General features: G+C 43.2%; 5 protein-coding genes across 22 annotated transcripts in view; 3 read left to right on the forward strand and 2 right to left on the reverse strand.

The window, feature by feature from the left end:
* The window catches only part of samd11 (sterile alpha motif domain containing 11), an 89961-nt gene extending 89628 nt beyond the window's left edge, over nt 1-333 (forward strand). For all 5 annotated transcript variants that reach the window (XM_014146020.2, XM_014146019.2, XM_014146018.2 and 2 more), the window contains one exon: nt 1-333. This exon is cut by the window's left edge and continues 4170 nt beyond it. The gene's annotated coding sequence lies outside the window, so the exon portion shown is untranslated.
* Nucleotides 334-6153: 5820 nt separating this feature from the next.
* On the reverse strand, nt 6154-36303 carry noc2l (NOC2-like nucleolar associated transcriptional repressor). Of its 3 annotated transcripts, none has more exon segments than NM_001173616.1 (20): nt 6154-6554; nt 7253-7356; nt 7358-7364; nt 12171-12303; nt 12745-12858; nt 16079-16222; nt 16991-17092; nt 21691-21804; nt 28040-28151; nt 28676-28815; nt 30972-31160; nt 31498-31611; nt 32095-32205; nt 32444-32522; nt 34119-34209; nt 34318-34432; nt 34813-34929; nt 35219-35405; nt 35530-35670; nt 36169-36197. In NM_001173616.1, coding segments are annotated over 20 exon segments (2301 nt in total). In that variant the 5' UTR covers nt 36195-36197; the 3' UTR covers nt 6154-6393.
* On the forward strand, nt 36293-72660 carry LOC106572137 (kelch-like protein 17). Of its 10 annotated transcripts, none has more exons than XM_014146010.2 (14): nt 36311-36570; nt 47817-47895; nt 48537-48801; nt 49243-49311; nt 49849-49970; nt 53220-53441; nt 58550-58666; nt 58837-59080; nt 61494-61638; nt 64356-64523; nt 64673-64761; nt 68190-68263; nt 68606-68787; nt 69656-72660. In XM_014146010.2, the coding sequence occupies exons 3-14, from the start codon at nt 48588-48590 to the stop codon at nt 69882-69884; spliced, it is 1875 nt and encodes a 624-aa protein (XP_014001485.1). In that variant the 5' UTR covers nt 36311-36570; nt 47817-47895; nt 48537-48587; the 3' UTR covers nt 69885-72660. The 10 variants fall into 10 exon arrangements, with proteins under 10 accessions (XP_014001481.1, XP_014001482.1, XP_014001490.1 ...); XM_014146009.2 differs by lacking the exon at nt 36311-36570 and adding an exon at nt 40011-40647; XM_014146006.2 differs by lacking the exon at nt 47817-47895 and having other exon boundaries at nt 36293-36570.
* Nucleotides 72661-83650: 10990 nt separating this feature from the next.
* Nucleotides 83651-109363, forward strand: LOC106572136 (pleckstrin homology domain-containing family N member 1). 3 transcript variants are annotated; one of them, XM_014146003.2, is made up of 17 exons: nt 83651-83919; nt 89400-89490; nt 89994-90155; nt 91604-91684; nt 92541-92631; nt 96673-96809; nt 97543-97689; nt 100618-100698; nt 101310-101385; nt 102172-102317; nt 102419-102579; nt 102613-102724; nt 104943-105179; nt 105879-106052; nt 106559-106786; nt 107386-107446; nt 108356-109363. In XM_014146003.2, exons 1-17 carry the CDS (start codon nt 83846-83848, stop codon nt 108541-108543), a joined length of 2247 nt encoding a protein of 748 aa, XP_014001478.1. In that variant the 5' UTR covers nt 83651-83845; the 3' UTR covers nt 108544-109363. The 3 variants fall into 3 exon arrangements, with proteins under 3 accessions (XP_014001478.1, XP_014001479.1, XP_014001477.1); XM_014146004.2 differs by having other exon boundaries at nt 102419-102480; nt 102514-102724; XM_014146002.2 differs by having other exon boundaries at nt 102419-102724.
* Nucleotides 109364-110295: 932 nt separating this feature from the next.
* perm1a (PPARGC1 and ESRR induced regulator, muscle 1a) lies at nt 110296-120953 on the reverse strand. The gene is made up of 4 exons (XM_014146001.2): nt 120393-120953; nt 115793-119857; nt 114283-114399; nt 110296-111405 (listed from the first exon to the last, which is right to left on the reverse strand). Exons 2-4 carry the CDS (start codon nt 119820-119822, stop codon nt 111299-111301), a joined length of 4254 nt encoding a protein of 1417 aa, XP_014001476.1. The 5' UTR covers nt 119823-119857; nt 120393-120953; the 3' UTR covers nt 110296-111298.
* Between the last annotated feature and the right edge of the window lie 23226 nt (nt 120954-144179).

Raw genomic sequence — 144179 nt, forward strand, 5'->3', positions numbered from 1 at the left:
AAAGAAAACAGTTTCCACTGAAGCTGTCAAACTGACATGTATTGGTCACTGCTGGGATTTCTGCTGGGATTTCATTGGCTTGGTCTTCAGCTCTACTCAATTGGTTGCTATTGTGTGCAGGTACTGTATGCAACAGGGTTTCCATTAGCCGGTAGGCCTAATAGCCGCTTTTGGACGATAATTTATAGTGCTGAGTGACTTGTGCTTTTTGAAGTTGGTTCGGTTTCATTTAGATTATTGAAAAATAATCACGGTTTTATATTTCGGTTTTAATTATTTGGGTTGAATGCTGTATCACAGAATAAAATAATTAATAAAAGTCTCATGATAGTAGTAACTGCCCATTACTGCTTATTCCTTATTAACCATCATTTATTCACATTACTTTAATAAAATATTTCAGTTGCTGTGTATATTACATTTGTTTTATTTGATATCTTTATTTTTTCATTCCAAGTCATCAACTCATCTCTATAGAGCTACGACATATGCGGCCTGACAAAAATAACTATTTTGTAGTTCTTCAAAGTAAATAAGGCATACTTGCATGACTGCTGAATACCAACAATGAATCACTTAGATCACGTATTTTCAGGAAGCGATAACTCGCGAAGCAACAGCTGCTCTCTATAACCCCTCAATATCAGCCCTTCTTCGGTCTGTTCCGTAGAAGGCGTAAAAAAAAAAACAGACCAGACAAGTAGATGTGCAGTGGATTATGGTCACAAACTAGGTTTCCATCCAATTGGCAACAGATTTTCATGTGAATATGCTTAAATAACCATAAAAGCCATTTGCACATTTTTCCATCAGAGATGTGTTTCCATCAAATTGACTTGTTGAGGATAAAAAGCTGTGTGTGATGACATAACGCACATAAAAATACCTTTTCTGGTTAAATTCCCAAGTACTGAATAAAAGTTAAATGTGTTTCCAATGCATTTTCAACTCGACTGCGGGTTTTCTCTCCCCCCCCCAAAATTGCATTATATAGCGAGTGTGCCCTCTCTGGTAGTTGCATGTGTGCTCTAGCCAACAGCTTGAAGATACAGATTACATCAGGGATGGGCAACTGGTGGCCCGCAGGTCGCCCCCATTTTAGAGACCAATTTCCAAAGACAAAGAAATGATATATATATATATACAGTACCAGTCAAAAGTTTGGACACACCTACTCATTCAAGGGTTTTTCTTTCTTTATTTTTACTATTTTCTACATTGTAGAATAATAGGGAAGACATTAAAACTATGAAATAACACATATGGAATCATGTAGTAACCAAAAAAGTGTTAAACAAATCAAAATATATTTTATATTTGAGATTCTTCAAAGTAGCCACCCTTGGCCTTGATGACAGCTTTGCATGCTCTTGGCATTTTCTCAACCAGCTTCATGATGTAGTCACCTGGAATGCATTTCAATTAACAGGTGTACCTTGTTAAAGTTAATTTGTGCAATTTCTTTCCTTCTTAATGCGTTTGAGCCAATCAGTTGTGTTGTGACAAGGTAGGGGTGGTATGCAGAAGATAGCCCTATTTGGTAAAAGACCAAGTCCATATTATGGCAAGAACAGCTCAAATAAGCAAAGAGAAACGACAGTCCATCATTACCTTAACACATGAAGGTCAGTCATTGCGGAAAATGTCAAAAACTTTGTGCAGTTGCAAAAACCATCAAGTGCTATGTAACTGGCTCTCATGAGGACCGCCACAGGAATGGAAGACCCAGAGTTCCCTCTGCTGCAGAGGACAAGTGCATTAGAGTTACCAGCCTCAGAAATCGCCAAATAACTGCACCTCAGATTGCAGCCCAAATAAATGCTTCACGGAGTTCAAGTAACAGACACACCTCAACATCAACTGTTCAGAGAAGACAGCGTGAATTAGGCCTTCATGATCGAATTGCTGCAAAGAAACTACTACTAAAGGACACCAACAAGAAGAAGACTTGCTTGGGCAAAGAAACACGAGCAATTGACATTAGACCGGTGGAAATCTGTCCTTTTGTCTGATGAGTCCAAACTTGAGATTTTTGGTTCCAACCTCCATGTCTTTGTGAGAGAGTAGGTGAACGGATGATCTCCGCATGTGTGGTTCCCATCGTGAAGCTTGGAGGAGGAGGTGGGATGGTGTGTGGGTGCTTTGCTGGTGACACTGTTAGTGATTTATTTAGAATTTAAGGCACACTTAACCAGCATGGCTACCACAGCATTCTGCAGGGATACGCCATTCCATCTGGTTTGCACTTTGTTTTTTAACAGGACAATGATCCAACACACCTCCAGGCTGTGCAAGGGGTAATTGACCAAGGAGAGTGATGGAGTGCTGCATCAGATGACCTGGCCTCCACAGTCACCCGACCTCAAACCAATTGAGATGGTTTGGGATGAGTTGGACCGCAGAGTGAAGTAAAAGCAGCCAAAAGCGCTCAGCATATGTGGGAACTCCTTCAAGACTTTTGGAAAAGCATTCCAGATGAAGCATCATAACTTACTTAATCTGTAGCCTGCAATGACCACGTCATTGCGTGACTCCAAGTTTTCCACCTACATTTCTCGCATAATTAATTTAACAGACACAAAAATATCCCACCTTATAGCATTTTTTGTTGTTGTCGACATTTGGAAAGTTGACCAACAAATCTTCTGTTTCTATTAGGCCTGTCGTTACATGTTTTTATCTGACATGTTCTTTACTCGCATAAAAAGGTTGTATGGAAACCCGGTTACTGTGGTTAATTGCCACATGTAGGATATTGGCCTGTTGGAAATTACAACACCCTACTACATCGCACAGTTCAGCTGGATCTGATTTATCTCTAGAGAAACTGTGCAGTGTGTGCATTGAGCTCCCAGTAAAAAACAAACGAACTGGTCAATTCGTTAAAAAAATATAAAAAAATAAAAAAATATTTCGGTTAATCACTCAGAAGTCTGAAAAGCTGATTTCACTGACCAATTGTCCCGGAGAAGGAGAAAAAAAATCTATTGCGAAATAATGCTTTTTAGCCTATTCTTTGATGGAAATGCCAGTCGATGTAAATACATTTGACTTGTCATGCTATTTGGTCTACAGGTTAATTTGAATAATTTTGTGGAATTAAATTGGCACATGTATAGTAGTCTAGATTCGTTATGCATCTTATCACACGTATACAGCACACAGATACAGAGCCTTTGAGCGGAAAATCTGTCAGACAGTATCAGACCTGCTGCTACAGCATATCAAACAGCAAATGCATAGGCAACGAATGGCAGGCTTAATCAGCGTGTCACACAACACTTTGCAATGAGCTGTAGGCAGTTTGCATTTTGAAAACATATACTTAATTGTTTGAAACTGGAAAGTTTTACTACATATTGAGGTAAAACCTTGCTTCAAAATAGCCTAGCCAAAATCAGACCATATCCGTGGAGGCAATTATTTTATACTGAACAAAAATATAATTTCAAAAAGATTTTACTGAGTTAGAGTTCATATAAGGAAATCAGCCAATTGAAATAAATCCATTAGGCCCTATTGTATGGATTTCATATGATTGGGAATACAGATATACATCTGTTGGTCACAGATACCTTAAAAATAGTAGGGGCTAGGATCAGAAAACCAGTCAGTATCTGGTGTGACCACCATTCGCCTCATGAAGCGCAACACATCTCATTCGATTTGAGTTGATCAGGCAGTTGGTTCTGGCCTGTGGAATGTTGTCCCACTTCTCTGAATGGCTGTGTTTGAAGTTACTGGATATTGGCAGGAACTGGAACACGCTGTCGCACAAGTCAATCCAGAGCATCCCAAACATGCTCAATGGGTGATATGTTTGATGAGTATGCAGGTCATGGAAGAACTGGGACATTTTTAGCTTCCAGGAATTATGTACAGATCCTTGCGACATGAGGCTGTGCATTATCATGCTGAAACATGAGGTGATGGCGGCGGATGAAAGGCACGTCAATGGTACTTAGGACCTCGTCATGGTATCTCTGTGCATTCCAAGTGTCATCGATAAAATGCAATTGCATTCGTTGTCCGTAGCTTATGCCTGCCAATACCATAATTACACTGCCACCATGGGGCACTCGGTTCACAATGTTGACAACCGCAAATCGCTCGGCCACACAACGCAATACACGTGGTCTGTGGTTGTGAGACCACAGTCAGCATGCCAATTGCACTCTCCCTCAAAACTTGAAACATCTGTGACATTGTGTGACAAAACTGCAGATTTTAGAGTGGCCTTTTATTGTCCCCAGCACAAGGTGCACCTGTGTAATGGTCATGCTGTTTAATCAGCTTCTTGACATGCCACACCTGTCAGGTGTATGGATTATCTTGGCAAAGGGCAAATGCTCACTAACACGGATATAAACACATTTGTGCACAACATTTGAGAGAAATAAGCTTTTTTTGCTTATGGAGAATTGGGACCTTTTATTTCAGCTCATGAAACATGGGACCAACACTTTGCATGTTGCATTTATATTTTTGTTCAGTAAATATAAACTTTCTTTCATTGTCCAGTAGGCCTAACCAAAGGAACAATCGTCATAATATTAGCAACCCATGCTAGTTGTTGTTAGATCTCCCATCTTGCTAAATTTCTAACAAATATTTTATTCTCTATCACATGAAACTGCTAGCATGTGCGGTGCGCTGTGATAGGCTAATGTTGTTTTCCCATTAATTGCATTACGGAATTTACATTGGCGCGTATCCTACGGTCTTGTGCACATTGCTGCGCTTAGGTGAATAAATAGTTTATCAACATTTTAAGCTAAACATTCTGATCTGTTTGGAATAGGCTATTTCTTTCACGACAAGCTGACTAATAGAATATATCAAATTTTCTACTATGGGGGATAGTAACGTTAGATTGTAATAGGCTATTGATTTTGCTGTTCGTTACTCATCTAGTTGGCTGAGGAAAAGTAAAATGTCGACAATTCTAACATCTTCAAAGTGCTCATGATAATTTGCTAAGGACCGTTTAAATTAAGGTTAAATGAAATAAAAAAATGAAATCGTTCCATCCTCCACTTGCATGTTCGGTTAATATGAATTACCATAATCTAAATGTGATTTGTCATTCTGAGCACCGTGGGTGGACGCCCTAATCAGGTTATGCATCCAATGCACATGGGTCCGGTAAATGTTTCAAAATGTCCAGTAAATTAAAACGCTGATCAAATCTCGGGGGCCACATTTTCCTAATGGAAACCCTGGTTATGCACACACCCTTTAAAAAGGTCTTATAGATACACTGCAAAAAAATACGAGCTACTTATCAAGGAACGGTCTCTTTTGTCTGGTTAAAAAAAAAAGAGAAACCACGAGTAGAAAACCACGAGACAAATGTCTTGCTGCTAAGCTTTAGGTGGAATTTTAGCCATATTGCTCATACCTATCCAGTCCTTTCAGATCTACACAAGTGCCTAGGGGTTGTTAATGAATGTTCCAATGTTACCTTGATACACTCACTACCAGAAGGAAGGAGAGTGGAAAGAGGGAATGAGTGGCAGGGGAGAGCAGAGGAAGGAGAGGAGTAATGATAGAGGCAGTCTGAAGGAGCAGAGGAGTAATGATATAGAGGCAGTCTGAAGGAGCAGAGGAGTAATGATATAGAGGCAGTCTGAAGGAGCAGAGGAGTAATGATAGAGGCAGTCTGAAGGAGCAGAGGAGTAATGATAGAGGCAGTCTGAAGAAGCAGAGGAAGGACGAGGGAAGGAAATGTAGTGATGGTGCAAAAAAAGAGGATTAAGAGTGTGTGTGTTAGTTGGCAAGGAAACAGACAGTCTGTGTTCCTGCTTCACCACCTGTGCAGAGATGACTGGCAAGACATCAGACATGGCCGTGCCTGCCTGGCACACTGCTGCCCTGGGGCTGGAACCCCTCCCCCCATACCCAGCCTGGTACAGCCCACCATAGGATAGCACAGCACAGCTACAGTATAGTCAAGCCCTTTCTTCTAACAAATTACCTTTACTAAAGGCAACCCTAGTAAATGCAAGTGCTCATGTACTTGCACAAGCACACACTTATTGGCTACAACCCACCACACTTGTTCATTCACAATCCTGTACACTGAAATGAACAATGCATACATACATACATACATACATACGTAGGGTATCTCACTAAGAAACAAACAAATAGGTCTAGGAATTCTTTTTTATTTTGTACAATTGCATGGTCAGTTTGTAATGTGCAATTGTATTAAAAACATGTTTGTACTGTACACATTGATGGAGCAAACTGAAACAAATTATAGTAGAAAGGAGTCCACAGGGAAAGCAGTAATGATTGAATGTACGGAAAGATGAGCTCCAAGCCAACACTCTTTTCTCTCCACCCCCAATCGTTGTGTGTGTGTGTGTGTGCGCGCGTCACTGTGTGTCAGTCCTGGTCGGAGAGCTCCAGGTCTTCCACCAAGTCCTCGTCTCCCTCTGCCAACTCTTTCAGAGCCACGCTAGACAGCTGTTTGGGCGCCTTCGAGGCTTTAGCCCCCTCTTCTTCTTCTTCATCATCATCATCATCATCACCACCACCATCATCATCTATAGAGACAGGAGAAAGAAGAACATGAAAGAGGGATTCATTTAAAGGGGCAATCTGGGATTCAAACAACAATGCCAAAGTCTGGGCCTATGTACCAATCCCTGATTGCCCCTTAAGTAGGAGTGATCACTGTCTGGAACACCAAGTTAGAATTATTTTTGTTTTTTATACTGATGTTATACGATAATTTTAAACATGTAGAAAACAAAATCACACCACAAGACAATATCAGGTAGCAATGTATGTAAATCGCTTGGTCTGGAATGTGATTGGGATTAGTTCTGCCCAAAATGAGGTTGAGTGGAGAATATGGCAGGTTCCCTTTAGATGGAGTGAACAATATGTTGGAAGCTCCCCTCAGTTCAATTGGAAGGCTAGGTGGAGCCATCACCATTTTAATTACACCCCATCAAATTCCTTACAGATCTGTCAACTCAAAAGTGGTAGGAGGCTGGAGATCAATTCTGGACCAGGCCTGTATGTGTCCTCTAATACTCACACTAGTGTGCAGACCCGAACCAAACCGTACTCCGCTGACTTGCATGTTCCATTTTCGCATTAGCCTTTCCATCACAGTTCCAGAAACTACAGTGGATGCGTAACCAGGCCAGTCCAGTACAGCTTGGCTTGGTTCAGCTCACTAGCGTGAAAAGCACATATTTGTCCTGCTCTGTGAGAGAGAAGCCAGTCCACAAACCTGAAGCGCCATCACGGTCTTCCCCCACCCCCTCATCGTCGCTCAGGTCAGACAGCTCTTGAAGAAGATCAGCATCATCGTCATCATCCTCGTCAGAGCCTCCCTTTTTTGTCTGGCAAGAAGAGAGAGAAATTGAATATACTCCTCATTAGCTTTGACTTGGTTTTATTCAGATCAAGGTTTCCGTAAGGAAAATGTGCTGCCGGATATTTGACCGACAACATTTCATTTACCGGACCAATATGCACTGGGTGCATAACCTGATTAGGGGTTCCACCCACGGTAATCAGAATGACAGAAATCACATTAAGATTATGGTTACTCATTAACAGAACATGCAAGTTGAGGATTCAATGATGTGCGGTCCTTCTTAGCGAATTCGGATGTGCACTTTGAACATGTTAGAATAACTGTCCACATTTACTTAGCCTCAGCCAACAAGACAAGTAACAAACAGTAAAATCACTAGTCTTTGTCAATCTACTAGAAAAGTTTAGGCTACCTATTCTATTGGTCAGTTAGTCGAGAAATAAATAGCCTATTCCAAACCGACCCTGGGACAGTTGTGGGACGATCCATCCAAAATTCATACAACCAGTACATGTCAAATAAAAACAAAAAAAAATGCAATGAATCTGATGCAACAGATCAGAACGTTTAGCAATTCTTTTTTCCATAAACTATTATTTATTCACATTCTAAGCGCAGAAATGTGCATAAGGTAGTAGACTACACACAAATGTTTGTTCCATAATGCAATTAGCGGGAAAACACCATTGTCAAAAAGGGCATAGCACAAGCGAGCAGCTACATGCGACAGATGAAAATATCAGTTTAGAAAGACAGAAGATCTAATAGGCTATTTTGAAGCAAGGTAAGACATGCCTCGTAATATGTATTAAAACGTTCAGGTTTCAAACAATTAATGCATACTGCCTCCAGCTCATTGCAATGTGGTGTGACGCGCTGATGAAGCCTGCCTTCCCTTGCCATTTGATGCCGCGTTCAAAACTACTGGGAACTCGAGGGCCTTCCGGGTGACGCAGCTGATCCAGGTTCGATCCCAGGCTGTGTCGCAGCCGGCCGTGACCGGGAGACCCATGAGGCGGCGTCTGGGTGAGGGGAGGGTTTGGCCGGTCGGGATGTCCTTGACACAGTCGCCAGTTGGACGGTGTTTCCTCTGACACATTGGTGCGGCTGGCTTCCAGGTTAAGCGATAGGTGCGGCTTGGCAGGGTCGTGTTTCGGAGGACGTATGGCTCTCGACCTTAGCCTTTCCAGAGTCCCTATCTTACACGCAGCGATGGGACAAGACTAACTACAAATTGGATATCAAGAAATGGGGGAGAAAAAGGGGCACTTACGACTTCAGTGCATTCAACAGGAAAATAAAAATAGCTCCGACTGGGGGAAAAAAAATAGTTTTGAACGGTCATCCAACTCGGTCTTCTTTCCCAGTTGTCTTGAAAGCACCGCAAGATGCTGCAGCAGCTCTTGTGCTGTCTGACACATTTTCTACTCAAAGGCTCAATATCTGTATGCTGTACGCCAGGGATCATCAACTAGATTCAGCCGCGGGCCAATTTTTTCTTGAGCAGATGGTTTGGGGGCCAGAACATAATTACAAATCATTTGTAGATAGAAAATTGACCTCAAGAAGCCCAAAGAGATACAGTATAATGTTTGACTAAAACAATCATTTCAAACGTTGCTTACATTTGTATACGATCTTGTTTCTCTCTATTATGTGTGGGAATACTTGGGAACAGATTTCTTAAAATCACTTTGAGCTGACTTCCTGGTGTTCTAAGTCTATTATGTCAAACAAAAATTAAATAAAAAATGTGCCCCTTGGCAAAGGGAGGTAGTTTCACGAGCCAATGTTAACTAGTGTTAACACAATGACTGGAAGTTAATCGTATCTACTGGCATGCTAGCAGTTACCATAGACTTCCAGTCAATGTGCTTACGCCAGTTAGAAGTTGCGCTAACACTAGTTAGCAACTTCCTTCAAACTGCATGAAAAAAAAAATGGTATCCACGAGTTCAACTTAGTCTGCGGAAGTAGCTAAAGGGCTTCACTGCCAAAATCAGGAAGTATCCTTTTAATTAAGCATCTCAGAGTATGAGTTGTGATATATGATCAGTTTTCATTTTGGCTCATAATTAATACATTTACATGAACAGAGGAGACCTGATCCTAGATCAGGCTCGCTTACTCTGAGATGCTTTATGAATATGGGCCCAGAAGTGTACACATGCAGGCAGTTAGGTAGCATCTAACCACCTTGGAATTGCCTATTACCTGCATGGTGATGGAGCTGAGAATACATTACTCATGAGTTTACCACAGCCAATTTCACACATCTTACACTCAGTTGCTGCCTAAATATATAAAATGGAGATAGCAGGCAGGCTTCACTTCAGACAGCTACAAATTCCTTCTGTAAAATGGGCGAGTCTGTCTTGTGTGTAGCAGAGGCCACTGCAGAGTGGTCCCTGAGCTTTAAAGTAGGGTTTGATAAGATGCTGGTAGCCAAGAGGAGAGAGGCAGACACTTCAATTGCCACACTCCCAACACTTACTACTAAGAGCATATTGACCACACACACTGAGCTACCTAGAATGACCAGTCAAAATGTATTTATTGGCATTTCCATCAATGAAGAGGCAAAAAAAAAATAATAATAGACATTATTTCGCAATGAATTTTCTTTCTTCTCCTGGACAATTGGTCGGCGGAAATAGTATATTGACTTTTCTGTTTATTTTTTTTTTTCCGTCCAAAAGCCAGCCAGCCAGCCGACCCACCCACCCACTCCCTGACTGGGGTTGAGGTCAAACATATACAGGTTAGGAAAAAGTCATAATTCCACGCGGAGGCATTTGAAAATAAACAAAAACAAAATTCATGGGACCTGCGCTGTTGCTACAGGATAAGGGTTGAAAATGTGACCAGCAGTTGGGAAATCAAGAAATAAAGCAGATGTAGATCATTTGAAATTTTTTTAAATGAATAGAATGACAGGAAAATAGTTACGCTATGTGTTTGTTGAGTAGTTAGCTGAACTTCACTACGATTGCATTTATTTTTCCACTTTGATGGCAAACATTCCGTACTGCTAACATTCACTTCCAGTCATTTTCGCTCACATTGCTAGTACAATGGTTTAGAATTCTTGGGATATTAGAATCCTCGTCTTAACCTGTATATTTTCGACCTAGACTGGGGTTGTAAGGGACAGCAGGATCTACATGCCCGTCTGCCCCCAAACAACCTGAAGGACTTGACACCCACAATAAGAACTAGACACATTCATATTAACCAGTCTTCTCCTCCCCTCAAACGTTCCTCCTCTCCATCTCCACCACTGGGGCATCTCAGATGACCCCATCCAACCAGTTTGGTAAGCTGCCCAGGGATGGAGGGTGGGTTGGTTGGTGTGTGCGGAGGACATGCGGGGGCAGCCAGTTAAGCCCTGGGAGCTGGAGGGAAGCGGAGGGGGGAGTAGGGGAAGTACTGGGGAGCGGCCACCTCTGGCTGTTCCGGTGGGCTGGTTTGAATTAGGAACCCCCACCGGGATCCAAGCCTGTGCTTCCTGAGAGCGAGAGCAAGGGGACGGGCCGCCGGGGCGAGGCGGGCCTGCGGCTCGCCGGCAGCTGCCCGCCCATTTGCGGAGACTCTCCCTACAATGAGGACCAGATGAAAAGAAAACCCCCCTACCACCCCCTCACTCTCTCCTACCGACCTCTAAGGTCCCCCCCCCCCTCCCTTGAGCGTGTCCAACTGTAAAGCTGCAAAAGAGGACTCCTGCCCGTGTCCTGTGGATGACCCAGAGCAGAGGGCCAGACACACAGGGCTCAAAGGAAGATAGGAGTGACAGCCGCACTCAGCTGAGAGCGAGAAAGGGAGAGAGAAATATAGAAGGATATAAGAGAAAGAAAGAAATATAGGAGAGAGAAAGAAATATAGGAGAGAGAGAGAGATAAGTAGACTCCAACTAATTGGATAGAGCATGTCTTGCTGGGAGGGCAGCATGGCTACACTGAGGTCAGTTGTACATTACCTCAGAATGAGCCATTGATGGGATCAGGATTCACGAACATCGACGTCAATACAGCTTACACTCAGATTAGAGAAGTAACGTACTGTCTCAAGAAGAGCGAGGCCAAAAATTAATCCCGGAAAGGGATGAGGAGCCGTTTCCTTGCCATATAGGCACTTAATTGTGTACTACAGTGTGTGAGTGTGTGTTAGAGTGTGCTTCTGTGCTGTTGGCCAACAGTCTGTAGATCAGGGTTCCCTAACTGGTGGTTTTATGTGGCACCCAAATTCTGAGTGATCAAAAAAATGTAAACTTTTTTTATTTTGTATTATTTATTGTTGGACATAAGCCTGTAAAAACACCAGGAAATCAGCTCCAAGATACTTGAATTAAAAAAATATGTTCCTAAGTATTCCCACGCATGATTTTATACAAATATAAGGTTTGAAATGATTTGGTTTTAAGTCAAAAATTATATCGGTTTGGGCTTATTGCGGTTAATTTACAGTATAAACATTATTTGTAATTATGTTCCTGCACATGGACCATCCGCCCAATAAAAATAAAAATCCCATGGCTGAATCTAGTTGACGATGCATGCTGTAGATGGACTCTGTGCAACTCACTGCAGCCTCCTAATGGCCAAGACATGCATAGGACCCTCAAGCATGCGCATCATCAGGTGAGGGACACTACTGGGAGTTTTTACTGGCCAACTCTAACAGGAAATGTAGTGAGACAATTTGGCAACAGGATACCAAAATGAGTGTTTCTTACTGGACAGGGCCAAGTCATCCCTCTCGGTTTTGAAATGTTATCCTTCCAATTGGTGTGTAATGAATAGGACCCAGCTGTGTATGTAAATGGGGTTACCTTTGACTTTGAGTCCTCCGTCGTCATCGGAGTCGCTGTCGGACTCAAAGAGATCCTTGAACTCCTTCTTGTCCACAGCCTTCTTCTCCTGAATTTTCCTGCGTTTGATCTCAGGGAGGTCCAAGTCTTCCATCTTAAATGAGAGAGGAAATGTCAATATGCAGCTCCACTTCAAAATGTAGTGTTATGGAAAACTTGTTGTCAAAACAGGTGATTTGGGACCACATGAGAATGAGACCATTGATCCAGAAGATGCAGCAAAGTCACTTACAAAACACTTTACAAACATTTAGGCCATATTTATTTCCTAAAAACCACTGGAAACTGGGAACAGCCCCATTGAAAAATAACAAACGAATAACGAGGTCAAATTCTTCCAAATTGTTTGCGTGCAACCTTCAACAATTCCGCCAATTTCCCACTGACATCAATGCATTATCTCACTCAAACCTGCAAGTTACATGTATCGTTTGTAAAATAGGATGGGGACGTTTGTTGAATTTGGATGAATGCCCTGAAAACCCTTTTATCTTAAAACAGTTGGTATGTAGGTGTGTGTGTGTGTGATAGTTACCCTCTCCTTCCCAGAGATCTCCAGCTGGATCTCCTTCTCCCTTAGCTTCTTCCACTGGCTGTAATACCTGGTGAGGGGAGTCCCCTCCTCCGCAGTCTGCTTCTCCCACTTCGCCTGCACACACAACCATGAAACACACTTGTTACATAGCCACTCTGTATTTGTGTGTGTGTGTGTGTGTGTGTGTGTGTGTGTGTGTGTGTGTGTGTGTGTGTGTGTGTTTGTGTGTTAGGGCTGGGAATTGCCAGGGACCTCACGATACTTAAGATGCCGATATGATGTATTGTGATTCTCACAGTTCTATATGTACTGCGATTTGATACTGCGATTTTATTGCAATTTGATGTTCCAGACATATTGATCACTATATGTCTGCATGAGAAAACACATTTTGATCAGTCAGGGACATAAGTGCTTAAAACATGACTCACTATTTAAAAAGATGGCGAAAAAGCGTTAGGATGAAAAATACAGGCTTTTTGGTGCAGGTTCAGCCGACTAGCGCTAGCTAACACTACCTAGAAGAAACCCCACTCCCCACCCTTTTTTAAAATCAATACTTGGAGTTCAAGTATTAATATAATAAAGGAAGACGGGTTTTGAGCCATTACTGACGAGACGGATCTCAGTTTATTCCTTTCCGAGGCGTATTGACATCTGATTTCATCTAAATGTCTGGGTATTGTTGTGTACTTTCACTTCAATTTATACCGAACAAAAATATAAAATGCAACATGCAAAGTGTTGGTCCCATGTTTCATGAGCTGAAATAAAAGATCATAGAAATGTTCCATATGCACAGAAAGCTTATATCTCAAAATGTTGTCCACAAATTTGTTTACTTCCCTGTTAGTGAGCATTTCTCCTTTGCCATGATAATCCATCCACCTGACAGGTGTGGCTTATCAAGAAGCTGATTAAACAGCATGATCATTACACAGGTGCACCTTGTGCTGGCGACAATAAAAGGCCACTAAAACGCGCAGTTGTGTCACAACACAATGCCACAGATGTCTCAAGATTTGAAGGATTGTGCAATTGGCAAGCTGACTACAGGAATGTCCACCAGAACTGATTCCAGAGAATTTAATGTTCATTTCCCATAAGCCGCCTCCAATGTCTTTTTAGAGAATTGGACAGTACGTTCAACCGGCCTCACAACCACGCCAGCCCAGGACCTCCACATCCGGCTTCTACACCTGCGAGATCGTCTGAGACCAGCCACCCAGACTGATGACACTGTGGGTTTGCACAATCAAAGAATTTCCGCACAAACTGTCAGAAATTGCCTCAGGGAAGCTCGCCTGCGTGCTAGTCATCCTCACCAGGGTCTTGACCTAATTGCAGTTCGGCAATTGCTCATCTTCGATGGCCACTGGAGAAGTGTGCGCTTCACGGATTAATCCCGGTTTTAACTGTACCGGGCAGATGTCAGACAGCGTATATGGCATCGTGTGGGCGAGCGGTTTGCTGATGTCAACATTGGGAACAGAGTGCCCCATGGTGGCGGTAGGGTTATGGTATGGGCAACGAACACAATTGGATTTTATGTATGGAAATATGAATGCATAGAGATACCGGGACGAGATCATGAGGCCCATAGTCATGCCATTCATCTGCCGCCATAACCTCATGTTTCAGCATGATAATGTACGGCCCAACAGCCTGATCAACTCTATGCGAAGGATGTGTCGTGCTGCATGAGGCAAATGGTGGTCAGAGCGACAGAGCAAGAGAGAGAGCGAGAAGAGAAGCTGAAAGAGGAGACTGGAGAATCTACGCCAGCCCTTCCCCTAAAGGTCTTTGCGGATGGTATTGATCAGGCCCAATAGGATTATCTGACCTCCAAATCCAATAGAGCGTATAGACCGCAGCTTCCTTCGTCGGTTAGCTAAACCTATTTACGACAATTTGCAGTGGCGGTTATTAGGCTGGGCCCCAGCACAAAGAGGACAGAACGTGAGCAGAAAGACCCAGTGCTTTTGTGAACACTTCAAACCCAGACAAAACAATGCTATCGGATTCGGGTTGAGTATTTAGCACAGCTGTTCCCTCACACCTAGCCTACCTACTCTAGAAGACGGCAAAAACCTTTCGTTCAAAACTGGAAAAAATTAAAAAAAGCATAGGCCTACCAAGAAAAATAGATCTTTATGCTTCAGTTGAGGCCCATTGAAATGTGATCTGTGTTTGGGAGTCTGGGGCCCGCTGCAGCTGGAACGGGGGCTGGCCTCTACCCCGGCCGTGCAGCATGGGGACAGATGCCATGGCGAAAGGCTCCTTCTGGGCTGGGAGCCGTGGCGACAGGCGCTGCCTCCGGTGCCACGCTGTCCGTCTCTGGCAGCGTGCGCACACAAACACACACTTCTCCCAGGCTAAATTACACACAGCAACATCCCCTCTCATTTCACTCTTAAATCTTTAGCACGGGTGCGAGGTACTCAGCCAGGATCGGAGGCGCAATGCAGCCTGGGAAGGGTGTGTGCTTGGTGGGGCAGGTGGAGTGCATACGGTGAGAGGAAAACACACACAGGAAAGGGCATTTCCGCCACACACACACACACACACACACACACACACACACACACACACACACACACACACACAATAATGTCCCCTCATTAAGGCGGTGAGGCTGGTTCAAACCTATAAAGGAAGGTCTAATGACCACAGCGCTGTCCTTTAACTAGCGCCACAGTGTTCACCTAGGGATATCTCCTCCCGCATCCCTCCCTCTACTCAGGGTTCACTGCAGCAGCCACTAAGTGTGTGTAGCCTAGGCTCTTATCTCCCCACTGTCTGTGTGGGTAAAAGACACAGCCAGAGGAGAGGTCAGGGGGTTAAGGGTCAGGGGGCACATGATGGTTAAACGCTCTAGGCTGGTGGAGACCTTCCCAGACACTTCCTACAGGAGCTCGCCCAGGATGGCGGGTGCATGCGTTTTGGGAAGGGGGTGTACAGGGGGTTAAGAGGAGGTGGGACTGCTCCAGGCAGCTCCCCGGCAGACACCGGTGTGTGTGTGTGTGTGTGTGTGTGTGTGTGTAAAAAAAACCAAGTTGGAATCTAACAACCAACTGCTGATGATCCATCACATAGTTGAATTTCAGCTTGCTGGCTGCTGAAAATCTCAATTTAATCATGAAATCTTATGTACGTACTGGGTACATGTCTATATATTTGGGGAAGCAGAGGCACTGATGGGAAAGAGGTGTATGTGTGTGCGCGCCTGCGAGCGTGTGCACATTGAGGTAAAATGAGGGCTCTGGAACAGCAGCCCAGAAGACAGGCTCAGTTGCTCACGGGCGGGCGGGCACCAACACACAGCCAAACTCACCACGGCGGACGCGTCGGCCACTCCAAAGGCGGCCCTCTGTCTCCGGGCTGTGATGTGGCCGCTGTTCTCCTGTACCTTCTCCAGCAGCTGGCGGATCTGCTTGCAGTAATTGGCCACTTTGCATTCCTTCAGGAACGCTTTCAGCTGTGGAGCAGCAGAGGAGGTAGAAAGGGGGGGGGGGGGGAAACGAGGGAGGAAGAGTGAAAAACGGTATATAATCACCTAGTCTGGTGCTTGTCTTTCCCCTCTGGACCGTCACTACTTTATGCCCAGCGCGTGTGTGTGTGTGTGTGGGGCAACAGTAAAAACTGGAGTAGAAGAGGAAAAGTCATGCGTTGTTTGCTTTGTTGAGGGGAGATTATTGCTTCATTGGTCCTTCGGCATAGTTTGTAGAGGAGCTCGCCTCCCACCCACCCACCCACCCACCGCTGGCTGTCTCTGACAGGAAGTGGGCTCAGTGGTTGGTCACAGGGCCGTAAAAACAACAGCAAGCCGGTGGAACCATTAAAGGTCAGCACAGACACACTTTACTCTTCATCCTCCTCTCTCTCGCCCTCTTTTTCCATCTGGCCTACTCACTATAAGACCAAGTCAAGTTTCTTGCCGCTTGCGTTTCCAGTAGAGAAAGGCTAGCAGCTAAGATTTCATTTTTTTACTTGATAGTCAACACCTCAAGATGTTTTAGTTAGTATGTTGAATAGCTGACCATTTACCAAATGTGTAGAATAAAATGTCTGAAAATCTGAAATCAGTCGCTGATCAGGAGAAGAGAATCAAAACTTGTTTTTGCCTTCCAGGGCCAGTAGCCTATCCCTGGCTTAGGGTATGGACACTGTGCCATTGCATCAATTGGTGAAGTGGTTCTATTAGCTGACTAGGGGTGGAGAGAAGAGGAGAAGGAGCTGGTATTACCTGGATGATGGTGGGCAGGGCCAGCTCTGGGAAGCCAATGGAGCAGGCCTGAGAGTGGAAGTACTCCAGGATCAGGTCATACACCTGCTCTATCAGCCCATCCTGAAACAACACAAAAGTATACAAATCAGAAAATAAAAACTGAAGGGACCACACACACACCAATGTGATATTCACATTAACATTCAAGAGGCTTGTTGGGAGAAAGGGGGGAGTTGATCTGTGAGAAGACACGTGCAAACATCGAGCTAGATTACAGGGAGACACCTCAGCGCACTAACGCCACACCTCAGGTTAAGTCTCAAACACACACTTTACAGATCGCAGCTATTTATGCGAGTACAGCCGTCAGTACAGACTGGATTTACCTGACGTATCCGATTATCGCTAAGCGGTCACCTGCTGTCTGCCACCTGGTGCTGCCAACGTGTGGCACCCCCCATGGCTCTGTACTAACCCCAGTGGATACTGGACTGGCCACACACCCACACTTAACCCCTGACCCCCAGTTAAGACATCACCACCAGCTCATCCAAAGACACGGTCCTCGATTCTAAACGATTTGGCATGGGTCCGCCAACACGGCAGAAATAACATGGAATGCTACAGAAGCAAAGCAAAAAATGATGAGAGAATGTTCTATCCATTTCAGTTACATTATAGTAATAACGCTAATTTCTGTACTGCAGGTCACATACAGCCTACTGTAGTCAGACACTCTACTTGGTCTAATGGTCAGACAGGTGTTAATTTAGCCATGTCTGGCAGTAGCAAGGGTGGGTCACCAGGCACCGACTGCACGGTAGAAGCAATTGGTGGAGCCGGTGGCGTTGGTTGCCCCTGGCAACAGCACCGAAAGCCAGTCCTGACCAGCGGAGCGCAAGGGATAATCCCAGAGGGCCGTGTGGCAATCCTCTTGGTTTGGTCAGAGCCCCTTACGTCGGCTTTTGCCCGCTGCCCTCAATCCCCTTATGCACACACGGTGGGTAACACCGTGTGTTAGGGAGGAGTGTGAAAATACACATTAACTAGTAGGGCCTAGACATGGAGTTGATCAGCTGCTCGTTTCCACGCGTTAGAATGCCATCGTTATTCTATTACAGTGACACAGACAACAGGTCGAGTAGTGCGCCGTAATCTAATCTGGTATGATTTCCAATATATTTGTTTTATTTGAGGGCGGGTGGAATTAAAGGGAATTGCATATTAGCCGTAATACTAAATCAATTCTTACTGATTAGGCAAGGTAGCCGTCTAGGACTTACAACCAAGACAGCAAAGATGTGAAACTAATGTGCTGATGCAGGACAACAAGACACACTTTCACAGTTCTCCTGCAGATTGATCTTTGAAGGACATGCTACTTTCAACCTGTAGACTTTGGCCACTCATACAATAGACATCCTAAGCTAGTCACACATGTTCTCTAAAACACCCTAAAATAGCTAGGGCTAAGAGATATTCATGACCTCTGACCTCCAGCCATCCTTGTACTAAAGGGGCCAAGCCACACCATTGTAGATGCTTCCACAATCTCGGCAACCATTGGAAAACAGGTGCATCACCATTAAGCTTTCCAAAACAAGTCACAGAAATAACCCAGTTAAAGGAGAGGTGCACAGACAATATGCATGCCTAATTAGTGGTAGCCTAATTGAAGTCTTCATTGAGATGATTAAAGTATCAAGACGTAAAGTGGCATGAGAAGATACTATATTGACCACTAGGTGCTTGAGGACAGAACTAGAACTACCCGTTAAACTAACAATATCATATGAATCTCATAATAGAATTCAAAAGGTATTGACCCTAAAACTTTGACTTTCCATACATGTTTGCCCATGGAAGAAGTGGTCAGAAAGTTACTTATTGGACCTGAATGCCAAAACATTCAGTAGATAAAGGTGCTAAAAGGGGACCCATTTTGCATACCCCACCATACCATGAGACATCCATGTCTTCATCATTGGAAAAGATCAAAAGTTGAGTTTGACATAATTTAAAAGCTTACAAACAGTTGTCAAAGTATTTTATTATCAAAATGTCATTTTAAACCTTTAATGTCAATTACCTAAAAATGCTCTTACAAACAGGGTGGGTGTAATTTCAATCACAGAAATAAAATTAATAGAAGTGACCCATCCCTTCAGACCAGTAACATTTTGATGGTACACCATTTCAATTTAAGTTCAATTAAAATGTTTACTTCTAATTACTACCACAAAGGGTCCACCCACCATTGAATGTCAACCTAAAATGGTCATGTCTGTTCTATTATCTATATTTCTATGATTTCAAAAGGTTTCCTATGGAGGCTTGACAGTATAATTTAAAACAGATATTCCCATTCAAGCCAACATTCTCTGATGTGTGGACCTTCAACCAACTTTGTGGTACCACTTGAAAGTTGAATTAGAAGATATATTATTCACATTTTAGTACATTTATCAGCAAAAACATGACACCCACCCTGTATTCAAGAGCACCGATGGCAGGCACAACACAAAACCTTAGATGATGTAAAATAGGGTCTAAGCTACAACATACAGTGCACTCGGAAAGTATTCAGACCCCTTTGCTTTTTCCACATTTTAATAACTTACAGCCTTATTCTAAAATGTATTAAATAGTATTTCCCCCCCCTCAATCCACCCCAAAATGAAAAAGGAAAAAACAATTCTTGTACATTTTTGCTTTTATAAAAAACAGAAATCTCACATTTAACTAAGTATTCAGCCCCTTTACTCAGTACTTTGTTGAAGCACCTTTGGCAGCGATTACAGCCTCAAGTCTTCTTGGGTATGACGCTACAAAGCTTGGCACACCTGTATTTCGGGAGTTTCTCCTATTCTTCTCTGCAGATCCTCTCAAGCTCTGTCAGGTTGGATTGGGAGCGTCGCTGCACAGCTGCTTTCTGGTCTCCGGTGCAGGTTTTCATCAAGGATCCCTCTGTACTTTGCTCTGTTCATATTTCCCTCGATCGTGACTAGTCTCCCAGGCCCTGCCTCTGAAAAACATTCCCACAGCAGGACGCTGCCACCACCATGCTTCTCCAAACATGACGCTTGGCATTCAGGCCAAAGAGTTCAATCTTGGTTTGATCAGACCAGAGAACCTTGCTTCTCATGGTCAGAGTCCTTTAGGTGACTTTTGGCAAACTCCAAGAGGGCTGTCATGTGCCTTTTACTGAAGAGCGGCTTCCGTCTGGCCACTCTACCATAAAGGCCTGATTGGTGACGTGCTGCAGAGATGGTTGTCCTTCTGAAAGGTTCTCCCATCTCCATCTCTTTCAGAGTGACCATCGGGTTCTTGGCCCTTCTCCCCGATTGCTCTGTTTGGCCAGGTGGCCAGCTCTAGGAAGAGTCTTGATGGTTCCAAATTCTTCCATTTAAGAAAGATGAAGGCCACTGTTCTTGGGGACCTTCAATGCTGCAGAAAAATGTTGGTACCCTTCCCCAGATCTGTGCCTCAACACAATCCTGTCTCGGAGCTCTACGGACAATTCCTTTAACCTCATGGCTTGGTTTTTGCTCTGACATGCACTATCAACTGTGGGACCTTATATAGACAGGTGTGTGCCTTTCCAAATCATATCCAGTCAATTGAATTTACCAATCAAGTAGTAAAAAACATCAAGGATGATCATTGGAAACAGGATGCACCTGAGCTCAATTTCAAGTCTTATAGCAAAGGGTCTGAATACTTATTAAAATAAAGAAACAGAAATACCTTATTTACATAAATGTGAAACAAATTTCTAAAAACCTGTTATTCGATTTGTCATTATGGAGTACATTATGGAGTACATTTGAGGAAGAGAAATGTAATCCATTTCAGAATAATGCTGTAACGTAACAAAATGTGGAAGTCAAGGGGTCTGAATACTTTCCGAATGCACTGTATTTGAAATTAAGATTTCCATTTACACGTTTTTAGATAATTGACGTTCAAGGTTAAAAAAATTGTTTTAAAATAAATTTTCCAGAAATGATCAAATAGTTTGACAACGCTGTTAATAAGCTTTTAAAATAATATCAACCACACCCGATTATCTTTTCAGTGATAAAGACCATGCATGTCTCATGGTGGGGTATGTAAAACGGATAAACTTTTAGCACCTTAATCTCATGAATGTTTGGGCATTCAGGTCCAAAAAGTCACTTTGAGTACTTGTACAAATGGGTAAATATGTAAGGTTTTGTTCAAATCAAAAGAGGTGCTGTCAAAAAGTGATTGAATTCAAATGGATTTACCCAGTTCTAAGGCTACTCCTGACACAAATAATACATGCTAACTAAGCTAGTCTTCTCCTGTGGCAGACAAGCCTAGTTAGTTGGCATGCTAAGCTAGCAGTACTCCCCCCAGTCTAAGTCTTCTCCTGTGGCAGACAAGCCTAGTTAGTTGGCATGCTAAGCTAGCAGTACTCCCCCCAGTCTAAGTCTTCTCCTGCGGCAGACAAGCCTAGTTAGTTGGCATGCTAAGCTAGCAGTACTCCCCCCAGTCTAAGTCTTCTCCTGTGGCAGACAAGCCTAGTTAGTTGGCATGCTAAGCTAGCAGTACTCCCCCCAGTCTAAGTCTTCTCCTGCGGCAGACAAGCCTAGTTAGTTGGCATGCTAAGCTAGCAGTACTCCCCCCAGTCTAAGTCTTCTCCTGTGGCAGACAAGCCTAGTTAGTTGGCATGCTAAGCTAGCAGTACTCACCCGGTAGGCCTTCTCCTGCATGTTGGTGTTGCTGAGCTTCAGGATAACATCAAATTTGATGGGCTTCACACTCATCCGGCCAGGCTTCTTGTTGAAGTCCACCTGATGGATGATCTAAACAACAAGCAATGAACACAAAATTAGTACGTTCAGAAATCATGCAACATTTGCAAAGTCATGACACAGCTTACACAACAGCGACAGTGCCCTCAAACACACAAGCCAGACCTCAGCATCATTTGGTTATCATTCCATGGCTTGTCTCATGGAAAATCATTCAGACTCCTGACAATAGACACTAGTAAAATGTTCAATGGAAAGATATAGCCAAAGTAAAGCTTGAAAAAAAGCATAGTATGTAAGTGTATATTTGTGTTTTTACCTATATTTTGTACATCTCAGTGTGCGTGTTTAGGTGCGATAGATAGGCCTAGCTCTGTATATTATCTTGTGTTTTTACGTATCGCTGTGTGTGTGTGAGGTCGTTGGTACCAGGTGAGTGGAGCGCTCTTGGCCCAGTCTGTCTGTACAAACATCGGATGTGGTGGCAGTCTGCGGGGGAGCCAGGGGGGAAGTGGGAAGGCATGGGTCAGCCCTGATACAGAGGGAGCCACTGGAGCAGGAAGCACCAAATCATATACCACCCGAACCCCTTGGAGCAGCGCACACACACACACACACACACACACACACACACACACACACACACACACACACACACACACACACACACACACACACACACACACACACACACACACACACACACACACACACACACACACACACACACACACACACACACACACACACACACACGTGTGGTGTGCATGGATGTGTGTGTGGTCTGTGTTATTGTATATGGTGTGTGCGCGTGTCTTAGTGAGTGTTGACCTCCTGTAGTAAGCTAGCATGAAAATGGCAGTAGGGAGGCAACAGCTTGTCCTTGTTGGGGGTATCACCGTGATGGTCTGGAGTGCGTGCATGTGTGTAGTCTGACCAGCGATGTGGTTACGCTTTGCTCCTAACGTGCTCTGCAGATCACATCCTCTCTGCCTATGGCGCAGCCTTCCGCCCACAGCAGACAAACACGGAGGAGCATATCGTGGTTGGTTCTGCTGCTCCAATTAAAACAGTAGCAGCGAGCACCTCAGCCTCGCTTTTCTCTTTAACGAGGGGAACAGTAAAAAAGAAGACAGGAAATGGAGTGTGTCACAAATAAACACTGTGCGCTGCTAGGGGGTCTTGGAGTGTGTGTGTGTGCTGGGGTGGGGGGGTGGACGGCTGCGCCATAGGCAGAAAGGATGTGGTCTGCAGAGAGCTTTAGGAGCAGAGCGTAAACCACAGCCTTGTCTTCATCGCTCTGGTCAAACCGTCCACACAACACGGTGACCACTCCCACAAGGCCAAGCGGTCGCTTCCATACTGCCGATCTCACGCTAGCTTACCACTAGTGGTGCACGAGTCCAGGATATTTTGACTCTTGCTCGACTCCCAAAACAAGCTGAAATGGATGTGCGCACACACAAACACACCACCTCATTATAAAAAGACTACATTTGCGTTCTAGAGGATTGACAGGAGCTTGACGCTGCCCATTTGCCTAGAAAAAGCCTACTTTGTTTGAATGTAGAAGGTGATGTGTAGGAACTAGAATATTTCTGCTGCGTGCAGCCTTGACGGATCCCACGGGATGATGCGGCTCACTCCAGGCTGATAAGCCTATTCTTTCCCGTGTTATAGCCCTATTCGGACGGGTATTACTAGAGACGTTGGTTGTGACATGATCTAAGCACGTGCGTTATTCCAGAGGACGATTCACATAGGATTCGTTTTTCTAAAACTGCATCCTGTAATTCCACATTTTTTCAAGTTGAATCGCCTCTTATGTAGGCGTGAAGATATTTCAACATCATGTCTAGACGATAATAGGCCACACACACTGATAACACGTGCTTGCCTGCCAAATGTATTGGGCTCCCCATAATATTTAAATTGATGAAGTGCGATCACAATCATTATTTTAGCGATCCATCCATGGTAGACGTCCCTCCTAATAACAATGCCCCACATCCTGCTGATTTGAGCTGCTGAACCGTACTTGCACTTGACTATTTATGGATGAGAAAGTAAACGTGCCATTTTTCTAAAAGTTTAGTGGGGATGCTGCTTTGCGATCTATTGCCTAGCACAGGGCTCTCCAACCCTGTTCGTGGAGAGGTACCAGTCTGTATTTTTTATTAAATACTTTTTATTGCACATTTAGGCCTAATTAAACTGATGCATTTGGCGATGTTCAACTTCAATTCACTGGCACTATGAAGAATAGCTTAGCCACTCAGTGATGGCTTAATATATATGTTAGGTGAATTTACGAGGCATTGCTAAATACAGATTACCAAGATATAACCTATGCGCACTGTTTTGACCGTCTCTTTGCCTCCCCCGATCCTCTCTCTCGCTCTCTCTTTCTCTCGCCTGCTGCTCTTTCTCTTCTCTATAAAAACACTAGTGTGCGTTTGGTCTTCGGTCTGTTGCTTGTAGAATAGCTCAGCCTACTCATTGATTACCCCTGCTTTAGTGAATCTGCGCGAGACATTGCGAAATACAGCACTGCGATAGCCTAGGTCTTTCAATTACCGATGCGTGGTTCTGGCAGGCTGCCTGATGGCCGACATGCCTTCCTGTGCCCCTCCATCTCTCGCTCTCCCTCGCTAGCGGGCTCTTTCTTTGCTGAGAAAGATGCAAGAGTTTGTGTTCTCGAAGTAGACTACGGAAATCAGTTTACTCCGTTGCAAAAATACTGTATCTTAGGAGTCGATTCCTAGCGGGATCGAAGCTTGACACAGAAATGGGAGTCGACGGGAAAGGCACCTATTATTTTGGAGTCGACTCCCCAACACAGGCTAACACCCACTGACTGACAGAAAGACTAGAGCCAACCGATAGCGGATTTTTGGTTTCGATTCTAGAGATCAGCTAGTTAGGAATACTATAGTTACCACATTTCACATTGGATTTATTAACTACAAAAAAAGATAAGACGTGTAGTAAACGCATGTAAACAGCTCACTGAGCTATAGCTTGCCTACTATATCTGCACTGCATGATGGGTGAAGTGATTTAATGAAGAATTAAAAAAGTAAAAAATAAGAGTCTGGGGTTTAAAAAGGAACAGACAAGAACAAAACCAGTACCTTTTTTGGGTTTGAACCAGTTCCAAACTTTATTTAGCTGGTCAGATCAGTGGAACGGAACGAAAAAAAGAGAAAAGAATCCAAGTTCCAACCCCTGGTGAAAATATTCACTAATAACCGATACATCTACCAATATTTTTTTATTATAGCTGGAATTAAAACATTCGTACTTTTTCTTTCTGGATTGTGCTAAAAAAAAAATTTTTTTTAAAAGCCCTACAAAAGATACTCAGAAAGCTGATTTCTTAAATTTGAGAAAATAACATTAATATAAGGGCCAGATAAAAAATGTAGAAGCACTGATTCTGATTCCAGAAAGAAACGTGCCTAGGCTCTGAACTGAGCTGGCTGGAAAACAACGACGTAGGACACAATTTAAAAGTTTTCAATGATTGTAGGGCTGTAGCCACTGAATTCTGGTAGTTGTCACTTGAAAGAAAAACCCATCAATCACAAAATCCGCCGCTGGCACAGTGCTGCCTCTCGCCCCAAGTGAACGGTCATTGCTATCCGGAACCCTCCCTACCCCATTGAAGTTAAGGTTCGGGTTATGGTTAGGAGTTAAGGTTTAGCGTAGGGTCATCCCAAGGATCCCACTAACCCTCAGTGAACGGCATCAAGTACTCTCACACAGCTACTTAGCTGGCTAAATGGGGGTGGCGCAAAGGGAATTTGGCCCAGTCCCTGATAACCCGTACATCACACAGCGTAGCACTGCTTTGTAACCGGCTATGTGTTTTCTGCCCCAGAGTTTGAGGAACACCCTTTGCAAAGATGAACTATAACGCACCAGATTTCACAGGCTTCGCTAAAGGGCAGTAACGTTACCAGAGTTGAACCTTCGTAGCACGGCACTTGCTTTACATTTGGCCGTAGCATCTAATGATGGGGGGAAAAAATAACATGTTTTATCGATAGTTACATATCGGGATATTATTTTTGACGAGGTATCATTGAGATATCACATTATTTTGCACTAGTTGGCTGTACCTGCAACAAAACGGCAGTATTTTTCCATTATAGCTTGTTCTCCTACTTGTTTTTAAATAGGGAGCCAATTTGTTTTCAGAACCTTTATTTCCATGACTGATGAAAGCTTGTTTTCTCATGCTCTCCCTTGTCCCTCTGCAGCAGACATCTTGTGAGCGATATGTTTTGAACGTCGAATCGCAATAAAATCAGTATCGAATCGCAATACATATCGTATCGGCACCTAAGTACAGTGTTAATGTATCGCGAGGTCCCAGGCAATTCCCACCCTAATAACATCCATTGTTTGTCACAACACCGAACTACGACACTTCACTTAACAGTACACTCAGTGGCCAGTTAATTAGGTGCACCACCCCGTTCACAGAAATGGTTCACTCACAGAGACAGTGAGTCAAGTGGCCGTGGCTTGCCATATAAAAGTCAGGCAGAGGCATTCAGTTAGTTTGATTGAACGTTAAAAATGAGCGTGGTATGATCGTCAGCGCCAGGTGCACCGGTTCCAGCATCTTAAACAGACGGTGTCCAGAAACGACAGTGTCCAGGGTTTACCGAGAAGGTTGCGACAAACAACAAAATACACCCAGTCAGTGGCAGTCCTGTGGGTGAAAACAGCTTGTTGAGGAGAGGTCAAAGGAGAACGGCAAGAATCGCGCAAGCTAACAGGCGGGCCCACAAACAGGCAAATTAGAGCCCAGTACACGGCGATCTCTGAACGTCGATCCTTGTCACGTATGGACTATTGCAGCAGACGACCAAACCGGGTTCCACTCCTATCAGCTAAAAACAAGAGGAAACGGCTCCAGTGGGCACGCCATCACCAACACTGGACAATTGAGGAGTGGAAAAACATTGCCTGGAACATGACAGTGAGTTCAGTTTACTTGAGTGGCCTGCTCAGTCCCCAGACCTCAACCCAATAGAGAATCTTTGGGATGAGATGGAATGGGCTGTTCGCAGTGCGAACACACGCATGCACACGCAGTCAAACCAACACACGCATGCACACCAACACACGCAGTCAAACTGAAAACGTTGACAGTTTGGGACCTGCACTAATAACAAAGGTGTCTAACATTTGACATTTTAGTCATTTAGCAGACGCTCTTATCCAGAGCGAGTTAGAGTTAGTACATTCATCTAAAGATAGCTAGGTGAGACAACCACGTATCACATAGTAAGTCCACTTTACCTCAATAAAGAAGCTATCAGCAAAGTCTGCTAGTAGGAAGAGACTAGTGCAGGGGTTAAGGTTGATGTCACAAACCACTCAGATTTACTTCCTCCCCCTCATCTTTCAGAACCTACACCGTGTTTAGCTGTTGAGACCTACAGACTGCTTTCCACTGACACCTTACAAAATGTTACAACACTCCCACATTGTGTTTCCATTGGGTCTGTCGCCCAATGCTGTCCTCTCGCCATATTGCTCACATCTATTCAACCTTTTCTGATCTAGGCCACACAAGTGCTTACGGCAGGGGTGGCCAACCCTCGTCCTAGTGAGCTACTGAGAATGCGTGCAGAGTTTTGAGCCAACCCTGTTGTAAGTTAACATACCAGACTCAGCTGATCAAGGTCCTGGTTAGCGATGAACTAGTTCTCCCCAACCTTGTTCCTGCAGAGCTACCCTCATGTAGGTTTTCACTCCCACCCCAGGTGTAACTAACCCTGTTCAGCTTATCAACCAGCTGCTTATTAGAATCAGGTGTGCTAGATTAGGGTTGGAGTGAAAACCTACAGGACTGCAGCTCTCCAGGAATAGGGTTGGAGTGAAAACCTACAGGACTGCAGCTCTCCAGGAATAGGGTTGGAGTGAAAACCTACAGGACTGCAGCTCTCCAGGAATAGGGTTGGAGTGAAAACCTACAGGACTGCAGCTCTCCAGGAATAGGGTTGGAGAGCCCTGAACTAGTTGAGCTACAGTAGGGTGGGGAGCCAAAGCCAGCAGGATCCCTATTCACAAAGAGTCAAATAGCAGGAGTGCTGATCTATGATCAGGTCCTGCTGTCAATGTACTCTTATTCATTATCAAGTAAAGAAAAAGGCCCAACTGATCCTAGATCAGAGCACTTACTCTGAGATGCTTGGTAAATATAAGCCCACGAGAGTATTGCTCTGGGAGGAGATGAGCACCTCTGGCAGGGGGTAAGGGGTCTTACCTCCAGTAGGAAGGGCAGAACGGGCACAAAGGTGTGGGTGCTGCCAGAGAGGAGGGTGAGGGCTCGCACACAGTGGATCCTCAAAGGGTAGTAGCGTGAAGTGGGTACCAGCCTGCACAGTAAGACAGATAGATTCACAACAGCGGTCAACACTACCACCTGCTGGTGAAAGCACGAAGTTAAACTTTTTGGTGCAGTTTCACAGACAGATTAAGCCTAGTCGTGGACCAAATTCTCCCCCCCCCCTATTGAGCATGCTTTTTAGTCTAGGCTTAGTCTGTAAACGTTTTTATGTTATGTGATTGTATTTCAAGTCAAAGACGGATAACCAATAGAAAATCTGCAGAGACCATAGGCTGGTCGTATCATGCTAACTAGACATCCTACCCTAACATAGGGTATACATACTAAAGCACGTGTTATTGTTGATCTATACAACAACTAGGTGAAAAACAGATGGTTTAGCTTTATATTCATGTTACACTTTCAGAAAAGCGATGCAGTATTCTCCTTCCCCATAGATCTCTGTGTGACATCCTGGTAGTGTGTTCGACAGTAGCAGAGCCCATGAAACAGTATGATCCCAAGTTAAGCCCATAGGTCTGTGTGTGTGTGTGTGTGTGTGTGTGTACCCACTTGATGGTGCCCACTATGACCTGGCACAGTGGGTAGATGAGGGGCTGCAGGACGTCGCTGGGGTGCAGGGTGCTGAGCACACGACACCACAGGTACAGGCAGTGGACAAACTGCCAGTTATACACCGACTGGTATGTCTCCTGCAGGGATCAAAAACACACACACCTTAAAGTACATCACATTTAACATCAGCACCGATGTACATGCAATTGCTGGTGGTTACAGTTAGACGAGCAATGGTCTAGACCAGGTATTCCCAAACTGGGGTTCCCCAGGGCTACATAGCTGTCGGGGGTACGCCAAATAAAAAAGTGATTGAAATTATTTTTAAATACATTAACCGTTAAGCTCTCGCGGGAAACCTTCACTCTTGCGCAGACATTTAGAAACATGACAATTTGAATTATAAGCCATAGGAGTCAAAAAAAATAAAAATATACAGACAATGCCTTCTTCAAACAACACCGTTTCACGATGGATCACTGACATGGCAGGAGATGTTTTGAAACAATTACTGCTTTGCATACAAGCCAGTGAATTCTATGTGTTACAGCAGGATGAGTCAACAGACGTGGTGGGCCTGGCACAGCTCCTGGTATATGTCCATTACGTTTATGGGGGGTCAATTAAGGAAGAAATCCTCTGCAAACCACTGGAAACCAGGAGAGGATATTTTTAAAGTACTGGATAGCTTTATGACATCAAATGGACTTTGGTGGTCAAGATGTGTTGGTATCTGTACTGATGGCGCAAAAGCCATGACAGGAAGACATAGTGGAGTGGTAATGCGCGTGCAAGCAGTTGCTCCCAATACACTGCAACATCCACCAAGAGGCTCTTGCTGCAAAGGGAATGCACGACAGCTTGAAAGACGTTTTGGACACTACAGCGAAAATGGTTAACTTTGTTAAAGCAAGGCCCCTGAACTCTCGCGTATTTTCTGCACTATGCAATAATATGGGCAGCAACCATGTAACGCTTTTACAACATACAGAAGTGTGCTGGTTATCAAGGGGCAAAGTACAGACACGTTTTTTTGGAATTGAGAGACGAGCTTAAAGTTCATTAATTTTCACTTGTCTGACTGCTTGCATGATGACGAGTTTCTCACACAACTGGCCTATCTGGGTGATGTTTTTTCCTCGCCTGAATGATCTGGTTCTAGGATTACAGGGACTCTCCGCAACTATATTCAACGTGTGGGGTGGGACACATTTGAGGCTATGATTAAGAAGTTGAAGCTCTTTTATGTCTACATTAACAAGGACAACACACAGGTCTACCAATCACTGTATGATTTTTTTGTGTGCAAATGAACAAGCTTACAGACAATGTCAAATGTGATATAGCGAAGCACCTGAGTGAGTTGGGTGCGCATTATGCAGGTACTTTCCCAAAACGGACGACACAAACAACTGGATTCATTATCCCTTTCATGCCCTGCCTCCAGTCCACTTACCGATATCTGAACTAGAGAGCCTCATCGAAATTGCAACAAGCGGTTCTGTGAAAATTGAATTTAACCAGAAGCCACTGCTAGATTTCTGGATAGGGCTGCGCTCAGAGTTTCTTGCCTTGGCAAATCACGCTGTTAAGACACTGATGCCCTTTGCAACCACGTACCTATGTGAGAGTGGATTCTCGGCCCTCACTAGCATGAAAACTAAATACAGGCACAGACTGTGTGTGGAAAATGATTTAAGACAGACTCTCTCCAATACAACTCAACATTGCAGAGGTATGCGCATCCTGTCAAGCACACCCTTCTCATTAACCAGTGGTGAGTTATTCACAATTATTGATGAACAAATAAGGTTTTATATGTAAGATGGTTAAATAAAGAGCAAAATGATTATTATTATTAGTGCCCTGGTCCTATAAGAGCACTTTGTCACTTCTCACAAGCCGGGTTGTGACAAAAACTCACCCTCATTCTATTGTTTAATAAAAATATCCAAGTTTGGGAACCACTGAGAGACCAATAATGGAACGCTTAGCTCCGATGTTAGAATATCACAGACCAGTATAAAAACCTTTATAGTTAACATTATTCCTTCTATTATCGTCATCAGCTGTACTTCCTGGTATCCTACAACATCATTTCCTTATCCTTATTTCCTACATCCAGGGCCCGAAATTCACCAGGCATCTCAGAGTAGGAGTGCTGACCTAGGATCAGTTTCGCCTTTTAAAACATTATAAAAGGGGCACGTGATGCTAGAGCAGCCCTTCTACTTGGAGACACTTTGTGAATTCAGGCCCTAGTGTATGAATGGATGTGCGACTAACTGCTAACCTTCTTCTTCATGGTCATGGCGTTCCTCAGGTGGATGGCCAGCTGGCGGATGTAGATGAAGCCGTGCTGGTAGGAGGCCTGTGTGTCCAGCGAGTACATCTCTGTCAGCGTCCGCTGCATGAAGTTGATCATAGGCAGAACGGTGGGCGACGTGAACTTGCAGTTCTGCACGTACGAGATGTACATTTGCTGAGGAAAAAAAAACGAGGTTAAAGGGTGTCCGAGTTCAGTTTAAAATAATACAAATGTTCATTTTGGGGAGTTCCAACAGTTGTGCAGGCAACGTTACGCCTTCCACTTTGTACTGCTATGTGCCACCTTCCAGGAATTTTTATGTGCAGACATTTGCCACTAACTGGGAAGCGATATTTGCTTAGCACTTTTAATGCAGATGTGGAGACATGCACCTTACTTACTCACCCCTGAAGGGTATTAACTACGGTGGGCCAAATGAATGAAGCATTTTTCACCCATGATGGTCTCACCTCCCCAGAGGATGGAACAGAGAGAGACGTAGAGGACATACCTTGAGGATGGGGTTGAGGAAGGTGTCTTGCTTGTGTCGGCAGATCTTGTTGAGGGCCAGGAAAGCCAGCACGCGGCTCGTCTCCTCCCCGGTGCTCCACTGCTTGATCAGTTGCTAGAAAGAAAAAGGTGAGAGAGGTGGACAGAGCTAGCGTCGGGAATGGAGGACCCAGGTCCCAATAGCAAGGCTACCAGTCCAGGGCATAGAGTCGCTGTCTGAAATCTTGCATCGTTAAAAGCTTTTCAGGAAATGACAAAAACAGCCATATTTGACCATTTATGAAAATACAATTATGAAATGTCAGCGCTACTACTTTCAATGAATGTAATAAAATAAACTATACGGGGACAAAATGGAGTTACACGGTTCTGGCAGCGGTAACAGGCCATTTCTTAGGAAGGGATCCTCCAGTGCTGCACAACACCGTTTATACACTCAACCGATATTAATGTGGTTTATCTCTGCAGGGTTATCATCCTTTGAACTAAATCATAACGGCTTTACATTACAGAAACATTATTTGCCTAATTCCCCCGATGATCATCATGCAGTTTGGTCAGTCTACATATAGGTGTTGCTGTGGTAACCGGAAGTCACCTTGAGCAGGTGGCGACACTGTTTGGGGTTACACAGGTAGTAGGGAACCAGCTGGTTGGCGTGCCTCAGAACTGCACTGATGACGGTGGCCTCTGTGAGACAGGACAAGAGCTGGGAACGAAGGAGGAGAGTTAAAGTTCCATTTATTTTCTGTTGTAAGTAGAGGTACATCAATTGAAACGCATCTTTGATAAGAGTAAAAATGGTAGAAACATTAAAAAAAACACTAGGGTCATCCAACACAAATACCGTATGCAAGAAAAGGGAAAGGTATCAGTGACAATTCAGACAAGAGGGGGGAAAAAGAAGGGAAAATAGGAGGGAGGATGAAATAAATAGCGGGACAAACCTGAACGATTCCACTGAGATACATCCTGATGTCCACCTGGTTCTTCTGCCACTTAGGACTGGAAGATGGAAGCACTGGCCTGAAGATAAGAAAATGAGAGGGGAAAGGCCGAAATGGATACACCTAAAAAAAAATGTAAATCACCTTGACACAGATAATAAAATACATTGGCTCGTTGGTTAACCTCTCTAGGGTAGGGGGCAGTATTTTCACATCCGGATAAAAAAACGTACCCGTTTTAATCTGGTTATTACTCCTGCCCAGAAACTAGAATATGCATATAATTGTTTCATTTGGATATAAAACACCGTAAAGTTTAAAACTGTTTGAATGGTGTCTGTGAGTATAACATAACTCATATGGCAGGCCAAAACCTGAGAAGATTCCATACAGGAAGTGCCCTCTCTGACCATTTCTTGGCCTTCTATAGCCTCTTTATGGAAAATAGAGGATCTCTGCTGTAACGTGACATTTTCTAAGGCTCCCATAGGCTCTCACAAGGCGCCAGAACGGGGAATGATGACTCTGCAGTCCCTGGCTGAAAAACAGTAGCGCATTTGGAAAGTGGTCGATCTGAGAACAATGAAACGGGGGTGCGCGTGAAGAGTCCATTTTCTTCTTTGAGTCTTTGAACGAAAACGACGTCTCCCGGTCGGAATATTATCGCTATTTTACGAGAAAAAACGCATAAAAATTGATTTTAAACAGCGTTTGACATGCTTCGAAGTACGGTAATGGAATATTTAGAATTTTTGTCACGACATGCGTCCGCGCGTCACCGTTCGGATAGGGACCTGAACGCACGGACAAAACAGAGGATATTTGAACATAACTATGGATTATTTTGAACCAAAACAACATTTGTGGTTGAAGTAGAAGTCCTGGGAGTGCATTCTGACGAAGAACAGCAAAGGTAATCCAATTTTTCTTATAGTAATTCTGAGTTTAGTGGACGCCAAACTTGGTGGGTGTCAAATTAGCTAGCCCGCTATCTACTCAGAATATTGCAAAATGTGCTTTTGCCGAAAAGCTATTTTAAAATCTGACACCGCGATTGCATAAAGGAGTTCTGTATCTATAATTCTTAAAATAATGATGTTTTTTGTGAACGTTTATCGTGAGTAATTTAGTAAATTCACCGGAAGTTTTCGGTATGTTTGCTAGTTCTGAAAGTCACATGCTAATGTAAAAAGCTGTTTTTTGATATAAATATGATCTTGATTGAACAAAACATGCATGTATTGTATAACATAATGTCCTAGAAGTGTCATCTGATGAAGATCATCAAAGGTTAGTGCTGCATTTAGCTGTGGTTTTGGTTTTTGTGACATATGCTAGCTTGAAAAATGGGTGTGATTATTTCTGGCTGGGTACTCTCCTGACATAATCTAATGTTTTGCTTTCGTTGTAAAGCCTTTTTGAAATCGGACAATGTGGTTAGATTAACGAGAGTCTTGTCTTTAAAATGGTGTAAAATAGTAATATGTTTGAGAAATTGAAGTTATAGCATTTTTACGTTTTTTGAATATCGCGCCACTCGATTCCACTGGCTGTTGACTAGGTGGGACGATATACCCGAGAGAGGTTAATCGGTTTAGCAATTTTTCTACTCAAAACTAAAGTATCAGGGAAATGGTTAAAGCTTATGTAAAGAAGAAAGGTCTCCATTTATTACTTCTTCTGGTCTTTATCTGGCTTTAGGTTGAGCATCCTCTGCAGAGCCACGTACACGTCTCGGATACAGAACAGGACCAAGGCGTTGAACACTATTGGAAAACACACACCACAAATTACATCATCGTCCTTGGGGCTAAAGTATGTTGACACTACTAAAGAGGGGATCATACACACTTAATGGGGGGTATGAGCCCTACCTGAACTGTCGGCCACTTTGTATCGACACGGATCTCCCCCTTCTCCTTTGGTGGTCGCCACGGCAGCCTTGAAGGCCTGTGTGATCTCTCTGAAGAGGCGAGGTGTAGGCTCATCCTGAAGACAAAGGGATGGAGGCAAGAAAAGACACATGAATGAAGGGCAAAACCACTGGTATTGTGGTACAGTAGAAACAAAAGCCTCTTGACTTCATATAATATGTTTTTCCTTCCTAATTAATGCTGCCTGGTAGGCATTGTTTTTTAATCACGACACTCATGGGACAGTAGTTAACCCAGAGGTTTGAGAGGTGGAAGATGGGACAAAGCTCTATTCTATTTGCAGAGAGAAAATATGCGTCAAACGTTGGTTATTGAAAAGGACCATTATGCATCCTGCATCCTGGTGTCGTCTGTTTACAATGACTACACCTCAAGTCTGGTAGAGGAAAAAGGTTGAGGTCTATGCTAGGTGGATAGCCTGTAGGTAAGTGTTACCTTGATTGCGGCTTGCCACTCGTCAACCATTTTCTCTGTGACTTTGATAACATCCGCTGTCTTCTTGGATTTCTTGGTGGACTCTCCTTGTTCCTCATCATCATCAGAACTGGCCTCCTACAGTCACACATTACATTTTTCAGAATGTTAATTTTAAGGTTAAGGGCATTATAGAGACAAAGAAAACACGCTAAGGAATATAAATCATGATAATGAACGAACACATGTTGAGTGTAAAATCTGCATCCCTTCAAATTTGACATTTACAAGTGTAAAATGAGATGTTCCTCTCCAATGCTGCAGGTTTAAGTCAAGCATAGGCTACCATTTTAGATCAGAAAAATCACTCTATACATCATTTGAATTACATTTTCAGATCATGAAACATTTGTCAAAGTCCTGGTACCTCCAATTGTTTGGGCAGCGTGTGGTACTTCCTCTCTTCCTCATCCTCGGAGCTGTCGGTGTCGTCAAAGTTGAGAAGGGTCTGGTCGTTCTTCTGCAAGAACTTATAGAACTCTGGATCTTTACTTTTTAGCCTTGACAGTGAGTCTTTGTGCTGAGATGCCTTGCCTTTCTTTTTGTCATCACCCCTGCAGGACAGGAAATACTAATGTATTAGATAACAATCGACCAGGTGACCTGGGAGGACATTTGTATTTTTAGGGTATACTAAAGTATCTGGGGCAGACATTGACTGAAGTGAGAAACACTTACTTGTCTTGAGCTGCAGATTGCCCTGCTTTCTTCTTCGATTTCTGTCCATTCCGTGTAGGAGTGTCATCCTCAGAATCAGCCTCACCTGCCGAGTCAAAGCCAGATAGCAGGAACTCGTCCACACTGAGGTCCTCCAACTTCCTGCAACATAGAAACAATAAACAGCCAATTTAGCAAACATTAAGATATTTAATTACAAAGTCAAAGATTAGTTACTTAGCTATATTTAAACAAGCTAGCGAGTTTTATCAGATACGTTACAATAGTCTCTCTGCAGTGACTATGATGGCGAGTAAAGTTAGTTGGCTAAATTAGCTAACTAGTTTAATCCGTTTAGCATTACATTTCAATAAGCCATGCCAAAACAAACTTGAAAACTTAACGGGGGAGTAACATGATGATCACTCAACTAACTTGGTTAGCGAGCATGCCAACCATTTCTAACCAAGCAAACTAGCTAACTATTAGCTAAGGCTAACGATCATTTCAAGTGCGCTATCAACTCCACTTTTAACATTCCAAGGCAAATAAAGAACGACACAAAACACTTGACATGTACAATACACAGAGAAACAAGCTACGTTGTTATTTCATAAAACAAATGTGTTCAGTACCCATATTTCACTGTGAGCAACTTACCTTTTGCTTTTCTGTTTTCCTGCCATGCTGGATCAAAAACGTGACTACCAATTCGGTTCCCACAATGCAATGGTGTTAGTCTGTAGGGGCGTTCCAGCTCGTTTTTTTATGTCGCGCTGCACACCAGTGTCAAAATTGCTGTAGACAGATGGTTTGATGACCATGCTCGCATGAGTAATTTACCAGAAGAGTTTGTGAAAAGAAAGACCGTTCTGGTGGGCAGGAGACGCTGGTGCAAACACTGATCGTCACAGCGGAGCTGTGTGTGTGACTCAGATGAGTCTCTCGCACACAAGTACAGGTGGCAAGGTGGACACGCTCCTGTTGAAAGGACAATGGCGCGATATGTCATTTTGGGATACAACATATCTGTGTGGTCTACCCTGAGGACAAGATCAAATGGTAACAGAGGTGGTTTGGTGACCACACTCGGGTTATTATTATGCCTTGCATCAGTTGCCTGCTGGGACCTAGAGAGTTGTGTTGACTGCTCCCCTAGTCGATACATTTAGATTTCTTCAAAGTGGGCCGATTTAAGTACTGTCCCTTGTATGTGAGTTTGGAGCCCCGTAGGTGAAATCTGGGCATGCCACGGTGACTATTAATTGGACCGATTGAAATTGTTAGTCGTCCTGGGTGGGGAAACTGTCGTTGTGTCAGGAGGCTCGGATGTATTAATATTCAGCAATGGTTTAGCAGGTTTATGCGCTCCTCTGGCATGACATCCGGGTTTGCAACCCACATGTTCGTTCACATTGATTGTATCGTATGAATGTGGTTCTTGAGGCATTACATTATTTCCCCAGTCATTGTGAGACTGATAATCTGCGCAGCGTGACAACAAAACAATACGACCTCGAACGCCACCAATCTGACGCATGTTATGTGACGTTACATTAAATTATTTTAGCAAATCCTGTAGATTTTGCAGAGGTTGTTAATCTAAATAGATTTTGTATTCAGTTTCTCAATCGTTATCATGAGCAATAGCACAACATCTATCAGTTCACTTTGTGTTTTTTGCACGATATAAAAACGGTTTTAAAATGCATATATCTAACGTTAGCTAGTTTCCCCTTTCAGGCTAAGTAACGTTACTTATCGGTGTCAATTGTGTGTGCAGCGATATACTGTAGCCTTATAGATAAAACGCATTGCTTTGATGCGACATGGGATGTTGAAGTGATGATTAACAATCCAAGACTGATAAATTGAATCTCTTGCATGCTGCACTTTTTGGACTACACCATATTGTTGTGTTAGCGAGCAACTGGAAAATGTTACAAATAGAAATACATTTGTGCTGTCCTTGAGACACAGACGGCAGCTGGTGAGTCTTGATTGCAAGCTAACTAGCTGAATCCCATGTCATTTGTCAAGGCGGCCGGTGTCTCGCCAGTTAGGTAAGAAGATAGCTATTGCAGCAATATCAATGTTAGTTATGCTTTAGCCACAGATGAAAGGAGAAACCTTTAGCTAGCCATCTGGAAGACTCGTCTAGTTTCTTTAATGTTAATCTCGTGGGAAACCAGACTGGTTTCTGTTGGAACGTGATCTTGACAAATCGGCTATATAGGATCGGACGTCCTGATTGCGTCACTGGTCTATCGAAGTTTTTGTCTGTCTAGACCAGTGGTATTCAAAGTTGGGGTCGCGTCGCGGGGGAAGTGCAGTGGGGTCAGCAAAACCAAAAAAAAGTACAGCTTATTTTATGGGACAATATACAAACGTTTTTAAGAAAGATGAATTCGAAAAATACATTTTTATTGAGTAATTTGTTTTCTTTTAATTTTGATAAGAGATAAGTGTAATGAATTGAATCAAGTCAAATCAAATTGTATTTGTCACGTGTGCCTTATAGTGAAATGCTTAGTTACAGGCTCTAACCAATAGTGCAAAAAAGGTATAAGGTGAACAATGGGTAAGTAAAGAAATAAAACAACAGTAAAATGACAGTGGAAAATAACATTAGCGAGGCTATATACAGACACCGGTTAGTCAGGCTGATTGAGGTAGTATGTACATGTGGGTATGGTTAAAGTGACTTCATATATGATGAACAGAGAGTAGCAGTAGCGTAAAAGAGGGGTTGGTGGGTGACGGGACACAATGCAGATAGCCCGGTTAGCCAGGCCAATTGAGGTAGTATGTACATGAATGTATAGTTAAAGTGACTATGCATATATGATAAACAAAGTAGCAGCAATGTAAAAGAGGGGTTGGGGGGGCACACAATGCAAATAGTCCAGGTAGCCATTTGATTACCTGTTCAGGAGTCTTATGGTTTGGGGGTAAAAACTGTTGAGAAGCCTTTTTGTCCTAGACTTGGCACTCTGGTACCGCTTGCCATGCGGTAGTAGAGAGAACAGTCTGACTGGGGTGGCTGGGATCTTTGACAATTTTTAGGGCCTTCCTCTGACACCGCCTGGTGTAGAGGTCCTGGATGGCAGGCAGCTTAGCCCCAATGATGTACTGGGCCGTACGCACTACCCTCTGAAGTGCCTTGCGGTCGGAGGCCGAGCAATTGCCGTACCAGGCAGTGATGCAACCGGTCAGGATGCTCTCGATGTTGCAGCTGTAGAACCTTTTGAGGATCTCAGGACCCATGCCAAATATTTTTTGTTTCCTGAGGGGGAATAGGCTTTGTTGTGCCCTCTTCACAACTGTCTTGGTGTGTTTGGACCATTCTAGTTTGTTGTTGATGTGGACACCAAGGAACTTGAAGCTCTCAACCTGCTCCACTACAGCCCCGTCGATGAGAATGGGGACGTGCTCGGTACTCCTTTTCCTGTAGTCCACAATCATCTCCTTAGTCTTGGTTACGTTGAGGGATAGGTTGATATTCTGGCACCACCCGGCCAGGTCTTTGACCTCCTCCCTATAGGCGGTCTCGTCGTTGTCGGTGATCAGGCCTACCACTGTTGTGTCGTCTGCAAACTTAATGATGGTGTTGCAGTCGTGCCTGGCCATGCAGTTGTGGGTGAACAGGGAGTACAGGAGGGGACTGAGCACGCAGGTAAAATATATGTTTATGTACCAATTTTATGGTTATTAGATTTGGGGTAGGGTTTGGTGTATACAGAAATTCTTCCGGAAAAGACTGGGTCCCCACTGAAAACTTTCAATACCACTGGACTTGATAGAGGATGATCATTTGCTGGAGGTTATGTTTTGTGCCTTGTTGAGTGGCCAGAAGGTCCAGAGTAGCCTCCCAGTGAGCAAAATTATATTAAAAAGTCGTCTTTTATTGACGTTTCAAGTTATTAGTCATATGTACAGTATATACCAACCAACGAATTGCTTACTTGCAGGTTCCTTCAACAATTATAAATAATAAAATATAAGAATACGGACATAAAATGGCTCAGTAGAATAAAATAAACATGGATAAGAGCATCTGCCGTAAATGTAAATTAACTCTTGCAAAGCATGCTGGATATTATTCTAATGAGCCCCATCCCCCAAAAAGACCACATTTGGTTGGACCAGACCAAATCTGAACCAATCATAGAAGTCTATTTCACAAATTTGAACTGCACAGTAGAGTTTAGTTCACTACAGAACAGTTTAGTTCGGTAGAGTACAGAACAGTAGGGTAAAGTACAATATAGTATATTATACTGTACTTTACTCATACTGTATTCATCTATTGTACTGAACTATACTGTACTCTTCTGTATTGAACTATACTTTGCTCTACTGTACTGTACTCTGCTGTGCTCTACTGCAGGGTTTCCTAAACTTGGTCCTGGGGCCCACTCCGGGTGCACATTTTTTTTTTGCCCTAGCACTACACAGCTGATTCAATTAACCAACTCATCATCAAGCTTTTATTTGAATAAGCTGTGTAGTGCTAGGGCAAAAAAAACCCTGCTCCACTGTACTGTGTTGTCCAAACTTCCAAAACATAGACGTTTATGTTTGGGCCAGATCCGAGTTCAGACCGGACCAAATCTGAACCAATCATAGACGTCCATGTTTGGGCCAACTCGAGGCCGGAAAAAAAACGACGTCTGTAGACGTTGAAATCAAGGCAACGGTGGACGGACCAAATCGCAAGGTCTATGGACGTTAGCGTCGGACGGTGCTCACTGGGCTGCAGCAGCACTGTCGATTTAAGGTGGTCTAGATAGCATCTTAGACATACCGGTAGTTATAATTTATGAACGTCACAAACGCGTTTTACAATTACACAGCCAACAAACATTTCCTGCCTAGGTTTCGTTTTATCTACGCGACAAGGCATCTAAGCATCACTTCTTCAGGTCCACCTTAACATTTGATGTCACTCATTGCTCATGCAGTTTGCATTTACGTACGTCAACAACATGATTGAATAGAGTCTTTCTTTATGTCGTATGCTTTTCTCATATGGACCGAGACAGGCAGTAGAGTTGATCAATTTGGATGCATCTCGTGTTTTCACGTTCCCCATCATTTCAGTGAAGAGGGGCGACGAAACTGCAACGTTTATCACCGGTAATTGGATTTTTTTTTTGCATTTTCTTGCTGATGACACTGCTATTCGAAGTAGATGGTGTGGGAGTTGGGGTGCAGTACCACATCTTTAGGAATATAAATGAATAGAAACAAGCTCAAGTGGGAAGGCGTGATGACAGCATGCATGTTGTTAAACGAACAAAGATGGTGACGGTCACAACGGGGAAATGGCCTGCATAAATTGAAGCCGTATGTCTAGCAGCCATCCAGAATGCTGAATGAGTCAAAAAGGAAATGTGTATGTGGAATAGCTTTGTGTTGCATGGCCGCGGATAATGCAGTCGGTGTGTCTTTACTGCAGTGACTAAATGCATTCTCATAGGTGGTGGCAAACTTGTATGCGTTAAAAATACAATGGTCTTGAATGCAGTGGCGGACGAGTTGATTTAAAAAATAAAATGGCCTTATTTATATTACACCATATTCACCCAGCTCAATGAAACAGATGGGCATAGGGAAAATCCACCTAAACCTATCATGAAGTTGCTACAACCTAGCCTATGAATGAAAGTTTGCAACGTACGCACTGTTCATAGGTCGAGAGAAATGTGAGTAATCAAGGTGGCAAACATTGACACAGATAACGACTTGCACACTATTGACTGCATCTAACTGATATAGGGTGTAATCATTAGTCCAACAGTCAGGTATATTCAGCCCGTTTCGTTCCGTTTTAACAAACGGTTTTTCAACAGAATCGGCGGAATGAATACATCCCTAATCACACGCAAACAGTTCACTTCATAGCGGCCACAAACGGTGCTTTCGGAAAGTATTCAGACCCCCTTGACTTTACGTTACAGCCTTATTCTAAAATTGATTGAATTGTTTGTTTTTTTACTCAATCTACACACAATACCCCAAAATGACAAAGCAAAAACAGGTTTTTAGAATTTTAAAAATGTATTTTAAAAAACGGAAATTTTACATAAGTATTCAGACCCTTTACTCAGTACTTTGTTGAAGCACTTTTGGCAACAATTACAGCCTCGTGAAAGATTGGGTGCTACACCTGTATTTGGGGAGTTTCTCCCATTCTTCTCTGCAGATCCTCAAGCGCTGTCAGGTTGGATGGGGAGCTTCGCTGCACAGCTATATTCAGGTCTCTCCAGAGATGTTCGATCGGGTTCAAGTCCAGGCTCTGGCTGGGCCACTCAAGGACATTGACTTGTCCCTGAAGCCACTCCTAAGTTGTCTTGGCTGTGTGTTTAGGATCATTGTCCTGTTGGAAGGTGAACCTTCGCCCCAGACTGAGGTCCTGAGCATTCTGCAGCAGGATTTCATCAATGATCTCTCCGTACTTTGCTCCTTTCATCTTTCCCTCGATCCTGACTTGTCTCCCAGTCTCTGCAGCTGAAAAACATCCCCACCGCATGATGCTACCACCACCATGCTTCACCATAGGGATGGTGCCAGGTTTCCTCCCTACGTGACGCTTGGCATTCAGGCCAAAGACGTCAATCTTGGTTTGATCAGACCAGAGGTGCCTTCTGTCATGTGCCTTTTACTGAGTAGTGGCTTCCCACTAGCCGCTCTACCATAAAGGCCTGATTGGTGGAGTGCTGCAGAGATGGTTGTCCTTCTGGAAGTTTCCACAGAGGAGCTATGTCAGAGTGACCATCAGGTTCTTGGTCACCTCCCTGACCGAGGCCCTTTTTCCCCCGGTTGCTCAGTTTGGCTGTGCGGCCAGCTCTAGGAAGAGTCTTGGCGGTTTCAAACTAATTCCATTTAAGTATGATGGAGGCCACTGTGTTCCTGGACCTTCAGTGCTGCAGAAATATTTTGGTACACTTCCCCAGACCTGTGTCAAGACGAGCCTGTCTCTGAGCTCTACGGACAATTTCTTTGACTTCATGGCCTGGTTTTTGTTCTGACATGCACTATCAACTGTGAGACCTTATATAGACAGGTGTGCCTTTCCAAATGATGTCCAATCAATTGAATTTACCACAGGTGGACTCCAATCAATTTGTAGAAACATCGAGGATCAATGGAAACAGGATGCACTGAGCTCAATTTCGAGTCTCATAGCAAAGGGTCTGAATACTTATGTAAATAAGGTATCATTATTTGATATACATTAGCAATAATCTCTGAACCTGTTTTCACGTTGTCATTATAGGGTATTGTGTGTAGATTGTGGACATTTTTATCTAATACATTTTAGAATAAGGCTGTAACGTAACAAAATGTGTAAATTGGGAAGGGGTCTGAATACTGTGGCGGTTTTGGCGCCATGATCTTGGCAAGGCAGGATTTACACGTACAAACACATACCACCAGTCCACGTAAATGGTTGACACGGTTTATTTTTTATCAGGTACCGTCAGAGTTTGTGATATACAAAACTCAAACAAGCAAAGTAAATACATCGTTACCAGTGGAAGGTCCTCCAATCTTGGTCTTTGGGGGTTCACTCCGTGTTGAAATCATCAGTTCCTTTATTCCGGTAAACCTCCTTCTCCACCTTATGCTCAGTCTCTCCAATAGCCTCCTGTTCCTTCACCCGCTGGGGTCAACAAAAAAAACCAGGGCGTGTTTAAGTAGAGGCCCTGATTAGTTTCACCTGTCTGCAGTTTAGTCGCTAAATACAACTGGAGACAGGTGTGGCTGTTCTGCTGCAGTCTGGAAGTTTCCTCTGAGCTGACCATGGTCCTGCCTCTGGGGAATACTTCCCATTGCTTCCCACTGTCTATGGTCCTGGCAGCCAGAAAATGCAGAAACCTCGCAGGCACATACCGTCCATCCACAACACAACCCCTGAAACCACTACAATAGTCGCCGAATGCGCTACAGGATGATCTCTTTGATTGTTGTATAATTTCTTCTCGCGTCTACGCTCTCTTCTCCCTCACCTTTTCCCTTCGCTTGTGGACTTCAGTGCACAACACATCAGCAGTTTGTGACCATGCGAAAAAACCCTTCCAAGCCAAACCTTCATATCGTAACTGCTAACCGCTACACACAGCCTACATCGTTGTCACCATATTATAACGCCATAGTAAACATAGCTACTAGATCTAACGTGTTAGTAAACCCACTACAATCATGCAGTACAGTGTACAGTCAGCAAATAGTTTAGCAGTTGCACTGGCATGCTCCAGTGGCGATAAATTAATAAAACCAAAATCTTACCTTGACTTGGAAGACTTCAAGTGTTGGATAGCTATAGGCAGCTAGCTAACATTGCATCCCTCTCTGTTTGAGCCAGGTGTTTGAGTAGGCTAAACTAGCTAGCTGCATTCACTAGCTAAGTAAGTGAAAAAAATATTAAATATAACTAGTTCTCTCTCTCTTGCTACCACATTTTATGCACTGCAGTGCTAGCTAGCTGTAGCTTATGCTTTCAGTACTAGATTCATTTTAGAATCCTTTGATTGGGTGGACATGTCAGTTCATGCTGCAAGAGCTCAAGATGGGTTGGAGGACGTTGTCATAATTACTGTGTAAGTCTATGGAAGGGGGTGAGAACTACAAGCCTTCTAGGTTTTGTACTGAAGTCAATGCACCCAGAGGAGGATGGAAACTAGCTGTCCTTCGGCTACAACATGGTGCTACCCTGCAGAGTGATGTTGGGGCTACTGTAGACCTTCATTGCAAAACAATGTGTTTTAATCAATTATTTTGTGACATGAATATATTTAGTATAGTGTTGTCTAAAAAGGAACTTAAAAAAAACTGAAATTCTTCAGAGGAGCCTCTGCTGCTTAAATGTCATTTTAACGTTTGCAAAGTATCAATGTGCAAAATAGCCTGATGCCAGCCATTTGCCCTGGGCATTAGAACATGATGTCTGTATTAGTGTGTCTCTCTCTCTGTCTCTCTCTCTCTCTGTGTGTGTGTGACACAAGCCCTATGCAGCAGTGGTGACATTTGACACGCTTCTCCGTCTATGGTTAAACAATGAATTTGTTAAAGGATATTTTTGTGCACTGTACAGTTAAAACTAATGCATCCTACACTGATATATTTAGTACAAAGTCTCCATAGAGTCTATGGAATCTATAGCACACATAGATAGTGGATTCTTAAAGTGTAGGCCCTAGGTTCAGGCATGAAGATCCAAAGCAAGATCGTGTTACTGTTATCTAGTTGGTTTTTAAATCAATCCCCGATTGTGCACCCCAATACATATCAGACATGCTGTTGAGTTGTGTACCCAGTAAGTCCCTCAGGTTCTCTGGCACTGGCCTTTTAACTTTCCCAAAGCCTAGGACCAAGAGGCATGGAGAGTGAGCCTTTAGTTACTATGCCCCCTGCATCTGGAATAACCTGCTAGAGAACCTGAGGGGGGCCGAAACTGTGGACATATTTCAAAGAGATCTTAAAACACACCTTTTTAGCTTTGCTTTTCATTAGGGTGCTTTTTTTGAGTCTTTCATTTTTTATTGTTATTCTTTTGTTTTTATCCTCTTATGTTTGTTCTGTAGTAAATGCACTACTTGGTCAAACACGTATGTGGACCCCCCCTTCAAATGAGTGGATTCTGCTATTTCAGTCACACCAGTTGTTGACGGGTGTATAAAATGGAGCACACAACCATGCAATCTTCATAGACATACACTACCGTTCAAAAGTTTGGGGTCACTTAGAAATGTCCTTGTTTTTTAAAGAAAAGCACATTTTATGTCCATTTAAAATAACATAAAATTGATCAGAGGTACAGTGTAGACATTGTTAATGTTGTAAAGGACTATTGTAGATGGAAACGGCAGATTTTTTTGTATTGAATATCTACATAGGCGTACAGAGGCCCATTATCAGCAACTATCACTCCTGTGTTCCAATGGAATGTTGTGTTAGCTAATCCAAGTTTATAATTTTATAAGGCTAATTGATCATTAGAAACCCCTTTTGCAATTATGTTAGCACAGCTGAAAACTTGCCTTCTTTAGACTAGTTGAGTATCTGGAGCATCAGCATTTGTGGGTTCGATTACAGGCTCAAAATGGCCAGAAACAAATAACTTTCTTCTGAAACTCATCAGTCTATTCTTGTTCTGAGAGATGAAGGCTATTCCATGCGAGATGTTGCCAAGAAACTGAAGATCTCGTACAACGCTGTGTACTACTCCATTCACAGAACAGTGCAAACTAGCTCTAACCAGAATATAAAGAGGAGTGGGAGGCCCCGGTGCACAACTGAGCAAGAGGACAAGTACATTAGTGTCTAGTTTGAGAAACAGACGCCTCACAAGTCCTCAACTGGCATCATCATTAAATAGTACCCGAAAAACATCAGTCTCAACATCAACAGTGAAGAGGCGACTCCGGGAGGCTGGACTTCTAGGCAGAGTTGCAAAGAAAAAGCCATATCTCAGACTGGCCAATGAAAAGATTAAGATGTGCAAAATAACACAGACACTGGACAGAGGAACATTGGAAAAAAGTGTTATGGACAGATGAATTTTGAGTGGTTCGGATCACAAAGAAGAACATTTGTGAGATGCAGAAAAATTAAAAGATGCTGGAGGAGTGCTTGACACCATCTGTCAAGCGTGGTGGAGGCAATGTGATGGTCTGGGGGTGCTTTGGTGGAGGTAAAGTGGAAGATTTGTACAGGATAAAAGGGATCTTGAAGAAGGAAGGCTATCACTCCATTTTTTTTAACGCCATGTCGTACCCTGTGGACGATGCTTAATTGGAGCCAATTTCCTCCTACAACAGGACAATGACCCAAAGCAGAGCTCCAAACTATGCCATAACTATTTAGGGAAGAAGCAGTCAGCTGGTATTCTGTCTATAATGGAGTGGCCAGCACAGTCACTGGATCTCAACCCTATTGAGCTGTTGTGGGAGCAGCTTGACCGTATGGTACATAAGAAGTGCCCATCAAGCCAATCCAACTTGTGGGAGGTGCTTCAGGAAGCATGGGGTGAAATCTCTTCAGATTATCTCAACAAATTGACAACTAGAATGCCAAAGGTCTGCAAGGCTGTAATTTCTGCAAATGGAAGATTCTTTGACGAAAGCAAAGTTTGAAGGACACAATTATTATTTGGACACAATTATTTAAATTAAAAATCATTATTTATAAACTTGTCAACGTCTTGACTATATTTCCTATTAATTTTGCAACTCATTTCATGTATGTTTTCATGGAAAACAAGGACATTTTCTAAATGACCCCACACTTTTGAACGGTAGTGTACATTGGCAGTAGAATGGCCTGTACTGAAGAGCTCAGTGACTTTCAATGTGCCACCGTCATAGGATGCCACCTTTCCAACCAGTCAGTTCATCAAATTCCTGCCCTCCGAGAGCTGCCCCGGTCAACTGTAAGTGCTGTTATTTTGAAGTGAAAACATTTAGGAGCAACAATGGCTCGGCCCTGAAGTGGTAGGCCACACGAGCTCACAGAACGGGACCGCCCTGCGCTGAAGCGTGTAGCACGTAGAAATCGTTGGTTGCAACACTCATTACCGAGTTCCAAACTGCCTCTGGAAGCAACAGCCAATAACTGTTAATCGGGAGCTTCATGAAATGGGTTTCCATACTACAGACCCTGGTTCGATTCCAGGCTGTATTACAACCGGCCGTGATTGGGGAGTCTCATAGGGCTCTGGATGAGCATTTTATTGTTTGCCTATGGCCCTATACAGCTCGTTGAGTGCGGTCTTTGTGCCAGCATCGGTTTGTGGTGGTAAATGGACAGCTACGAATAATATAGATGAAACCTCTCTTGGTAAATAGTATGGTCTACAGCAGGGTTTTCAGTCTACAAATGATTTGTAATTATGTTCCAGCCCCCCGACCATCCACTCAATAAAAACATCTTAGTCTAGTTGATGATCCCTGGTCTACGGCTTATCATGAGGTATTCTAACTTGGGTGAGCAGTACCTCGAGACTTACTTAATATTAGAGATTGCGCACCAGCTGTTAACAAAGAGACACACCTCCCCCTTGAGTTTATCCCAGGCAGCCATTCTGTCCTGCTGATGCATAGAAAACCAACTAGATGTATATTATCCATGTCTTTGTTCAGCCACGACTCCAAGAAACATAGGATAATACAGTTCTCCAGTGATTAGTTTTTTTGCCAATAGAATGGAGGGAAAAGGCGGTTTATTTACTCGCCAACGTAGTTTTGTCAGGTTGCCTGCAAGTCGGCCTCTCTAACACAGTATCTTCCTTTTCCGAGTCTCAGGGATTAGGGCCTTGTCTGAGGTGAGCAGTTTATCCTGCACTGCCGACTTGTTGAAGTAGAAATCTTCATCCAAATCGAGGTTAGTGATCACTGTTCTGATGTCCAGAAGCTCTTTTCAGTCAGAAGAAAAGATGGCGGAAACATCATGTACAAAAAAAGTTAAGATCAGCGCAAAAATACTCACAAAATAGCAGAATTGATCAGGAGCCTGTAAAACGGCAGCTGTCCATTGCAGCGCCATTCTCATCTATAGAGATTTACCATACAAATAAATGATTACCATTATGTTGTTATATTGGTAAAAACAAAGTCAAATTGATTCATTAATGCATACATGGCTGTCTCTGAAGAATTTTGACTTGAAGAAAATGTAATATAATGATACTGAAGATGCCAAACAATTGAACATAGCAGTAGCTGAGTTTCTGTCTGCATCAAGTGACATTCTGTGACTGTGGCTAATATGGCTTTTTTGTTTATGCCGCCGTGGTATCGTTTTGGTATAGAGTATTGTGATACTAAACCTGGTACCGGTATCGAAGACAAAATTCTGGTATCGTGATAACATTTACACAATCTGCTGATCTATGACACAATCAGTAGCCTATTAGATAAAAAAAAAAAAATTCAGCCAGGGGGTAATTGTATCAAATTGGGGTCAATTGAATTGCGTTGTATTTGTATGGAATAAACCAAAATGGCTCTTCTTGTGTGTTGCAGTCGCCCAGAGTGAGGCCCAGGCAGGAGCCGGCTGCTGCTGACCACGGCACCATGATGGAGGGAGGCATGCAGCTGCTGAACCGTGACGGCCACAGCATCTCGCACAACTCCAAGCGCCACTACCACGACTCGTTCGTGTCCATGAACAGGATGCGCCAGCGTGGCCTGCTCTGCGACATCGTGCTGCACGTCTCCAACAAGGAGATCAAGGCGCACAAGGTGGTGCTGGCCTCCTGCAGTCCCTACTTCCATGCCATGTTTACAAGTAAGTATCCCTCCGCGGAGTTCGCTCTCCCTGCTACTGAAACTGCTCTTCCGTTCCTCCACGCCTTCACAAGTGTTCACCACTTATGTTAGTCACCCCCTTTTAGCCACCGTCTTACTCTTTACCCTACCTGTCTCTCTTCCACGCCTCATTACACTATTGAAGCTTGTACGATTCTCCATTGCTACGGAATATAAAGAAATTGGATGTGTTTAAATTATTAGAACCATGAACAAAGTGGAGTGTGACATGTTTTTGGCGATTCTTGGTTGATGCTTAAATGAATTGTGCTTTGAACTGTGCTACATTTCGCTCAATGTGTGAGTGGCATCTCACCTTGTGAGCAACACCTCATTTGTTTGCTCTTACTTCCTCACCATTGACCACTTCCTTCCTCCTCCCTGTTGTCTGTGTGCGTTCTCTTTCCTGTTGGGGTCATAGGTCACCAGGTGAGGTGTGTGTCCCAGTTTTCCTCCTCCATCCTGCAGCTCAGACTAGAGCTTTGTGAGGGTATGTCCCTGGAGAGAGAGGCGATAAGACTTCCCACTAGGCTTCTTTTCAACTGACCATGCTTTAAACCTAGGCCTATGCAAATCTTCTGATATAGCCGACAAATCTAATCAATATAACCAAAACGCTGGTGTGCCTGTGCGTGTGTGATGGCTCTTTTGATCTGTTGGCACAATTGAACTCCCTTCCATGCTGCTGTAATCATGCTTCTTCACCAGCGTTTGGCTTTAGTGCAAGCGCTGCATAGATCCAGGGATCAGAATTACACAAATATTGTCTGACAGTCAAAACAATTGATCAGACTGCTACAAATGAGTGCTATGCAGTGACTGCCCTATAAGAATGTGTGTCTCGGGAGATATACTGTATGTGACAATTAGAGTATACCATGTTAAACACACACACACACACTCACTCTTTTCTTTTCAGTTAAATGTACGTAGAGATGAGTGTTGTATTGGATTGTCCGCACAGACACAGGCACATGTATTGCAGACTTTATTAAGTGGAAAACTCTGTCTGCCTCTGGTCACGCAGATGAGATGTCGGAGAGTCGTCAGACCCACGTGACCCTGCATGACATTGACCCCCAGGCGCTGGAACAGCTGGTTCAGTATGCCTACACGGCAGAAATCGTGGTGGGGGAGGGCAACGTGCAGGTAGGGAGAAAAGTATAAAAAATAACACCCTATTCCCTATAGAGTGCACTACTTATGTGCATTGCATAGTACTCTGGTGAAAAGTAGTATGTCGGGAAGACCGCCATTTGTGATGCAGCCCTAATGTACCATCATTATTCTAAATGGTAGTCTTGAACACTTTCTTGAAGCGTATCTTTTTCTCTGACCACTGGTACCTAGCGAAGGGTTAGCGTCAGAGTTACTCAGAAGTTTGTGGAAGGCACAAAATCTGTCAGGGTTTAAGATATATTTGACTCTTGTTGTAATATCTTTGTCTTCTTAGCTCTGAAGTCATTTGGAGCTAAATACTTGCCCATCAAAACATTTAAAGTATTCCACAATAAGATACTGATACTTACAGTGCATTCGGATTCATACCCCTTGATTTTTTTCCATATTTTGTTACAGCATTATTCTAAAATTGATTAAATCGTTTTTTCCCCCCTCATTAATCTACACACAATAAATGGCAAATCAAATACAGGGTTTTAGAAATGTTTGCTAATTTATTAAAAATAAAAAACTGATATCACATTTATATAAGTATTCAGACCCTTTGCTCAGTACTTCATTGAAGCACCTTTGGCAGCGATTGCAGCTTCGAGTCTTCTTGGGTATGATGCTACAAGCTTGGAACACCTGTATTTGGGGAGGTTCTCCCATTCTTATCTGCAGATCCTCTCAAGCTCTGTCAGGTTGGATGGGGAGCTTCGCTGCACAGGTCTCTCCAGAGATGTTCGATTAGGTTCAAGTCTGGGCTCTGGCTGGGCCACTCAAGGACATTTTAGACTTGTCCCGAAGCCACTCATGCATTGTCTTGGCTGTGTGTTTAGGGGTGTTGTCCTGTTGGAAGATGAACCTTCACCCCAGTCTGAGGTCCTGAGCGCTCTCGAGCAGGTTTTCATCAAGGATCTCTTTGTACTTTGCTCCGTTCATCTTTCCCTCGATCCTGACTAGTCTCCCAGTCCCTGCCGGCGAAAAACATCCAAAACAATGATGCGGCCACCACCATGCTTCACTATAGGGATGCTGCCTGGTTTCCTCCAGACCTGACGCTTGGCATTTAGGCCAAAGTGTTTAATCTTGGTTTCATCAGACCAGAGAATCTTGTTTCTCATGGTCAGAGTCCTTTAGGTGCCTTTTGGCGAACTCCAAGCTGGCTGTCATGTGCCTTTTACTGAGGAGCGGCTTCCGTCTGGACACTCTACCATAAAGGCCTCATTGGTGGAGTGCTGCAGAGATGGTTGTCCTTCTGGAATGTTCTCCCATCTCCACAGAAGAACTCTGGAGCCCTTCTCCCCTGATTGCTCCATTCGGCTGGGCGGCCAGCTCTAGGAAAAGTCTTGGTGGTTCCAAACTTCTTCCATGGAGGCTACTGTGTTCTTGGGGACCTTCAATGCTGCAGAAATATTTGTGTACCATTCCCTAGATCTATGCGTCAACACAATCCTGTCTCGGAGCTTTATGGACAATTCCTCCGACCTTGTGGCTTGGTTTTTGCTCTGACATGCACTTTCAACTGTGGGACCTTATATAGATAGGTGTGTGCCTTTCCAAATCATGTCCAATCAATTGAATTTACCACAGGTGGACTCCAATGACGTTGTAGAAACATCTCAAGGATGATCAATGAAAACAGGATGCACAGGAGCTCAATTTCAAGTCTCATAGCAAAGGGTCTGAGGTTTTTGTTTTCTAATTTTAATACATTTGGAAACATTTCTAAAAACTTGTTTTCGCTTTGGCATTATGGGGTATTGTGTTTACATTGAAGATTTTTTTTATTCAATCCATTTTAGAATAAGACTAACGTAACAAAATGTGGAAAAGATCAAAGTGTCTGAATACTTTCTGAATGCACTGAACATGACTTCGTAAAAGTATTTATGTTCCTAACCCTTTTATATATATACAGTTGAAGTTAGAAGTTTACATACACTTAGGTTGGAGTCATTAAAACTCGTTTTTCAACCACTCCACAAATTTCTTGTTAACAAACTATAGTTTTGGCAAGTTGGTTTCGGACATTTACCTGGTGCATGACACAAGTCATTTTTCCAACAATTGTTTACAGACAGATTATTTCACTTATAATTCACTGTATCACAATTCCAGTGGGTCAGAAGTTTACATACACTAAGTTGACTGTGCCTTCAAACAGCTTGGAAAATTTCAGAAAATGATGTCATGGCTTTAGAAGCTTCTGATAGGCTAACTGACATAATTTGAGTCAATTGGAGGTGTACCTGTGGATGTATTTCAAGGCCTACCTTCAAACTCAGTGCTTCTTTGCTTGACATCATGGGAAAACTAAAAGGAAGCGGCCAAGACCTCAACAAAAAAAATAATTGTAGACCTCCACAAGTCTGATTCATACTTGGGAGCAATTTCCAAACATGTGAAGGTACCACGTTCATCTGTACAAACAATAGTACGCAAGTATAAACACCATGGGACCACGCAGCAAAGTAGATGGCATCATGAGGATGGAAAATTATGTGGATATATTGAAGCAACATTTCAAGACATCAGTCAGGAAGTTAAAGCTTGGTCACAAATGGGTCTTTCAAATGGACAATGACCCCAAGTATACTTCCAAAGTTGTGGCAAAATGGCTTAAGGACAACAAAGTCAAGGTATTGGAGTGGCCATCACAAAGCCCTGACCTCAATCCTATAGAAAATTTGTGGGCAGAACTGAAAAAGCGTGTGCGAGCAAGGAGGCCTGCAAACCTGAATCAGTTACACCAGCTCTGTCAGGAGGAATGGGCTAAAATTCAGTCAACTTATTGTGGGAAGCTTGTGGAAGGCTACCTGAAATGTTTGACCCAAGTTAAACAATTTAAAGGCAATGCTTCCAAATACTAATTGAGTGTATGTAAACTTCTGACCCACTGGGAATGTGATGAAAGAAATAAAAGCTGAATTAAATAATTCTCTCTACTATTATTCACATTCTTAAAATGAAGTGGTGATCCTAAATGACCTAAGCTGGGGAATTTTTCCCTGGATTTAATGTCAAGAATTGTGAAAAACTGAGTTTAAATTTATTTGGCTAAGGTGTATGTAAACTTCCGACTTCAACTGTAGTACCGTCACATCCTTTCCCATCACACCATAAACCTACCCTGTACTGTACAATCCTATACTCTTCCTCACATCCCATCCCATATAATTCTGCCACATTCTACATAATGTTTTATATCACTCCATCCTCTTCTGCTTCCAGACATTGCTTCCAGCAGCCAGCCTGCTGCAGCTCAACGGGGTGAGGGATGCCTGCTGCAAGTTCCTCCTCAGCCAGCTGGACCCTTCCAACTGCCTGGGCATCCGCAGCTTTGCCGACACGCACTCCTGCAGCGACCTGCTCAAGTCTGCCCACAAGTACGTCCTGCAGCACTTTGTGGAGGTGTCCAAGACTGAGGAGTTCATGCTGCTGCCGCTAAAGCAGGTAGGGGCCAGAAAGAGTCCTGAAATAGCATGTTATAAGATTTTCCTCACAGAACGACTTGATGTGGCAGCGTTGGGATCTCCTTTAGCTAATGAGTTGCATTGGAATTGCACTTTTGGTGCACTTTGACTTGCGCACTGATGTTGGGAGTCTGTAAGCTGTAGACACACTAGGTATATAGCTCTGGTGAGTGCTGTCCACTTCTCTGGTAGTTAGTATTTCAAATGGTAAATTGAAATACACACTGAGATAGGTTAGCTTAGCATTAGTCTCCTCCCTCTCCGACTCTCCTTTTCTGACACTCTCACCCCTTTTCCGGCAAAAAGAGGACGACATCTGGTCGTGTTCTAACCTTTCCTCAACCCCCTCAAGGGCCTTCAAAGAGCAAGCAGCACAGACAAGTGCGTAGTGCCCTTTCAACACTCACTAGACAGAAATCCTCAGCTCCTTGTCAATCAATGTCTCTTGTCATTTAACTCGTCGTGATCTCTGCCTCCCTGACCCGTACTAGTTTTATGTCACGTCAACTCAGCGTCTGGACTTGTCCAATGACAGCCTTGTTGAGGGTCATACCCTTGAAATGGTAATCAGGGAGAGAACTTCCAAAGATGGGCCCGTTCCAGGCCGACTACATTGCAGACGTTGCTCGCTACCCATGGTTGCTTGTCATGTCATCGACTGCGCAGTCGGGCATCTCATTGCTATATCATGCGATGTGGTTAGCTAGTTAGGCAATGTAGTCAGCCTGGAACACAGCCATGGTGTATGTGTTGTTACAAGATGCCAGGAGACCATTAGAAGTGAATGGGACAGTTAGCAACCTAGCATCATGTGGAAAGAAAAGAACGCTCCATGGATTCTTTGGGAAGATTTGAGGTGTTGAAGTCAATAGTCTGTTAGGGTCTGAGTTGGTCTTAGAGTCATACCTAGGTGTGTTTATTAGTGAAAAGAAGTTTAGAGAGATGGTGTCAGACATGACAGGTTAGGCCAGGGATCGTCAACAAAGATTCAGCCGTGGGCCGTTTAAAAAAAAATTAAAAAAAATATTGAGTGGATGATCAGAGGGCTGGAAGATAATTACAAATAATATGTAGACTGCACGTTGATTGCAAGAAGCCCACATACTGTATGACATTTTACTAAAATGTTACTAAAATGTTATCTTTTCAAACCTTGTTTACATTTGTATACGATCAAATACAGTGAGCTCCTGAAGTATTGGGGCAGTGACACATGTTTTGGCTCTGTACTCCAGCACTTGTGGATTTTAAATGATGCAATGACTATGAGGTTAAAGTGCAGACTGTCAGCTTTAATTTGAGGGCATTTTCATCCATTTTCATCCCACAAATGCTAACCTCCCCTGTTATTGTAATAGTGAGAGGTTAGCATGTCTTGGGGTTATGATATTTGTGCGTCTAACTTTCTCACTCATATTTATTCACGATTCAGGACTATCCGTAATCATTGTAGCATACACATTAGTAGAAGTGTTTAGAATCATATTATGTTCTTGTTTTAAGTGACTCCAAAATTACATTGTTATTTACCATTCATTTCTATAAGGCACAAAATAATCTGAAACGCAACAAAAAGGAACAGCAAATGCAGCCAACACGTTTTTAGAGTCACAAGCTCGATGTAATCATTGTGTGCTAGGAATATGGGACCAAATACTAAACTTTTGACTACTTAGATACACATAAATGAATTTGTCCCAGTACTTTTGGTCCCTTAAAACCTGTTGGGGCTAGGGGCAGTATTTGCACGGCCGGATAAAAAATGTACCCGATTTAATCTGGTTATTACTACTGCCCAGAAACTAGAATATGCATATAATTAGTCGATTTGGATAGAAAACACTCTCAAGTTTCTAAAACTGTTTGAATGCTGTCTGTGAGTATAACAGAACTCATATGGCAGGCCAAAACCTGAGAAGATTCCATGCAGGAAGTGGAAATCTGATTTGTGGAATCACCTTCAACACTTGAGTTAGGATTCATTTAGCACTTCCTAAGGCTTCCACTAGATGTCAACAGTCATTACAAAGTGGTTTGAGTCTTCTCTGGTAAAAACTGACCGAACGAGAGGCCTGGAAAGTTGGTCATAGTGGGAGGGCCATTACTACTATGACGCGGGCGCCCGTGGGTACCCGCTCGTTTCCGAAACGTTTAGTAAGACAATGCAATCGTCCGCCTTGAATATTATTGAAGCTCTGATTGAAAAAGGCCCTAAAGATTTATGTTATACAACGTTTAACATGTTTGAACGAACGTAAATATATATTTTTTGCACATTCGTGACGACAAGTCCCGCGCGCCTCGTACATTATGAGTAGCCTTCGGAACGCGCTAACAAGAAGGAGCTATTGGGACATAAATTATTAACTTTTTCGAATAAAACTACATTTTGTTGTGGACCTGGGATTCCTGGAAGTGCCTTCTGATGAAGATAATCAAAGGTAAGGGAATATTTCCAATAGTATATTTGATTTTAGATGGTTCCAAGATGGCGCTAACCTGTATCGCCTAGCCTATTATCTGAGCATAGCACCTCGTTTATTGCAAAGTGTGATTTCCCAGTAAAGTTATTTTTAAATCTGGCAATGCGGTTGCATTCACGAGATGTTAATCTATAATTCTTTGAATGACAATATTACATTTTAACAATGTTTTCGAATAGTAATTTTGTAAATTGTAGCGCTGATTCACCGGAAGCATTTGAGGGAAAATATTTTCTGAACGTCACGCGCCGATGTAAAATGCTGTTTTTATATATAAATATGAACTTTATCGAACAAAAAATGCATGTATTGTGTAACATGATGTCCTAGGAGTGTCATCTGATGAAGATTGTCAAAGGTTAGTGCTGCATTTAGCTGTGTTTTGGGTATTTGTGATGCATGCTAGTTGCTTTGAAAATGGCAGTGTGATTATTTTTGGCAGGGTACTCCTAACATAATCTAATGTTTTGCTTTTGCTGTAAAGCCTTTTTGAAATCGGACAACGTGGTTCGATTCAGGAGAGGTGTATCTATAAAATGGTGTAAAATAGTCATATGTTTGAGAAATTGAAGTTATAGCATTTATGAGGTATTTGTATTTCGCGCGACGCGATTCCACTGGCTGTTGATTAGGGTGGGACGCAAACGTCCCAGGTTCCCAGACAGGTTAAAATGGGGGGGGGGACTATTTACAAAAAGTGCTATCATTTCTAAACGGTTCACCTGATTTGGATGAAAGTCATTGTACCCTTTCAAGTCCTGGAGTACAGAGCCAAAACGACAACAACCTTTCACTGTCACAATACATCTGGAGCTCACTGTATCTCTCTCTATTAAACGTGACTATACTTTGGATCAGATTCCCAAAATTAAAATCACTTGGAGTTGATTTTCTGGTGTTTTTAGAGTATTTTATGTCCAATGTTTTTTCTTTTTAATTATTATTATGTTTTTTTTTGCTCAGAAAACTTGGGGGGACAAATAAAGTCACCTGGGCCACCAGTTGGGGAACTCAAGGTTAGGATATGTGACAGCTCAGCTGTTAGGCAGGGGCTATAAAAGGTTTTTCTCCCTGACCAGAACACTACACTACCCTCTTTCATTCACTTGTCTTGAGTGAGCTGATCAGAACTCTACACTATACTATACTCTTTCATTCCCTACCATCTTAATGTTACTCGCCTGTCTCTCTTGAGAGTGCACCAAGATACGACAACCCCTCACAGCTTATGCTTGGGAAATGAATGATGACCTGAACTTAATAAAATCAAACCGTTTTGATAGGGTAGCTACTAACTACGAGAGCGATGACATCAGTTTTACGTCCTCACCTCAAACAAACCAATCCCTATATGAATAGGGTGGATCCCCTCCATGAGTGTAAACACAGCATGTCTCTCCCAGATTGTCAAGTCTCAGAACCGCGCCATTATGACATTGTATTGGGCACAGGACCATTAGCCAAGAGTAAAATGGCTAGGTGACGTCTGAAACAGAGCTGCAGGGTAGCCAGCTGTGGCGCTTCTCTCTCGTTCCCCTCTCTCTCACGCTCTCCATCTCTTTAGTTTCATTGCCTTTATCTCTTTTATTCCTCTCTCTGCAGCTGTTATGTGCCCGTCACAGCTCTGCAGCAGGGTAGGATTTATTAACCAACTGCTCTGAGCATCTTTGAGCTCACAGAGCTGTGAAACTCGTGATTTCCTCCTTTTAGACGAGGGGACTGGCAACTGTTCTGCCTGGACCTCCTGGTCATATTCTACTACACATTGTCGTCATGACTGATGTACGCAGACATTTGTTGTGTATCTACTGTCTTTTGCTATTTCTCTCACACACTTTTGACAGGTACACTTTACATGTCAGACAGACACGCATGCGCGCACACACACACACACACACACACACATTGTGTCTGTATATGCTACAGTCGCCTATGTGTTATGTTGAAGGGGATACAGGGCAATACTACTACTAGAGGAACGAACGGAGGCTGTTCATTTTGTGCTATGCTGTACTGTGCTTGACTGGACTGCGCTGTGTTGTGCTGTGTGGATTGTAGTTCCTGTGGATTAGCTGATGCTCTTCCTCTGAGGCTGCTGCTATTCGACTGATCTCAGCAGCAGCTGGCCACTACGGCCCAGCCCCAGTCTGGGAACAGTGCTAGCCTCTCTGCAATACACACACACACACACACACACACACACACACACACACACACACACACACACACACAAACACTGAAGCGTACACCCGCTCACTTGATAGTCACGATCTGATATAGCAGGACACACCCTTACCCATAGCTACAGTTATATGGGTACAGAGACGTTATGAACTCCTGCACTAGGCTAGATACACCACCACATTGTCTCTCGCTGTGGTGCTGGGAATATGATTCATAGCTATTTTCACCATGACAATTGCTTTCATGCACATATTTACCTCGGCTCATTCTAAAAATAGTTGGGAGTGACATTGACCTTTTGTTCAAGTATTTTCAAAATGAACATGCGAAGGTACATGTGAATGAATGTTTTATTTTTGTGTGATGCCAACTGTGGTGGCCCACGTGATGAGTCTCGTTCTCTCGTTCTCTTTCTGTTAAGGTATTGGACCTGATCTCCAGTGACAACCTGAACGTACCGTCAGAAGAGGAGGTATACCGGGCCGTGCTGAGCTGGGTCAAACACGACATAGATGGGCGCAGGCAGCACGTTCCCTGGGTAAGATTTAGAGGTGCAGCTGTGTGGTTAAGTTGGTGAATCCTGGCGCTTACAACGTCAGGATTGTTTGTGTCCATTCCTGCTGAGGCCACCGTACCAAGGTGTATACGCGCACTACTACAAGTCGCTTTGGATGAAAGCGTCTGCTCCCCTTCCCCTCCCCACTCTAGCTGATGAAGTGCGTGCGTCTGCCCCTGCTGCGGAGGGATTTCCTCATGAGCAACGTGGACACGGAGCTGCTGGTGCGCCACCACTCTGAGTGCAAGGACCTGCTCATCGAGGCCCTCAAGTACCATCTTATGCCTGAGCAGAGGGGTGTGCTGAGTAACAGCCGCACCCGGCCGCGCCGCTGCGAGGGCGCCAGCCCCGTGCTCTTCGCCGTTGGTCAGTGTGCCCCCGAGGTTACCCACCAGGGTACATACACTCACTCACACTCACACACTCACACACACAGACACACACATACATAGAGTGCCTTCAGAAAGTATTCATACCCGTTGATGTATTCGACATTTTCTGTTGCAGCCAGAATTCAAAATGGATAAAATATTTTTTTTCTCACAAATTGAAAACATGTTTTTAGAGATTTTAGCAAATGTATTGAAAATGAATTACAGAAATGTCTAATTTACATAAGTATTCACACCCCTGAGTCAATACATGTTAGAATCACTTTTGGCAGCAATTACAGCTGTGAGTCTTTCTGGGTAAGTCTCTAAGAGCTTTGGACACCTGGATTGTACAATATTTGCCCATTATTCTTTTTTAATTCTTCAAGGTCTGTCAAGTTGGTTGTTGATCATTGCTAGGCAGCCATTTAAGTCAAAACTAACTAGGCCACTCAGGAGCATTCAATGTCATCTTGGTAAGCAACTCCAGTGTATATTTATGTGTTTTAGGTTATTGTCCTGCTAGAAGGTGAATTAATCTCCCAGTGTCTGGTGAAAAGCAGATTGAACCAGTCTTTCCTCAAGGACTTTGCCTTTGCTTAGCTTTATTATTTTTATTTTTATCCCAAAAATCTCAGTACTGATGATAAGCATTCCCATAACATGTTGTAGCCACCATCATGCTTTAAAATATAAATAGTGGTACTCAGTGATGTGTTGTGTTGGATTTGCCCCAAACATAACGTTTTCTATTCAGAACATAACGTTTATTTCTTTGCCACATTTTTTGCAGTTCTACTTTAGTGCCTTATTGCAAACAGGATGCATGTTTTGGAATATTTGTATTCTGTGCAGGCTTCCTTTTCTCTCTGTAATGTATTGTGGAGTAACTACAATGTTTTCCTATCACAGCCATTAAACTGTAACTGTTCTAAAGTCATAATTTGCCTCATGGTGAAATCCCTGAGCAGTTTCCTTCCTCTCCGGCAACTGAGTTAGGAAGGGCGCCTGTATCTTTGTAGTGACTGGGTCTATTGATACACCATCCAAAGTGTAATTAATAACTGCACCATGCTCAAAGGGATATTCAATGTCTGCTTTTTTTAAAATCTACCAATACGTGCCCTTCTTTGTGAACTATTGGAAAACCTCCCTGGTCTTTGTGGTTGAATCTGTTTGAAATTCACTGCTCGACTGAGGGACCATACAGATAATTGTATGTGTTGGGTACAGATATGAGGTAGTCTTTTCCAAATTCATGTCAAACACTATTATTGCACACTGATTGAGTCCAAGCAACTCATTATGTGACTTTTAAGCAAATTTTTACTCCTGAACTTATTTAGGCTTGCCATTACAAAGGGGTTGAATATTTATTGACTCAAGACATTTAAGCTTTTCATTTTTTATTAACATCATTCCACTTTGACATTCTGAGGTATTGTGTGTAGGCAAGTGACACAAAATCTCAATGTAATACATTCTGGCTGTAACACAACAAATTGTAGAAAAAGTCCAGGGGTGTGAATACCTTCTGAAGGCACTATACATACATACATACATACATACATACATACATACATACATACATACATACATACATACATACATACATACATACATACATACATATATTGTATATTGGGGTCATAGGCAAACCCAACAAATACACATTCTTTAATTTCTGAATCTGTAGACGCCATTAGGAAACAGGGATCCTGAATTTGGCCCTTTAGTTAAAATCTAACTTGTTCACAGATACATAAAACATAACCTTTTCAAAAATTACATTTGAAATAGATTGGATACAGCAATTATTCGAAAGAAGTTTGGCACTTACCATGTCTAGAAATATTTGTGTCTTTTTTTTTTTTAGGGCATTGCACCTGTAAAAAGTGAAATGTTGGCCACTGTGTTTTAATACCCATATATCTATAGATACACTACATGACCAAAAGTATGTGGACACCTGCTTGTCAAACATCTCGTGCAACAGAGGACAGACTATATTTGCGCGCTACGCGCTTCAGCACTCGGCAGGCCCATTCTGTGAGCTTGTGTGGCCTACCACTTCCTGGCTGAGCCGTTGTTGTTTCTAGACGTTTCCAATTCACCATAACAGCAATTACAGTTTACCGGGGCAGCTCTGGCACGGCAGAAAGTTGACAAACTGACTTGCTGGAAAGGTGGCATCCTATGACGGTGCCACGTTAAAAGTCACTGAGCTCTTCAGTAAGGCCATTCTACTGTCAATGTTTGTCTATGGAGATTGCATGGCGGTTTGCTCGATTTTATACACCTGTCCGCAACGGGTGTGGCTGAAATACCCGAATCCATTCATTTGAAGGGGTGTCCACATACTTTTTTATATATAGTGTATTTAAATGACTGCTTCAGATATTTAGATGACTTTGTTTTTGTCTGTGTGTTTTGCCCAGGTGGCGGCAGTCTGTTTGCTATCCACGGTGACTGCGAGGCCTACGACACGCGGACTGACCGCTGGCACATGGTGGCATCCATGTCCACTCGGCGGGCACGGGTGGGCGTGGCAGCCATTGGCAACAAGCTGTACGCGGTGGGAGGGTAATAACTGACCTCATCAGACCATCCTTTTACCTCTAGATGGTCTGGATTCGGGTATTCTCGAAGCCATCACTAATGCCGTGCTTGCTAGCTAGCTAACTGAAATGGAACCATCCTCAACACTGGAAGATTACACTAATGTTAATTATGTGAGATAGCTCGGTTAAGTTTACGTTAACACTTTACATGACACCCACTGTCATAACACGTTATGCCACGGTCATAACCATGTCATATGTCATAACAGCTGACATAACTTGTCATATGGTCATAACACTGTCATGACCCATGTATTTCCACCTGTTGTGACATATATTGTGTTATTTTATGGCTGATTATGACACCTACCCACATTTTTTTTTCAAATTTGTTTTTTCCTGCCAGGAAGTTTGTTTTCGTTTGAAAGTTTCTCTTAAATCCTTTGTTTTTGTTGTATTGAATATTTTACAGTCATGTTTTTTTCATCATATTTTAAATAACTTGTAGAAAATACACTTTTTGACACTGTCAAGAAGCATTATGACCATCATAATCAAAAAACCAGATAGGCCTATCACGTGCATGCCCTTATGTCAGTCATCAGTCAAAAAGAAGGTGTCTTGTCCTTCTGAAATCTGCTCGTGCATTCATCCCAGTTATCAGCACCAGAGCATTGGGGTAGGTGATTGTCTGACATCAATGTGTGTGCAATCACAATGATAATTTAACATGGTCAATTTACTTTTTTATATAACATACAGTAGCCTATGTGTCAAAAGTATGTTTATGGTCTAATGGAATGTTTTGCCTTGTGTGTTAGGTTTTGTGGGCTTTGACACATCTGTAGGTGTCATAACCAGCCATAAAATAATGCAATATATGTCACAACAGGTCTACATATGTGTCATGACAGTGTTATGACCATATTATAACAGGTCAAGTTGGTTGTTGAACATTGCTTGGCAGCCATTTAAGTCAAAACTGTAACTAGGCCACTCCAGAGCATTCAATGTCATCTTGGTAAGCAACTCCAGTGTATATTTGGCCTTGTGTTTTAGGTTATTGTCCTGCTGGAAGGTGAATTAATCTCCCAGTGTCTGGTGGAAAGCAGATTGAACCAGGATTTCCTCAAGGATTTTGCCTTGAGCTGTATTCTTATCCCAAAAATCTCAGTACTGATGATAAGCATTCCCATAACATGATGCAGTCACCACTATGCCTTAAAGTATAGATAGTGGTACTCAGTGATGTGTTGTTAGATTTTCCCCAAATATAACATAACGCTTTGTATTCAGGACATAAAGTTAATTTCTTTGCCTAATTTTTTGCAGTTTTACTTTAGTGCGTAATTGCAAATAGGATGCATGTTTTGGAGTATATGTATGTCAGCTGTTATTACATGGTTATGACCGTCTCGTAACATTTTATGACGCTGGGTGTCAAGTAAAGTGTTATCAAGTTTACAATCTGTCTGAAAGAGAAACTAGAATTAGGGGAGATACAGTATCTTGTAATCCAATTTCTCATTCAAGCAAACACGTTGAGTTATTGGCATTGGGTATAATAAGATAAACAGTTAACTGTGGTAGGAGGAAACTGTTGGAAGACTAATATTAGCGGTCCCCTCAAGTGTAATTATGCAAATTCCGACTTTTGAAGCCAAGGCACGTCTTCTCTACCCGAGAGGGAAACAAAACAGATGCCTTTGTAAATCAAGAGAAAGATGGAACAAAATAGTATCTGATGCACTACTCTCATTGTCTGCAATGTCAACGTTTTATCCAGGTGCTACTGATGGAAATTAGCTAGATGACAAACTCCTGCACATCTACCCTATCGAATAGATAAACAGATAATAAATGAATTCAAATGTATTTTATTTAAAGAAAGTTTCTTGAATTTAACTGTTAACACAGTACAGTTGTGAAGACTTGCTTAACAAAGAAAGCCTCCTTTTGAGATGAGATTAAAGGAAGAAACCTGAAGCGGAACTAGGTCCCCTATTCACAAAGGGTCTCAGACTAGGATTGCTGATCTAGGATCGCCCCCCCCTTATTCTATATGATGAAAAAGTAAAACTGATCCTTGATCAGCACTTCTATTCTGATACCCTTTGTGAATATGTGCCCAGACCCTAGCGACAGAGCCCATCTTCTTATGGTTAGGCCAATCATAAGAGGATGGGCAACTTTGATGGGGGTGGGGCCACCAAAAAACAGAACTCATCATGAGGGGCCACAGTGGCTCGTGGGTCTGCGTACCACGTCCATATACCCTCCCTCCACCTTGCAAGCAAAACATTTTAGTGGTCCCCCTCGTGACAGTGAAGAGAAAGCTATTTAGCAATTTTATAACAAATTTCATGCAATTCTACTCAATTTGCCAGGGGGGCGGAGAGAAAAATGTGCAGTTTTACAGCTAATTTCCTGCAATTCTACACATTTTGCCATAGGGTGGAGCAAATTTTAGCAGTTTTTAATCTGATGATCAATGGGCCCCACCCTGATCGGTTATTCGACCATGCTTACTAGAAGTTTAGATAGCTAGACTAACTCAAAAAATAAAAAAAACTTTTTGCTGACATGGGCTAATTGAGTCACTGCTGATGCACAGCCAATTTTCAAAAGGGCACCTTGAGTATTCTATTATTCTAAGAGTCTGACTGATCCGCGGGCCGCCAGTGGCCCAACCCTGGCCTCGATACACTTCTCTTTCTGATATACTCTGGTCTCCCTCAGGTATGATGGCACCTCAGATTTGGCCACCGTGGAGTCCTACGACCCTATCACCAACTCCTGGCAGCCTGAGGTTTCAATGGGGACGCGGCGGAGCTGTTTGGGCGTGGCAGTGTTGCACGGCCTTCTGTACGCCGCCGGTGGTTACGACGGAGCTTCCTGTCTCAACAGGTACAAAAAAAATATATATAGATAATTATAAGCGTGTGTTCAAAATGCTGGACTTCTTTTGAGCTTTGTCACAACACATTTTGACTGTCACGGATGCAAATACTGAGATGACATTTGTATATCATGAATGCCCCCCTCCACCCCAACAGTGCAGAGCGGTACGACCCTCTCACCAGTACCTGGACCTCCATCGCTGCCATGAGCACCCGAAGGAGATACGTCCGTGTGGCCACTCTAGGTGAGCAAGTGTTGTCCACCTCTTGTGTGATTATGTAATCTATTGAGAAAGGATATACTTATGTATGTTAACCTGGAGCAGGGATGGGCAACTGGTGTGCTGCCCCCTTTTTGTAGGGCCGCTGATAATTTTTTGGGGAAAACTCATTCGGCGTCTCAATTTACTGTTGTGAGTTAGAATAATCAAATCCAAATCAAACTTTATTTACCACATGCGCCGAATACAACAAGTGTAGACTTTACCGTGAAATGCTTACTTGCAAGCACTTAACCAACAGTGCAGTTCAAGAAGAAGAAAATATTTATCAAGTAGGCTAAAATAAGTGTGCAGGGCTACAGGCTAGTTGAGGTAATCTGTACATGTAGATGTGGGCGAAGTGACTATGCATACGTAACAAACAAACAGCGAGTAGCAGCAGTGTACAAGAGGGGGGGTCAATGTAAATTGTCCGGTGGAGATTTTTGTGAATTGTTCAGCAGTCTAATGGCTTGGGGGTAGAAGCTGTTGAGGAGCCTTTTGGTCCTAGACTTGGCGCTCCGGTATTGCATGGCGTGCGGTAGCGGAGAAAACAGTCTATAACTTGGGTGACTGGAGTCTCTGACAATTTTATGGGCTTTCCTCTGACACCGCCTATTATATAGGTCCTGGATGGCAGAAAGCTTGGCCCCAGTGATGTATTGGGGCGTTCGCACTACCCTCTGTAGCGCCTTACAGTAAGATGCCGAGCAGTTGCCATACCAGGCGGTGATGCAACCAGTCAGGATGCTCTCGTTGGTGCAGCTGTAGAACCTTTTGAGGATCTGGGGGCCCATGCCAAATCTTTTCAGTCTCCTGAGGGGGAAAAGATTTTGTCGTGCCCTCTTCACAACTGTCTTGGTATGTTTGGACCATGATAGTTTGTTGGTTATGTGGACACCAAGGAACTTGAACCTCTCGACCCGCTCCACTACAGCCCCGTCGATGTTAATGAGGGCCTGTTCGTCGCACCTTTTCCTGTCGTCCACGATCAGCTCCTTTGTCTTGCTCACATTGAGGGAGAGGTTGTTGTCCTGGCATCACACTGCCAGTTCTCTGACCTCCTCCCTATAGGCCGTCTCATCGTTGTCGGTGATCAGGCCTACCGCTGTTGTGTCGTCAGCAAATTTAATAATGGTGTTGGAGTCGTGTTTGGCCACGCAGTTGTGGGTGAACAGGGAATACAGGAGGGGACTAAGTACACACCCCTGAGGGGCCCCAGTGTTAAGGATCAGCGTGGCAGACGTATTGTTGCCTACTTTTACCACCTGGGGCTGCCCGTCAGGAAATCCAGTTGCAGAGGGAGGTGTTTAGTCCCAGGATCCTTAGCTTAGTGATGAGCTTTGTGGGCACTATGGTGTTGAACGCTGAACTGTAGTCGATGAACAGCATTCTCACATAGGTGTTCCATTTGTCCAGGTGGGAAACGGCGGTGTGGAGTGCGATTGAGATTGCGTCATCTGTGGATCTTTTGGGGTGGTATGCGAATTGGGAGTGGGTCTAGGGTGTCTGGGAGGATGCTGTTGATGTGAGCCATGACCAACCTTTCAAAGCACTTCATGGCTACCGAAGTGAGTGCCACGGGGCGGTAATCATTTAGGCAGGTTACCTTCGCTTCCTTGGCACAGGGACTATGGTGGTCTGCTTGAAACATAGGTATTACAGACTCGGTCAGAGAGAGGTTGAAAATGTCAGTGAAGACACTTGACAGTTGGTCCGCGCATGCTTTGAGTACACGTCCTGGTAATCTGTCTGGCCCAGCGGCTTTGTGAATGTTGACCTAATTAAAGGTTTTGTTCACATCGGCTACCGAGAGCGTTGTCACACAGTCATCCAGAACAGCTGGTGCTCTTGTGCATGCTTCGGTGTTGCTTGCCTCGAAGCGAGCATAAAAGGCATTTAGCTCGTCTGGTAGGCTCCGTCACTGGGCATCTCGCGTCTGGGTTTCCCTTTTGTAGTCCGTAATAGTTTTCAAGCCCTGCCACCTCCGACGAACGTCAGAGCCGGTGTAATAGGATTCAATCTTAATCCTGTATTGACGCTTTGCTTGTTTGATGGTTTGTCTGAGGGCATAGCGGGATTTCTTGTAAGCGTCCGGATTAGTCTCCCGCTCCTTGAAAGCGGCAGCTCTAGCCTTTAGCTCGATGCGGATGTTGCCTGTAATCCATGGCTTCTGGTTGGGATATGTGCGTACAGTCACTGTGGTGACGACGTCATCGATGCACTTATTGATGAAGCCAATGACTGAGTTGGTGTTTTCCTCAATGCCATTGGCTGAATCCCGGAACATATTCCAGTCTGTGCTAGCAAAACTGTCTTGTAGTGTAGCATCCGCGTCATCTGACCACTTCCGGATTGAGCGAGTCATTGGTATTTCCTGCTTTAGTTTTTGCTTGTAAGCAGGAATCAGGAGGATAGAATTGTGGTCAGATTTGCCAAATGGAGGGCGGGGGAGAGCTTTGTATGCATCTCTGTGTGTAGAGTAAAGGTGGTCTAGGATTTTTTTCCCCTTGTTGCACATGTGACATGCAGGTAAAAATTTGGTAAAACTGATTTAAGTTTGCCTGCATTAAAGTCCCCGGCCACTAGGAGCGCCGCTTCTGGGTGAGCATTTTCTTCTTTGCTTATAGCCTTATAGAGTTGTTTGAGAGCGGTCTTAGTGCCAGCTTCGCTTTGTGGTGGTAAATAGACGGCTACGAATAATACAGATGAGAACTCTCTTTGTAGATGGTGTGGTCGACAACTTATCATAAGGTTCTCTATCTCAGGTGAGCAATACCTCAAGACCTCTTTAATATTAGACATCAGTGCAATATACATGGTGCAATTTTAAAATTTGCTTGCGCATCAGCAGTTCTTGTGTTATGTCAATAACTGACAGTCATTTAATTAGCCCATTTCGGCTAACATTTTTAGCTAGCTATCTAAACTTTCTGCTAAACTTGTAGTAATCATGGTCAAATTACTGACCGGGGGCCCCCCATTGATCAAAAGATGTCATGTTAAAAACTGCAAACATTTGTCTCCGCCCCATGGCAAAATGAGTAGAATTGCAGGAAATTATCTCTTAAACTTCTCTTTGCTGTCTAGAGGGGACCGCTAAAATGTTTTGCTCACGAGGTGGGGAGGGCCCCCCAACTAAATTTCGCTTAGGGTCCCCAAAAGGCTAGGGCCGGGTCTGACTGCATGTGTGGGTATGGATGTGGGAACACAGACCCACGAGCCACTGCGGCCCCTCATGATGAGTTCCAATTTTTTGTTGCCCCTACCCCCATCAAATATGCCGGTCCCTGGCCTACCACTCGCTTCCTAGTAAATATGGGCCACATCCAACATATTTTATTTTTGCAAGCTGATATGTAGAGTTTTGAGCTTATTGTCACAGCACTCGCTCTCTCGCTCTCTCTCTATAGATGGCAGTCTGTATGCAGTAGGAGGATATGACAGCTCCTCACACCTAGCAACAGTGGAAAAATATGAACCACAGGTAATAAACAAACAGACAGATCTCTGTCAATATGCACATTAAGACATGGGGCCAGTTTCCTGGACCCAGATTAAGCCTATAGAAGAATCTCAACTAGGCATGATTTTCAGTAGCCTGGTGGAACAAATTTGATCACTGCGTTCACCATTCTGTTAAATAGAATGGTGAACATAGTGATCAGGCTTGTCCCACCAGGCTATATTTTAAGTCCATGACTAGGCTTAATCTGGTTAAAACCGGACCATGAAGGTGAACTTTTGCCCAGATCAAAAAGGAGAAGCTAAGTTTTGAGTTCAACCTCAGCTCAAAACTGACCAACAACCCTTTGATTGGTCGGAACAGAGTAACGCGTGGACGGCCATCGCCAACATGCTGAGTCGGCGCAGCAGTGCTGGGGTGGCCGTGCTGGAGGGCATGCTCTATGTCGCCGGGGGCAACGACGGCACCAGCTGCCTAAACTCGGTGGAGCGATTCAATCCCAAGACCAACGCCTGGGAGGGGGTGGCGCCCATGAACATCCGCAGGTGGGCACCGCCAGCCGCGTCACAATTACTACCAACCACCTGTAGCTATAACTGCATAGTCAATGCATGCATAGAGCCTTCTCGCTTCTCATAAATGACTGGTTTCAGGTTTTCATTCCTTAATTCCAGCCCTTTCTCAGAAAATTATCTGAGTTTCTGAAGGAACCGGCATACACAGTGGGCCTCAGAGACCAGGATTTGAAGATTCAAATGAAATTAGTTTCTCACTCACACACAAACATACACACACGCACACAATGGGAGATTTGAGTAAGGAACCTGATAACAGTGGATGCTCCCGGCCCTATAAATAAACCATTGCTGTAATCAGTAGTATGGCTCATATTCATCTAGAGCCTGCTCTAGTCTCAGCAGAGTCATATTGAATAGGAAGAAAAGGAGGGACCTACCTTAGTTTGTATAGAAGAAACACCTTTTTTAGCTTTCCGTGGCAAAACATTTTGTTGCGTTGTGCACTAATGAATACGCCCCAGGCCTCCATTTACACTGCATTGAGCTCAGTCTTTAGCAACAGGCTAGTCAGGGAAGTCATTCTGGTTTTCTTTTCTGCCTAATAGCTAATTGATCAGTTAATGTTAATGAATGGCCAGCAGAACTGGGTTAAAATACTATTTGAGTTAATTTGAAACACTGCTTGATTGAGCTTGCCTGTTGCAATGGAACCAATAGGAAGAATGTGGGTGGACATCCTGTCACCTCTGACCACAGAACAATTCTACATGTTGAATCACCACTGTTTGTCGACACCCAGCAGGTGATCGCTAACACACCCGCTGCTTTTAGCTGTTAGTCTTTGTGGTGTGCCTGAGCTATTACTGAGTCTGCACGTTGTCATGTCCTCCCACAGGAGTACCCACGACCTGGTGGCTATGGACGGCTGGCTGTACGCGGTGGGCGGCAATGACGGTAGCTCCAGCCTCAACTCTATTGAGAAGTACAACCCACGCAGCAACAAGTGGGTGGCGGCCTCCTGCATGTTCACGCGGCGCAGCAGTGTGGGGGTGGCCGTCCTAGAGCTGCTCAACTTCCCGCCGCCCTCGTCGCCCACGCTCTCTGTGTCCTCCACCAGCCTTTGACACGGGGCTAAGCTCTGGCTGACCTCAGCCTCGGCCTCGGTTGCCACCGCCCAGCCAGGCCCCAGCAAGAGACGCAACTGCTCTGTGTGAAGAGGGAGTGAGAGGATGCATGTACTTTAATCAGGTAGCGAGAGGGAGAGTGGAGAAAATGGCTTGAGAGAGAGTGGGAGGGGTACAGTTAGAGGGAGAAGAGGTGATGGGAAGAGCGAGTGAGAGGAAGAGTGAAAGATGGAGAGAGAGAAATGCACAGAGGGTGCTGCTGGATCTGGTCTCTTTCCCTGAAGTCTCACTGTATTACCGCAAAGATACCAGCTTCTAGTCTATTGAAGAACACAGGAGAGTTTTCCTCAGATAAAGAGGTTGGAAAATACCACCATTTGCAATCCAGTGCGTATAATTTTAATTTAGGAATGTAGCTATCGACTGGTTCTGCCATGCATGTTTACTGACATTGTGTCCTGGCAGGCAGGAATTAAAATGAGTAGTGCAGCTGTATGTGTCACACTAGGTGGCATTAACGGGCAATGTTGTTTACCATCTTACCCTACGGACGAGCCTTGTGTAATAGGGTGATGTTGCCCCTAAACATTTTCCAGCATTTCCCCCTTAAATGGTTAAGGTTAGTATTGGGGAGGGGAAGCTGATCCTAGATCTGTACCTAAGGAAAACGTCAACCAACCAGCTGGAGAAGAAGGAGAAAAAAAAGAATGTAGCTATTGATTCGAGATCTATCGTTACTCGAAACTGTAAATTAGTTTTAATTCCTTTAAAAATATATATAAGAACAGATAATGATGTTGAATTATTTATTAAATGTAAAAATATATAGCTAATATATTCCGACAATTTCAAAGATGCTTTGTGAAAAGCAAATGGACCATTGCTATGACTCGAGTGCCGTATTATTTTTCTTTTGTTGTGTTAACGTCGTGCATATCATTGATGGAAGTGTGTCAGAGAGGATGTCAAAAGTGGGAAGTTGTTCAGTTTGAGCGTTGACTATATCAGAGTGAAGGATTGATAAGTATTTCTTAAACTGATGAAGATATCAGGGCCCGTATTTCATAAAGTGTCTCAGGGTAGGAATGCTGATCTAGGTTCCCCCTTATTCATAATGATTTAAAAGGCAAAAGTGATCCTAGATCAGCATTCCTACTCTGAGACACATTTTGAAGACGGGCAGAGGTCAACTGAAATATCTTTATTATTTGTAAAGGACAACAGTTAAAAGAAAGAGGTTTATTTTGTTCATGACGTGTTTATTCTTTTGTTGGTCGGTACCTTGACTGAAAATGTTAAATATTTTTCAAAAGTAGCCTTGTCACTGCCACATGTATGACACAACCGATGTCATTAGTAGTTATGGCAAATGATGTCCAATACTGTTGTATGGAAGGCTATGGTATGCAAGCTTGCTTGTCCGCTAGCTAATTAGAAGACCCCAATCCATTGTATAGATCATTATCATTCATAAACACATAGTGGTATCACGATTATGACAGCTTTGAAATGGCTAAAGAGCAGAAGGTTCAAGTAATGTGTAGGCAAATTAACACAACACCAATCTTAATACTTGACACTAGCTGCGGTAATGTCAATGTGGAAACACTTATGGTGCTGTCATTTTATGTTACTTACTCATAATACCTCTTCCTGTATTGTTGAAAAGGATCCAAACTTACCACACCGATGTTTACGTAGTAAACGTGTGACAACATGTAGTATAACTCTAAGCTCTAACGATACTCTGGAACACGTCTATCAGATAATACCATTCTTTGGAAGTTCCACAAAATGGCACACATCAAAGCAAAGGCTGATTGGTTAAGGAAATGAAGCTGTTCCTACGTACTCAATGCTGATACTTTACATGAGGTTAAAGAGCTGTATCAGCCAAAGGTACAATAGACCACAACAGGTCCTAAATTTAGTTTTTGACTCGTCACGGTTAACTAGGTTCAATAAATAGGCTATGTAGCGCAGTGTGATAAAATGTAAAACTTCTGAGAAGTTATTTATTTTCCTTTTTTCAAAGGATTTTGTTGATCTGGTTTTGTTTTTACTGAAAAATCCCCCAGTAATGGTTAGTTCTTACAGATTATTATCTCCAGTAATGGTTAGTTCTTGCAGATTATTATCTCCAGTAATGGTTAGTTCTTGCAGATTATTATCTCCAGTAATGGTTAGTTCTTGCAGATTATTATCTCCAGCAATGGTTAGTTCTTGCAGATTATTATCTCCAGTAATGGTGAAGTGTCTTGTCCCCAAATCGCAAAAGTGGTTGCAATGACGTCTTCTGTGACGTCATGGTTAGGTTGTATACAGATTGTTTTAAGAGGTCTTTTTAGCGACCAGAAAAATACTTATTTAGCTGGTTGTAATCTGGTATCTTACCAGGCGTCTCTACAACCAGAAAACCTATTTACAACCAGAAAATGACGTCATTATAACGTTCCATGCCAAATTTTACACGGTGGGTTCGTCTGAGCTCATAATGTACCATGAGTGAAATCTACACACAACCACACAAGAACTTGGCCTCCATTTCGTTGAATCAAATGTAAATAAGGAATTACCCAAATTCTCGGATTTAATGCATTGTCAATGTGACTGTAGCTTTTTTAGTTAACACATTATTGTTCGATGTGACATGCATAGTTTATTTATAATATGTTGTTATATCTATCGAGAAAATGTATGGAGAAATGTTGCACTATTGTGAAATGGAGCAATACACTGTATAGAAAATAAATAAAGATGCTTTCAGGTGTGAGGACCCAGGTTGTTTATGGAGTGTATTTTCAACATAGCATCTTGTGAGAAATTGTTTGAAATATGTATTTTCAACGTCTTTCCCCCAGAAAATACTACTTTTCAATGTATTTTCAACATTTTGTGTTCATAGGGTAAGTTCAGTTGAAGGTTGCATTGCTAACAGTGTGTGTGTTTGTGTGTGTTGCTATGCCCACTACGGTATCGTTAAGTATCGTCCCAGCATGCTCTCCTTTCACAGTGATCTGAGTGGACAGCTGAGCACTCTCACTTTACCCCTCATGACCTCAGTCACATAGTATGCACACCTGTGGCTGCTTTTGCTTGTGCACACAGAGTACACTCACACAAACCTCTACACACACACACACACACACACACACACTCTCAACATCTACTCAATACACTAACAGACAGTGCAGTGAATATTAATGATAAAGCTTACTGTTAGCCATTAGAAAGAACTGGTACACTGCAACGTGTCAGAATTCTGTTAATGAGGTTTCTGCTGTAAAATGGAAGCCTATTCATGTCTCTTGGGGGCATATAAAGTGGACAGTTTTAAAGGGTGGGTTAAATGATGTGTCTGCAGTCTGCACAAGTCAATTGCCCTGTAGCCCTCTGTCCCCTGTGGTCCTGTGGGTGTTAATGAGTTTACAGCCTGGCGCACACTCGCAGGCACCGCTATGTAGCCAGTCATGCAGTGGAGCAGAGACAGAGACCGTCCCCTACCCACCTTTTTTCTCCAACAGGTCAGTACCTCAGGAGTAAATGTCAGTTGGCATTTCATTGACGAGCATTTAGGGGTCGAGACTCGAAAACCGCAGGTCCGGGACAAGGTAGCACGTTCAGTGAACAGGTCAGGTTTCCCGAGCCACAGGCAGAACAGTTGAAACTAGAGCAGCAGCACAACCGGCACATAGACTATTGCAGCATTGAGACTGGTGGGTCAGGGGACACTGTGGCCCCGTCCGACAATACCCCAGGACAGGGCCAAGCAGGCAAGATATAACCCCACCCACTTTGCCAAAGCACAGCCCCCACACCACTAGAGGGATATCAACAGACCACCAACTTACTACCCTGAGACAAGGCTAAGTATAGCCCATGAAGATCTCCTCCACAGAAACAAGCCTGAGGGGGCGCAAAACCGGACAGGAAGATCACGTCTGTGACTCAACCCACTCAAGTGACGCACCCCTCCTAAGGACGGCATGGAAGAGCACTAGTAAGCCAGTGACTCAGCCCCCGTAATAGGGTCAGAGGCAGAGAATCCCAGTGGAGAGAGGGGAACCGGCCAGGCAGAGACAGCAAGGGTGGTTCGTCGCTCCAGTGCCTTGCCGTTCACCTTCGAACTCCTGGGCCAACCTACACTCAATCATAGGACCTACTGAAGAGATGAGTCTTCAGTAATGACTTAAAGGGTGAGACCGAGTCTGCGTCTCTCACATGGATAGGCAGACCATTCCATAAAAATTGAGCTCTATGGGAGAAAGCCCTGCCTCCAGTTGTTTGCTTAGAAATTATAGGGACAGTAAGGAGGCCTGCATCTTGTGACCATAGCATACGTGTAGGTATGTACGGCAGAACCAAATCGGAGAGATCGGTAGGAGAAAGCCCATATAATTCTTTGTAGGTTAGCAGTAAAACCTTGAAATCAGCCCTAGCCTTAATATGAAGCCAATGTAGAGATTGGAGTAATATGATAAAATGTTGGGATTCTAGTCTGGATTCTAGCAGCTGTGTTTAGCACAAACTGAAGTTTATTTAGTACTTTATCCGGATAGCCGGAGAGTAGAGCATGACAGTAGACTAATCTAGAAGTGACAAAAGCATGGATTAGTTTTTCTGCATCATTTTTGGATAAAAAGTTTACGTTTTTTGCAATGTTATGAAGATGGAAAAAAGCTGTCCTTGAAATATTCTTGTTCGTCAAAAGAGATCAGGGTCCAGAGTAACGCCGAGGTCCTTCACAGTTTTATTTGAGACGACTGTACAACCATCAAGATTGTCAGATCCAACAGCAGATCTATTTGTTTCTTGGGACCTAGAACTAGCATCTCTGTTTTGGCCAACTTTAAAAGTAAAACATTTGCCGTCATCCACTTCCTTATGTCTGAAACACAGGCTTCCAGGGTAGCCAATTTTGGGGTTTCATCGAAATGTACAGCTGTGTGTCGTCCGCTTCGCAGTGAAAGTTGACATTGTGTTTCCAAATGACATCGCCAAGAGGTAGAATGTATAGTGAAAACAAAAGTGGTCCTAAAACAACCTTGAGGAACACCGAAAAGTACAATTGATTTAGAGGACAAACCATCCACAGAGACTAAATTATATCTTTCTAACAGATCTAAACCAGGCAAGAACTTGTCTGTGTAGACCAATTAGTTTCTAATCTCTCCAAAAGAATGTGGTGATTGCTTTGGGTCAAAAGCAGCACTAAGGTTTAGGAGCACGAGCACAGATGCAGTGCCTTGGTCTGACGCCATTAAAACAACATTTACCACCTTCATGAGTGCAGTCTCAGTGATATGATGGGGTCTAAAACCAGACAGAAGTAAATATTGGTTATTTGATCTCTGAAAAAGATGTGGCAGCCTGACTAGGTTTAGGAGGATTAAACCGCTTGAAACAAAATAATGTAAAGTCGTTGTGAAATTGGTTGTTGGTTATTTGATACACTACATGATACACTACACTACATAACCAAAAGTATGTGCTCGACAAACATCTCAATCCAAAATCATGGGCATTCATATGGAGTTGGTCCCTCCTTTGCTGCAGGATTTCAGGATTTCCAGTAGATGTTGGAACATTGCTGTGGGGACTTGCTTCCAGTCAGCCACGAGCATTAGTGAGGCTGGGCACTGATTCTGGGAGATAAGGCCTGGCTCGCAGTCGGCGTTCCAATGCATCCCAAAGGTGTTCGATGGGGTTGAGGTCAGGGCTCTGTGCAGGTCAGTCAAGTTCTTCCACACTGATCGACAAACCATTTCTGTATGGACCTCGCTTTGTGCATGGGGGCATTGTCATGCTGAAACCGGAAAGGGCCTTCCCAAACTGTTTCCACAAAGTCGGAAGCACAGAATCATCTAGAATGTCATTGTATGCAGAAGCGTTAAGATTTCCCTTCCCTGGAACTAAGGGGCCAAGCCCGTTCCATGTAAAATAGTGCCAAACCCAGACTCGTCCGTCGGATGCCGGATGTTGTGATTCATCACAAGCTTTATACCACTCCAGCTGAAGCTTGGCATTGTGCATGGTGATCTTAGGCTTGTGTGCGGCTCTTTGGCCATGGAAACCCATTTCATGAAGCTCCCGACGAACAGTTCTTGTGCTGACGTTGCTTCCAGAGGCTGTTTGGAACTCGGTAGTGACTGTTGCAACCGAGGACAGACGATTTTTACACGCTACGCACTTCAGCACTCAGCGGTCCAATTTTGTGAGCTTGTGTGGCCTACCACTTCGTGGTGTTGCTCTTAGACATTTTCACTTCACACTAACAGCAGTTACAGTTGACCGGTGCAGCTATAGCAGGACAGAAATTTGATGAACTGACCTTTTGGAAAGGTGGCATTCTATGACAGTGCCACGTTGAAAGTCACTGAGCTCTTCAGTAAGGCCATTCTACTGCCAATGTTTGTCTATGGAGATGGCTGTGTACTCAATTTTATACACCTGTCAGCAACGTGTGGCTGAAATAGCCGAATCCACTCATTTGAAGGGGTGTCCACATACTTTTGTATGTTGAATAAGTAAAGAGTCAGCAATCTCTGAAAACCGATGTGGGAACATGACTGTGTGATCTCTCTATCCGTAGCCGATGTAAGACCTTTAAACAGGTTAACATTCACAAGGCCGCGGGGCCAGACAGATTACCAGGACGCATACTCGGAGCATGCGCTGACCAGCTGGCAATTGTCTTCACTGACATTGTTTTGGCTTTAACCTCTCCCTGACCCAGGTTGTAATACATACATACATGATTCAAGCAGACCACCATAGTTCCTGTGCCCAAAAGGTAATCTGTCTAAATTAATATTGCCTTCTAGCACTCACGTCTGTAGCCATGAAATACTTTGAAAGGCTGGTCATGGCTCACATAAACACAATCGTCCCAGACACCCTGGACCCTCTCCAATTTGCATACCGCCCCGACAGATCCACAGATGACACAATCTCTATTGCACTGCCCTCTCCCACCTGGACAAGAGGAACACCTACATGAGAATGCTGTTCATTGACTATAGCTCAGCGTTCAACCCAAAAGTGCCCTCAAAGTTCATCACTAAGCTAAGGACCCTGGGACTTAACACCTCCCTCTACAACTGGATCCTGGACTTCCTGATGGACCGCCCCTGTTCACTTATGACTGGACGACAAGGCACGAGTACAAAATCTAGTCCGGTTGCGGCCAGAACTAGACCACGTTTGAAATGTATTAAGAAATAATTGTATTTCTATGCCTAGCAATGAACAAATGTACATTGTTTAAAGCAAACATGTCTCAATCACAAATGACAGCTCCAATAAGACCCCTATTGTGAATGAGATGTGAACGAGATGTGAACAAGAGATTTGTAGAATCATGACTCTTTCTAGTTTAAGTTAATCATTCGCCGGTGTAGGGTCCTGCATACTCTGGGCATTGCTGACTCAAATGAACAAAATTAGTCGAATGATTCTTTCTTTTGACAGAACGAGCCGAAATGATCTGTGTCAGTAAAAAGAGTCAGTAAAACTTCCCATTCATTACTACAAACTGTTTATTTTCACAAGTAGCCGCTTGCGCTACTTCCTTCCAGGATAGGCATGTGTGACTGGAGCCTTGAGTGTAGGTAAGTCACCATTTTGTGTGCAGTTGCAGACAAGCACGCAAATACATTGTTTCATGACACAATATGATAGACTCATCTTTCACACATACACACTGCACAGTCAAGACATCACTTCTGATTATGCTATATACCCGCCAGGTTGGTGGCATCTTAATTGGGGAGGAAAGGGGAAAAGGGAATACCTAGTCAGTTGTCCAACAATGTATTCAAACTGCGTTTAACCCAACCCCTCTGAATCAGAGAGGTGCGTGGGGCTGCCTTAATCAACATCCGCGTCTTTGGCGCCAGGGGAACAGTGGGTTAACTGCCTTGCTCGGGCAGAACGACAGATTTTTACCTTGTCAGCCCGGGGATTCAAACCAGCAACCTTGCGGTTAATGGCCAACGCTCTAACCACTAGGTGGGCCCATGGTAATGGCTGGAGCGGAATTAGTAGAATAGTGTCAAATACATCAAACACATGGTTTCCATATGTTTGATGCCATTCCGTTTGCTCTGTTCCAGCATTATTATGAGCCGACCTCCCCTGTGACGCCAACTCCCCTTTCGCTTGTCTGCTCCAGAGGTTGTAATGTCTGGCAGCACTTTTACAACCCACACTCTGTCAGTGTTACAACTTCTCTGTGACATACACTATATATACAAAAGTATGTGGACACCCCTTCAATTTAGTGGATTCGGCTATTTCAGCCACACCCGTTGCTGGCAGGTGTATAAAATTGAGCACACAGCCATGTTATCTCGATAGACAAAGATTGGCAGTAGAATGGCCTTACTGATGAGGTCAGTGACTTTCAAAATGGCACCGTCATAGGATGCCACCTTTCAAACAAGTCAGTTCCCTAAATTTCGACCCTGCTAGAGCTGCCTCAGTCAAGTACTGTTATTGTGAAGTGGAAATGTCTAGGAGCAACAAGGGCGAGCCACGAAGTGGTAGGCCACACAAGCTCACAGAACGGGAGCGCTGAAGTGCATTGCAACACTCACTACCGAGTTCCAAACTGCCTCTGGAAGCAACGTCAGCACAATAACTGTTCGTTGGGCGCTTCATGAAATGCGTTTCCATGGCCAAACAGCCACAAGCCTAAGATCACCATGTGCAATACCAAGCGTTGGCTGGAGTGGTGTAAAGCTTACCGCCATTGGACTCTGGAGCAGTGGAAACGCGTTCTCTGGAGTAAAGAATCATGCTTCACCATCTGGCAGTCCGACGGATGAATCTGGGTTTGGTGGATGACAGAAGAACTCTTCCTGCCCCAATGCATAGTGCCAACTGTAAAGTTTGGTGGAGGAGAAATAATGGTCTGGGTCTGTTTTCATGGTTCAGATTAGGTCCCTTAGTTCCAGTGAAAGGAAATCTTAATGCTACAGCATACAATTACATTCTAGACATTTCTGTGCTTCTGACTTTGTGGCAATAGTTTGGGGAAGGCCCTTTCCTATTTCAGCATGACAATGCCCCCGTGCACAAAGCAAGGTCTATACAAAAATGGTTTTAATTCGTCACTTATGACAAATACAATTTGATTTGATGTAGTGTACCATGGCTGCTTGTCTATCAAATAACAGCTATACACTCCACCTTCCCTCTTGATTAAATTACTCCGCTTGAGCAACACACAACTTTGTTATGGTAAATGCGGCGTTTCATACAGGCTTTAGATTGCTCTCTTAAAGACTGGAGCTTCTCCCATTGAGTATAACTAGTATGATGACTGTTTATTGCCTTGGGTGGATTGGTTTGCACATTATGGTTCAGCAGCTTGGGATGAACTGTCATTCTTTGATCAGAAACGAGCGCCGTCTATTAAGACAAATCTCAGTTTTGGTTTCATTTTGAATGGACATTTTAGTTTTTTAGGTGTGCCCTTTTAGTTTTTTAGGTGTGCCCTCTCTCTACTCATAATAACCTGTAATGATGATTTTAAGAAATTGTGAAAGCACTTGCAGTGCTCCTAGTCCTAAAGTAACTAGGTCTAGGTCATAATTAATCAATAAGGCAAGAGGAGGTGTGGTATATGGCCAATATACCACGGCTAAGGGCTGTCGTTATGTACGACGCAACGCCGAGTGCCTTATTGCTATTATAAACTGGTTACCAACGTAATTGGATCAGTAAAAATAAATGTTTTGTCATACCCATGGTATACGGTTTGATAAACCACGGCTTTCAGTCAATCAGCATTCAGGGCTCGAACGACCCAGTTTATAATAAGTCTTAAAATATGACATATTGGCCTATCCGCATGGTGTATTGATTTTGTTAAATGTTTCCTCTGTTGCTCCCGATGACAATGAAACACCAAGAGAGGAATTCATCTGACTGTTTTTTTAAAAATAAAATATTAGCAGTGTTACTATAACACAAAATCAAATCAAATGTACACTGCTCAAAAAAATAAAGGCAACACTTAAACAACACAATGTAACTCCAAGTCAATCACACTTCTGTGAAATCAAACTGTCCACTTAGGAAGCAACACTGATTGACAATAAATTTCACATGCTGTTGTGCAAATGGAATAGACAACAGGTGGAAATTATAGGCAATTAGCAAGACACCCCCAATAAAGGAGTGGTTCGGCAGGTGGTGACCACAGACCACTTCTCAGTTCTTATGCTTCCTGGCTGATGTTTTGGTCACTTTTGAATGCTGGCGGTGCTTTCACTCTAGTGGTAGCATGAGACGGAGTCTACAACCCACACAAGTGGCTCAGGTAGTGCAGCTCATCCAGGATGGCACATCAATGCGAGCTGTGGCAAGAAGGTTTGCTGTGTCTGTCAGCGTAGTGTCCAGAGCATGGAGGCGCTACCAGGAGACAGGCCAGTACATCAGGAGACATGGAGGAGGCCGTAGGAGGGCAACAACCCAGCAGCAGGACCACTACCTCCGCCTTTGTGCAAGGAGGAGCAGGAGGAGCACTGCCAGAGCCCTGCAAAATGACCTCCAGCAGGCCACAAATGTGCATGTGTCTGCTCAAACGGTCAGAAGCAGACTCCATGAGGGTGGTATGAGGGCCCGACGTCCACAGGTGGGGGTTGTGCTTACAGCCCAACACCGTGCAGGACGTTTGGCATTTGCCAGAGAACACCAAGATTGGCAAATTCGCCACTGGCGCCCTGTGCTCTTCACAGATGAAAGCAGGTTCACACTGAGCACGTGACAGACGTGACAGAGTCTGGAGATGCCGTGGAGAACGTTCTGCTGCCTGCAACATCCTCCAGCATGACCGGTTTGGCGGTGGGTCAGTCATGGTGTGGGGTGGCATTTCTTTGGGGGACCGCACAGCCCTCCATGTGCTCGCCAGAGGTAGCCTGACTGCCATTAGGTACCGAGATGAGATCCTCAGACCCCTTGTGAGACCATATGCTGGTGCGGTTGGCCCTGGGTTCCTCCTAATGCAAGACAATGCTAGACCTCATGTGGCTGGAGTGGTATTGATGCTATGGACTGGCCCGCCCGTTCCCCAGACCTGAATCCAATTGAGCACATCTGGGACATCATGTCTCGCTCCATCCACCAACGCCACGTTGCACCACACACTGTCCAGGAGTTGGCGGATGCTTTAGTCCAGGTCTGGGAGGAGATCCCTCAGGAGACCATCCGCCACCTCATCAGGAGCATGCCCAGGCGCTGTAGGGAGTTCATACAGGCACGTGGAGGCCACACACACTACTGAGCCCCATTTTGACTTGTTTTAAGGACATTACATCAAAGTTGGATCAGCCTGTAGTGTGGTTTTCCACTTTAATTTTGAGTGTGACTCCAAATCCAGACCTCCATGGGTTGATAAATTGGATTTCCATTGATTCTTTTTGTGTGATTTTGTTGTCAGCACATTCAACTATGTAAAGAAAAAAGTATTTAATAAGATTATTTCATTCATTCAGATCTAGGATGTGTTATCTTAGTGTTCCCTTAGTTTTTTTGAGCAGTATATTTATATAGCCCTTCTTACATCAGCTGATATCTCAAAGTGCTGTACAGAAACCCAGCCTAAAACCCCAAACAGCAAGCAATGGAGGTGTAGAAGCACGGTGGCTAGGAAAAACTCCCTAGAAAGGCCAAAACCTAGGAAGAAACCTACAGAGGAACCAGGCTATGAGGGGTGGCCAGTCCTCTTCTGGCTGTGCCGGGTGGAGATTATAACAGAACATGGCCAAGATGTTCAAATGTTCATAAATGACCAGCATGGTCAAATAACAATAATCACAGTAGTTGTCGAGGGTGCAACAAGTCAGCACCTCAAGAGTAAATGTCAGTTGGCTTTTCATAGCCGATCATTGAGAATATCTCTACCGCTCCTGCTGTCTCTAGAGAGTTGAAAACAGCAGGTCTGGGACTGGTAGCACGTCCGGTGAACAGGTAGCACGTCCGGTGAACAGGTCAGGGTTCCATAGCCGCAGGCAGAACAGTTGAAACTGGAGCAGCAGCTATACTATATAATCCTTGGTTATAACACTTAATATCCGTCATCAAACAGGAGCTTGTGTATATCGACTGCCCTCCTGCTGAAACTAGATTTAATTTAAACATGGGACTCTTTCATATGCAAACAAGTATCAATCGATGATTAACACTACAAGCACTGAAGTAGTCATTTTCACTGCGTATTAATTTAACATTGAAATAGGCCTATCTCTGCCATTGTTAAAGTTATGCCCCACCTCCGTCCTTGACCTTTCCTAAATAAGTATATTTAACACACTAATGTTGTTAGAATTTTAATATCACAAAATTCCTGCCCCTCATTCACCGCCAGTCATTCACCACCAGAATGTGCAGCTGATGATGGCCCAACTACACCTAAACTCTATCAAAACTAATTTCACACATATAATAATAGAGTTAGCCTAAAGACAAGATTAAATTGACAATAGTCTGATGGGTGACAATATTATCAATTGTCAAATTGTAGCCTAAAAGAAGAAATGCTTGGGAAGCTTGGAATTGACACGAAGGCAAGGAACTGGAGCGCCAAAAAGTGACTTTTTCAAATCCTCCGACGTTGTCTATATAGTATGAAAAAAAGCTAATTCTGAGGTTTCCAAAACACTTACCGTTGCCAAATAACTTTAGCCTTTTAAGAGATTAGCTCTATTTCCAAATATGACTTCTTACCAGAATAGCAGCTGTACCATGCCACATGGGTAACATATAGCCCAGGTTACTAAGCAAAGACTAGTAATATAATATAACCAAAAATAGTCTATTTTGTTATTTTGAATACATGTTCTTAGTTCTATAATGTTTCTTAAAACCTGCCATAACGAAAAAGAATTTCTTTGTGATGGATTTAACACTTGAATTGTGGTGTTTTTTTTGTTTTTTTTAGAGAGAGCCTACAGTAACATAAATGAATATACTATTGTGTTCTTAATCGTTCTTATTTGTATTCTAATGTTTCGCAAGACCTTCATAAACACAACTAAATGATTAGTTTTGCGACGGCATATATGAAATGTACTTATTAGACAGTTAGAATGTTGAAGTCAAAAGGATGGATGACTGAAAACGGGATAGCTCAAGGCCGGACTTTTCTAGTGTTAAACAGAGTACACAGGTAGAATACAGCAATGACATAACATTCTGGTCTGCTATACATGGACGATATCTTCTTTTCCATAAAATGTAATGTAATATACACATTTCAGTTCATTTTGGGTTTAAAGTGATGTTCTCATATGTTTTTATACACAATGTGGGAAAAAATGTTTATTTCCTTTTTTTGTAAGCTGTTGATTTATATAGAACAACCACAAGAGACTGACCTCTGTTTTAATATCACATCCTTTATCATTACTTATGTTTCAGAGTGACAACGTTGTGCTCAATGTATATGGGGCAATAATAAATACTTCTTTGGGCAACAGGCTAAGACATGTCCCAGTCTGGAAGGTCACTCCTCTCCCCTCTGATTGACACCACCGTCAACCACCATCAATTCAGAGTGACCTGTCTTTTCATGATAGTATTTAAACATTGAAATGAGGCCCATTTGGCTGGTGGAAGTAGAGAAATGACACACTTCGCTCTGCCAGCATATCTTTGTTGTGGAATGGCTTTAACAGAGGGATCCCACGCAGGGTGTGAAATACACGCACACGCACACACACGCCCTGACACAACTCAAAGCCCCGCCCCCTGCGCGCACACACTCACTGACACATACCCACACTGGTCTGCCTATACAACCCTCGCCCTGCCCTCTTCTCCCTCAGTATCTGCCTGACTTCAGTAAGCACACTGCCTCCACACCGTCTGCTTTGGGTTACACGGTCACCAACACAGAGGAACATAATACAGGACATCTATAGAGGAGCGGACAGCCCCGACAACAGTAGAGCAGCATGGGGAGCAGCATGTCATGTGTTCCCCAACACAACTTCAGGTTCTCCAGCAAGAGTTTCATACGCAGGAACAGGTAAGGAAGGGCAATCCCTCACAACACAGGCAGAGTCTTAATGTCATACATGTCTGGCTCGTCTGTTGTGGTGTGGTATCGGAGATGGAGGGAATTCCTGGTATTTTTCACAGTGTTTGAGCTGTACGGTTTAAATGGAGGTTGGGAGGTTTATGGGATCAGAGACAGGATCACATAGGGGGTACATGAGAGCACATGAGCAGTGGTATATTTCCAACTGTGCGATACAGTTACTGTTTTCCTCTTATTTGCATCTGTTAAACTGTAGTTTTGTTTCTTGTCAGATAATCTGGTTCCCTTATCAGTATCTGACCCAAATTAGAATTGAATATAATACAATGGTTAGGATAGAATATAATATAATGGTTAGAATAGAATAGAATGGTTAGGATAGAATATAATAGAATGGTTAGGATATAAGATAATGGTTAGGATATAAGATAATGGTTAGGATATAATGTAATGGTTAGGATAGAATAGAATGGTTAGGATAGAATATAATGGTAGGATATAATAGAATGGTTAGGATACAAAAGAAAGGTTAGGATATAATATAATGGTTCGGATAGAATAGAAAATAATGGTTAGCATAGAATGGTTAGGAGAAAATAGATTGGTTAGGATATAATAGAATGGTTAGAATATAATGGTTAGGATAGAATATAATCACTGCCGGGACATAAACTGACAATGTCCTAGTCCTGAAATAATTATTTTGGATTGTTCGAAGTTGATTACTATTGCTGTAAGCTTATGCTACTTTAATGTACTATCAGAGTCATAAAATGAATCAACTTTATGACCCTCAGTGAAATGCTTTTACTTATAGCCACTTAGCAAAGCAAGGGCCATGATGGTACAACTGTTATGAATTGCTACTTTACCACATGGTTTACCATTCTGGGGGCAGCCTCTCTCTGTGGTATCCTTAGGGTTCTGCCAAGTAAATTTATGTTCAAATAAAAACAGAAGTTTAGTGTTGTCCAAAGTGCACCTAACCGTTGCCTCTTTAAAAGCATGCACACACTTGAAAGCGCACACTCACACACACACAAACACAGGTGAATTGATTGTTCACTTGGAAAAATAAATGCTGTGTTCTCACATACTCTGTGTCCTGCTCTCTCTCTCAATTCAGTTCAATTCAAGGGGCTTTATTGGCATGGGAAACATACAGTCGAAGTCGGAAGTTTACATAGACTTAGGTTGGAGTCATTAAAACTTGTTTTTCAATCACTCCACAAATTTCTTGTTAACAAACTATAATTTTGGCAAGTCGGTTAGGACATCTATTTTGTGCATGAAACAAGTAATTTTTCCAACAATTGTTTAAAGAAAGATTATTTCACTAATAACTCACTGTATCACAATTCCAGTGGGTCAGAAGTTTACATACACTAAGTTGACTGTGCCTTTAAACAGCTTGGAAAATTCCAGAACATGATATCATGGCTTTAGAAGCTTCTGATAGGCTAATTGGCATCATTTGAGTCAATTGGAGGTGTACCTGTGGATGTATTTCAAGGTCTACCTTCAATCTCAGTGCCTCTTTGCTTGACATCATGGGAAAATCAAAAGAAATCAGCCAAGACCTCAGAAAATAAAATTATAGACCTCCACAAGACTGGTTCATCCTTGGGAGCAATTTCCAAACGTCTGAAGGTACCATGTTTATCTGTACAAACAATAGTACGCAAGTATAAACACCATGGGACCACGCAGCCGTCATACCGCTCAGAAAGGAGATGCATTCTGTCTCCTAGAGATGAACGTACTTTGGTGCGAAAAGTGCAAATCAATCCCAGAACAACAGCAAAGGACCTTGTGAAGATGCTGGAGGAAACGGGTACAAAAATATCTATATCCACATTAAAACTAGTCCTATATCAACATAACCTGAAAGGCCACTCAGCAAGGAAGAAGCCACTGCTCCAAAACCGCCATAAAAAAGCCAGACTACGGTTTGCAACTGCACATGGGGACAAAGATCGTACTTTTTGGAGAAATTTCCTCTGGTCTGATGAAACAGAAATGGAAGTGTTTGGCCATAATGACCATCGTTATGTTTGGAGGAAAAAGGGGGAGGCTTGCAAGCCGAAGAACACCATCCCAACCGTGAAGCACGGGGGTGGCAGCATCATGTTGTGGGGGTGCTTTGCTGCAGGAGGGACTGGTGCACTTCACAAAATAGATGGCTTCATGAGGAAGGAAAATTATGTGGATATATTGAAAACATCTCAAGCCATCAGTCAGGAAGTTAAAGCTTGGTTGCAAATGGGTCTTCCAAATGGACAATGACCCCAAGCATACTTCCAAAGTTATGGCAAAATGGCTTAAGGGCAACAAAGTCAAGGTATTGGAGTGGCCATCACAAAGCCCTGACCTCAATCCTATAGACAATTTGTGGGCAGAACTGAAAAAGCGTGTGCGAGCAAGGAGGCCTGCAAACCTGACTCAGTTACACCAGCTGTGTCTGGAGGAATGGGCCAACATTCACCAACTTATTGTGGGAAGCTTGTGGAAGTCTACCCGAAACATTTGACCGAAGTTAAACAATTTAAAGGCAATGCTACCAAATACTAATTGAGTGTATGTAAACTTCTGACACACTGGGAATGTGATGAAAGAAATAAAAGCTGAAATAAATCATTCTCTCTACTATTATTCTGACATTTAACATTCTTAAAATGAAGTGGTGATCCTAACTGACTTAAGACAGGGCATTTTTACTAGGATTAAATGTCAGGAATTGTGAAAAACTGAGTTTAAATGTATTTGGCTAAGGTGTATGTAAACTTCAGACTTCAACTGTATATGTAAGCGAGTGGGGCTTAAGCTGCATCCCTGTCTCACCCCACGGCCCTCTGGGAAGAAATGTGTGTATTTTTTGCCTATTTTAACCACACAGTGGTTGTTTGTGTACATGGATTTTATGCCAAATTGAGTCTAATTTTTTTTTTAAATAAACAAAGCATGAGAAGACTTTGCCTTTGTTTTGGTTTGTCTGTTTGTCAATTAGGGTGTGCAGGGTGAATACGTGGTCTGTCGTACGATAATTTGGTAAAAAGCCAGTTTGACATTTGCTCAGTACATTGTTTTCATTGAGGATATGTATAAGTCTGCTGTTAATAATAATGCAGAGGATTTTCCCAAGGTTGCTGTTGACGCATATCCCACTGTAGTTATTGGGGTTGAATTGTGAATTGGGGTGATCAGTCCTTAGTTCCAAATATTGGGGAAGATGCCAGAGCTAAGGATGATGTTAAAGAGTTTTAGTATAGCCGATTGGAATTTGTTGTCTGTATATTTGATCATTTCATTGAGGATACTATCAACACCACAGGCCTTTTTGGGTTGGAAGGTTTTTATTTTGTCCTGTAGTTCATTCAAGGTAATTGGAGAATCTAGTGGGTTTTGGTAGTCTTTAATAGTTGATTCTAAGATTTGTATTTGATCGTGTATATGTTTTGCTGTTTGTTCTTTGTTAAAGAGCCTAAAAGATTGGATAAGTGGTTTACCCATACATCTCCATTTTGGATAGATAATTCTTCGTATTTTTGTTTGTTTAGTGTTTTCCAATTTTCCCAGAAGTGGTTAGAGTCTATGGATTCCTCAATTACATTGAGATGATTTCTGACGTGCTGTTCCTTCTTTTAATGTAGTGTATTTCTGTATTGTTTTAGTGATTCACCATAGTGAAGGTGTAGACTCAGGTTTTCTGGGTCTCTATATTTTTGGTTGGACAGGTTTCTCAATTTCTTTCTTTGATTTTTGCATTCTTCATCAAACCATTTGTCATTGTTGTTAATTTTCTTCGGTTTTCTATTTGAGATTTTTAGATTTGATAGGGAAGCTGAGAGGTCAAATATACTGTTAATATTTTCTACTGCCAAGTTTACACCTTCACTATTACAGTGGAACATTTTGTACAGGAAGTTGTCTAAAAGGGATTGAATTTGTTGTTGTTTTTTGGTAGGTTTCCAAACTGCATTCCTTCCATCTATAGCATTTCTTAATATTACTCGGTCTGATAGGGGTGTCAGTGGGCTGACTGTGAACGCTCTGAGAGACTCTGGGTTGAGGTCAGTGATAAAGTAGTCTACAGTACTACTGCCAAGAGATGAGCTATAGGTGTACCTACCATAGGAGTCCCCTTGAAGCCTACCATTGACTATGTACATACCCAGCTTACGACAGAGCTGCAGGAGTTTTTGTTGGTTATGTTGTCATAGATGTGCCTAGGGGGCATATGGGAGTGGGAATGCTGCCACCTCCAGGCAGGTGTTTGTCCCCCTGTGTGCTGAGGGTGTCAGGTTCTTGTCCGGTTCTGGCATTTAGGTCACCACAGACTAGTACATGTCATTAAAGTATGGGGATTCTAGTGGGGGGACATAGGTAGCACACAGGAGGACATTTTTCTCTGTTGATCATTTCCTTTTGAATTTCTAGCCAAATGTATAATGTTCCTGTTTTGATTAATTTAATGGAGTGAGTTTGGTCTGCTCTATACCAAATTAGCATACCCCCTGAGTCCCTTCCCTGTTTCACACCTGGTAGTTTGGTGGATGGGACTACCAGCTCTCTGTAACCTAGAGGGCAACTAGTGGGTCCAACTCCTCTATACCAGGTTTCTTGTAGGATGACAATGTCTCACATGCTCTCTCTGTGTAGTGAAAGGGCCAGGTTCAGCTCAGTTATTCCCTGTAGAGCGAGATAATGTGAATGCCAATCTAGTGACACAGAAAATACTAGGTTCGCAGATACCAGTCTTAGTCAATAAGTTTACAGAGTTGACATTTCTGGATTGCGTTAGACAGTCAGTGTTCACATTATATTGTTCTGCTCAGAACCTGGAATATAGTGATCACTTTATTGATGATTGATTGATGCTTGTCAGTCTTATTTGTCAGTCATCACATTCTGATCCGAACTTGATTGCCACCAGCTCAGATGAAGTCTTTGTTTTATGCTAATGTAATTTAGATGGGCCACAGGGAGATAGAGAGAGAAACTCGAGGGAGATTGTAAAAGTTGACTCACTCTGTTATCAATGCACCGGAAATGTTTCTTTATGAAGCTGTGACACTAAAGATAACAGATGGGGTTCAGGCTTGACAAAGGAGGAGATTGAAGCCTTTATTTCTTTATTCATGCACTGCCTATCTGAGACATAAGCACTGAATGTTTTGCTAATTTAAATAGGTGATATTGAAGGGAACTGACAAAGGGGTTTCCTGGTCAAATGTGTCTAGATTTACAATGCGAAATCAGGCACTCACTTTACACTCCACACCCTTTCAAACTGAAAAGGGAACTCCTCAGAAAGGAACACATTCATCTTGAACTCATTGTTTTCATCCGCCATTGTGAAGCCAGCTGGTAGCACAGCAAACGGACAGGCTAGCTAGGCTACCTGCGTGGTAAACATGTGAGAGTGAGTTGTAACACAAGTTTCTTTTCCCCCTTCCCTCCCGGAGCAGCAGCCGCTTGTTCCGTAAGAAGTATCCCCAGGAAGGACAGGAGAAGTCCAACAGCATCATCAATATTCTCTGCACTGTCACTCCGAGGAAGGTATGGAACGCTGGAAAACTCTCTCCCTCCCTCTTCCCCCCGTTCTCCCTCCATCTCTCTCACTCTCCCTCTTCCATTCTCTCTCTAAACCATGATAAACAACATAAAATATTTGTGTGTGTTCATGAAATATGTCTATGACAAATTCTCTCATCTCAACCATGTCAGACAGACACACTTACTATGTTGATACATGTATGTATAATCTTGGAAGCAAAAAAATTGTTATCTTACAGGGACAACTGAATAATCTTTCTTTTCTTTAGCCCCAATTTAAGTTCGTTTTTTTACCTAGGCAAGTCAGTTAAGAACAAATTCTTATTTTCAATGACGGCCTAGGAACACTGGGTTAACTGCCTTGTTCAGGGGCAGAACGACAGATTTTTACCTCGTCAGCTCGGGGATTCGATCTAGTCCAAAGCTCTAACCATTATGCTACCTGCCGCCCTGGGTTTGTTGTGCACAATGGACTAATATTCACTAATGTGATTGGTTGCTTGCAGGAGATGACCCATAAGGATCTGGAGAAGATCGAGAACACTAAGTGGGAACTTCCGTTCCCTTATGACCCAGCCAATGGCTGGAAGAAAAGCAGCATCAATGTCAAGAACTATGGCAGGATGGTCCACAGCTCTAAAGTCCGCTTCCGCTTTCTCCACTGCCAGGTGAGAAACAACTACACACACACACACACACACACACACACACACACACACACACACACACACACACACACACACACACACACACACACACACACACACACACACACACACACACACACACACACACAGAGATGCGAGCACACTCACACACACAGAGGCGAGCACACGAGGCGAGCACACACACACACACAGAGAGAGGCGAGCACACACACACATCCTCTGATGGAACTGTAACACCTCAAGTCACTTCAGATAACTGACTAACTAAATGATGAAACAACAATATAGCACAATAAACATATACCTCCACACAGTCATTTTGGTTAATGAGGTCTTTAAACAAGCCTCAACCCCACAGTGAAACAGTGTGTTAGTCACCCCCGATGGGAGGCAAACCAAATAAACAGGTGGAGGGGACAGGATGTAGTCCTAGCTCTGCGGGTTTGTGAAACGGTTAGCTAGTGCTTAGCTAACGTTGACGTGGTGACCGAGGGGGATGAATAAAACGAGGGTTCAGCATAGGGGACCGCAGGCTGCGTTTCAACACGCTGGGCACTGAAGGAATTGGGAAACAACTCTGAGACAACCTCAGGGCTGATCTAAGAACAGGTATACAGGAAAATACCGGCGCCCAACCGTGGGAATCGCTATCTGTCACAGATGAAATCATGCTGTCAAAGAGAGTGAGAGAGAGAGAGACAAAAAAAGGAGTGAAAGAATCGAGTGTTGGAATGGAGTGTCATAGGGGAAAGAACACATTGTTTGGTAACTCAATACATCACAGAGAGTAAATCGAGGAGGAAGTATTGCTTCACTATTTTTTTACCTGAAAAAAGTACAGGGCTAGTCTTGTCAAATGGCAGGAAGTGATTGTAAATCACAAGTGACTCTTTGAGAAATCCCATAAATCCTCAGAATACCACACATCCTCCTAATACAACAAGTCCTTATGATCAAAATCCAGCACAACACTTCCTACAGATGTAGAATTACTCACAGTCAGCAAAATTTGTGCACTTTATAGGAAATCGGGTGCTATTTGGGACGTTCATAATGTCATGATGAATCAATCTCCAAATCATTATTTGGTAACACTGCATCACAAAGCCAATCCTTTAGAATATCAGAGAAAGACTGTTTCCCCTAATGACAACCATAATAGACAGATAAAGACATATCACTTCCTCGCACACTGACTGACTGACTGACTGACTGACTGACTGACTGACTGACTGACTGACTGACTGACTGACTCACTCACTCACTCACTCACTCACTCACTCACTCACTCACTCACTCACTCACTCACTCACTCACTCACTCACTCACTCACTCACTCACTCACTCACTCACTCACTCACTCACTCACTCACTCACTCACTCACTCACTCACTCACTCACTCACTCTGTCTCTGTCTCTGTCTCTATCTCTTGCACTCTCTCCTCAGGATGTGCATGACTGCTACCTGGACCTCTTCCAGACACACCTTCATTTTGTCTCCAACAACACCACTGGACTCACCTACCAGGTGAGGCTTTCCAACTTTCCAACATAAATGTTATTTATGGAGATAGATTGTACTCAGAATGTTGTAAATTAATGAGTAATGATTCACAAATTGATCATTAATGACAAATGGAGAGGAAATGTTTACTATGACACAGTAGTCTCAGTGCACTGATTGTAAAATAGCTCTGTATTATAAGAGCATCTGCTAAATGACTCAAATGTAATGTCGTTTTCAATCTCGTGTCCCTGTCTAAGTGAATATAACCGATACACCGATTACGTGTCCCTTGCGAACGTTTTTTGTATTGGTAAACATGGTGTGTATGATTGTTCATACTTTACTAGACAGGTTAAGGAGACAGTCATCAAGCAGTGTCTATATCGTGTTTGTCTATATCGTGTTTGTACTAGACTCAGTCACAGGGTGGAGGGCTGCTGGAGCATTACTGGATATTAGACATTATGACGACAAATGTAAGGCCTCAGACAATCATACATGCAACCTGGCCGGCCTTAGTTTTACACCAATTAATAATGATATTTGCCTACGTAGAAATTCCAAAACTGAAACTGAAAAACAAGCACATTTGACCATTGATGGTCATAAGATCAAAAAAATTCAGCTATTTTGAATACGTTTTCTTGGTCGTAGAGTCATGAAATGTTCAGAGTCCATAAAGGGGAGTGACTGCTTTCAATGAATGTGAAACTATAACATTTGTCAACAATTTAGTTATGAGGTATTATCCATGCTTGAAAAACAGTGAAACCCATACTTTTTTTAAAAGTATATTTCTTTGGTCACGACAATGAAACTGTATGGTTAAATGGAATGATTGAATGACTAAGATTTCACATGGGTTTTGTGTGTGCAGGGGACTCTTCCTCTGAAAGAGCTCACCATCTGCAACCTGCAGCAGAACTGTAACCACAGCCAACTCCAGGAATTTGCCTTCCGGATCAACGGTTAGTTGGCCTTTTACTTGAAAGGGAAAAACAAAATTACTCCTTGTGGTAGTAGTGGTATTCATAAATAGCAGAGCACAGAGCGCTGAGATGTTGAAATCACTAGTTTCAAGTTTTCTATTGACTATAGCCAAACTGTGCTGAGTTGGCATTGGACCACCGTGTGTTTATAGTTGTAACAGCTGTGTGGTAGGCAAGGTTCTATTCTCATCGACTGAAACAAAGAAAATCTAGTTCAGGAATTTGTATAAGCTACTTTGCATTAAGTAGTGACTAAATGCCCCTCTTCTTTCAACCAATCTCAAAGCTACTTGAGATGTGTGCGAAATAACTTGACTGTCAAACATCTTGTATTGCTGTCAAAAACTCAAAACGAAACGCACGGTTCTCAAGTTTCTTTTCTTTCTCAGCAAAGACAGACAGAGCCCGTATTCACGTTCACAATCCCAAACTGCAACCACACAACATTTTCAAACGGTGGCGTTTCCTATATTCCGACATTCCGGTGACTCAAAAGTGCTGTGACCTCTTTCACCTCCACACAACCCCAAGACTAACTAGAGTCGCCTCTATCAGCCCTCAGTCAGGGGGCCAAGCCGCTCTTGAAGGCCCCTCTTGTTGTGCGACAGGTGCTCCTGAACTCGCTCAGCTGTCAAGGCAGAAAGGCCAGCGCCCGCTCTAAGCCCTATCAAGACATTTAATCTATTGCACATTCCAGGGGCATCCTACTTAATGCCTGCTAGTTTTGCCCCTTAGAATCTGGGCTCATATCCACAAACTGTCTCAGAGTAGGAGTGCTGAACTATGATCAGTTTTACCTTATACATATTAATGAATAAGATGATATGGACAGATCCTAGATCAGCACTCCTACTCTGAGAGGCTTTGTGGATATGGGCGCTGATCTCTAAATGTTCCTGGACTTCATTATCAACTTGACTGCATCTTTGATAGTGATGATAGGAAGTAGTTGCAAAATGAATTTGAGCATGGTTGATGGATTTGTGCCTTAGCCAGCTTCTCTGTCGTCCATTCTATGGCATGACAATTACTGTCAGAGGGGTCTGCTAAAGCACAGACATACCTGGCAACCGGGGTTGAATTGGAATGTATTTAGGATTTAAATGTGTTTGATGAGGGGATCTTGGGCATTTCTCTGCATTCAAGATGACACACATTGTGATTAAAAGTCATTGACACCTAAAGCCAGCTCAAGTCACAGAGAATTCTTTATCATTCACATCATTTTTTTGAAACGGAAGAGATCTCCGCTATCAAACGTTTTCTTTGCTACCCATGGCCAAAACATATGTCACATTCATAGATATTTCCCGGAGCAAACTGATTTAATAAACTATTGTATTTCAGATGTTTTCTCTGTTCTGAGAGAGCCTTTATTTACCTGCAGGGTGGCTGTAGTAGACTTCACTGGAAACACACGTAGAATAACATGACAAAACTCTGAGTGAAGTGAGAGATTGTGCGCAGCGATAACTCTGAGTAAAAATCTTCCTCATTGCTACACTGCTGAATCAGCTTCACTGTAAACTGACCAGGAGTTGACTTAGCATGACATGCCAGGAACACGCAAGGTCCTGAAAACTGCCCTAGAAAATTCTGGAAAGTTCATGCCAAGGTTAAGTTGGTGTCATGTTGCGCAACATTTTTTCATCACATTTTTGTAATTGTATTCTGATAGAGATATATATGAAATGAGAGGAGGATGAGACAGATGAGAGGGTATCACAGCCAGGAAAAGAGTAGCGGAGGGGGAAGAAAGTGAGAGCCGCACACCCCCGCCTCTAGGAGGAATGGCCTCAGAAGTCCAGACTCTCACACTCCCATACGTGAGTTAAGGTGGACAGGTCAGAACAATAGGCCTCGGCTCCTGAAAAATTTAACGACCCGACACGCCTTGGTTGGGTTTTAACTTTGGCTGTCCTCACGTGAACCATGTGAAAATGCCTCCTTCAAGGGTGTGTGATGATCACGGTCTAAAATGAAGGCTGGAACAAGGAGAAAGAAAATCAACTAACAAGAGCAGCATGGCCGCTGATTAGAGAAGCAGTCAGCTGGCAAGGCAAGCATTCCGGACAATGACAAAGGCGTGGGCTGGAATGAAAGAGGCTGTTATCTCTAGTATGTGTAGTAGGGCTGATAAAGGGAGATTCCAGCTCTATTCACCTCAGGTCCTGTAGGCTACATTCCTGTTGGGAAGGAAGTCCAGAGGGAGGTGGGATTGCTTCCCCACTAGGAGAGCTGTTATGAGGCCAAAGAGAGCGGGGCCCATATGTAGCACGCGTTTCAGAGTAGAAGGGCTGATTTAGGATCGGTTTGGCCTTTTAGACCACAACGGATAAGATGGCATGGACATGGGGACCTGACATGGGGACCACACCCCCTTTCAAACAGTCATGTATTTACCAGATTATTGCCGGCGTAAGCCTTTTATATGTCCTGTGCACATGCCGGCACTGTTGACGAGTGGGAGTAGGGGTGTGTCGATGTGGATGGGCCTATTTTAATAAATCCATTAATATACACCATTACGAAGAAATCCAATATTAATTTGTTTAGACAGGTCCATAAGAGACATTAAGACTAATACAATTTATTTTCAAAAGAAAAGCATATTTTGCATTTGAATTACATTACTGGTCTGGGCAGCCTATAGGCTACATGGCTATGCAGTGGTGAACAGTACTTAAGTAAAAATACTTAAACGTTTTTTGGGGGTATCTGTACTCTACTTTACTATTTATATTTTTGACAACTTTTACTTTTACTTCACTACATTCCTAAAGAAAATAATGTAAGTTTTACTCCATACAGTTTCCCTGACACCCAAATGTACTTGTTACATTTTGAATGCTTAGCAGGACAGGAAAATGGTACAATTCATTCATTTATGAAGAGAAAATCCCTGGTCATCCCTAATGCCTCTGATCTGGCGGACCCACTTAACCCAAATGCTTTGTTTGTAAATTATGTCTGAGTGTTGGAGTGTGCCGCTGGCTATCCGTAAATAAAAATATATAGAAAATCGTGCCGTAATCGGTTTGCTTAATATAAGGATTTTTTGATACTTAAGTATCTTTTGCAATTACATTTACTTTTGATACTTAAGTATATTTAAAACCAAATACTTTTACTTGAGGTATTTTCTATTAAGATATCTTTACTCTTACTCAAGTATGACAATTGGGTACTTTTTCCACCACTGTGGCTGTGCCACGCAAATGAAATCAATTGTTAGTTATTTTGTTCATTAAACAGACAAGACATTCTTACATAATTGCGCATGGGCTCATCTGGAAAAGAGAGGCTATGTGTAGCTCAAGAAGCTCATTCATATTAACCCATTGTTCAGTGGCTAAATATTAGGCCTAATACTGCAGTAAATAAATCACCAGCCAATGTGATCACACCATCGTGCGCTCTCTCCTTTCAAACTACCTAGTTCTTTTGGTTGAAGACAGATAAACTACAAATGGCTAGTAGTTAGAAACGTATGCATATTAACCCATCATTTATTAGCTAAATATCAGTGGCCTTTAAATATTTACCTGTCAAAGTCAAGAAGAAATATGAAATGGCAGTGTGCGTTCCCCCAGGCCAAATGCCAAGGCATTTCTATGACAATAGACAAGAACAGCTCAAGGACAGAACTACATACATTTCAATGGAGAGAATAAATGCATTCAAATCATTTCTGTGAAGCTGTGTCTGTAAAAAGTTGGCGGCATGCTAAAGTTGGTGTGTTTTTGTCTTAGTTTGAAAGGGATATCAGGCTACAGGGTGTGTCCTGGGGAAGTTTGACAGAACGTGTAATTAACATGACGGAGAGCTCTACCTATCTACAGTATTTTCACAATACTTCCTTTGTGAAATAGTGGTAAAATCAAAAGTCTAATTTACTAGCGACGACAAACTTCCAGTTGCATAATGCACAGCCTTCTATTTAAATGGATAGGGTAGGGCTTTAGCAGGAAGCGCTGATGGTCATCTCCTCTCTGACCTCATGACCTTTGACCCCTGCAGGTGTCAGCCTGAACCCCATCATCGTCTATTGCTCCAACCAGGAGGAGATGGACATGTGGTTCGGCCTGCTCAAAGAACATATCGAGATCAACGGGGGCACCCCCATCGCACCTATCGAGACCTACACCAGGGTTAAGGTAAGGAAATAATACTGTGTTTCATTGATATGGCAGTGCAGATGACGGAAATGGAGGCCAGTTAAAGAGACAGTTAAGGAGGCCCAAGTAGGGCTGATCCTGGGTTGATCCTGAGGGTAAAACAGCAATCAATCAACAGGATGTGTTGAGTCATGTAGGTCATGGCTGTCTCTTCCTGAGGGCATGATCCATTCCCAGGGAGCGGTCATGACTGTGGCCGCACCACAACCACATCACTAGACTCACATCTGCACTGGGTCAAAGTATGGCTACACCAACAGGTGTGGAAAAGGCTGATCACACACATTCAATAGTGGATGAAATATAGGGCATCTACACAAGCAGGTTTGACCAACGGTATATCCCAATGCATATGTTCTGAAAAGCAAAGAAAAAAATAATTCATGCAACATTCTTCCTGTATCACTTCCAATAGTGACAGCTAGTGTAGGAACAATTGTTGATTCGTTATACAGTATTCTCGCCCAGGAAGTATGATATTATGTAAGTATGATTGCGTCACTATCAGAGAATGAAAAGCCCCGTCATTATAGCATGTGTAAATAAATAAATAAATAAATAAATAAATAAATGTAAATGTAAATGTAAATTATAGCAATTATAGCTCATACTGTGGAGAAGTTCTGTATGTGTTTAATGTTTATTTCGCGTAACTGGTGCTAGATTATTTCCATGCCTTGCTAATGTAAACATGTCTACCTGTTTCCTGCAGAATGTAAAGGAGAACACGGAGGGGAGAGAGGAGCTGAGGAACTCAATCAATAAAGACCCCATCTATGAGTGGGAGGGTTCTCAGCGTGAGAGTCTGGGGCCCATCACTTTCGTAACCAAAGTCAGTCTGCAGCACCTCCCCTGCCAGGTACAACACCCACCTCCGCTCACCTTTCTGTGGCTTATGATGTGCCTATGGCGCATTGTAACCTGTCACTGAACCATTATAACCTGACAGTGAACCATTATAACCTGACAGTGAAACATTATAACCTGACAGTGAAACATTAGAACTTGTCAGTAAAACATTAGAACTTGTCAGTGAAACATTATAACCTGACAGTGAAACATTATAACCTGTCAGTAAAACGTTATAACCTGACAGTGAAACATTATAACCTGACAGTGAAACATTATAATCTGTCACTGAAGCACTATAGCCTGGCAGTGAAACATTATAATCTGTCACTGAAACATTATAACCTGATTGTGAAACATTATAATCTGTCACTGAAACATTATAACCTGATTGTGAAACATTACAACCTGACAATGAAACATTGTAACCTGTCACTGAAAATGATAACCTGTCACTGAATCATTATATCCTTTGATATTAGAACATGACTGATTATTGATTGTAGAGACACTTTTTGATATTCAAATATTACTCAAACGAAGAAGCCTGCATATACAGTCCGCATTGCACATAAATAGATTAGACACATTTTAAGAAAGATGAATAAGAGAGTGTATTCATGGTCTTGACTGTTGCTATCTTGTTTTGTGAAACCAGACAATTTATGGAATTGTCCATTAGACAGTTATGACTCCAACCTGTTATCAGTCAGATAGTGGGGATCTGAGAATGAGGAGTAAACGTAACATTATCAATCAATAACATCTACCTTGGAGCCCTCTGACTCTCTCTCTCTCTCTCTCTCTGTCACACACACACACACACACACACACACACACACACACACACACACACACACACACACACACACACACACACACACACACACACACACACACACACACACACACACACTTACTCTTTCGCAACTTCACCATGACCTCACCACAACGTAAGGAGTGAGCATTGTTGTCTGCTAGGATACCTTGAGGGAGTGTATGGGCAGAACACTAGTCTATTACAGTTACCACAACACTTACTCCCTAGGTCTCATACACTCCTACAAGGCGTGACGTTACTCTGCTAACCGAGCGAGAAAGTAACCAAGGAAATACATGATGCTGACTAGGCTTAATCCTATAAAACAGCAACGCTCATGTAGCCGGCGGGTGAATCTGCCAATTAACGTTTGATGGGAACTGGCGGTAGCCTGATGGAATTCTTTCGAAGGAAGATTGAAGGGCTTGTAAACTGGGTGTGTGAGAGGCAGTTGCTTAGCTCACGCAGCAACTTGACTCACCTCACAGCTGGAATGTCAGCTGTCTGCCAGACACGCCCTCGGCAGGGCGGAGAAACACGCTCACGGGCATGCAAGTGCGTGCGCACCACACACACACACACACACACACACACACACACACACACACACACACACACACACACACACACACACACACACACACACACACACACACACACACACACACACGATCAGGGAGATAACAGCCACTTGTACTTAGCTACTACACTGAACAAAAATATTAAAGCAACATGTAAAGTGTTGGTGCCATGTTTCATGAGCTGAAATAAAAGATCATAGAAATGTTCCATACTGTACGCACAAAAAGCTTGTTTCCCTCAAATGTTGTGCACACATTTGTTTATATCCCTGTTAGTGAGCATTTCTCCTTTGTCAAGATCAAATCAAATTTGATTTGTCACATGCGTCAAATACAACAGGTTTAGACCTTACTATGAAATGCTTACTTACAGGCCCTTAACTAACAATGCAGTTTTAAGAAAAATAAGAGTTAAGAAAAATATTTACTAAATAAACTGAAGTAAAAACTAAAAGAGCAACAATAACGAGGCTATATACAGGGGGTAACGGTACCGAGTCAGGTTAGTTGAGGTAATTGAGGTAATATGTACATGTAGGTAGGGGTAATATGTACATGTAGGTAGGGGTAAAGTGACTATGCAAAGATAATAGATAATAAGCAGTGAGTAGCAGTAGCGTAAAAAAAATGTGTGTGGGGGTCAATGCAAATAGTCTGGGTAGTCATTTGATTAGCTGTTCAGCAGTCTTATGGCTTGGGGGGTAGAAACTGTTAAGAAGCCTTTTGGACCTAGACTTGACGCTCCGGTACGGCTTGCCGTGTGGTAGCAGAGAGAACAGTCTATGACTAGGGTGGCTGGAGTCTTTGGCAATTTTTAAGACCTGACGCCGCCTGGTACAGAGGTCCTGGATGTCATCAAGCTTGGCCCCAGTGATGTACTGGGTCATATGCACTACCCTCCGTAGAGCCTTGTGGTCAGAGGCCGAGCAGTTTCCCTATCAGGCGGTGATACAACCAGTCAGGATGCTCTCGATAGTGCAGCTGTAGAACACCTGACAGGTGTGGCATATCAAGAAGCTGATGATTATCAAGCTGATTAAACAGCATGATTATTACACATTACACAGAGGAGTATTTCTGTCTGTAATAAAGCCCTTTTGTGGGGTAAAACTCATTCTGATTGGCTGGGCCTGACTCCCCAGTGGCTGGGCCTGGCTTCCAAGTGAGTGTGCATATGCCCTCCAATGCCCACCCATGGTTGCACCCCTGGCCAGTCATGTGAAATCCATAGATTAGGGCCTAATGAATTCATTTCAATTGACTGATTTCCTTATATGAACTGTAAGTCAATAAAATATTTGAAATTGTTGCATGTTGCGTTTATATTTTTGTTCAGTAGATTTCAATGTAAGGGCCTTCTATATTTGACACAGAAAGCCCAGGAGAACTATGTAACTGATTGCATTTGATGTGAAAACACATGGCACTTCAATTACTTACTCTTATACTGAGCGCAAGATACATTGACAGGATATAGACATTTTCATTAATTAGCTAATGCAGTGAGAGTTGATTGTTTCTATTGTGTCTAATACAGGAGCAGAGTGACAGACTACTGGTGATGTACCCAGCCACTCTGATCATCCTATCAGAAGAGAGCCACGGACTTTTCTACAAGGTACCTTTAATTCGTCCCATTGAACCATACAGATGTAGGATCTTAATTTGAGCCATTTTTCTACAGCAGGAAAATAATCTTCCCACAACAAGAAATGTGAATTATTATGTGGATTATAATTAATGGACATTTTTTGTAGGGGTTGATATATTTTTCGTTAGGGCAAATCAAGTCTGACATTTTAAATGGAAATGACAAACTAGAAGCCTCAAATACACTACAAGTTTTCACTTCCTGCTGTGCAGAAATATTCTCAGCAACAAAATAGTGATACAATTAAGATAATACATCTGTAGATGTAGACTGTTAGCTAGCCTGGTCCCAGATCTGTTTGTGCTATCAAGTCAAATCCTTGTCATGCCAAAAAGTGTCAAGGAATTGGCATGATAGCACAAACAGACTGGCATCCAGGCTAACTCTTATGTACATTTTGTACTATACATAATGTACTCACCCCAAGAGCTCATATACAGTAAGTGACTCATATCCTTGATTATGCTCGAGGACCTTATTTGTCATGTTTGCAGTCCTTTCCCTCTGATCTGTCTTTGTATCAGAAGTGTGTGAAATGGTATGTATAACGGTGTGTGTGTGTGTGTGTATGATTGCAGGGGAAACTTCCACTTAACATGGTCACTGTAACCACACCCTGCCAGGACGTCAAGCCCAACACCTTCATGATTGAAGGTAAATTAACCACTATCTCACACTTATTGTGCAAGCCTCCCCTCAAATACAACATATGTATATGACACAGGTCTGTTATGACGTATAGATTTTAATGAAGGCCGGTGTTTTGTCGACATTTCCAAATGTCAACAAAACAAGAAACGCTTTTATGTGCAAATATTGATGTAATGACCATCATATCGAAGTAAACTTGGAGTCACGCGATGACATGGTGTGTGGTCCTCCCACTACGAAAGGCATGCAGTTTATTAGGCTACAGATGAAATAAGTTATGATGAATTTATCAGGGTGGTGAAAGTGCAAGGTGATGAGCTTGATGCTCCTTTCCAATTAATATCGAGGGACTTATTCTGGTGACGTGATCATCGTCTTCTGTTTCACAAATACAAATAACCTCATCATGTAGGCTATATGTGTGCTCTAGCCAATGTTGCGCTGTTAGCTAGAGCCACATGTCAATACCAGAGTGGGCACACTTGCTATATCTCAAAAATGTTTGTGAGAAAACCATCACTAGAGTTGAAAATGCGATGGAAACCCAATTCATTTGTATTTTTTATTCGGTACATGGGAATTTAACCACAAAAGGTATTTTTATGTGCACTACGTCATCACGCACAACCTTTTGTCGGCAACAAGTCAATTTGATGGAAACATCTCTGGTGGGAAAATGTGCATGAAAATCTGTCGCCAATTGAATGCAAATCTAGCTAATGACACTGAACGTTGCCTCATGCACATTCAATGAGTGACCTTACCCATTGTTTTGCCCTGCTGTCACAGGCAAGATGATAAACCCTATTCTGGTGTCCTGTTTGGATAAGAGGGAGTTCTATGACTGGATCCAGCACTTCAAAGCCTTCGATGTCCCTGTGGTCAGCCCCCCACCCCCCGTTTATGACATCATCTACACCCCCACAGCGAAAGAGGTGAGACATTAGATTAGAACAACAAGGCCCTTCTGAGTTTTAACTGTGTCCATTCCCTTGTTGTCAGGTCTTAACATGTTGTGTTGTATTTTTCACACTAGGCTCCAGAGGTTGATAGGTGGAGTTGGAACAGCCGGAGCCAGAGCCGGAGTGAGTCTCTGAGGCTGGGGCAGTCCGCTGGGAGTGAGTCTCTGAGGCTGGGGCAGTCCGCTGGGAGTGAGTCTCTGAGGCTGGGGCAGTCCGCTGGGAGTGAGTCTCTGAGGCTGGGGCAGTCCGCTGGGAGTGAGTCTCTGAGGCTGGGGCAGTCCCACAGTGGACGGGGGTCTGGTTCCGGGTCCCACCACCTCCAGTTTCCCCCTAGACACGCGGACAACCCTCTGTCCCCAGGGTACACAGAACCCCTATGTGTAAGTTTGCACTTGAATACTTTCTACCAGGCCTGGATCAAATACATATGTCAGACACATTCAAATGACAAAATAAGCTAAATTAAGCACACGTCAAAGTATTTGAAATGTTTTTGAGCCAGTTCTGCTTTCTACAAAGAAACGAGGGTGAAATGGAATGTGTGTTACTTCCATGTGAACTAGGCCACTCAAAGCGAATTTATTTACCTTTACACTACGACGTTGGGCGTTGTAAGGCTCTGCCCTGTGGTGGTCATTTATATGTAGCCGGTATATATAGTATCTGATATCCACAGGACTCCATATCATTAAAGCGCGTGTTTGTTTTGGTGGAGTTGAGCTCAGCATTTTCCAAATGGGAATTATTAACCAAGTTTTAGACTGTGCCTCTCCTGGTGCAACCCAAGCCAATGCTGAAGTCCTTAAACCTCTCAAAAATGAGATAATTCGTTGTGTTTTCCTCCTCTGAAATAACACCATTAAGATAACTTTGACCATGAGAAATGAGGGGCACTTACACGCTGCCTCAGCAATCAATAGGTTACCTGATAACGGAGAGTGTTTCAGATTCAGCAGAAGTAGCCTACGCTATCAAGACCTTGAGGTGACTTCCTGAAGAGAGAATGACCCTACAGACTGGTCGCTCATCCAATTAGCTTATACTGGGAAAGGCGCTGTGCCCACAGGACATGTTGTTCTTGGTGTGTGTGTAGAGTTTAGTTTAGAAACATTTATTTAAGTGTCACTCCACAACGATACATAATTAAGATTTTTTACCACATTGTGGACAGACCCCTCAAATTGAGTTGAGACACTAAAAACTATTTGAGTCAAACATGGTACAGGAGTCATCTACAATACGTTGCATCATCTATACACATATGCATAAACAAAAAACAAAATACAGTCGATAAAAGGACAATTAGGTACTTATAAAGAAACATCTCCATTGGAGGACAAGGTGGCAGTCTTTGATGCAGGCATTTACATTATTGTTACCTGATAAAATGTCACATAATTAATTATTTTCATTTAGACTGTTAACATTTTCATTTTGATTGGAGAGCTGAAGAAAAAGATAATTCCTAATATTGTTGTATAACACACAGTAAAGCAAGGCATGAGCTTGCAAAGTAGCTCAAATGTAGTAAGTACTTGAAATGTTGCTAATTAGTTAAAATGCTAATGTTTTCCATGATGGAATTCGAACTCGCAACCTTTAGGTTGCTAGACATTCGCTAACATACTAAGTAGTTGCAAAGTAGCTCAAAAGTAGTAAGTACTTGAAAAATTGCTAATTAGCTAAAATGCTAAAGTTGTCCGTGATGAGATTCGAAACCTTTGGGTTGCTAGACATTCACGTTATACTCCCACCCATCTACCCTGACCAACGACCCTACTTTAGTTTTGCCTTAAGTAACCATCTGTCCTATGTAACCATACCAAACTTAACATATCATACTCATTTGGGCTTCCAGGAGTTACATTTACTATGTTACGTCTAGTCTATTAGACCAGGCTGTTATCTAGGGGAGTGTTTTTGTATCTACCAGTCTCAATAGAGAGATGGGCCACTCCACATCTATATTTTGCAAAAGAGCTTCGATTTTGCTTGGTTAAAACTTTCCGTATATAGGGTTCAGTCCCAAAAGCGCGTTTAAAAAGGTAGTAGTTGCGCAGTTTGTTACTTTCGGGTTTATTTATCAGTTGGTTCCACTTTAGTTCATTGCTCTCTAAAAGTGCTGATTCAAAAATATTACGGTCATTTCTAAAATACACTTCATCTGTATCAGTGAGCTGAGTCATATGGGTGGACTGTATGTGTGTGTGTGTGTGGCCTACTCCAAGCTACTGAACTGCACCTCCGCAGTACCAATTCAGATGATTGAAACCTTCAACTTTCCTTGCTTAGATTTTGGCAACAGATAATATAAGCTAGACTTATTCCAATAAAGCAGGAAGCAACTTAAGTTTTCAGGGCGGGTAGGAACAAAAGCATCATGTCAGGTGTGCCAGATTCCAAGTTTCTTTGAGTAGCACACTTTGGGCCGGTTTCCCGGACCCCTATTAAGCCTACTCCTTGACTCAAAAGTTTGCTCAATGGAAAAAGTCTTGAGGATTGAGTAGTAGTATCAGTGTTCATTCACATCACCCTAGCTTGTTGCAATGTCACCGACCATACTTGACCTTTGCCCTCTGTCGCTGTGTGTCCTTATAGTACATCTCCAGTCGGCCCTCCTCCACTGAGACGGCTCGGCTGGGCAGCCGCAGTAACAGCGTTTCGTCCCACGCCGCCAGGCCCGAGCGTGACCCCCGACCTTTGTCACAGCGCTGCTCCTACCTCCCCCATGAGGGGCCGGTGGTGATGTCCCCCGTGTACAACACCCCCTACTCAGGCCTGCACCGTGACCGCGCCAGCACCCCGCAATTCCTGGAGAAAGCCACCCTCATCAAGGTACTAACTTCAGCCTGGCGGCTAACTTGATTTTGGAATATTCCCTCTGGGACTTATCTTTGCATTTGGCATTTTAGTCATTTAGCAGACACTCTTATCCAGAGAAATTTACAAAAGCAATTAGGATTAAGTGCCTTGCTCAAGGGCACATGGACAGATTTTTCACGTAGTCGTTACATCATGGGTACTAGAACTAAAATAGACTAGTACCACAAAGCAACAGGTCTGTGAGTTAAAGAAGTATATGGTAGTACCTCTTCAGCTTAATTCAGAAAATGTGGCTTCAGGGAGATATTACATCATAAGTGCTGGACATAAAACAACTTACCGTAACCTTCCGCCGTCAGGGGGTTCCAATTAAAAAGACTAAAGACAGATCAGTGTAGCAGGCTAGTGGCATACACTCCCTACGCCACACACATACAGATGTGACGCTCGTAGACTACACCCCCACTACCTCACCCCTTTTCCCTTCGCCCCTCTGTAGAGCATGTGTGAGCTTAGACCCATCTCTCCGCTTGGTAACCCTACCCCAAATCCCAGCGCTAAGTGCGGCTTAAATGATTAGCTTCTGCTAGCCTAGGAGCGTGAGAGAGCGAGAAAAGATAAAGGCCATTCACCCACTGTGCTGCAAGGAACAGCTGACTGACTGAGGCTCAGAAGAATAATGATAACCCCTGGAAATCCCTGTGTGATTAGTCCAACAGCTGGAGCACCCCTCAGACGTCCCCGAAGTACGCATCGCTCTCCACCCCCCAGCGCCACTCAGACATGTGCGCCCCCCGGCAGCCCCTGTCGCCCCTGTACGACGAGCCCTGCACCCCTGACACCTACGCCCAGGAGGAGGAGAGCTGGCCCAGGCAGCAGCCTACGGTAAGTCGACCGCGATACTGGATCCCTGTGTCTCAGTTTACACCACAACCGCACTCCCCACCAACTCTCACACACATACTGTACACGCACATATCACATATGCACACCTGAACTGTACAACAAAAGTACACACATGCACACAATCAGGTACATGTGCATATAGACGCAGGCACATGCATGCACGCATACAGGAAACGTTTGACCATGGGGGTACTGACGCAGGCAATGGACAGAGGCTAAGGGCTGCATGCTGCTGATGACTTATTGATTATTTCTAATGCATAATGAAGTGAACTGCTGAGAGATTAAATTCCTTGTCACTAGCAACGTCCTGTACATGACCTGTATTTTAAAGAAATATGATTTAATGGATTGAATTGAAGTTTTCTGTCTAGGTTTGTCTAGATTTTAGACACCATATTGACACATAGGGCACTTCAATTCCAATTACTATGACTACAAATTTGACCTGCTGGCTTTTTAACGCTTGCACCCTCTGATTTCAGCAACAATGTTGGAGAGGACCACCACAGAAGCAGCAGGACCCTCATCTCCTACCCTCCTCCTTCCAGCTGCGCACCCCTCCCCTGGGCAAGCGTTGCAGGAGGAGCCTGGTGCTCTGCCAAGGCCAGGGGCTGGAGATGGAGGGCCCTCAGGGGCCAGCAGACCAGAGAACTGAAGCTGTCCCCAGACTAAGGCTGCTGCTGCCTGCACCCAAAGCAGTGCAAGAGGAGGTAGGAAACGGACACTCAATGGCTCATATTCACAAAGCATGAATGGTGATCCTTTATCAGAACTCAATGATTTATTGTTACGGGTCAATACGTCTTACAGATGTAGGATCTTAATTTGATCACTCTTTTGTTGCTGAGAATTTTCCTGCACAGCAGGAAATGCAAACTTGTAGTCTATTCAAGGTTTAAAAAGGCTTCTGAAGTTTGTCATTTCCACTTTAAAATGTCAGACTTGATTTGCCCTAACGAAAAATATATCAACTCCTACAAAAAAATGTCCAGTTATTATACCAACATAATAATTCACATGTTTTCCTGCTGTAGCAAACTGGCTCAAATTAAGCGCTTGAGTCGACATCTGCAGCCTTTACATTGAATGCAGTCTCCGCAAACGCAGGAGCATTGCCTTTAAAAGGCACATTGTCGACAGTGCTGTAAGACTTGAATCCTGGCCATAGTTAATGCATTATGGCTCAATCATATTTCTTTCGAATACTTTTGAATAATCTCCATTTGTACTCTATAATAATCATCTCTAAAGTACTATTTGTTGTTCTTGTACATGTGAAACTATTTTCTATCCTCTCATCTTTTGACAGAGGCTCTTCCCATCGATGGCTGCTATGAACACCCCCCAGATGCTGTATGGTTACTCAGCAGGTAAGAATGTCAAGCATGCTCATGTAAACTAACACGCTGCACATCACAATGCAACAACATTGGTTACCTTTAACCTACTACGTACTTAGCATTTCTGTCATGCACACCATTTCAAACCCGTCTCATACATTGTCACGTCGTCATTCACACACTACAATCCCACTAAAAGCAAAGCCTGCCTTAGTTGGTAATCTACTTCAAAAACCTCAATGACACAGAGGTCTGTTCATAAGGGGACTGGAGAAAAAGGGCACATTTGCACATGCAGGATAGTTTAATATACCATATAAAACATTGGAATATTGGACTGGGTGTGTCACTGTTAACATGCAGTTTGCAAAAAAAAAGTTAAGGAAAAGTGCAGGAAATGCACAGATGTGCCAATGAAATGGAGCTTAGGCCAGCTTTAAATACCATGTGTTCAGGTGTCTCATGGGGGGAAAGCCCAGTGTAAGAGAACACTGTTCCAGACAGGGTTACTGCTAGCCATGACTGACAGCTCACAACTAGGCTAGGACCGCTCGCTCTAGCTCATATCTATGTCTCCTTTTATCTCATATAAAAACAGGATGGGCTTTAAAGAGGTTATCTCGGTATCTACAAATATAAACCCACTATAAAATTGCCTATAACTCAGGGCATTATCAGGTGATCCCTTCAAGTTGTATGTCTTTGCACAATTCCGAGGACAAAACAGAGGACAAACCGTGGTGCTGTTAGGTATGCAACAGGACAGGTTTTACAATACAGTAACACTGTGTAGCTGTTCACACACACCATGAGAGAGTGACAGTATACATTGGACCTGATCCAAAACTGGTTGCCCAATCTGGGCCAGGTCTTGTACTCTTCTTCTTCTGCTCTTTGAAAACTAAAAGCCTGGGAATCGCGTCTCTCTCGCCCCAACAGATCACAACTCATACCTTGAACCATCTGAGACAGATGACCAGGAAATGGACTATGACAACATTTGGGAGTACGACTGCAATACCGAGATAATTCAACCCATGTCTGGAATTTCGCCACACCGGACGGGATTAGACTTTGGGGCCAGAGGCCTTGGTGCCATGGCAAACAATCAGCAGAGATGGTTATAAAAACAAACAATGGGCCGGCACTCGTCGGGACATGCGCAAACAACAGATCCCTATCAGAGAGCCATTCAGTGACCCAAGCTCACTACTGCATTTCATGGTTGTGCCCCAAATGGCACCCTATTCCTGATATAGTGTGCTCTGTTTCAAAGTAGTTAACTATATAGGGAATAGGGTGTGAATAATGTATTTGTTAGATAGTCAAAAGAATGCTTTAAGTGGCCATGAGATAAGAGGAACCTTTTAGTATTAATGCTGCACTACTGTGTACTGTATGTAAATGCAGATAAACATGATTCAGCAAAAACACTTTCCCACACAACAGCATAAAAAGGTAGGAAACTGAGCCTACCTCTGTTAATGTAGCATTAATGAAAGTGCAAAATGTACATAGTTTCTATCCCTGAGCGCTTGAACATGTTTTTTTTTTTGTTACCGCTGTATCATTGCACTGCATTTGGCTTCATTTGAATTTTGAGAGTTTTTAAAAATTATTTATGGGCATTTTCTTTAACGCCGTCCTGTTTAAATGCTTTTATATTGTGTAAACTTTTTGATTCATATGTTATATCATTATTATATTTTTGCATCATAGACAACATGTCTTTGGTTGTAAGCTGTAAAAAGCATTCCAGAAAACTTAACAATAGCAACACATCAGTATAATTTATTTAATGTTCTGAAATAACAAGGCAAACATTGATGGCTTGAATGGACTTCCTCCATTCTGTTACTGCTGCAAAATGTTGCTTGTCTTTGTGGCTTGTTTCTCATACTTTCAGGTGTTTATTTAAGTTTTTAATATAAACTAGTATTGATATTATTTGCATTATTATACTGTGATTATTTTGATGGATGTTTAGTAGTAATTATGACCTAAAACATACTAAGACATTATATAAATAGGTAAAACGTTATTACACATTTCCTGCATAAGCATGAATAAACTATTTATAAATAGTGTACATCTATATATAGATGTATAAGCATTACAAGTAATTAGCATTTAACATTTATTATAATTTATAAAACATTTGTAACGTTTATAAACATGAATATGCATTTATAATGGCTGGAGGTCATTATGAAGTGTTACCTGACAGTTCATCTCTCCTGGACAAACCATGTAAACATAAATAGTACTGACCTATTACGCTAGACTCTCAGTTAACCGAGATTACCGGACAGTAGAGTGCTACTGTACAACAGACGAGCTCCTTTGAACTAATAGAAGCTGATAAATCAGATAGTATAGGTAAGATTAACTTCAAATCTAATATCAAATGTACTGAGAGGAATGCAGTACAGTCATTTGAAGGAATGTGTATTATTCAGTCAAAACAGATACATTTTACTAGTCAGTCAACTGTTTTTCATTTTGAAAAAAATATATAACTTTGGTAAAATGAGCACATGCCAGTAGACTGGTGTTATTTCACCCAGGATCAGAATCTGTGATGCTCCTCTCGTTCTCTCTCATGGCCCAACCTCGCTGTCTGCTGGTGTAAGTAACACAGTCATCTCTACACTTGTATTGGAGCCCCACGTCTATGGAGTGCCTGTCTGATGCAAATGACCCAGAAGGAGTTAAATGTGTTGTTATGTGTGCTGTTTGGAATTGCAATTTTTAAGAGCAATAACTACTTTATAGTGGTTTATAATCTGGCAGTATTGATAGTATTGTGGAGGTAGTTTATACATGGTACTATAGCGCCCTCTAGTGTATAAAATCTGACAGAACACAGGAAAATGCTGTCAACTCTGAAATGCCATATATTTGAAATGTAATACATCCACAGTTCACAGAACAAACCATACAATGACAGAAAGTCATCTAACAGAGGCCATCAAATGAAACAGCCTTAATTATGTATAAACAAAAAATAATGGCACATATTTGTAGTCCCCTAAATAAATCTGGTTACTGGCTCAGCACTCTAACCGCTAGGCTACCTGTCACCCCATAATAGTTAATACACCTTTGTTTTGTACTGGGGTATGCGATGATTTCACATAGTAAAATACTTTGAAGTTGATTGAATAATCAAACACAGCTATATTTTTTATATCCATTCTGTACCTTTACTTTCTAATATTTGTCATTCAATTCCAAAACATACACACTATATTCATGTCCTCATCCTAACACATTGATAGTGTATATCTCTTAGAGCACTTTCCACTGGCATATTATGTCTCTTCTCTACATTTAGGTACCTTCGTTATAAAATATCAATATATCTGTCTCTTTTCGTACACTCATAAATATCATACATCTCTTACCCAAGTCATTTAAACCTTTGTTATAGGTTATATTTATCCAAACGACATTAACAGACCTCAAACACACTCTTAAGAAATGGCTTACAGGAATATTATCATACACACCATCTTGACCACTTCAGTGGATTGGACATGTTTGTTATTGCTAACTTGATGTTCGTAAGTTATAGTGCAAACATTTCAGGCACAGCAAAACATAGCTTTATCCCTCAATTTTTTTTAAATATCTATATTTTTACAAGAGGACACCACAGATTTCACATGCAGTCAAAGGATGCTCCATGCTATCCGGTATCCTTGCGTCGTCCCTACCCCATTGAAGTTGAAATGTAAAATGGTTAAGGGGTTAGGGTAGGGACGTCCCAAGGAACCCTGATAGGACTGAACGTCAAAGCACCCAAGATGAATTCAGTTTCCATGGGAGAAAGGGGTAAAGTTAGGAAGGACGTAGCTGTCCATGGTGACTGTCCCTGTGTCAGATGGAGGGTGTTTGACGTAACGGCTTCTCTCCAGATGCCTCTTCCCTGCCTCTTCTCCGCAGGTATCGGATGGCAGACAGCGCACTTATGTTGGCCAGGAGAACTGTGCAACGTTCCGTGGGAAAAAATATCACATGAGCCAGTACCATGACTGCATCATTCTTGACTAAACAACTAATTACATTTTCTTATTATCGAATTGAATGTTTGAGACACATTGTATAATAATGTAATCATATAATAACTCATAAGAACAAATAGATTGCTCACTTAAATATTTTAATACTAGACTAGAATATAACAATATTCTTCAAAATATAACATTGGCTTTAAAGGTCAACTGCCCCTTAAAACCAACTTCTCTTGTTTAAAACGGCATGTGGCATCAAAATGAGTAAGAATAGTTTATTTTGTAAAAATGTATTTAACCGTTATTTAACTAGGCAAGTCAGTTAAGAACAAATTCTATTTGCAATGACGGCCTACCAGAAGGCAAAAGGCCTCCTACGGGAGCAGGGATAAAAATAGGACAAAACACATATCACGACAAGAGAGACAACACAACACTACATAAAGAGAAACCTAAGACAACAACATAGCAGGGCAGCAACACATGAAATCACAGCATGGTAGCAACACAGCATGACAACAATATGGTAGCAACACAACATGGCAGCAGCACAACATGGTAGCAGAAAAAAACATGGTACAAACATTATTGGGCACAGTCAACAGCAAAAAGGGCAAGAGGGTCGGGACAACAATATATCACGCAAAGCAGCCACAACTGTCAGTAAGAGTGTCCATGGTTGAGTCTTTGAATGAAGAGATGGAGATAAAATGTTCCAATTTGAGTGTTTTTTACAGCTCGTTCCAGTCGCTAGCTGCAGCGAACTGAAAAGGGGAGCGACCCAAGGATGTGTGTGCTTTGGGGACCTTTAAGAGAATGTGACTGGCAGAACGGGTGTTGTATGTGGAGGATGAGGGCTGCAGTAGGTATCTCAGGCTCTCCAGAGGGTAGTGTGGTCTGCACAACGCATCACCGGGGGCAAACTACCTGCCCTCCAGGACACCTACAACACCCGATGTCACAGGAAGGCCAAAAAGATCATCAAGGACAACAACCACCTGAGCCACTGCCTGTTCACCCCGCTACCATCCAGAAGGCGAGGTCAGTACAGGTGCATCAAAGCTGGGACCGAGAGACTGAAAAACAGCTTCTATCTCAAGGCCATCAGACTGTTAAACAGCCATCACTAACATAGAGAGGTTGCTGCCAACATACAGACTCAAATCTCTGGCCACTTAAATAAATGGACTTAATAAAGATATCAATAGTCACTTTAAATAACACCACTTTAATAATGTTTACATATCCTACATTACTCATCTCATATGTATATACTGTATTCTATACCATCTACTGCATCTTGCCTATGCCGCATCACTTATCCATATATTTATATGTACATATTCTTATTCCTCCCTTTACATTTGTGTGTATAAGGTAGTTGTTGTGAATTTGTCAGATTATTTGTTAGATATTACTGCATTGTCAGAACTACAAGCACAAGAATTTCGCTACACTCGCATTAACATCTGCTGACCATGTGTATGTGACCAATAACATTTGATTTGATTTGATTTTGATTTGAGATAAGGGGGAGTGAGACCTTAAGAGGGTTTTATAAATAAACATCAACCAGTGGATCTTGCGATAGGTACAGAGATGACCAGTTTACAGAGAAGTATAGAGTGCAGTGATGTGTCCTTTAAGGAGCATTGGTGGCAAATCTGATGGCCGAATGGTAAAGAACATCTAGTCTCTCGAGAGCACCCTTACCTGCCGATCTATAAATTACATCTCCGTAATCTAGCATGGGTAGGATGGTCATCTGAATCAGGGTTAGTTTGGCAGCTGTGGTGAAAGAGGAGCTAGTACGATAGAGGAAACCAAGTCTACATTTAACTTTAGCCTGCAGCTTTGCTATGTGCTGAGACAAGGACAGTGTAACGTCTAGCCATGCTCCCAAGTACTTGTATGTCCCCAAGAACACAGCGGCCTCTATCATTCTTGAATGGAAGAAGTTTGGACCCACCAAGACTCTTCCTAGAGCTTCCCACCCGGCCAAACTGAGCAATCAGGGGAGAAGGGCCTTGGTCAGCGAGATGACCAATAACCCAATGGTCACTCTGAAAGAGCTCCAGAGTTCCTCTGTGGAGATGGGAAAACCTTCCAGAAGGACAACCATCTCTGCAGCACTCCACCAATCAGGCCTTTACAGTAGAGAGGCCAGACGGAAGCCACTCCTTAGTAAAAGGCAATTGACAGCCCACTTGGAGTTTGCCAAAAGGCACCTAAAACTCTCAGATCATGAGAAACAAGATTCTCTGGTCTGATGAAACCAAGATTGAACTCTTTGGCCTGAATGCCAAGCGTCACGTCTGGAGGAAACCTGGCACCATCCCTACGGTGAAGCATGCTGATGGCAGCATCATGCTGTGGGGATGTTTTTCAGTGACAGGGACTGGGAGACTTCAACAAAGTACTGGGTAAAGGGTCTGAATACTTATGTAAATGTGATATTTGCAAAACAAATAGTTTTTGCTTCGTCATGATGGGGTATTGTGTGTAGATTGAAAAAAACAATTTCATCAATTTAAGAATAAGGCTGTAATGTAAAAAAATGGGGAAAAAGTCAAGGGGTCTGAAAACTTTGCTTGTTTCCAACAGTTTCTACCAATTGCAAAGACATCTGAAGTCATCGGTGGTCACAGAAAGACCGATAAACATCTTGATTTTGTGTTTAGCTGAGATCTTCTATGTATAAAGCGACACGGCAGGGCAAAAAAAAGTTTTGGGAAACATCTCGGAGATTTAACCATGCTCAGACAAAGGTTCTAACGATGGACTTAGCCTTAAGATGCTATTGGGAAACCAGGCCTATATTGGGAAACAAGGTCTATAGAATGTACATACCAGCCTTCCAGGCATCTCCAGCTTGTGGGTTAGCGGACTTCAACACCCAGGAGGCAAATGCGATGCAGACTAAACACATGTCTGACTGTCTGAGAGGTAGAAGGGAGGCATCTAATCCTAGAAAGGACACAGTATGTGGCTGTTTAAATAGTCAAACAAAATGTATCACATTCAAGATTGAACATTCTCTACTGTTCTACTCTACTGTTCTACTCTACTGTTCAACTATGGTGGATGCGTAATGAGGCCAGCACAGTACAAGTTGGCTTGGCTCAGTAGATTGAAAGAGATATTTGACTTATATAAGTATAATAGAATAGATGGCATATACCTATGCAATGATAAAGATGACACACAGGTGAAACTGTTGGTCTGAAAGTACTTTGGAGTACTTTGTGTGCTCTTTGGCTACAAAACTAAAATATAAGATCAGTGGGGACGTGGCATTGTTCAGCTATCTTGTGAGTACACTTGTCCCCATGAAGCACAGAGGAAATGGGCTTATTGTGATAATGCACGTTCACGCAGGGAATATGTCCAGGAGGAGATCAGTGCAATTATCATTGATCTCAAATCCCATATCTGCTGCAGACAGACTAGGCCTCATTACATTAGGCATGAAGTTTCCTGTTCTTTCACACTGTGCCCTGATCAGGTTCCAGCCATAGCGGTAATTGGACTAATTCCAAACAATCTAAAATGTGACACTGGGACAGCTCTGTGGCACTCAGGTATTTCTGTGCACCTTAAAGGGATGTTCTACTAAAGAATAAGGTCCACGTTTGGCTGTTGTTGACTCCCAGACAGTTTTTGGATATGTGTTTTGCTAACTTCTCTTTAAGGAAAATCTATGGGTGAATCATTGTTGATCACCATGTTAAACACATTGTGCTATGTGTGTATATTGTGCTATCGTGTATATGTATGGTCAAGGTCACTGTTCTGTCTTAGAGCTGCTTACTGGATGGAATGGTGCTCCTTTGGCCACCATTGTGGGCCTATTTATACTTACCATTTGACGGCAAACGTGAATAACGCTTGGCACTAGGCAACTTGAGAGGACACGGACAGTGATTGAGGAAGAGTTATCACGTGCAACCATTCCTCTGACACTTGGCTTAGCACTACTACGTGCGTCTAGTCAATGTTCATTGACAGCTGGATTGAGGGAGCACGTTAAGATCACAATAGTTAGTAATGGATTATGACTAAGGTCTACATCTAACATGTGATTGTCATCAACTATTAGATTGCACTACATCTTGCCAGCTTGCAAAATTTGGCATGGTAAGTTACTTGTCTGGTTGATGAGACGTCAGGTAACCAGATTACAACCAGATAAAAAAAACATCCTTTTACAACCAGCATACAACTTGGCCATGATGTCAAGAAATGTATCAGTTTTCCCAGCTAGGTTAGATACATTAAAAAAAGTAAAATACTTCAAGACTCCAAGTGCTGAATGTGCATAATAACATGTATGCGATAATAATAGAGAAAATGGCCTTACTGGGATTAGCAACAGCCATCTGCAGATCCGGATATCTCCTCTTCTGTTCGGCCAGCTGTCTGAAGATCCTGCCCTCTAGGTTGTACAGCAGTTGATCAGGAAAAGGCTTGTCTTGGATGCCCAGCGTGTGGAAGGGTCTAATGCTTCTGCGGAATGAACTCTTGATCTCATCCACAGGAACCAGAGACCAGGAGTCAGATCTCTGACTTCGGCTGGTGGAGCCAGTGAGGCGGACCTTCCGTAGGGAGAAAGAGTTTTTCCAGAAGAAGTTCTCACTTAGACCCTCGTCTGTGAAAAAGTCCTCATATATGTCCGGAGCCACTATTACACCTTGGGTCTCATTTGGCTTATGGTTAAACCGCGTGATCACCCGTATCGGACTTCTGTCTTGGTTATCTTCCTCATCCGAGTCTGCAGACGAGTCACTGGAAAATAAATGATCGTAGGCCTCCGGGAACTGAAGATTCTTGTTGGCCGAATGTCCGCGGGAAAAGATGGGCAACAGCTCATCCTTGTTGTGGCTTGATGCCTCCCTGACAGGGTAGAAGAAGCTTCCTGCATCAAACTCAGAGTAGAAATGCTCATAATCAGGGACTGAATCACTGTTGACATAGTAGGCGGCCATGTTGTCTGTTTCTGATGGACTGGCCTCCGATTTATTTCCTCCAAAGACGTACTGGATGATCTCAGAGAAAGAGATCTGATTGCTTTCTGTTGACACATCCTCCGAAAAAGATGCTGAAGGTAAAGAATTCATGCCACTGTGTTGCCTCACTAAATGTCCATCACTGCAGGACTCCATTTCTGGTTCTCCTTCCTCTGATATGACAGCTGGTAAGGGCCGACCTTTCAACACCTGGGAAAGTGGTTCAACTTCCAGAGCTAGTAGGTTCTGCACGCTGCCGTTTTTGCTAATTTTTCTTAAGTACTGTGGGGCACTGCCTGAAAAGATTGGTCGGGGGATGTAACTTGCGGAACTTAGCATTGCAACATTTTCTGGGTATATACCAGCCCCAATGCTCACTGAGTCTGGCTCGCTTTCCCACAAAATACCAATAGAGTTGGATGATTCATCTCTCGTGATTGGATCAGTGCTTGGATTATCAGCACTTGGATTTTGTGAGAATTCTTTGTCAAAATCAAAAATGGTGGAAATGTCGCCACTGGAGTGGTGAGGTTTGGAGTCGTCCAAGTGAGTGAAGTAGCCTGAGTCTGCGGCATCAGAGCTGTCGGCTGCCTCAGCCTCTGGTGGCTGGGGGAGAACACTGGACTGGTGGGCATTGCTGACCATACGTAGTCGCAAAATGTCATTAATGGTCAGCTTCTCCATCTCATTCCAAAAAGCGGAGATGGCGTACACAGGACGTGTTTCGTCAGGTGCTTTTTCAATCCCCTCACACTCTGCTGTTTTGGCTGTGCTAACAGTGTCTTCTGTTTTGACCTCTATATCAACTTTGAGTTCTGGTGTATCTTGAGATGTATCCTGACTGTCATTTTCAGACATGTCCCTCTCCCTCTCACTTGTTGCTTTGCCTACAGAAAGTTTTGCTTCTTGACCATTGAATCTGGTTTGAATATCAGGTGTATCAGAGCTTTCAAATAACGTTACTGGCAAGTCTATGTCAGTGTTACGTTTATCTGGCAGTGCTATCATATATGTTTTGTTAGACTGAAACCCAACAATTTGGTTACCTTCCATTTTTAAATCAGGGGAATTAGAAAGTGAAATATTTGATTGAGTTAATGGAACATTCTCTGGAGTACACAAATCAGTGTCTTTTTCAGTGACATAACTTATATAAGTATTATTTATTTCATCTGCCTGATTAGAGTTTATAGCACTCTTTGGAATAACAGAGTAACAAGAGACAGTTAAAAGAGGTATTGCTAATACAGGCCTCTCAGTATTTGCATCCAGAATAATAGTTGACTTAACTCTCTGACTTCCATATGTTGTTTGACTGATTACATCATCTGATTTTGAACAGCAGGGCTCATTGAAACTATTGATTTTGCCAGTAGTGTTAGTGCTGACCACTTCTGATGGTATACTCTTATCAAGAGTTGGGATGAGTACATTTTTTAATTCTTGGTGCATCTTGAGGACTATGTTTTCATGAGCAGGCAGTTGCAATGTGTTTGAAATAATAACACTACTGCTGCCTTTAGAGACGAGTAAGGTGTTCTTTCTGAGTGCAGTGTTATGTTCTGTTGATTGTGGTGTATTGAGAATCTCAGATTCGTGCAGTTGCAGAGGCCCAGACTCGCTTTGATATTTTGCGATGTTATCTGGGCCAAACTTTGCTTCCTCTGTGACTGGAGATGACTCACTAGAAGCACAGGTGGACATCGAGACTGGCAATCCAGGACATTCTTTAAATTCTGTTGATGGCTGTAATTGTAATGCGCTGCTTGGCTGTAAATTTGCTGCCACATTACCATCATAATTAGGTGTTGACAAACCGCTGTCAACAGCTCGACCTGGTGGGGATCTTGATCTATCAGTACATTCACTGTTTACAGGCAAGCTAGATTTGGCTTGTTTGCAGTTAGCCTCCATACCAAGAGGCTCAGCTTTTACTGGCCTCAACTCATTCTTCTCAGTTAGCGTTTGACTTTGACGGTCTCTTAGAAGGGGAGTTGGTAAATTGAGGCTCACTTCGTCATGCTCCACTGCAGTTGGCCCAGGTGTCACATTGTTTATGGTTCTCTCTTGGAGTATTTCTGAGTGTGTGGGTGGACACTGAGAACTCTGAGTTTGGTGAGCTGAGGATTTGATATGCTCACAGCCGGCCTCATTCATGTAAACTGCAGTGTAATCTCTTGTTAGTCTTACATGAGCATCCATTTCTATTCCCCGTGCACCTCTCTCCTCCTCAGAGTCACTATGATTGGCAAAGAACTGCCTCTTGTACCCTTGGCCAGCATCCACAATACTGACAGTTTTTTTTCTCCTTCTCTTCTTTTTAATGGTGAATGATGGAGACTGATCTGGGCTCCTTACGCTCTGTTGTTCTGGGTCTTTCTTTGGTGATGTGACAGCAAGGTATTTGCCTTCTGTTGATTTATTGTGTGGCATCACTTCAAGGTTTGTAGATGAATCCCTATCAGGGTTAAGGCATGAATTAGAGGTTTTCTTAAGAAGTGGTTTATCTAACATGATATCCCCATTACTCTCATCACCCACACTTTTGCATACAGCTAACTCTGAGTTAAGCACTTTCCCAGAGGCAGTTGTCTTTAATGACTCGGCTGTCATTTCCAAAATTTCTTTGAGTAAGTCACAGGATTGACCCTCCCTTTTCTGCCTCCCTGCTTCATTTGCTGGCACAAACAACCAACCCTCCTCTCTGATGGCCAACTCTACATTGGGATTGGTGGATTTGTCAGTCTTGCCCTCAGAGGCATCATTGACTGTGAGCTCAGGGGCCATCTTGGAGTCAGGCCTATCTGTTGTGTTGGCATTATCTGGCTCTGTGGTTTCCATGCCAGTTGCTGCCTCACTGTTGACAGACAGGGAGTTGAACTCTGGGTTGTTTATTGGCAAAGCGTCGTCATTGGCTCGTGGCCCATCACCACACACCTCCCCCTGCCCCACCTTGCTGCTTTTCTCCACTGTTGCTTGGCTGTGTTCAATAAACTGTTCAGCCTCCGGGAGACTTTTAAGCCTCTCAAAGAACCGATTGATAGACTCCAGGTGCACATCTTCATCCTCGCTGCATGACAGGACATTCTCCAAGCTACCGATACCGTACTTGTGGAGGTAATGCTCCACGGGAGAACCCTCGGAATCCCGGGGGCCGTCCATGGGGCAGACAGCCGACCAAGCATCTGACTTGAGGTCAGCTCGCAGACCCTTGTCTAAGAAAGTGGACCCTCCCGCATCATCAACATCACTCAAGCTGTAGTCACTAATGCTAGAGTCCAATCCAGCCAGCGCGGGGGGGTGGAGGTCACACTCCTCGCACTCCTGGAAGAAGGAGTCCCAGTCACACTCGGAGACGTGCACACTGTGTTCATAGTCATCCATTGTGAGGAAGGGTTACAAAACAGTTTCACCACTACCTGTGAAATAAATCAACACAGTGCTTTAAATGTCACTGCAAACATGGTGTGACACCTGAGAAGATAAAGATACTCGTGTCTCAAACTAGTTCAACAAAAAAGTGGGATTCTTAACAATGCTACTGCAACAAATGACAGATAACGTCAACTCTTGAAAATCTTTGTTTGCCATCAGTTTAGGCCACATGATGTCTCAACCAAGTATTGGCTACGTTTGCCAAGTGCATTGCGAAAACTTGTTTGAGGAGAGCAACTAAGACCTGCTTTGCAAAAAGCCTTCATAGATAATGTCTGCTAACGCATGATGGTATGCTTTGTTGTGGCCTATGAGCCCCCACTTGATGTGCAATTCCTTCTGTCTAGGTGGGGAAATGTAATCATTAACTAAAATAAAAAGATAGTTTTCAGGAAATTCATGTATGTCACAGAATCACTAACTCCAACATTACTTGAAATGACCTTAACTATTAAAGGACTCCCCCACACATCTGTATCAGAAAGTGTATTGTCCATGTGTGCAGCCATAAGGTCCTACCTGTTAAGCCTCCTGCTGCTGTGCCACTCCTATATAGAGTGTTATGCTCCGGAGTCCCAGCAGTGGCATGCTGTTTCTCTATGTGTCCTCTGGTCGGCCGTCCATATGTTGTGAGAGTGCAATGTGTCAGGCCCTATGATTCGTTATAAATAGAGCGGTGCTTCGGTGCCTCTTATCACGTAATACACGCAATGCTCCAGTCTGGCGCTTGCCATCATTCCCAACAGAGGTATAACGTTTCAGCACCGTAAATAGATGCCACACTCACAAAGTGATCACAAGATCTTGAATGTCTACGTGATATTAATGTAGTTTACCCACTTTGTCACACCTTCTTCATGCCAGTTAGACAGCAAGTGGTCTTTCGTATAAGTTTATATTTTTGGGGTTCCTTGCTTCCTTGTAGTATTAGACAGATTCATTCTAACATTGGTTGTATGGAACAGCCAGGGCATAACACAACTGTACCCGATGTTTCTGCAGTAAAGTCTTGCGAGGCAGCTAATGCTCCTGACAATGGCCACACTCCCACGGAAGAGTGTCATTTGTGGCAGTCAGTCAGCTGATACATCGCTGGTATGATGTCACTGGGTGACAGAGGATCTGAATCTTCCCCTTAGACACACTTGACACTGTGGACAGTCAGAGTGAATGCCAGAAAAGGTTGGAGTGCTGGAGCGGCCATGGAAAAAAATGGATGCCAGTTTATGTGAGAGTCGTCTGACACAGGCCATGTTGCAGCCAGAATCTAGCTAGCTGATCCCTCCATGCAGGGCCAGCTCTAGCCTTTTGGGGGCCCTAAGCGAGATTTGTTTAGGGGGCCTCCCCACCAAGGGGGGAAAAAAATGGTGTCCCTCCTCTTGACAGTGGAGAGAACAATTTACTTTTTAAAGTCAATTTCCTGCATTTCTACACATTTTGCCATGGAGCATAGAGAAAATGTTGCAGTTTTAGAGCAAGTTTTCTGCAGTTCTATATATTTTGCCATTGGTAGGCGACCGTTGGGCCCTAAGCAACTGCTTATGTAGCTTATGCCTGGAGCCGGCCCTGCCTCCATGTGGGAGACAGAATAATTCTACAATTATTTCATCTGAATACAAAAAGTGACAGGGCGTGCAAAGTGCAATAAAGTGCTAAATAAAAACTTTGCCATGTAACTTTTTGTATTCTTTCAAGCATGGCAGTAGATTAGGATGTATTATTATTTTTTGCCTCCTTTTTATGGTTTGAGTGCGAGCAACAGCTGAACTCTACAATAAATCAGACAAGTCAAAGAAGTGATCCTGAGGGTGATATCGGCCATCCCATATCTTCACAACAATCTATAGTTCTTATTCTGTTATTTTACGTGACTTTAACTTAACTTTTGCATATACATTGTTTAAACTGTGAGGTCTGCCATTCAGATGCCCCAGGCTTAAACTGAGGTGGGTTTAAGTCTTTGTTTACAGCTATCAGGATGATTTAATGAGGACAATAGGATTATGGGGCTATCCCTGCTCTAAAAATGTCATTGACTTTCACAGATATCAAGATAGCATATCATTTATGATCTCATTATCAACACTTAACCTGGGCGTAACAGACTGCTGATGTGTCTTGATTGCAATGGAATGTAATGACAAGGATATTGACTTTAGAAAGGGTTCAGATTCATAAAGCAATTTACACAAGGCGCTTTCAAATTGTTCACCATGTTGTCAGAAGAGTAGCCTACATTTGGAAACGCTTTCATCCACAGGGTTGGCTCACACAAACACCAGTTGGATTCCAGTCTTGGAGGAGAGACTGTTGTTAAGCATTCCGAACTTGCGTCTAAAAACATTCAGGATTTGCATCTACCCTCCACATTCACAAACTCTATTACTATCCACGGCCATTATGAGCCCTGATTTTCATCACTAAGGCTAATTATAGGAAAACAGCCCACCTAATTAACAAACTGCAGGCTGGGCCTTGTGCCCAAAAAAGCCCTATCAATGCATCTGGTTTCATAAAGAGAGACAAACCAGGGCCTGTGTGTGACTACTGCACCTGGGGCAAGAGCAGTGGGCTGTTTTGACGTGGGTGGGATTCTGTTGCCATCGACAGGATTAGGCCCTCATGAAGTCAGTTTTGGGGATTAAGATCAGAATCTGTTTGGACTACTTAAAAGTAGCTAAAGCCCGGTTGGTTCGTGCTAATTGTTTCACCGTGTCACCTCCGGCAATTCAGCATAGATTAAACAAAGTCTTGTGAACAGAGGCATTCAGAGAGCAGACATAGCGACATGATGTGGTTAATACAGAGAGGGTTTGTATGGATATGCCACACTGGCTTGCATGCCTTGGTTGGTGGCACGTGAAGTACCTCACAGGTGGCACAGTCAGTAACATTTTATATTATGACCAAGAGGGGGAAACACTGTATTCTGTCTGGAGCATACTATGACAGAACAGTTGACAAGAGAGGCTGTTTTAGAAGCTTGGTGGTTGTTTTGACAATTTGACGTTACAAATGCCTCACAGGGTGTTTGAGGGCTATGTTGTTAGGGGATTAAGTTTGTTCAAGTTGATCAAGACAACACAGTGAGCAAGACAACACAGTCCCATTTAAACCACTAAAGCAGTGCCAGAGCAGATTGGTTTTAGCTGCATGGTACAGGCAATAAGGTTCATGTAAAAATGTGTGGTTGGTAATTTCAATGAATGATATACCCATTCAATTCTTGAAGAATATAAAGGAAAAAATGCTTTTTGAGTGTAGCTCCTCCTTGTTTTCGTTGTCATTTGAGACTTTGTTAACAAGACATGTAGGCTTAGGCTATAGCTTCAAAAAAGATGTTTTAGTATCATGTCAATCTCAGTGTCAATTAACATGCAGTTAAAATTACAGATTGCGCCTTAACAGGATCATTTAATTAGATGTACGGTTGAGTGCCTTTCTCTTCCTACTGTCTTGAACTCAACTCATGTCAAAATATTTTTAACATCTTTTTCGACTGTCGGTAGCCTACCTAGCCTAGGCCAACATACAGTATTTCTGGATTTGTCCGAATGCGTAGACCTGCTTGTCCTCTTGACTCCCGAAGAAAAATAGTCTACACATAAACCCATCGACTGTTTTCAATTCTTCTCGTCTCATCTTGGTTGTAGCTTGATGTAGGCCTAAGATTAGCCCACAGTTTTTCCTACCTCAGTGCGAGAGACCGCCTTGCCAAAAGCACAGTTGGGACTGTGGGACAGTGATTACCGCATGCAGACAATCGTAGGATCTGAAGGTGAGGTGCCCGTAGTGCGACCCCGCGTGTTGGATCAACCTGCAAACAATGGTTGTGTTCCCCTGCTCAGACATCGCATGCATCAACCAAAGGTTGAATGCCACGCCATCGTCTGTACCTCCAGGCACCAATTTGCTATAACATATGATGTGGTTAGCTAATACGTAAAATACCTATCCAGGCGTTGTAAGATCTGGCATGTGTCAGCAACGTCTGAGCAGAGTAACACGACCCAGACATTATTGTCCTTAACTCAAAAGCAGCTGAAAACGTCAAGGTATCAGTGCATTTTGGAATGATCATGTCCTAATAACAGACGTAAGCCAAGACCTCCTTTGACAAAAAGAATGGTTACTCAACTTAAGTTTCAAGGAGATCTGCGTTTGATTTACGATAGCCGAAATACCACTTATTTAAGGTACAGTTAAAAGACCCCTGAAATGAATAATTGTCTATACAAATAGTTGAATTAGTTTGGCACATAGACTTATCGTTTCACAGATCTTCGATATCAAATGGGCTGCGATTGCGAATAGGCTACACAAATTGGTTTTGCTGAGGTAGGCCATATCAAAGTCGGAACCTTATTTGATATTCAATTGACAACATGGGTCCAATTTTACCCTAGAGAATAACCGACAGGCTAGGCTACATCAATCTCAACCTAAAATGTGTGGAAAACACACATTTTAGGCTATTATGTGGAATGGGCCTAGATAGGCCTACCATCTAAAGAAAAGTAGGCTACAATACAGTAGTCTACAAAAAAAGCCAAAAAACAGGCAGTGGCAGGAAGCCCTTTCAATGCATTAAGTGAACACAAGATGGCAAAGAAGAGCCTTCAAATCTTACTGGATTCACAGAGATACTGAGTTTGAGGAGCAATCCAACAGCTGCAGCTGGGTGGGCACAGATGCTTGGAATAGAGGTAGGCTACAAACTGCAATGGTCCTGTTATGATTTGTGATCAAGTTTGGCTGAAAAACAAAATCAGGGTTGTGAATTTAATGTCAGAATTCACATGTTCAACATTTCAACCAATATTAATCATAACAGAATTCGGAAAATATGACATTTAATGTTGGGAAATTAGTGTTATTGACTGTTTTTTCATTTGCAATTTACGCAACATAGTGAACGTAAATCCGGGACACTCAAATTAGTATTATACTGTATGTAACGATTGGTATGGTTGCATAAGACAAAGAGTTAGTCCTAGCTCAAACACCGCGTCACAAAAAAAGGTAACTTTCTCTTTGGAAGATAGAGTGCCGTCTGAAACAATATAGTGCCCCTCGTCGGACTTTTGACTATAGTTCGGCAGCCTCTGCCGCTCTTTTGGCATGTTGCGGGTGAAGAGCACCTGTTTCATGCAGTGCGCCAGAGCTGGTGTGTATTCATTCGGCCGATTCTGTTGCAAAACGTTTCTTAAACGGAAGCAAACGGAATGAAACAGGGAGGGACCTACCTGAATTAGTCCAATATAAACTCTCGTTTTGCTGTTTGCTTCCGTTTGGTTCTTAAACGATAAACGCTTTCCGTTATGAATACACCACAGTTCTTCCACTGTCAGGCGAAATGGAAATAAAGGTTGTTTCTCTACCATACCCACAACGGAAGCACAATTAGGGAGAACATTCAATGGGTCTTGCCAGGAAGCTAATACTGAAGGCGGATGCTGTACCATCATTGACAGTGGATCAGTGGATCTTGCAAGCGCTGACCATAATATAAGTATCAGAATTTGACGAGTCTGACACGTTAGCCAACATTTTGGGGGGGATCGGGGAGCGTTAGTTAATGCAACTGTGGCTGCTTTGAATATATATTTTCTGTAACACACCTGATAGTCACTATATGTTTTTTGTTCTTCCATCTCTAAAACCCCTACATGTTTTCCACAAGGGGTCCTTGGTGGCGCAGCAATCAAAAGCACGGCACCGCAGCCTGGGGTTCGATCACAGGCTGTGTCACAACTGGCCATGACCGGGAGCCCCATAGGACAGCGCACAATTGGCCCAGTGCCATCTTGGGTAAGGGAGAGCTTGAATGATCATGCTTTAGCGACTCCATGCGTCATGGCTCGGCGCCTGCAAGCTGACTCCGGTCGCCAGTCGAACAGTGTTTCCTCCGACACGTTGGTGCGGCTGACATCCAGGTAAAGCAAGCAGTGGGACAAGAAGGAGGTAGCCAGGCGGGTCATGACTCGACCTTCGCCTCTCCCAAGCCCATTGAGGAGTTGAGTTAGGAGCCAAGGGACCTAATTCGGTGAGAAAACGGGGTAAAGATAATACGATTGTGGCCATACCACCCCGAACACGCTTGTTCAGGGTTGGGCCTGGTTAGTATTGGCATGGGAGAAAGCCTGGGAATACCAGATGCCGTAAGCAAATGTTTTTTACAAAAAACATAAATATATATCTATATACAGTACCAGTCAGAAGTTTGGACACGCCTACTCATTCCAGGGTTTTTCTTTATTTTTACTATTTTCTACATTGTAGAATAATAGTGAAGACATCAAAACTATGAATTAACACATGGAATCATGTATTAACCAAAAAAGCGTTAAACAAATCTTAAAAGTAGCCACCCTTTAGCTTTATGAAAGCTTTGCACATTCTTGGCATTCTCTCAACCAGCTCCATGAAATGCAAGGTGTGCCTTGTTAAAAGTTAATTTGTGGAATTTCTTTCCTTCTTAAAGTGTTTGAGCCAATCAGTTGTGTTGTGACAAGGTAGGGGTGGTATACAGAAGATAGCCCCATTTGGTAAAAGACTGAGTCCATATTATGGCAAGAACAGCTCAAATAAGCAAAGAGAAATGACAGTCCATCATTACTTTAAGACATGAAGGTCAGTCAATAGGGAAAATTTCAACAGCTTTGAAAGTTTCTTCAAGTGCAGTCACAAAAACCATCAAGCACTATGATGAAACTAGCTCTCATGAGGACCGCCACAGGAAAGGAAGACCCAGAGTTACCTCTGCTGCAGAGGATAAGTTCATTAGAGTTACCAGCCTCAGAAATTGCTGCCCAAATAAATGCTTCACAGAATTCAAGTAACAGACACGTCTCAACAACAACTGTTCAGAGGCGACAGCGTGAATCAGGCCTTCATGGGCGAAATGCTGCAAAGAAACCACTACTAAAGGACACCAATAAGAAGAAGATACTTGCTTGGGCCAAGAAACACGAACAATGGACATTAGACTGTGGAAATCTGTCCTTTATGTGACACAGAGTACTGTAGGTGAGTACTATAGAGTACTATATTAGGCTAATGGATTACATTTTTTTATGTCAAATGATATCTCACCATTATTTTTCACCTTTATTTCTCATGAGTGTTCATGTTGATTTTTTGGGTAGGCTGGCCTATACATTTATGATCAGTACATACAATTCTGAACATATTGTAATTTATAATGCTAATGCAGAGCCACCAATAAATTACACTTATTGTATTCTGTTTTCATATTCTTTTACGTCTTAGCTTCTAAGGTGAAGAAGTGTATCAGTGAACTGTATTCTGTAATTAGTTCCAAAACAATGGAAATGCAATTGTGTATTGCTGCTGTTTGTCTGATATTCAACAGTCCATGATCAGCTCTGTTGACCATGAGAGCATTTTACAGAGAAAATGGGTTGAGTCATTGTCCCAGTCGGTATTAAATAGAACGTTGCGGCCCTGCCCTCCTGTGGAGAAAACAACCTGTGGTAACCTTGGTTACCCAATTGGCTCACAGCAAAAAACTTTATATTTTTCAAATGCAATTTTCTTGTTGTTTGCTTGTTTTAGTCAATTACACAACTGCATTTAAGAAAAGTACAACATGTCAAAATATTACTTTTCAATATTGCCTGCTCCCAAGCATTCTCACTACTTAATATGAATATTGTAGGGCTTCCCACATGCCCATTTTGATGACGGCGCTAACGTTAACCACGTGAAGGCTAGCTAGCTACGAACTAGAACATTAAGCTTGCCAAGACCAACCTGTGATGTTTTTTTCCCACACATATAGCTTTGTGTAGCCTACTTGGACACCGGATCCCCACAATTTCCCATTCTTCCACACCGAATAGCCTGAAGCCACAGGGCTTTTCTCACAGGCTCTATATCCCTAGGTGGAAGCATTGCCAACTGTAGGTCGGGATTTTTGACTTGGTTACATGTACATTGAACAACACAGCAGACTGTGGTGTATTGGAAACGTTATTATTCAGAATAACCAATCATATTAATTCCTCAGAGGGTTATGGCTTGAATGAACAAATAGTAATTGGGTTACTGCCCTCCAAAGAGTGTGATTGGCTAATGAGAGGCAAGGGGGTCACCTGGAAAGGCAGTAGTGTTAGTAGGGCTGAAGCAGCAAAGAAGTGATGGCTAGCTGTGTTACCTGTGTGAATGTGAAATAAACTTACTCAATTGTTTTACAAATTAGCAAAGTCTCGGAGTCATCAGTAAAGAACCCAGCATCTAAGATGCAACAACTGGCGACAAGGATGGGATGAACTCTGAGGTAAAATCCTGTTTGCTGATGACCAACCGAGAGAGCTAGCTGCGCGGCTAGCTGGAATCTGTGTGAGCACGTGTGGGCCAGCGAGAGCCATGGAATTGTTCAGTAGTGAGATCGGTTTGTGCTTCGAAAAAAGCTAACGAGAGTTTCAGCACATGTGCGAAACGGTTTTCACCGTTTTTGGAGGCCAACTAGAAGAGCGGTGTTTCTATCGGTCGCTGGTTCAAAGACTTTTACACTGCTGAAAGACTTGGTGGCGCCAAAGAAGCCTGGTGAGGCTTGCTTTGAGAAGCTAATGAAAGCTCTGAGAGACTTTTATGCACCAAAACGGAACGTGCTCAGCAAGAGGTATATTTTTCATAGTAGGAAACAATTATCAGGAGAGACATTGGCTGAATATATTGCATCACTGATGTGATTGGCAGCTATGTGTGAGTTTGGGGCTGGACTAGAAGAGCAGCTAAGGGACCTGCTAGTGTATGGAGTTTCCTGCAAGGAGCTGCGCGGCAAACTGCTAAGAGTCGCATATGGTAAGAACTTGACATGGGATAAAGTGTTGGACATTGTCACAAATTTTGAGTCTACAGCCCGGAGCATGCATAAATTCCAGCAGATGCCGTCGCACCCGAGAACAGATCATCTGAACAGGAAACTGTCGGGACATCGACAGGGGCCGAGAGGGACCCAGGGGATGTCAGACCAGAAAGGGGAGATATCGAAGCCCTGTTCCGCTGCCTGGGAACAGGCCATTTACCGCAGATCTGCCGCTACAAGGAGTTCCAGTGCAGAGCTTGCCAGAAGACTGGACATTTGGAGCGGGCCTGTCAGGGGAGAGCACAGACAGCAGCAGCAGCTAACAGCACACTTTCAAAGCAACGCTCTCAAACAGCTCACCCTAATCCAGTGAAGGGGACACGTTTCTTTACGACAGATCGAGATGAGGTTTCAGAACTGCTACTGCCAGCAGGGACCAGCACAGCTGAAAATAACCAGTCAGGAAGTGACTTGGGACTTTTTACTGTGTGTAATGATCATGAGTATGTGAAACTGTTCACCTGGTCACCATTGTTTGTCAATTGAAATGGATGATGGACATCCACAAATGAATACATATAGTACCATAAGAAATGTAACATATCACACTTACATTTACTATGTTACAACTACTCCTGAGTCCAGGTTGCCTGACAAGACAGCAGCTATATGCCTGAGGTGTTGGGCGACCCTGGGTGTCACTGGGTGAGACTGGTTGTTACTGGCTGACTGGGATCTGTCTCTTCACCCTCGGGACGCTGCTGTTATGACTATCTCCCTCATGACCAAGCATGACCCTCTGGGCCCTGGGCTAATTGTTAGGGAAAGACAGAAAAGTCAGCTCTCTATACCTGCTTTTACAGCTGGGATGTTCTGACACATCTGGCTACTCTGAGATAGAATTATGAATAAATGAATGTTTTAAAAAGCAGCTTGATTCATGGAAATCAGTGACTTACATTGTTGAGATGGAGGAGATTAAGACATGGTAATCAATTTGATTTCCTCTGTTAATGAAGATAATAGGGTCAAATGTCACACTCATTCATAACAGTACCAATGTCTTGTATATCATCTGTACTGCTTTTGATAAGCTCGGCCTGGAGAAAACAGCCATTTCTGAGCGGTAGACCTTTTACGCACTATACAAAGGAATTAACTAATTTCAGGTGAGTTTTAAGATGTCTTACCCCATTTCTACACAATATATACTGAACAAAAATAAACGCAACATGTAAAGTGAAGGTCCCATGTTTCATGAGCTGAAATATAAGATCCCAGAAATTATGTAACCACGCCAGCCCAGGACCACCACATCCGGCCTCTTCACCTGTGGGATCGTCTGAGACCAGCCACTCGGACAGTTGATGAAACTGATTAGTATTTCTGTCTGTAATAAAGCCCTTTTGTGGGGAAATACAAAATCTGAAATGGCTCCCCAGTGGCTGGGCCTATAGCCTCCCAGACCTACCCGTGGCTGTGCCCCTGCCCAGTCATGTAAAATCCATAGATTAGGGCCTAATGAATTTATTTCATTTGACTGATTTCCTTATATGAACTTTAAGTAAAATCGTTGAAATTGTTGCATGTTGTGTTTATATTTTTGCTCAGTATAGTTGATCATTCAGGCCACCTGTAATAGGCGATCACAATGTTAGTGTTTGCCAGCGGATTAATTTAAATTGAGTGTGGAGAATGATTAGATGAACACTAGACAATGTCCTTGTTTAGATCTATGGAGGTTTGCAGCAACAGCCGACAATGATTCATTGGATTCAGAGAGCAAGCAAGAACATCCTCCCAAACCTTGTTTGCTTATCATTTGTGGGCTGTCTCCTGTTTGCTCTGGGTTAAACATACTGGGAGCCATGGGAAGACCCATTCTCCGATGGTGGACTGTTTGGGTTAATAAGTTATCTGATGACAAAGGGTCGACTAGCACGCCACCTCCAGCCGAGTGATGGCCTTCCTTCCTTGAGCTTGGGTCGGCGGGGTTATCAGCAACAGGGAACAATAGCAAGTGGCACGGCCAGGCACAGGGCGCAGGACTGTCAGTCACTTCCTGCATACCTACACAGGCTGACCAACTTGGTCTCAGGGCAATTCTTATTATTCTGCATGTAAATTTGTGAAAATCAATTTAGGATTAACAAAAAAAAACAAAAAAACAATAGGATTGGCAGCACCTCCTTCCTACTGGAAAATTGATCTACAGCTATTATTTTGGTATCCCATCCAGGATTTGAACCTAGCCCGGCTTAGCCTTTATGTTTGTTACTAGCTATTACCAATGTGTTATTGTGAGAATTATTGTTGAGAGATCTCCACTTCAAAACTATATAGATTCACTGTTGCTATCGAAGTCATTCCAAAGGGTAGGTTTAACAGAGACAATGAAATGTGACCATACTTTATCACTCATGTGAAAATGACACATTTTTGTAGAAAAAAATATAAAGTTAGAAAGTTCTACCCGATGACATACAGTGATTTTCAAACACTATGAGATGAAAATACCCTCCCTTGGGCTAGAAACTTGTTGCAGGTTTTGAAAATCACAGATTCTTTAAACTTTTAATCTACCCTGTGATGTCACAGGGAAGCATTCCCCCCCACGGATCATAGAAAGGCAATGTGTTTCATAAGGCTATCTCACAAACTAATGTAACAATCCATTCAACAACCTTAAAATGAGTAACACATCCATGGCCACATTTTGAGGTTACTTTAACTATAAATGTCTTCTTCTGTAATCATAGAAACCATGCATGTTCAAGATAGCATGCATAGGTCGTCGCAGGTCTGTGGAGATCTTCACAATTGCTGTAATAATCAAAGCAATATCTTGAATGGCATTGATCACTAGCACTATGTACTTTTAATGTAATCTCAACTGCAGTCCAGGTCATTTGGTTCCAGTGGTGCAGTGCTATTTTTTTAGGTGAGGTTGAGTGCACATTTTCTTTATAATGTCATCATTACCTCAATCAATTTCTACCAACAGATGTAGCCAGTTAAATAGCTTATCATTATAGAATATGCATAAAATGAATCCTCCGATTGCAAAGTCTGCCTATGCCCACATTGACTAAAGAACAAATATTTTTAATACCCTCAAAAACCAAGTTAGGCAATCACTGTTAATTGTGAATGATAATTCACGTTTTACCAGGGAAATGTCCAAACTGCATCTACATGCCAATCATTTGATTGAGCTCAATCAGTTTCATGGGAATAGGCATTTATATATTCTTGAATAACTGTTTTGTGAGCAAATTAGAGAAGTTGGTATTAACTATTAGTCTCTTGTATTTTGTTTCAATAAAAGCATATATCCTGCCTAATGGCACACTCTTGAGTTTTGATGCATGATCATTTATTTGTTGACTATTCAGCTTCAGCTGACCATCCTAAAGTGTCATTAGAAATTAAGTGTTTTTGGTGTAACAGCAACGTTATGAGCCTGCTATGCTATCATATTTGGTTCTGTTATGTAAATGCAAATTAATCAATATATGATCTTGCGAGACATTGATTCAACTTTGATCTAACTTTACTAAACGAGCACCATTGTGAGAAGTGATAATCTTCTATTTGTAATAAAGTGATGAGTAGGGCTATTAGGCATAGGCAACATCTTGATGAGTGTAATTTTAAACGATTGGAGATCCCTTTATGGTGCTAAAAAGACAACACCAGGATCGTGCAATGATGTTAAAGAAGTTGAACCAACTTGTGATGCTGAAGGATAGCTCTGCCATTCGGCCAGACCAAACAACAATTAGCAGTAGGCCTATAGCCTAATAGTCCTACGACTACATGGTATAGCTATTTGTAGGCTATTGCCTAATGTAAATACAAATACATATAGCTTAAAATCATTTGCGAGGAGAGCTTAAGTTGTGAGTAAGCATTTCATTTTATAGCTTACACGCTGTATCATAAATAAACTTTTATTTGATTAGCTTGAACACATGGATACAATGTACCCTATTACAGAATAAAATAAAGCAGAGAGATGAACTATCACGTTTTAGGAAAGATCCAGATGCAGACAGTGTCAAAGTAACAAAAGTTTATTACTAGAACAGGGGCAGGCAAAACGACAGGTCAGGGGCTGGCAGAGGTCTGTAATCCAGATCAGAGTCAAAAGGTACAGAACGGCAGGCAGGCTCAGGGTTGTTCTCCGGGTTCCACCCCCAGTACAACGGCCAGTCAAAGCGAGCCAACCAATACTTGGAAACAACTCTTCGCTGCCTGGTCTCCGCCAACCCCACCACCTGGAGCCAGCAACTAGTGTGGGTCAAATACGCCCTCAACACCCTTCCTTGCTCTGCCATGGGTCTCTCGCCCTTTGAGTGTTCCCTGGGCTATTAGCCCCTGCTCTTACCTGAGCAAGATGTTTGTCCACCGCTGTCGTCGTACCTGGAAGAGAGCCCGGTCGGCCCTTCTCAAGACGACCTCCAGGTATCTACGACAAGTGGACCGCCACCGGACCCCGGCTCCCCGGTATCGTCTCGGGCAGGTATGGCTGTCCACCCGGGATCTGCCCCTCTGGGTGGAGTCCCACAAACTTTGCCCCTGGTTTATCTGCCCTTTCACCGTCTCCAAGGTCAGTAGCCCCTCTGCTGTTCGTCTTCTGTTGCTCCGTATACATCCCACTTTTCATGTGTCTAAAATCAAACCCATGTCTCACAGTCCTTTGTCTCCTGTTTCCAGGCCCACCCCTCTCCCCTGACCGGCGTACACTGTGAGGCGTCTCCAGAAGGTTTGACAGGAGATTCCAGTACCTGGTTGACTGGGAGGGTTATGGCCCGGAGGAGAGGCACTGGGTCCCCGCTAGGGACATCGCTGATTTCCAACACCGGCACCCCGGTCAACCAGGTATGTGCCCAGGTAGGATGCCAGGTGTTGCCCCTAGGGGGGTACTGTCACACCCTGATCTGTTTCACCTGTCTTTGTGCATGTCTCCACCCCCCTCCAGGTGTCGCCCATCTTCCCCATTATCCCCAGTGTATTTATACCTGTGTTCTCTGTTTGTCTGTCAAGCCTACCAGCGTTTTCCCTCTTGCTCTTGTCTTTTTCTATAGTTCCTGTTTTGACCATGTGCAGAACGCCTTCAAGAACTGATGACCCTGGTCTGAGACCATGTCTACTGGGAGTCCATGGATTCGGAAGACGTGCTGCACCATGAGCTGGGCCGTCTCTTTGGCAGAGGGTAGCTTGGGGAGAGGAATGAAGTGAGAGGCTTTGGAAAATTGATCCACTACTGTCAGGATGGTGGTGTTGCCATTAGATGGGGGAGACCCGTGACAAAGTCCAGGGCTATGTGAGACCAGGGACAGTGAGGGACAGGTAGAGGTTGAAGGAGACCAGCTGGAGCTTGCCGAGGAGTCTTGTTCTGCGCACAGACCGTTCATGCGGCGACGAATGCCGAGACGTCAGAAATCATGGTAGGCCACCAAAAGCGTTGTCACACAAAGGTCAGGGTCCGACGGGAGCCAAGGTGGCAGGCAAGCCTAGAGGAGTGGACCCATCCCAGGACCGAGGAGCTAACCTTGTCGGAACAAACATCCAGTTATCTTGGCCCCCCTGGGGTTCGACTGGGAACACTGCGCCTTACAAACCTGCTTCCCTATTCCCCAGCTGAGTGCCGTTGCCAGGCACAAGGTGGGAAGGATGGTCTCGGGTTCCAGTGTTGTAGCAGTGGGGCTGTAGAAGCACGACAGCACATCCGGCGTGTCCGGCTTGACATTCTTGGATCCCGGTCGGTATGAGAGGGAGAAGTTGAACCTGGTGAAAAGCAGGTCCCATCTAGCTTGCCTGGAATTGAAACACTTGGTGGTGCGGGGAGATATTCCAGGTTCCTGTGGTCGGTCCACACAATGAACGGATGTTCCGCCCCCTCCAGCCAGTGCCTCCACTCCTCCAACACCATCTTCACCGTGAGAAGCTCACGATTCCCCATATCGTAGTTCCTCTCTGTGGCATTGAGGCGATGGGAGAAGAAGGCGCAGGTATGTAATTTGAGGTACAGGGCAGACTGCTGGGACAGGACAGCCCCCACTCCGACATCCGAAGCATCGGCCTCCACCCCGAACTGTCAGGACAGGTCAGGATGAACCAAGATGGGAGGTGTGGTGAAGCGGTGTTTGAGATCCCGGAACACCCCGTCAGCGGCTTTGGACCACGTGAACGGAACCTTGGGAGAAGTGACTGCAGACAGGGGGGAAGCCCAGGGTGCTGTAACCCCAGTTAAAGTGGCAAAAAAAGTTGTAGAATCCCAGGAAACATTGCAGCTGCACCCTGGACGTAGGCTGGGGCCAATCCATCACCGCTCTCACCTTCCGGGATCCATCTGTACACTCCCTGCAGCGATGATGTTACCCAGGAAGGGGATGGTGGAGCGATGGAATTTGCACTTCTCCGCTTTCACAAAAAGCTGGATTTCCAGGAGGCATTGGAGAACTTGTCTGACATGGAGCACATGTTCTTGGGCGGAGTGGGAGAAGACGAGGATGTCGTCAAGGTAGACGAAGATGAACCGGTTCAACATGAAACGGAGAACATCATTAACCAAAGCCTGGAACACAGCAGGGATGTTGGTAAAGCCAAATGGCATGACCAGATACTTGTGGTGACTGCTGGCCATGTAGAAGGCAGTCTTCCACTCATCCCCGTCCTGTATCCGCACCAGGTGGTAAGCATTCTGTAGGTCCAGCTTGGAGAACACGGTGGCCCCCTGAAGCGGCTCGAAGGCCGAGGAGATGAGTGGTAGCGGGTAGCGGATCTTCACTGTGATGTCGTTGAGAATCTGGTAGTCGATGCACGGGCGCAGGGTTTTGTCCTTCTTCTCCACAAAGAATAACCCTGCGCCGGCGGGGGAGGCAGAAGGATGGATGAACCCTGCAGCTAGGGAGTCCTCAATGTAGGTCTCCATAGCCTTGGTCTCCGGACCCGACAGAGAGTACAGTCGTCCCGGGGCAGATGGGTGACTGGGAGAAGGTCAATTCCGCAGTCATAGGGTCAGTGCGGCGGAAGCGAAGTGGCCCGGGCCTTATTCAACACCTCCCGGGGGTCCTGGTACTCCGCGCGAATGGCGGCGAGGGTCAGGGCAACTTCCGAGCCCCCAGGAAGACGTCCCGGGGCAGGCTACGCTGACTTCAGGCACTGAGCGTGGCAGAACGGGCTTCAACCCATGATGGCACCAGCCGACCAGTCAATAAGGGGATTGTGTTGCTGGAGCCAAGAAAATCCCAATACCACGGGAACCTGAGGAAACTCAATGAACAGGAATTGGATCGTCTCGCTGTGGTTCCCTGACACCGGTAGGTTGGAGGTGGTATTGTCGGTGACCTGGCCTATAGAGAGCCTGTCCAGTGCTCTAACATCCATGGGAATGGAGAGGGGCTGAGTGGGGATGACTAGCTCGGATGCCAGGGTAGAGTTCATAAAGCTCTCGTCGGCAGGCGAGTGAAATCAAATCTCCTTCCTTCGTTCCCGTAGTCGTCCATCGATCCGAATGGTCAAGGCGTTGAGCGAGTCGAGATCCATCGGTAGTTCCCGGGTTGCAAGCTCGTCCTTTACTTCCTTCGATACTCCGTGCAGGAACATGTCGAACAGCGCTTCTGGGTTCCAGGCACTCTCAGCTGCCAACGTGCGGAAATCCACGGCATAGTCTGCCACACTGTGGGAGTCTTGTCGAAGCTGGAGTAACTTCTGGGAAGCCTTTCTCCCGGACAATGGAGCATCAAAAACTCTTTACCTCTGCCACAAACTCCCCCAGACTGAAGCGTACGGATAACTGCTGTTCCGATACTGCCGTAGCCCAGGCTAGATCCCTCCCAGACATCAGCGTAATGAGGTACACTATCTTAGAGCGGTCTGAGAGGAAGGAGGAGGGCTGCAGCTCGATGATGAGGGAACACATAGCGAGAAATGCCTGACAGGTGCCCGACTCTCCATCGAAGCATTCCAGGGTAGGTAAGTGGGGTTCCCGGGAAACCAGGGCGGCGCTGCTATCAGCCGGGTTACTGAGAGTCTGGGAGGTTACCTTTGTGGTTGGCTGCCTAACAGGCAACCCGCGGAATTGCTCCAGCAATGTGTTCAACGCTCAGTAATAGCTTTGGGCCAAGGTCTGGAACCCTTCCATAAGACCATGAATCAACTCCTCATACCTTCCGATGGTGGCTCTTTGGGAGGCGATGGCGTTGCGGAGCTGGTCCGAGTCTGCTGGGTCAGTCATGGCCAGTTCGTACTATCATGTTTTACTATCATGACAGGTCAAGGGCAGGCAGAGGTCAGTAATCCAGATCAGTGTCAAAAGGTACAGAACGGCAGGCAGGCTCAGGGTCAGGGCAGGCAGAATGGTCAAAACTGGGAAAACTAGAAAACAGGAACTATAGAAAAAGACAGGAGCAAGGGGAAAACCGGTGGTAGGCTTGACAGACAAAACGAACTAGCAACAGACAAACTGAGAACACAGGTATAAATACACTGGGGATAATAGGGAAGATGGGCGACACCTGGAGGGGGGTGGAGACAAGCACAAAGACAGGTGAAACAGATCAGGGTGTGACACTGTCAATTCATATAATATATTTGTATAGATTTAATGTGCTGTCTAATCAATTGACCAAGTAGTGAACATAAATCATTACTACATAGAATTGAAGAAAATTTGTTTTAAAAACAACTATTAAATCAAGCTTTTTTGGTGCGGCATATTCATGCATCTCAATAAACAATAACCTAAATGCATTATTACCGCCGACTTGGCCCAATTTGTATTTCCAATTGCCCACCCTGACATATCAAACTAGAATAGGCCCTATGTCTCAACCAATATCCAATGTAGGCTAAATATTCCAAACAGGGCTACAGCAACTTCCAGAGAGGGTCAGGCTCCTTGGGCTTTGCGGTGGCCACTCTGGTTTGGGTGTCCTCGGCAAAACAGTGTCGCCGTAACCAAGTGGTCACATATTGTTGTGGGTTCCACTGAGGCGTCCGTGGAGTTTTATGAACATCATGGTGAATTTAGATTTTTTTTTCAAAGTTCTGATTGGCCAAAGTGGTCAAGCCTCCGACAAGCCACCACAGTTCACACTCGTAACCTACAGTTCTTCATCTCACCACCGCCAGAGAGAAGACAGGGAAGAAACCACCGTTTACTTAATTCTAGGCTGCTATACATATTTATTCGTTTTTTCATTCTATTGTTTTTCATGGAATTTTAGTAGTAATTCAATATAATTAGTTTAGTTTTCATCAGAATACATTTCCAGAAATACACTGCTCAAAAAAATAAAGGGAACACTTAAACAACACAATGTAACTCCAAGTCAATCACACTTCTGTGAACTCAAACTGTCCACTTAGGAAGCAACACTGATTGACAATAAATTTCACATGCTGTTGTGCATATGGAATAGACAACAGGTGGAAATTATAGGCAATTAGCAAGACACCCCTAATAAAGGAGTGGTTCTGCAGGTGGTGACCACAGACCACTTCTCAGTTCCTATGCTTCCTGGCTGATGTTTTGGTCACTTTTGAATGCTGGCGGTGCTTTCACTCTAGTGGTAGCATGAGACGGAGTCTACAACCCACACAAGTGGCTCAGGTAGTGCAGCTCCTCCAGGATGGCACATCAATGCGAGCTGTGGCAAGAAGGTTTGCTGTGTCTGTCAGCGTAGTGTCCAGAGCATGGATGCGCTACCAGGAGACAGGCCAGTACATCAGGAGACGTGGAGGAGGCCGTAGGAGGGCAACAACCCAGCAGCAGGACCGCTACCTCCGCCTTTGTGCAAGGAGGAGCAGGAGGAGCACTGCCAGAGCCCTGCAAAATGACCTCCAGCAGGCCACAAATGTGCATGTCTGCTCAAACGGTCAGAAACAGACTCCATGAGGGTGGTATGAGGGCCCGACGTCCACAGGTGGGGGTTGTGCTTACAGCCCAACACCGTGCAGGCCGTTTGGCATTTTCCAGAGAACACCAAGATTGGCAAATTCGCCACTGGCGCCCTGTGCTCTTCACAGATGAAAGCAGGTTTACACTGAGCACATGTGACAGACGTGACAGAGTCTGGAGATGCCGTGGAGAACGTTCTGCTGCCTGCAACATCCACCAGCATGACCGTTTGGCGGTGGGTCAGTCATGGTGTTGGGTGGCATTTCTTTGGGGGACCGCACAGCCCTCCATGTGCTCGCCAGAGGTAGCCTGACTGCCATTAGGTACCGAGATGAGATCCTCAGACCCCTTGTGAGACCATATGCTGGTGCGGTTGGCCCTGGGTTCCTCCTAATGCAAGACAATGCTAGACCTCATGTGGCTGGAGTGTGTCAGCAGTTCCTGCAAGAGGAAGGCATTGATGCTATGGACTGGCCCGCCCGTTCCCCAGACCTGAATCCAATTGAGCACATCTGGGACATCATGTCTCGCTCCATCCACCAACGCCACGTTGCACCGCAGACTGTCCAGGAGTTGGCGGATGCTTTAGTCCAGGTCTGGGAGGAGATCCCTCAGGAGACCATCCGCCACCTCATCAGGAGCATGCCCAGGCGTTGTAGGAAGGTCATACAGGCACGTGGAGGCCACACACACTACTGAGCCTCATTTTGACTTGTTTTAAAACCTCTTCACCGTCTGATCCCGTTAGCGGGATCAAAATCCAGCGAAAAATCATATCACCAATTAGCTTTAAAAAATAAAATAAAAAAATAAAAAAAATAAAAATTGTTTGTTTTATAGATACACCTCTCCTGAATCGACCCACGTCGTCCGATTTCAAAAAGGTTTTACAGGAAAAGCAAATCATTAGATTATGTTAGATGAGTCCATCGTAAAAAGCAGCAACATAGCCATTTTCCGACCAACCACTTGCATCACAAATAACCAAAAAACAGCTAAATGCAGCACTAACCTTTTACAAACTTCATCAGATGACACACCTAGGACATCATGTTACACAATGCATGCATTCTTTTGTTCAATAAAGGTCATATTTATATATAAAAACAGCATTTTACATCGGCGTCTGATGTTGACTAACTATTTTCCCCTCAAATGCGTCCCGGGAAACAATGCTACATTTCCCTAAATTACTATTCGAAAACGATTTTTTAAATTTATATTGTCAATCTAACATTTATAGATGAATATCTCTTGAGAACACCTGTCATACCAGATTTTAAATTAACTTTACTGGGTAATCACACTTTGCAATAAAAGGAGATGCGATACTCAGAAAATGAGCTAATATACCGAGCTCGGCGCCATCTTGGAACAATCGCATGTCACATCTCATCTTGTATAATATTGTCAATAATCGCCTACCTTTAGTTGTCTTCATCAGAAAGCACTTCCAGGAATCCCAGGTCCACAACAGATGTATTTTTGGTCGAAAAAGTCCATCATTTATGTTCCATTAGCTTTCTGTTGTTAGCGCGTCTGAATGCTGTATCCAAATACTCTGCCGGGCGCGGCACAGCCGTTTCGAAATAAAACATTTTTTCCCATTTAGGTTCGTTCAAACATGTCAAACGTTGTAAAACATTAATCTTCAGGGCCTGTAACACCTAGAGAGCCAATAAGATTCGACGGGGACGGTTGCAGAGTGTTTTGAAACATTTCCAAAGGTGGGGGTAGACAGCGCCGCCGGCGTCATAATGGTGATGGCCCATCCCCTGTGACCAATTTCCAATGCGTCTCATTCACTGAGTTTCGACTGTATAAGGCTCAAACCACTGTGAAAAGACTGGCGACATCTAGTGGAAGCAATAGGAAGTGCTCATTGAATCATTGTTAACGGTGTGATTAATAGGGAAAGATGAGAAGTCGAGTCCACAATTCAGAATTCCACTTCCTGTTTCAATCGGTCTCGGGGTTTTGACTGCCATATGAGTTCTGTTATACTCACAGACACCATTCAAACAGTTTTAGAAACTTTAGGGTGTTTTCTATCCATATATAATAAGTATATGCATGTCCTAGCTTCTGAGTTTGATTAGTAGGCCGTTGAAAATTGGAACACATTTTTTTCAAAATGCGCTGTGGCGCCCCCTATCCTAGGGTATCCTCAAGAGGTTTTAAGGACATTACATCAAAGTTGGATCAGCCTGTAGTGTGGTTTTCCACTTTAATTTTGAGTGTGACTCCAAATCCAGACCTCCATGGGTTGATAAATTGGATTTCCATTGATTATTTTTGTGTGATTTTGTTGTCAGGACATTCAACTATGTAAAGAAAAAAGTATTTAATAAGATTATTTCATTCATTCAGATCTAGGATGTGTTATTTTAGTGTTCCCTTTATTTTTTGGAGCAGTGTAGTTTTACCAGCTCGGTGTATTTTTTTCATCATTTTTAAAAAGTGAAGGTGCGTGCTCCCGGCAGCACTACACCCATGTTTGGTTCTGCTATTATATGACGCAGTGATAACAAATTAATTTGTTGTATGAACAAAATATCTGACATGGTATTCCTGAACTTCGCTGTGCTTTTAAATGGGTGAAAGTTCAATGATATACATTGGAAATTCACCAAACTTTTGGCTGTCCATTTGAGTGGGTAAATGTAGGTTGTAACCTCATTGATCAACATCTCAACCAAATATTACATAATTATCCACGTTGAAAGGAAGTGGTGTGCCCAATGGGATATGTCTTTCTCTGAGAACAGGTTGCTTGTTGTGCCTTAATAATAAAGGAGAATTATGTGTAGAATTTACTGTAGTTGGCGGTTAGGGGAACTAACGGCAAAGTTTATGATAATTTATGTAAAATTAGGTATATGCTTTTTCAAAAGAGCCACTGTCTGAAGATCTGCTCTAGAAAGAGAAGACAGATGTGAGTATGAGTGCAGGAAAGACAGTTAAGTGTTTAGTTAAACATTTTGTATAGTATAAAACATTTTTATATACTGTTCACCCTTCTATTGTACTATTTCTGTTTGAATATAAATAACCGCTCATCATGTTACTGCCCAATGTATGAACAGTGGCAAAATAATACTCTTTCAGTGAACCAGCTGAGTGTAGCCTAGATATGTATAAGCCGACATGACAACATCAGGGTTTAAGCAACTGAACATTTAGGCATGAGTGTGGGCGAAACTGCCTGTCTGGCAAAACTCTGAGACATTACCATTACAGGGAGTTTTCAGAGAGTCTATTTTATGGATTTGCTCCACATTTGCTAAAAAGAATGACGTATGGGCTGGAGCTCTGTTAAGACCAGCCCCTAAATCTGTCAGTCTACATCTAGTAGGCTACAATGTAGAGCCCGGTATCCCGATAGCGATGCAACTTAGACTTAAGAGTGTTTTAACAATGCATATTTCCTAGTGTACAACGGCCGAAGATGTTAAGTGCGTTGTTGAGACATGAGTCAATACTGACAGGATCAAAAGAAAGGCAATGCTGCTATCAGATCAGCTTTCTCCAATACCGACGAGGGATCAGCTTTCTCCAATACCGACGAGGGATCAGCTTTCTCCAATACCGACGAGGCATCAGCTTTCTCCAATACCGACGAGGCATCAGCTTTCTCCAATACCGACGAGGGATCAGCTTTCTCCAATACCGATGAGGGATCAGCTTTCTCCAATACCGACGAGGGATCAGCTTTCTCCAATACCGACGAGGGATCAGCTTTCTCCAATACCGACGAGGCATCAGCTTTCTCCAATACCGACGAGGGATCAGCTTTCTCCAATACCGACGAGGGATCAGCTTTCTCCAATACCGACGAGGGATCAGCTTTCTCCAATACCGACGAGGGATCAGCTTTCTCCAATACCGACGAGGGATCAGCTTTCTCCAATACCGACGAGGCATCAGCTTTCTCCAATACCGACGAGGGATCAGCTTTCTCCAATACCGACGAGGGATCAGCTTTCTCCAATACCGACGAGGGATCAGCTTTCTCCAATACCGACGAGGGATCAGCTTTCTCCAATACCGACGAGGGATCAGCTTTCTCCAATACCGACGAAGCATCAGCTTTCTCCAATACCGACGAGGGATCAGCTTTCTCCAATACCGACGAGGGATCAGCTTTCTCCAATACCGACGAGGGATCAGCTTTCTCCAATACCGACGAGGGATCAGCTTTCTCCAATACCGACGAGGGATCAGCTTTCTCCAATACCGACGAGGGATCAGCTTTCTCCAATACCGACGAGGGATCAGCTTTCTCCAATACCGACGAGGGATCAGCTTTCTCCAATACCGACGAGGGATCAGCTTTCTCCAATACCGACGAGGGATCAGCTCCTAGAAAGATATTATCACCTATGTCTGCAAATATTAAGGGGGCTTATTCTAATTCTTACCCTATAATAATGCAGTAAATCATTGTGCACATGTTGCACATCATGAAACATATTAAACAAAAATATAAACGCAACATGCAGTAATTTCAAAGATTTTACTGAGTTACAGTTCATATAAGGAAATAAGCCAATTGAAATGAATTCATTAGGCCCTAATCAGTTGATTTCATATGACTGTGAATATAGACATGCATCTGTTAGTTAAAGACACCTTAAAAAAAAAAATGGGCCTCACACTGGGCCTCAAGATCTCATCACGGTATCTCTGTGCATTGAAATTGCCATTGATAAAATGCAATTGTGTTCGTTGTCCGTAGGTTATGCTTGTCCATACCATAACCCCACCGCCACCATGGGGCACTCTGTTCACAACGTTGACATCAGCAAACCGCTCACCCACACGACGCCCACACACATACACGTGGTCTGCGGTTGTGAGGCCGGTTGGACATACTGACAAATTCTCAAAAACGACATGGTAGAGAAATTAACATTACATTATCTAGAAACAGCTCTGACATTCCTGCAGTCAGCAAGCCAATTGCACGCTCCCTCAAATCTTGAGACATCTGTGGCGTTGTGTTGTGTGACAAAACTGCACATTTTAGAGTGGCCTTTTATTGTCCTCAGCACAAGGTGCACCTGTGTAATGATCATGTTGTTTAATCAGCGTCGTGATATGCCACACCTATCGGGTGGATGGATTATTTTTGCAAAGAAGAAATGCTCACAAACAGGGATGTAAACAAATCTGTGCACAACATTTTGAGAAATAAGCTTTTTGTGTGTACACTATGGAACATTTCTGTGATCTTTTATTTCAAGCTCATGAAACATGGGACCAACACTTTACATGTTGCGTTTATATTTTTGTTCAGTGTATATTGTGGCAAAAATGACAGACAGTAGCATAAAATGATCAAAATAGAACTTAGTTAAATTAACATTAAATTGATTTCTATATAATTGAATGATATAGGCCTATGCTGTAGGCTATGTATCTCTTAAGGCAATCATAATTTGAAGCATATTTTTATCCTTCATGTGTTTGTAACAATTGCAGAAACATTGACAACTTTGTTTTTGTCGTCAACTTTGTTGTGATGTTATGGGATGTCACAGAGAGATAAACATATTGATTC

This window comes from Salmo salar, chromosome ssa15 (assembly GCF_905237065.1).
Source record: "Salmo salar chromosome ssa15, Ssal_v3.1, whole genome shotgun sequence".
In the NCBI taxonomy this organism is placed as follows: Eukaryota; Metazoa; Chordata; class Actinopteri; order Salmoniformes; family Salmonidae; genus Salmo; species Salmo salar.

Bases quoted from the DNA above. Each gene is read 5' to 3' on its own strand.
- noc2l (XM_045695220.1), bottom strand. From the start codon at position 36,194: ATGGCAGGAAAACAGAAAAGCAAAAG. The intron at 28,152-28,675 runs GTGGGTACACAC...CTTACTGTGCAG, and splicing joins GTCATAGTGGGCACCATCAA to GCTGGTACCCACTTCACGCT. The intron at 6,555-7,252 runs GTTTGTGGACTG...CTGTCTCTATAG, and splicing joins AGACCGTGATGGCGCTTCAG to ATGATGATGGTGGTGGTGAT.
- LOC106572137 (XM_014146006.2), top strand. The intron at 48,802-49,242 runs GTAAGTATCCCT...TTGGGGTCATAG, and splicing joins CTTCCATGCCATGTTTACAA to GTCACCAGGTGAGGTGTGTG. The intron at 61,639-64,355 runs GTAATAACTGAC...GGTCTCCCTCAG, and splicing joins AAGCTGTACGCGGTGGGAGG to GTATGATGGCACCTCAGATT.
- LOC106572136 (XM_014146002.2), top strand. From the start codon at position 83,846: ATGGGGAGCAGCATGTCATGTGTTCCCCAACACAACTTCAGGTTCTCC. The intron at 97,690-100,617 runs GTACAACACCCA...TGTCTAATACAG, and splicing joins TGCAGCACCTCCCCTGCCAG to GAGCAGAGTGACAGACTACT. The intron at 105,180-105,878 runs GTACTAACTTCA...CTGTGTGATTAG, and splicing joins AGAAAGCCACCCTCATCAAG to TCCAACAGCTGGAGCACCCC.
- perm1a (XM_014146001.2), bottom strand. From the start codon at position 119,822: ATGGATGACTATGAACACAGTGTGCACGTCTCCGAGTGTGACTGGGAC. The intron at 114,400-115,792 runs GTAAGGCCATTT...TGTCCTTTCTAG, and splicing joins GATGGCTGTTGCTAATCCCA to GATTAGATGCCTCCCTTCTA. The intron at 111,406-114,282 runs GTATGTACATTC...AACGTTGCACAG, and splicing joins TGGAGATGCCTGGAAGGCTG to TTCTCCTGGCCAACATAAGT.